The following is a 142,193-nucleotide window of genomic DNA, read 5'->3' on the forward strand; positions in this document are numbered from 1 at the left end:
ATGGGCAAAGACACAAAGCACCCACTTCAAGTTAAATATTTATCAAATAACATGGAAAACAACCACTTTTTTGTGCAGTATTAATTTACCATCCTTACAAACCACTTAATGTCAATGTACATTATTTTATTGTACATAGGCTGGTCATCTAGGGTTGTACCTGTAGACTTTTCATCACCATGAAGAAAAAAAAAGTACAATACAGTAATTGAGTATACTGAGACATCAAGTGGTTTGTGATGATGTGGCTCAGTTGGTAGAGCATGGTGCTTGCAATGCTAGGGTTGTGGGTTCGATTCCCACAGGGGACCAGTATGAAAATATATGCACTCCCTACTGTAAGTAAAGTCAGAAGTTTACATACACCTTAGCCACATTTCAACTCAGTTTTTCACAATTCCTGACATTTAATCCTAGTAAAAATTCCCTGTTTTAGGTCAGTTAGGATCACCACTTTATTTTAAGAATGTGAAATGTCAGAATAATAGTAGAGAGAGTGATTTATTTCAGCTTTTATTTATTTCATCACATTCCCAGTGGGTCAGAAGTTTACATACACTCAATTAGTATTTGGTAGCATTGCCTTTAAATTGTTTAACTTGGGTCAAACGTTTTGGGTAGCCTTCCACAAGCTTGCAACAATAAGTTGGGTGAATTTTGGCCCATTCCTCCTGACAGAGCTGGTGTAATTGAGTGAGGTTTGTAGGCCTCCTTGCTCGCATACGCTTTTTCAGTTCTGCCCAAAATGTTTCTATAGGATTGAGGTCAGGGCTTTGTGATGGCCACTCCAATACCTTGACTTTGTTGTCCTTAAACCATTTTGCCACAACTTTGGAAGTATGCTTGGGGTCATTGTCCATTTGGAAGACTCCTTTTTTGACCAAGCTTTAACTTCCTGACTGATGTCTTGAGATGTTGCTTCAATATATCCACATAATTTTCCTCCCTCATGATGCCATCTATTTTGTGAAGTGCACCAGTCCCTCCTGCATCACGGTTGGGATGGTGTTCTTCGGCTTGCAAGCCTCCCCCTTTTTCCTCCAAACATAACGACGGTCATTATGGCGAAGCAGTTCTATTTTGTTTCATCAGACCAGAGGACATTTCTCCAAAAAGTACGACCTTTGTCCCAATGTGCAGTTGCAAACCGTAGTCTGGCTTTTTTATGGCGGTTTTGGAGCAGTGGCTTCTTCCTTGCTGAGTGGCCTTTCAGGTTAAGTCGATATAGTATTCGTTTTACTGTGGATATAGATACTTTTGAACCTATATCATCCAGCATCTTCACAAGGTCCTTTGCTGCTGTTCTGGGATTGATTTGCACTTTTCGCACAAAAGTACATTCATCTCTAGGAGACAGAACGTGTCTTCTTCCTGAGCCGTATGACGGCTGCGTGGTCCCATGGTGTTTATACTTGCGTACTATTGTTTGTACAGATGAACGTGGTACCTTCAGGCATTTGGAAATTGCTCCCAAGGATGAACCAGACTTGTAGAGGTCTACAATTCATCCACAGGTACACCTCCAATTGACTCAAATGATGTCAATTAGCCTATCAGAAGCTTCTAAAGCCATGACATCAATTTCTGTAATTTTCCAAGCTGTTTAAAGGCACAGTCAACTTAGTGTATGTAAACTTCTGACCCACTGGAAGTGTGATACAGTGAAATAATCTGTCTGTAAACAATTGTTGAAAAAATGACTTGTGTCGTGCACAAAGTAGATGTCCTAACCGATTTGCCAAAACTATAGTTTGTCAACAATAAATTTGTGGAGTGGTTGAAAAACAAGTTTTAATGACTTCAACCTAAGTGTATGTAAACTTCCGACTTCAACTGCAGCTGTGGATAAGAGCGTCTACTAGTCCTGTATTAGTGGACAGATATAGACGTCTTCAGTAGGGGTATCGTTTTTTCTGCAGCACCCCCACCCCCAAACTACTTCCCTCAGCTGTGGGAAGGAGGATTGTATAAAATAAATGTTGTATAAAGGTTTGGGTTTATTGTACCCCTGAATTCTGAGTCCTTGTCCTCGCTTCTCTCCAGAACCCATGGACTTCTCAGGCATCTCCCTGATCAAAGTGAAGACTCAAGAGATTGAGTCTCAGGTATGTCATTGCAGCAGCTTTGACTGCTCTGCCTACTCTGCCTACAGCCACTTATAGCTGTTTGTGTATGTTTTGTGTGTGTATGTGTGGGGCCAGGGACATATTATTCCATGTGACCAACTGGTTGTGTGTGTAGGTGAACGTCCTCTTCTCTATTCTCTGTGCTGTAGGTGAAGTTGTTGGAGCTGGAGAATCAGCTGGAACAGGAGAGAGTTCGTCTGGGAGAGCTGAGGAAGAAACACTACCAGCTGTCTGGGACTGGTACACCCCACGGGGGGGAGGTGGAGGGGGGAGACAGGGACGACGGGGGAGACAGCTTCCCACCCCCTCCCCCTCCAACCCTCTTACCACCCTCCACCCTGCTGCCCCAGCCCTACCTAAACACACAGCCCTTCTCACAGACACAACCCGACTCACAACTATCAGCTCAGTCCTACTCACCACCCAAGTCCTACTCACACACTCAACCCTATTCACAAACAAAGCCTTACTCTGAACCTGAATCCTACTCACAGCCTGCAACGCAATCCTACTCACCACCCCAATCCTACTCACCACCCCAATCCTACTCACCACCCCAATCTTACTCATCATCCCAAACCCAGTCTTACTTACCACCTCAATCGTATTCTCAAACCCAATCCTACTCACATCCCCAAACATACTCTCAAAGCCAGCCGTATGTAAACACCAATCCCTTCTCCCAACCCCCCCCTCTGTCCGTGCCTCTGTCCCAGCCTCTGTCCCAGCCTCTGTCCCAGCCTCTGTCCCAGCCTCTGTCCCAGCCTCTGTCCCAGCCTCTGTCCCAGCCTCTGTCCCAGCCTCTGTCCCAGCCTCTGTCCCAGCCTCTCTCCCAGCCTCTGTCCCAGCCCGAGTCCCTTCCCCTTCCAAATAACTCAGTAGAATTCGCCAAGCCAACCCACACTTCAAAGAAACCTTCCATCTTCCAGAAAACAGGAACCCTGTTTAGTAAGGTAAGAATCATTATTACCTGCTGTCGTATTGATCATCCTCGCCACAGTCATTAAGGTTATAGGTATACGAACAGAACAAGGGCCTAGGGCCTAAGGATAGAAGTGATTGTATTGGAGCCAGGTTGACTTCCTATAAGGATACGGAATTGTGATGTCATTGGTGATCTGTTTTTCCTCTGTTGCAGTTCCGAAGAGGTGAGGCTGGAACAGAGGAATCCAGAATCCGGAATGTTAAAATCCTAAATCCAGAATGAGAAGATTCTACCTGTCTGCGTACCTTGTCATGTGAACTACTGTATATGCAGTTTACTCAGGTGCAGTGATTGAAGAACAACCCTTTTCAAGATAGCAACTTTATTGTAATATTTGATATTTCTAAATGTCTTGATACACTATTTGATTACAAAAAAAACATCTGGGTAAATAACGGTTAATAATATTATTATTATTACTAACATTATTACTTCTTTTAAGAATGTGTATTATCTTTCTATTTGAAAAAGCAGTAATCTCTTACTGACCACTGCAGTGCTTGTAGGAAGAATTGTGTCTAAACCAACATCCCAATGCTTTGTCCAAATGCCTTAAAAATACTTGAATATACAACATGGTAAACAACCAATCAACGTACAGCCGCCTATCGTCTTTACATAGTATCTCTTATGTGAGTATACTTACTTTACATAGATTTTAATATTTGTAACATGTATTGAGATAAACAGACGTTTTAAATGAATATATACCTTTCCATTTGTCCTGAAGTGTAGATTTAGTCGTTGTGATTGACAGGAGAGATGACCAATGGCGCTTTTTTTGCAACTGGGATTGACCCCTGGGCTGAAGTATGGATAGAGCGTGTCAGCAAAGTTGCAGCCCATGTAAAAGTAGATATGGCGTCGAGCTACCAGGTCACAAAACCACACCCGGCCTTGTTCGTAGTCTATGTATATCCCGACCTTTGAGGGTCTGTGGGTCAAGGAGAGAGGAACAGGAAAGTCACCAAGAGCTTCGTATTTGCTCCAGTCTCTCAGCCATGTTTCCCAGTATCCATTCTCAGGGTTAGTAGCACACTGCCCGTCCTGTTGATGACCTCTGTGGCCACTCCTAACGTCCAGTCAGTCTTCCCCCTCACCGTCACCTCCCTGAGGAGAATCCCTGCTTTTCCAGAAACACTGATGGACAGGTCAGATCTTCCTGAGTAGTCTGGAAGATTCTATCTTTGCTCTCCTCCTCTTCTCGTGTTTCGCCGTGTCACTTGTTTCCCCGACCGAGTTACCCTCTGAGCAGTGTGTATATACTGTACTGAATACAGTGTTTACGTAGTGTTACGTACAGTGAGGTGATGAATGTAATGTACTGGTTATTCATTACAGTATGTTAGGTATAGACGTATGCAGTATGCACGGTGGGAATGTACCTGCACTTTGAAAAATACAACAACATACAGTGGGGTCCGGAATGATTGAATTATTGCGTCTCGTGATAAAGATGAGCAAAAAATACTGAGCTACTGTACTGTATATTGTATGCTCAAAGAAATAGAACATTATGTTATACGAATACAGTTGCTCAGAGAAATAACAAATATTAAAAACAGAAATCGAATAAAGATAGGAGTCACACTTATTGGATCCCGTTTTCAATACTGTGGCACCCTTCCCTTGCGAGGATAATGACACTGAGCCTTATTTCTAAAATGTTTTATGGCCATTGGAGAACACCGTGGGAGGGATCTTAGACCATTCATCCAGACAGAATCTGTCCAGATCCTTGATGTCCTTCATCTGCTCTTATGGACTGCCCTCTTCAATTCAAACCACAGCTTTTCAATGGGATTCAAGTCCGGAGACTGAGATGGCCATTGCAAAATGTTGATTTTGTGCTCAATTAACCATGTCTTTGTGGATTTTGATGTGGGCCTGGGGTTATTGTCTTGCTGGAAGCAATATACAATATATATGTGTGTGTATGTGTGTATATATATATGTGTATGTGTGTGTATATATATGTATATATGTGTATGTGTGTTTGTGTATATATATATATTCTTTAGACTAGTTGAGTATCTGGAGCATCAGCATTTGTGGGTTTGATTACAGGCTCAAAATGTCCAGAAACAAAGACCTTTCTTCTGAAACTCATCAGTCTATTCTTGTTCTGAGAAGTTAAGGCTATTCCATGCAAAAAATCGCCAAGAAACTGAAAATCTCGTACAACGCTGTGTACTACTCCCTTCACAGAACAGCGCAAACTGGCTCTAACCAGAATAGAAAGAGGAGTGGGAGGCCCCGGTGCCCAACTGAGCAAGAGGACAAGTACATTAGAATGTCTAGTTTGAGAAACAGACGCCTCACAAGTCCTCAACTGGCAGCTTCGTTAAATAGTACCCGCAAAACACCAGTCTCAACAGTGAAGAGGTGACTCCGGGATGCTGGCCTTTTTATTTTAAAGGGAGGTGCGTGGATCATGAAACCAGTCAGTATCTGGTGTGACCACCATTTGCCTCATGCAGGGCAACACATTTTTTTATTTAACTAGGCAAGTCCGTTAAGAACAAATTCTTATTTACAATGACGGCCTACCCCAGGCCAATTGTGCGCCGCCCTATGGGACTCCCAATCACGACCAGATGTGATGAAGCCTGAATTTGAACCAAGTACTGCAGTGATGCCTCTTGCACTGAGATGCTGAGATGCAGCGTTCAGACCACTGAACCACTCGGGAGCCCCATATCCTTTGCATAGAGTTGATCAGGCTGTTGATTGTGTCCTGTGAAATGTTGTCCCACTCCTCTTCAATGGCTGCGCAAAGTTGCTGGATATTGGCGGGAACTGGAAACGCTGTCGTAAACGATCCAAAGCATCCCAAACATGCTTAGTGGGTGACATGTCTGGTGAGTATGCAAGCCATGGAAGAACTGGGACATTTTCAGCTTCCAGGAATTTTTAACAGATCCTTGCGACATGGGGCCGTGCATTATCATGCTGAATCGAGGTGATAGTGGAAGATGAATGGCACGAAAATGGGCCTCACTATCTCGTCTCGGTATCTCTGCATTCAAATTGCCATCGATAAAATGCAATTGTGTAGGTTACTTTCTAAATGTAATCCGTTACAGTTACTAGTTACCTGCCCAAATTTGTAATCAGTAACGTAACTTTTGGATTACCCAAACTCAGTAACGTAATCTGATTACATTCAGTTACTTTTAGATTACTTTCCCCTTAAGAGGCATTTGAAGAAGACAAACATGTATGTTACCAATTGAACTACATTTATTGCAGGATAAACTTCTCTAAAATGATGTTGGAGGCAGCATATGGTAGAGAAATTAACATTAAATTATCTGGCAACAACTCTGGTGGACATTCCTGCAGTCAGCATGCCAATTGCACACTCCCTCAAAACTTAAGACATCTGTGGCATTGTGTTGTGTGACAAAAATACACATTTTAGTGGCCTTTTTTTTGTCCATGACCTTCAGGACGCCCTCATTGATTTTATTAGTAATTCTCACTCGTATATCATATTAACATGGCATAGGTCATGGATTTTAGCTGTAAAACTGCAAATATTTTCTCTACGCCCCATGGCAAAATTAGTAGAAATGCATGACATTTTTTATAAAATTGCAACATTTTCTTTCCGCCCCATGGCAAAATGTGTAGAATTGCAGGAAATTAACTTTAAAACTCTGTCCAGAAGGGGGCCACTCAATTGTTTTGACCCCCCCCCAACCGAATCTCGTTTAGGGCCCCCAAAATGCTAAGGCCGGGCTCTGGCTGGAAGATCCACTTGTGGCCAAGTTCAGCTTCCTGGCTGAGGTCACCAGGTTTTTAGCTAAAATATCCACTAAATGTCATGATGCCGTTGACCTTAACAAGGGCCCCAGGACCAGTGGAAGCAAAGTAGCCCCATAACATCAAAGATCCACCACCATATTTTACAGTTGGGATTAGGTATTTTCTGCATTGTTCTTTCAAGGTCAAACACCGCGGGTGTGCGTGGCCAAATACCTTTATTTTCGTGCCATATGACCATAGCACTGGTTCCAATCCAAGTGCCAATGCCTTTAAACAAACTCCAGGCAGTGCTATGATCAGATTACATGAAAATAGAGCTCTTTGGCCACACACTAATGGTGGGTTTGGCCTTCAAAAGAACAATGCATATGCAGGAAATACCTACTTCCTACTGTAAAATATGGTAATGGATCGTTGATGTTATGGGGCTATTTTGCTTCCACTGGGCCTGGGGCCCTTGTTAAGGTCAACAGCATCATGAACTTTACCAAGTACCAGGACAAAATTGGGGACAAAATTGGCCAAAAACATGTTTGCCAGGAGGCTGAACCTTGGCCGAAAGTGAATCTTCCAGCAAGACCATAACCCCAAGCAAAGAACAAGAAGGCCCGCACACTCTTTAAACTCCCAATTCACCGTTTTATTGACTACGTTTCGATCCATATAAACATATATATTCGATTCTGTAACTACTACATGTGCCCATCTCATTGATATCAAATGATTAGAGATACGCAAGTTGTTTTTGAAAAGGTCTCTGGAATTATATCTACAGCCATATGGGCAGGTATCCCAGCAGTTTCCAACATCATATTTTTTTTTACTGTTGCCTATAGGTTTTAACTTGGACCCATTTGTATATATATAATCCTTTCTGACCATATGTATTTCTGTGATTAGTTATGATTTTATGCACAAAGGTGAATTGAATTGTTTCCACACCCACCATGCGTCATCTGCGTAATGCTCATGCTAGGTGAAATGTGTATATTTTGGGAAGTGAGCACTCCGTTTTTTTTGTTTGACCTGACGGAGATCAGTTTCGGATCAAAACGTAATTATTCAATAAAGCAGTGAATTGGGAGCTTAAAGAGTGTTCAGGCCTTGTTGTTCTTTATTAGCTCAGCACCTATGTTTTTTAAGGATGTGCGGATGACCACAACCTTTTCTAATAGCCCCAAGCACACATCAAACCCACAAAGAAATGGTTAATTGAGCACAAAATCAATATTTTCAATGGCCATCTCAGTCTCCGGACATGAACCCCATTGAAAACCTGTGGTTTGAATTGAAGAGGCCAGTCCATAAGTGCAGACTAAGGATATCTAGGATCTGGAAAGATCCTGTCTGGGGGAATGGTCTAAGATCCCTCCCGCTGTGTTCTCCAATGTCCATAAAACATTTTAGAAAAAGGCTCAGTGTCGTTATCATCACAAGGCGAGCAGGGGCGTCAATTGGGTACGACAGGGTAATATCCTTCGATTATGTAGTGCTATAGTAAATACTACAGTATTATGCGCAAATAAACACTAGTTATTAATACTACAGTAATGTAGTATTTTAACTATAGTAATGCTGAAGTATTTAATTTGCATATACTACATCCATTCTCATCCCCCATATCTTAATTTGTGCCACCCAGGAGTGAGAAACCTACATGCCAAGTATAGACCATATTGTGCTCCCCACAGGTTATAGAAAAAGCAGAAGCACTGAACTACCCATTCACACTCCAGTCCTACCTGCCTACAGGTTATGGAACATTTGCTCTTTTAGTATTTGTCCAGTAGATTGTCAAATATAATTAAACAAAAACACTATAGTAAATAATACAGTAATATCTGCAAAAATTAACTACAGTAATTGCTATAGTATATACTACACTTTATATAGTATACTATAGTATTTTTTCATATGGGCTGCAGGAAGAGAGGGGCATGCCACCAGACAGTACTTTAGGGCCTCAAACTTCTCCTCCAATGCAACAGTAACAGTGCCAATGTGCATATCTTATAGACTATGATAAATTCTAGAAATGTTATCTAATCTGATTTTTTTTACAGTAAAAACCTACAGTATGTGGACACTTGGTATTCCAATTTACAGAGCAAATAATATCTACACACTAAGTACATGAAGTACTGTACTTCAACAAATTATATTGCCTCAAGTCATACATTCTCATGCAGTATTCAAGTATGCACTAATATCAAATGTAGTGGTGAGCTATATCTTCACAAACTGATTTATGACCAAATCAACTGAACTATCCCTCAATGGTAACATTAAAACTGGAAAAGCTCATTGCATTTATTCTATTTCATTTAAGAGTTTCACCTACCCAGGTCATTCTGTCGTTCCACTTACCTGAGTATGTTGTTTTTAGGTGTAAGGAAACTCAACCAGACCAGAGACTTTGTGCAACTAAGCTGGCTGCTTTGAGCTTCATGAGGAAAGTAAACTTTGTTCCAGTGTACAGCCATGTCACCATTGCACCTTGGTGTTTGTTTCCCTCTCTCCTCTTTTTTCTCAATCCCCTCCTCTCTTCCTCCTCCTCCTCTTTCTCCTCCTTCTCCCACATAACTCACTCAATTAAAGAAAACAAGCGTTGTTAACCTAATTTTCTGTATGTTTGTCAGTCTGTATTTTAAAGTTTCATCTGTGAATGTCTTAGGCCTTATAGCCTAATTGAATTGTATGTTTACATATAAAACCAATGTATGTATTTGATTGACTCTTACAGATGTAGGATCTTAATTTGATCCAGTTTGCTACAGCAGGAAAATAATGTTGCAGCAACAGGAAATATAAATTGTTATGTGGATTGTAATTAATGGACATTTTTTTAGGGGTTGATACATTTTTCGTACGGGAAAATCAAGTCTGACATTTTTAAGTGGAAATTACAAACTTCAGAAGCCTTTTTAAACCTCAAATATACTACACGTTTTAAATGTCCTGTATTGCAGGAAATTTGTCCTGCAACAGGGTGATCAAATTAAAATCCTACATCTATATGGCTTTGGCTTAAAGATAATGTTTATATTATATTGTGCCTTTTTATTTGACAGTATACTGCAGTTCAGTGTGGCTTCACACAGTCAATGTTATCCTTTGTATAATAAACACAATCCAGGCATTACACTGATCTGATTTCTAATATTGTGGTCTTAATTAGGATGCCTATGGGATGTCTAGTCCTTTTCCCCTCATTACTTCGGATCATAGACTGTTTAACTGTAGGCTCTTCAATTACCATAGACGTGCACTAAATCTGTCAGAACAATTCATATCACAACTGAATATCTTCTTCTCACACCATTCATACTGAGATGTCATGTTTTTATTTATTTTTCAAATTCACCCTAGCGGCGACCTCAACCGATTGATATTCCTGACATGCGCATTACAAACTGCAATCTGACCACATAATCGGGAGAGAACGACAGTGTAGGCAGGACCGCAATGGGAAAGCGGGTGATTTTATCAAATTGATCAAAAATCGCTGACAAGATGTCCGACGCGAGTAGAAAACCCCAATCGATACGCATCTGTACTTATTGAAGTGGATACGATACACACAGAACCTGCAGAACAACCAAAAGTAAATACTTTTTCCAAGGGGAGGAAGTTTGTTGTGTCGAAGGAAATATAATAGCCCGGTAAAGCAGGGACAGACTGCGGAAAACTGCCAGAGCAGAGGACAGTCAGAATACAAACCCACCCACCCACCCAGTCAGCCATGGAAGAGTTTGGGTCAGCGTTGGAGAAGAATGTGGCCGATTTAACGGTTATGGACGTGTATGACATAGCCGCGGTGGTGGGCCAGGAGTTTGAGCGGATCATTGATCAGTATGGATGCGAGGCTCTGTCCAGGCTCATGCCAAAAGTGGTGCGGGTACTGGAGATCCTGGAGGTGATGGTCAGTAGGAACAGCATCAGCCCGGAGACAGAGGAGTTGAGGCTGGAACTGGACAAACTACGGCTGGACCGGATGGACCGGCTGGAGAAAGAGAAGAAACATAAGAAGGTCATAATTAGTTTATACATGATAAGATTAATAATATGCCAAGTTGTAACCAAACATAATTGATAACGGTAGGCCAAATAATGTATGGTTAAGATATGACAATACTGGTAACAAACATAGAAAAGTTTAAGAGAAGACAACTCATTTGCCATGCCATCATGAAAAGAATGCAATGAGATTATTTTAACAATAACTTTGGAAAGTGTACTAGGCATTTAGAAAGTCTAACTGATATGCCCAAATAAAATTGGACTCTGAGGTGAATGACACTTCATTGACTGGGGATAGGCTATATTGTTACAATTAGGCCTGCCTCTTTGTATCGCTGCTATACCCGTGCTATGTCGCAGGAAATCACTTAGGCTGTTTTGGGGATAGAAATATCCTCTTACAAAATATATAGGGTCACAACACAAGTGTTCACTTGACTGGTGCATTACTGTGCATAGTAGGTCTGCAACATGTTTACATGAAGGCATATCTCTCTACCCTAATCATGTCCCTCTGCGACAGTCAGAGTAGGTGCACTAAAAATACAATTGTCGTTGCTGGTCTCATGACAGTGACATGGTGGGAGTTAAACTGGCCTGTCATTGGTTGACTGAGATGTGTCTCCTGACTCAAATGAAGTGTGTCACGACATAAATGTTACTTAGGCAAGAGAGCCATCTTTATTACTTCAAATCAAACTTTATTAGTCACATGCGCCGAATACAACAGGTGTAGGCCTTACAGTGAAATGCTTACTTACAGAGCCCCTAACCAACTATGCAGTTTAAAAAAATACAGATAAGAAAAATAAAATAAAAGTAACAAATAATTAAAGAGCAGCAGTAAAATAACAATAGCGAGACTATATACAGGGGGGTACCAGTACAGAGTCAATGTGCGGGGGCACCGGTTAGTTGAGGTAATATGTACATGTAGGTAGAGTTATGGCCCCTGGAAATGCTTAGGATGATATGTTTACATTTAAACTTCAAATAAATGCTTTGGAAATGTTCAGTAGAAAGTTAAGTAGGCCAGAGAAAAATGTGGGTTCCTTAAGCATTCTTTGGGAAGGGTGATAGTTCTATGTGGAACCATACTGACCCAAATAACCCTTTGAGCCCTTCAATGGTTCTTTGCAGTTTAAAAATGGGTTATTTCCTCTTTTATTGATAATTAAAATGTAGTGGCTGTGGCTCATTAGAATATTTTAGGTCGTGCATTGTTCACAGCTCGTTTTGTGCACGAGAGTGTCATTCCAGTTGATCTAATCTGTTGTGTTACGCGATTGTAGCACATGGGGATGTGTGAAACTAACTAAGCGCTTCAGCACTCGGGGGTACCCGTCTGTGAGCTCGTGTGGCCTACCACTTTGCGGCTGAGGCGTCGTTGCTCCTAGACGTTTCCACTTCACAATAACAGCACTTACAGTTGACCAGGGCAGCTCTAGCAGGGCAGACATTTGATGAACTGACTTGTTGGAAAGGTGGCACCCTATAACTTTGAAAGTCACTGAGCTCTTCAGTAAGGCCATTCTACTGCCAATGTTTGTCTATGGAGATTGCACTGCTGCGCGTTCGATTTTATACACCTGTCAGCAACGCGTGTGATTGGAATAGCCGAATCCACTAATTTGAAGGGGTGTCCACATACTGCTGTATATATGGTGTATATGTAACCATGGCCAGTGACAGTATCTTGTGAAAGACTCACGTATGGCCTTGTGTCAATTAAGAACGGTTGACAAATACGTCAGTAGTTCTCAATTCCCTCCTCAGGGACCCCCAGCTGTTCCAGAGATAGCACACCTGATTCAACTTGTTAATTAACACAATAATAACATTGAAGGCATTTTTACAATTTAACATGGCCATTAAACAAGAATGAAAATCCCTGGATGGTTCTACAAGGATCCTTTGAGATTTAGAAAGATTCTTTATAGAACCATTCTCCATAAAGGTTCTTTAAAGAACCATTTATAAGGGTTCTATATAGCCCCAAAAAGGGTTGTAAGCATAGCGAAACCCTATATTGGTGCTATATAGAGGTTTTTTAATGGTTCTTTATAGGATCTTAGGAAAGGGTTCTTTATAGCACCATACAGATTCCATTTAGAACCTTATGAGCATAGTTATTTATAGAACCTTCAAAGGTTCCATATAGCAGCAAAAAGGGTTCTGCTATGGTTATAAGCCAATTAACCCTTATTTGGAACTATATAGAACCATTTGTTTTTAGTGTGTAGGCTATGCAAACAACAGTAAAGCTGACAGTAAAGCCAGAGTATAGTCTATGAGACCAACTGTCTTTAAACGGCACGAGGATGAAGACATTCATTGACAGACAGGAGAAAGCCACTGTAAAAGTTCAGGTTGAAAACAAAACGGATGGCTTTTGTATAGCTTATCAATGCACATGTTGTAGGAAAAAAGGTGCTATCTAGAACCTAAAAGGGTTATTCGGCTGTCCCTATATAGGAGAACCCTTTGAACCCTTTTTGGTTCTGTGGAAGGGGTTCTACATGGAACCCAAAGGGTTCTACCTGGATCCAAAAAGGGTTCTCCTATGGGGACAGCCGAAGAACCCTTTTGGAACCCTTTTTTCTAAGAGTGTGATTACTCAAACAAATTATGGCTCAGTGGTATGTCTGTGGCCACGTCCTAATATTAGCCCAAATGGCTTCTTTTTCTTGTGTGCTTTCAAACCATTGATCAGAGAGGGCTGAATTGGTTAAAGCAATATGGTGGAAACGCCACGCAGGTCAAGCAAGCTGGTGGAAACCCCACATTTTAAGGATGTGCTTGTGGCGGGGCTGTGAGCAGACATGAATGGAGAGGAGTCTGTGTTTGGAGTGTGTGCGTGCAGACAAGATGTATGGAGTGTGTGTTTGTTAACTCTGTGTGTTTGTGTGTACCTCGTGTGTGTGTGTGCGTAGGAGCTGGAGCTGGTAGAGGATGTATGGAGAGGGGAGGCCCAGGACCTGTTGTCTCAGATCGCTCAGCTTCAGGAAGAGAACAAAACACTCCTTACTAACATGTCCATCAAAGACCCCATGAGTGAAGAGGACCTGCAGAGGCACGAAGGTACTAAACCCTGAATCCTAAACCCTTTACTCTACACCCTACAGTCTCAACCCATACACGCACACAATGTCTCTCTCTCTCTCTCTCTCTCTCTCTCTCTCTCTCTCTCTCTCTCTCTCTCTCTCTCTTTTGCTCGCGCTCTCTCAACACACACACACACACACACACACACACACACACACACACACACACACACACACACACACACACACACACACACACACACACACACACACACACAAAGGAGGCCTTCTCTGTGTTTGAGGCTGAGCCAGGCTCATCACTGCATGAGTGGCTCTGTCGTGATGTCACAGAGGGGCTACAGTCCCCCTGCACACAGACACACATGAGAATGAGCACAGAGACAGACCACCCTCAGTGTTTCGTACACCTGCTAGACTAGGGAAAGACATTTGACATTTTCTGACTGTTTAGGACTCGCATGATTTATCATTGAGTACTCGAGTACTCCAATAGAAGAAAATGTCATGTTTAGAACAAAAGGCCTGCACTACAAAACAAATATTTGCGCATTTATCTATATGCCAACAGTACGAAACAATGTCTCATTTATCATAGCCATTACCGATAACCAATCCTAAATGCTAAATTGCCCCATATACTTACATTGCCTTCAGGAAGTATTCACACCCCTTGACATTTTCAACATTTTGTTGTGTAACAGCCTGAATTTAAAATGAATTCAATTTAGATTTTTTATGTCACTGGCCTACATACAATACCCCATAATGTCAAAGTGGAATTATGTTTTCAAAATGTTTTAAACAAATAGATACAATGTTTATTACAAATGAAAAGCTGAAATGTCTTGAGTCAATAAGTATTCAAACCCTTTGTTATGGCAAGCCTAAATAAATTCAGAAGTAAAAATGTGCCTAACGTGTTACGTATTAAGTTGTATGGGCTCACTCTGTGTGCAATAATAGTGTTTAACATGATTTTTGAATAACTACCTCATCTCTGTACCCCGCACATATAATTAGCTGTAAGGTCCCTCAGTCGAGCAGTGAATTTCAAACACAGATTCAACCACAAAGACCAGGGAGGTTTTCCAATGATTTGCAAAGAAGGGCCTATTGGTAGATGGGTCCCCCCAAAAAACAGACATCCCTTTGAGCATGGTATATTAATTACACTTTGGATGGTGTATCAATACACTCAGTCACTACAAAGATACAGACATCCTTCCTAAATCATTTGCCAGGGAGGAAGGAAACCGCTCGGTGACTTTAAAACAGTTACAGAGTTTAATGGCTGTGATAGGAGAAAACTGAGGATGGATCAACAACATTGTAGTTACTCCACAATACTTAGCTGATTGACAGAGGGAAAAGGAGGAAGCCTGTACAGAATAAACATATCCCAAAACATGCAGCCTGTTTGCAACAAGGCACTAAAGTAATACAGCAAAAGTTTTGTCCTGCATACAAAGTGTTATGTTTGGGGCAAACAGGGTAGTAATCTGTTATTCTGCCCCTGAACAAGGGAGTTAAACCACTGTTCCTAGGCCGTCATTGAAAATAAGAATTTGTTCTTAACTGACTTGCCTAGTTAAATAAAGGTAAAAAATATATATTTGGTGAGTAGGCCTATAGGCTTAATGATTTTGATAAAAATACGTTATTTTTCTTTATCATATTTTCAGTGTGGAGCCTGTCTATGTTTAGGGGGGTTATAGCCTAGGGCCCAGGTGAACCAATTCTAAATGGCACTAGCAGTTTGCAAAGTAGCCTAAGCGGAAAATAGACAGGACGCAATTATTCCAAAACTGCAGCTCGTTGTTGGAACACATATTTTCCTACTTCAATCAAAAACTCAATTTTGAATTTGTGGTAAAACTGTTGTCATTTGGCAAGGAATGTAGCTTGTGTATCCCATCAGTTACAGTGCTTTCGGAAAGTGTTCACACCCCTTGGCCTTTTCCAAATTTTGTTGTGTTACAACTCTGTATTGTCAAAGTGGAAGGGGGAAAAAAGAATGAAAAATAAAACACTAATATACTGTATCTTGATTAGATAAGTATTCAACCCCCTGAGTCAATACATGTTAGAATCACCTTTGGCAGCGATTACAGCTGTGAGTCTTTCTGGGTAAGTCTCTTAAGAGATTTCCACACCTGGATTGTGCAACATTTGCCCTTAATTCTTTTCAAAATTCTTCAAGCTCTGTCAAATTGGTTGTTGATCATTGCTAGACAACCATTTTTAGGTCTTGCCACAGATTTTCAAGCAGATTTAAGTCAAGACTGTAACCCGGCCACTTAGGAACATTAACTCTCTTCTTGGTAAGCAACTCCAGTGTAGATTTGGCCTTGTGTTTTACGTTGTTGTCTTGCTGAAAGGTGAATTCATCTCCCGGTGTCTAGTGGAAAGCAGACTGAACCAGGTTTTCCTCTAGGATTTTGCCTGTGTCTAGCTCCATTACGTTTATTTTATTATCCTGAAAAACTACCCAGTCCTTAACATGATGCAGCCACCACTATGCTTGAAAATATGGAGAGTGGTACTCAGTAATGTGTTGTATTGGATTTGCCCCAAACATAACGCTTTGTATTCAGGACAAAAAGTTATTTGCTTTGCCACATTTTTTGCAGTATTATTTTAGTGCCTTGTTGCAAACAGGCTGCATGTTTTTGGAATATTTTTTTCTGTACAGGATTCCTTCTTTTCACTCTGTCAATTAGGTTAATATTGTGGAGTAACTACAATGTTGTTGATCCATCCTGTTCTCCTATCACAGTCATTAAACTCTGTAACTGTTTTAAAGTCAACAGTGGCCAAATGGTGAAATCCCTGAGTGGTTTCCTTCCTCTCTGGCAACTGCGTTGGGAAGGACACCTGTATCTTTGTAGTGACTGGGTGTATTGATACACCATCCAAATTGTAATTAATAACTTCACCATGCTCAAAAGGATGTTCAATGTCTGCTTATTTTTCCCCCATTTACCAATGGGTTCCTTTCTTTGCGAGGCATTGGAAAACCTCCCTGGTCTTTGTGGTTGAATCTGTGTTTGAAATGCACTGCTCGACTGAGGGACCTTACAGTATGTGTGGGGTACAGAGATGAGGTAGTAATTAAAAAAATTATGTTAAACACTATTATTGCACACAGAGTTAGTCCAGGCCACTTATGTGATTTGTTAATTTTTACTCCTGAACTTTTTTAGGCTTGCCATAACAAAGGAATTGAATACTTATTGACTCAAGACATTTCAGCTTCTCATTTGTAATTTTTTTTTTTATAGAATAACATAGTTCCACTGACATTATTGGGTATTGTGTGTAGGCCAGTGACCAAAAATCTTGATTTAATTCATTTTAAAATCAGGCTGTAACACCACAAAATGTGGAAAAAGTCAAGGAGTTTGAATACTTTCTGAAGGCACTGTAGAGTTTTATAGGCATTTAATTGTGTAGGCCTAACGGGATTTTGTAGTAGAGATTGTAGTTGGACACAATTGAGTGAGTAAGACACGGAGGGGATAGGGAATTTAGAGAGAAGAACTGTGGGATGCGTGGCTTGGTTTCTTTTTCGTTGTACCCTACAAATGCACTAGTACAAATGGAACACTAGAGTCAAGGCAAATTAACGTTGTCATCAAGACAACATTTTTGTGAGGATACCCGTTCGGGCAGCCGCAAAGCACATTCCACCAAATACTTTTACAGTATTTGAAAAAAGTAGATCTTTGGTTAAAGATCGAGTTTTGACGTCCGTTTGAGTACTTGAGTCGATTACTCATGCCCATCCCTATGCTAGACACACACACACTACATAATCACACATCACACACACATAAGTCCCCACTAAGTCCCCTCTCCACCTGCTCAGTCCTGACTGAGGTTTTAAAGTCTGGCTTCCTCCATTGCTGATATTCAGGGCTGTGCATCAGCCACGGGTACGCCGTTTCTGTGTCAGAGATATCAAGTACGTATGTGTGCCTGTTTGCTATTTTAAACCTAGCTAGTCATGCTTACAGACAGGAACTCGGTTGCTGTGCTCATAATCACTTGATTTATTCTCTAGTGCAGTACAAAAGGTGTACAAATAATACACATATACTCACACAGAGTATTCATGTTGTTCTAAGTTGGATCCTTTCTCCTGTGTCTTGGCTGCCAGGTATTTATATTGTTCATCCATACTGAGTTAACCCTCTCTGCTCTGCCATGTTTTCTCTGTTGCGTTGCCAGGTATGTCGGAGCGGGAGCGTCAGGTGATGAAGAAGCTGAAGGAGGTGGTGGACAAGCAGAGAGACGAGATCCGAGCCAAAGACCGCGAGCTCACGCTCAGGAACGAGGACGTTGAGGCAGTAAGGACAGCAGGATGGGTGCTTGCTTGGGGTAGAACATGTCCCTTTGCACAGACCTAAGATCAGCTAACCCTTCCCCAATCCCAACCTTAACCATTAGGAGGTAGAACACAAAACTGACCGTAGATCAGTGTCAAGGGGAGACTGGGTTAGGGGTCAGGGACTGCTTGTAGGCTATGGGGGAATCTGTTTATTTATTAAAGTGTATTGATTTGATGGATCAATGACCTGACCCTCTCTTTTTCTCTGTTTTCCTCTGTCACATCCCCCTGTACTTCTTCACTCTCTGGGCCCCATGTTCCTCTATTCCGCCTGTCTCCTAACTCTCTCTCCGGCTCACTCTACCACCATCTCTTCTTGTCTCTACCCCCTCTTTACCTCCACCCCATCCATCCATCTCCCTCCCTGCGTCTCCCTTCCCCTCCATCCCTTCACCTCTCTAGCTCCAGCAGCAGCAGTCTCGTCTGATGAAGATCAACCATGACCTGCGCCACAAGATCTCCGTGGTGGAAGCTCAGGGGAAAGCCCTCATCGAGCAGAAGGTTCGGCGCCTTAGGATGTGTAATGCATATTTTATTACCCACAGTATTTGCAAAACAAAATAGTTCAGAAGTACTTCAACAATGTATACTGAACAAGAATATAAATGCAACATGCAACAATTTACACAAGTTCATTTAAGGAAATCAGTCAACTGAAATAACGTGCTCGCCCGCGTCATTGAGCGTCTGCGTAGCCAGGCGCTAAAATAGAACTTGGTTATATTTTTGACGCTTGACGAGCTGCAAGTCCCGCCTCTCCCATCTCCTCATTGGTTTTTAGGAGCATATACCTGTAGTGAGGTGCGTACTGGCGGCAGAGAAGTCAGGCGCAGGAGAGCGAAAACTGATTTACAACAGTGTCGTTTAATATCCATAAACCACCGTCCACAATACAAATAAATGGGTCAAACAAAACCCGGTAATACCAGCATACCGTGCACAAGCACTTCAAGAAAACAATTACGGACAAGGACATGGGGGGAGAACAGAGGGTTAAATACACAACATGTAATTGATTGAATAGGAACCAGGTGTGATGGAAGACAAAACCAATGGAAAATGAAAAATGGATCAGCGATGGCTAGAAGGTTGGTGACTTCGACCGCCGAACGCCGCCCGAACAAGGAGAGGGACCAACTTCGGCGGAAGTCGTGACAATACCCACATGGGTGATTGAAAGATGAACTGAGGTCCACACTCCAGTCCAGTTGGTGGTGGTAATGCACCTTAAAGTTGGTTGCCAACCGCCATATAAAGTCCGAAGATGAAGAAGACTGGAGGTGGAGAGATTACTAGAACTAACTAGGTTTACCCTTTTATCTGTGGATTAATAGTCGGAGTAGAGGACCTTGTGCATTTCAGTTAAAATAACAACCCAATGTTTATATCCCAAGACAAATAAGCTAGCAACAGCAAGCTAGCTAGCTAAATTGCCTTGAATGTTTCATGCTTTTCGACCTGTCCCCAAATTAATATAGTTGGTTCAGAGTTCGTTTGGATATTTCAATCTTTGTGTCCTGATGTGGATGGACAGAATCCACATGCGAGCGATGGAGCACCAGGACGCACGTGCGTGTCCGGTCTAGTCAGCATGTTAGGCCCTAATCTATGGATTTCACATGACTGGGAAGGGGCGCAGCCATGGGTGGGCCTGGGAGAGCATAGGAGCCATCCCCAACCACTGGGGAGCCAGGCCCAGCCAATCAAAATTTGTTTTTTTCCCACAAAAGGGCTTTATTACAGACAGAAATACTCCTCAGTTTCATCAGCTGTCCAGGTGGCTGGTCTCAGACGATCCCGCAGGTGAAGAAGGCGGAAGTGGAGGGCTGGCGTGGTTACACGTGGTCTGCGGTTGTGAGACCGGTTGGACGTACTGCCAAATTCTCTAAAATGGCGTTGGTGGCGGCTTATGGTAGAGAAATTAACATTCAGTTCTCTTGCAACAGCTCTGGTGGACATTCCTGCAGTCAGCATGCCAATTGCACGCTCTGTGCATTTTAGAGTGGCCTTTTATTGTCCCCAGCACAAAATGCACCTGTGTAATCAGCTTCTTGATATGCCACACCTGTCAGGTGGATGGATTATCTTGGCAAAGGAGAAATGCTCACTAACAGGGATGTAAACATATTTGTGCACAAAATTTGAGAGAAATAAGCTTTTTGTGCATATGGAAAATTTCTGTTGTCTTTTATTTCATGGAACCAACACTTTACATGTTGCGTTTATATTTTTGTTCAGTATATTATTATATTTGTATCTTAAGGTGGAACTGGAGGCGGGAGCTCAGGCACGAGTACAGGAAATGGGAGCACTTCGACAGGAAGTGACACGTTTAAGGGAGCGCCTGCAAGGAGACACGCCTCAGGGTCTAGAGGAGCCTCCTCCCCAGCCCCCCTCCCCCGCACAGGTAATAACAACATCTCCCCAGCCCTCCTCCCTCACACAGGTAATAACAACATCTCCCCAGCCCCCCTCCCTCACACAGGTAATAACAACATCTCCCCAGCCCCCTCCCTCACACAGGTAATAACAACATCTCCCCAGCCCCCCTCCCCCGCACAGGTAATAACAACACCTGCTCAGGTCGGCAGAACCAGCCAGGCACACTGGCAGCTACACAGTTAAGGCTCACCTGCACAGGTAACTACACAGTTATTACAGGTAGACTTGCCCCCAGCAGCCCTATGTGCTACATTATAACCCTGTCTTTTCTTTCCACATCTATGAGAGAATCTTTGCAGCCTGAGTCAGTTTATAGCAGTCTGACTGACAGCCTGTAGAGCCGGAGTCTCTGCCTCCTTGGAAAACATGACCTGGCTATCATATGAGGGGTGGGAGGTGGAGGTGGAGGGAAGTGGGGCAGGACGGAAATAGCCCCGCTCTCTACCCCTCCACAGCCAGCTAGCCAGCCAACCAGCATGCAAGCCAGAGACATGTAGAGAGAGACAGAAAGGCAGCCAGACAATTCAGGACAGCTAAAAGTGACCTGGCAATGACCTTTGTAGTCACATGCACACCAAACTGGTTTATTGGTAGCCAAATGAAAAACAGATTTTTCACAGACTTCGTACAGAAAGTGGAACACATATCACCCACAGTACTCTGCAGCAACATTTATGTTGTCACTTTTCTTTTACAATGACTAACCCTCGATAAAGGTACAATACAAAACATGTCTCCCCCTCACAGCCTGGTAGCCCCTGCTCCTCAGAGGTGGGGGCTCAGGGTGTGGGCTGGCCAGAACCAGACAGACACTACCACCCTGAGCTGATGTTGGGGGGGTACGATCCGGCCCCGCGCCTCCCGTCCCTGGATGACGATGATGAGGATGTAGAGGAAGAGGCAGTGTTGCTATGGGTAACACCGTTGTGCTAGCTAGCTAGCCGCCCCCAGAATGGTGTGTTTGCCGTGACCTCTAACCTTTGCACCACACACTGTCCCCTTAAACAGTGTTCTATTGATGCTGCTATCGCTAGAGCACAGAGTTGAGATGCTGCCTCATTCACCTGTACGCGTGTGGGGTTGGGAAGTTTGATTGCATTTCAAGGGCTGTGTTTTTGATTCAGCCAACCTTGAGTCAGTGAACCCTTTTCCCTAACTTTACCACATGGGTGTGTATTTGAGAGGAAGAGGAAGAGTGAGGTGTTGTGTACGCATACGGTATGTGTTGGAGTATGCGTACAGTCGGCGTGTGTGTCGGGGTGTGTTATAAACGTGCACAGTGTGTATGTGGGAGTGTGTGTGCGTGCTCCTGCCTGCAGTTCTACTACCCCAGTGTGAGCACCCTAACTGTTGATTTTGACGGCACAGAGCATGTGTGAGTTAAGTATCCCTGTGCCAACTATGTCAGACTGTGTGTGTGTGCGTGTGAGAACCAACTGTCCCTACACCCACTGGACCAGACCGTACCACTGCAGCTCTCACCTCTAAACATAGACTGCTCTGACACCCCTGTAACAGCACATGGACTAGTCCCTGCAACACACGTCATAGCAGAGTATGTAGTTTGTACCAACAGAACCTCGGAACACAAGCTCAGCCTGTAACGGTTATAGCATGACTGTCCTTAGAGCCTCTTTTTTCACATGTCATTTGCTACAGAGTGGCTTATGACTGTTTTCTGCATGACTGACCTCTGTTGGTTGCATGCAGTGAGTTAGTCTGAAGTATCTCAACCTGAGGTGCACTTCTGGCTGTAGGGAATGAAGGAAGGAAGGAGAGAAGGGTGCATTTCTTAAGTATTGGAACAGGGCCCAGTGTCTGACCTACAGTTCTCTTCCTGTGCCACTAGGAGGCGATGTGTGATGAGGACACACCTGCTCTGTTCCAACACTTTACCAAGGTATCCCTCCTTCCTGCCTGTCCTCTATTCCTTCCTTTCCTTTCTTCCTTCGTCCCATGGTGTAATGTGGCTGTACCTCACTAGGAGGCGCTATGTGATGAGGAGGGGGGAGGCCTGGACCAGAAGGATCCCAACAGGCCCCGGTTCACACTGCAGGAGCTGAGAGACGTTCTGCACGAGAGAAACGAGCTCAAGTCCAAAGTGTTCATGCTGCAGGAGGAGATCGCCTACTACAAAAGGCAGCCCTATTTATTTTCACCATACAAACAGAACATGTTTTTTAATTTTTTAACAATCAATCAGATGAGATTAACACAAGTTGTCAGGTTAAACTTAAGAAGTTAAAAGTTAACAATACTGGAGTCAACAATATTGACAATGATGATGGTGGAGTGATGACTGTTCTTCCTCTCTCTCCAGTGAAGAGGCGGAGGACGAGACCGGCACCCCTACTCCTTCCCCTTCCCCCGAACAACTGAGGGCACGGCCCCGACCCAACGCACAGCCCGAGTCAGGAATCAAACGCCTGTACGTACCACACACCCGCAGATACGCTGGATTCTGATCTACACCAAACTGGGTGTGGTTTAGAGTATCCACCAGCTGGCAACACACCAGTAATGTATCTCACAGCGGAAGGAAATACATCAAATGGGCTGTGTTTGATGTGGTCCCTCTCTTCCGTCTCCCTCTCTCTCTATCTTCGCTTGTCTTTCTGTGAATGTGTGTGTGTTTATGTGCGTCTGTGGGTGTATGTGTGTGTGTGTGTGTGTGTGTGTGTGTGTGTGTGTGTGTGTGTGTGTGTGTGTGTGTGTGTGTGTGTGTGCGTACCTCTGTGTGTGTACCTCTGTTTGACAGGATCTTCACAGCCATAATGCCGATGGTGGCAGCTGGGTTGATTTCAGATGACCCCACTTTACAGCCAATCAGACATCTCATATCCCTTGTACGACCCCCCGTCATTGGTTGGCCTCTGTGTCACTCACTGTCTTAGCTAACACCCTCTTCCCCCTGTATGTCGTATTGGTGGGGCCAGGAGTTTTTCCTGACTTTGTGATCTGACCAGTAAAAACTCTGGGCCCTGGTTATCGCACCTGCATGGACCCTCTCATCCGCTGTAGATGTTTGTATTCTGATTGGCTGACTGTGGGGCTATCTAAATCACAGTCCAATGGAAAGATGGTAGATCATTAAAATCAGCCAGTCAGAATAGGGTGTGTATTCACTTCCTGTCCCGTTTTCGATTCACTAACAGATTTTTTATAACTATTGATTTTCCTCTGCTTCTGTTGCTTTGTGCATATAACTCTAATGATGCACTTTGTCTTATCTCAGAACTCACTGTGTAGAAATGCATCTCAGTTCTCTGTATTTTAACAGTTATAACCACAGAACTCTAAAGTCATGAGAGACTAAAGAATATGTCTGGAGGACATAGGGCAACAATGACGCTGGGTAGTGAAGTCCACTTTTTTGTCTCTCTTTTCTCTGTACTTTTCCATCCTCGCTTCCTCTCCTCTCTCAGGTTTAGCTTCTTCTCTCGCGACAAGAGGCGGAACTCCCAACGGAATGCACAGTTTGAAGACAGCTTCAGCTCGTGGGCGGGAAAGGATGAGGTGTACACCGAACAGGCCCAGGAGGCTTTGCAGCACATATAGGGCACGTTCCTCTGACCAGGCGTTGTTGACGCCTGCCAGATCTTACAACGCATGGATAGGTATTTTAAGTATCAGCTACCACATCACATGTTATAGCAATCTGTCAGGCGATGAAATAGTCAATGACGGGGCACGCAACCATTGGTTGATGCGTGCAACGTCTTACCAGGAGAACGTGACGTAGTGATTGGACAGCGCTTTATGATGAGGTCACTCAGAACCATCTCACTGTAATGCCCCGCCCATGCCCACCATGTGAGCTGCAGCAGCACTTAAGGGACAGTTCGAAATTTACTGCGGTGGGGAGTTGGTCCAAAATAGGGGAGGGTTGTCAAACATATTTTTTTGCTTTGGGGAGGGTTGTGTAATTTTTTTATTGGGCACGGGAGGGTGGTGTATTTTTTCCCTGGTTTACATTCCCCATTTTGCAGGATTGACTATATAATGTCTTCCATATAGTCACATTTCCTCATCTGCTTGCTTGCGCCTCCCCTATCAAGGTGTTTTGGTACTTCCCTTATGCACTACGCTTTTCTGCATGATTACTATACAGTCAACTCTATCCTGCCCTCTATACATAGTGACAATAGTGGTAGGTGGATCTGCAATAAGTTAACTGGCAATCATACCACACATAAAATCATTCAAATCTGCACCGATTTTCAATATAAATCCACAAGAACAAAAACGAATAGCTGATAGGCAGTAGAGAGGCCAGGGGCATCATTGCGCAGGAAAGAACAGTCAAGACATGATATATGCAGCTCAAAAAGCTCTCCTATTCATCTTGTTTAGGCCAAACACATTTTATCTACTATATAACTGATTCCCCTCTTCACAGTTCTAAAAATAGTAAAATGTTTAATAAAATAGTGATGAATTTAATTCAAATGAATCGATTCTTTTAAATGATTATTTTTTACTAACTGAACGATGTGCTTCGCCAGGTCGCAGTTGTAAATGAGAACTTGTTCTCAACTGGCCTACCTGGTTAAATAAAGGTGAAATAAAAATTGTACAGTAGTAGTTGGGGTTAAATTGTGGTGAATCGAATCATGGGAATCCAAATAATAATTTGAGAATCGCAAATAATAAAAACAATTTAGCTGTAGGCGTCCTTTCGAATTGTGTCGATGCAAAACAATTTGTTGATACTTTAAGTTGATTTGGACATTCAATTTATGGGACGTTGCAACTCAATAGATGCTAGTAGTCAGCCAGAATTACACACTTCTAATGGGAAGACTATAACATCCACGGTGCATGCTGAAACAGTCATTTACAATGCTGAAACAGTCATTTACAATGCTGAAACAGTAATTTACTATGCTGAAACAGTAATTTACAATGCTGAAACAGTCATTTACTATGCTGAAACAGTCATTTACAATGCTGAAACAGTCATTTACAATGCTGAAACAGTCATTTACAATGCTGAAACAGTCATTTACAATGCTGAAACAGTCATTTACTATGCTGAAACAGTAATTTACAATGCTGAAACAGTCATTTACTATGCTGAAACAGTCATTTACTATGCTGAAACAGTCATTTACAATGCTGAAACAGTCATTTACAATGCTGAAACAGTCATTTACAATGCTGAAACAGTCATTTACTATGCTGAAACAGTCATTTACAATGCTGAAACAGTCATTTACAACATTTCCCCCCCAAAACCTTCCAATTAAATGTTGACTGCAAAAGTAGGCCTACCTGGCAGAATGATATCATGAAGATTGGTATCAATCGGGTGCACATTTGTTTTGCATACTCTGCCATCACATGTGCAGTACAGAAACCTGACAGAAACACTTCTAGCCTAACACAAATGTACTGTGAGTAAAACTTAGCTGGGACATGCTTTCAATGGTGTTCTCCAACACCTGAAACCAATATTGTGGATTAGGGGGGTACCCTGACTGGGACTCAAACCCTGGTCCCTGTGACTGTCATTCCAAAACCATTATACTGTCACAATCCTCGCTGTATGAGCCATGATACAATTAATACCAAGTGGGTTAACCCTATTGGCACGATGCATATGGTGTTTGCCTTTGACGCCAGTGACCGGGTTTCACTTCCTTGTCCTGTTGTTTGCTACATTGGTGTCAAAATTGGGAATACAAAGAGGCTAAAATCTCTTGGTGAGGCCGCTAGGTCTTGTACAAAGTTTTTTTTGTATTAATAAAAGGGGTACAACTTTTTATTTTATTTTTATTATGAATATATTTTTATTCGCTGTCTCGCATCAAATAAATCCATTCTTCAGTTAATTACATTTGTATGGCCTTGGGGACAATACATGATCCTACCAAGACTAGCCTACAACACCACCATGCAATGATTATAAGGTCTACAAAGGCACAGTACAGGACAGTCTGGCTCTATTTTTACTTCTGATACTGATGCGCTGTCTGTTGCCGATCATCATTCTCCCAGCAGGCCCACTTATTCGGGGAAGTTTAAAGCGCGTTCTGCCTCCTTTCCGATCTGATCGGCTATTCCTCGAACCTAACGCTTCAATATAGGCTAAATATTTGTCATTTAACTTTTAAAACGTATTACCTTTTATATGTGGCATAACCACAACCAGTCAACAATGTTTTAATCTGATTAGTTTTCTTCAAAGGTCTCCTGTAGGCTACCTGCGCATGTTCATCCACTCGAATATAATTCCAGCATCCAAACTGCAACGGACATTCGATCTGTTACAAAACACCAAAAAGTTTCATGACATTCGGAGATTGTCAAGCCAAGCGATCGACACTGAGTAGGAAGGGATGTATTTTCAGTTTGTCGAGATTTACATACTCTATTTGATTTTGGTGTTGAAAACGCAAACCATGATGAAACGCTCAAAGTCGGTAATCGGTGTGCAGTTATTTGTTGCTTATTGGTTGTGTGCGGTGCATTGGCAAAGAAACTTGTTAGTCTAACATTTGTTGCATATGTTTGATATAATTAGAAATATAGCATCAAAATGTTGAAAATCTGATCCCCCCTCTAGCTGATCATTGTCTGCAGCCGGCTCTGATCGTAGTGTAATGAGTCAGGCAAGAAGAGTGATGAGCTTGTGAACCCTCAACCTTCTGGCCCGTAGCCCTACGTGGCATCGACTGTGCCACAAAGCATGCTAAGTCGATATTCATGTTTATAAACACAGGGTTGCTACAGTTATTGTTATTTATGGTGGTAATCATTCTCTTTGAGTACATTTTCTGCGGGGGGGGGGGGCAATACATTTTGAACTGTCCCTGAAAGCATCGTAATGGTCAGCTCACTTCACAGTACAGCTGAGTACAGCACATCAGCTCCAAGTCACAGAGTAATTCAGTCATTCACCCAGCATCTAGAATAGTGTTTCCTAACCTCCTTTGTCAGTGAACTCCTTGCCTTGCCTTGGGACTGTGGTTAGTGTGCAGTAGCGCTGCATGGGTAAAATCACTGCAGAAGCCAAGACAGACCCCCCCCCCATACTACAACCTATGCGTTGTGATAATTGCGTTGTTTGCTCTATAACCTGTTCGTTCATGTGCCTTGCGACCGTGATATATAGGCCTAAAGGCCGCGACAATTAGACAGTGGCAGAATAAATTCAACCACACATTTGTTTCATCACAAAACCGGAGAGCAACTTCTGTCCAGTGAAGTCCACAAAGCATATTGCACATAACAAACCGTTACATGATCTAACACCATGGTCAAGCAAGTTAAGTTTCCGACAGTTTCGGACCACTAAACAACTATTGATTTAGAACCACGGAGAGTTACCGCAAGTCGTAAAGAAAACAGGAGCTGCCTCCACTATTCCAGCAACATTACTGTGCCTGCTGCAGTATAGTGGGATTTTATGACATTGCTGCTTCTAAGTGACAGGACAGAGAGAGTTGGGGGTGAAGAGGAACAGATTCCGTTTGACTTCTGGAGAAGAAAAAAACTCCCTAAAGCCTTTATTTATCCAAAAGTGAAATCCAGGAGAATTGACAGATGCACAGAGCGGTTCCCTTTATGTTTGAACGGACAGAGACACAGTAGGTGTAAGAGAGAGACAATAGTCAGGCTTGGTAGGCTTGTGGAAAGTACATAAAGTATGGTTGACAGGTGAGAGGAGAGCGAGATGGAGGAACCACGTCAGAAACAACAGAAAGATAATCACGAGTCACAGGTTTTAGAGATAGAGGAGGAGAGTTATGTCCAGTAAAGAAACCGAATACAGACCGAGATGTAGCAGACGCTGATTAATCATCATACCCCCTTGACCTTGAGCTCGACCAGTCATGTCCTCAGAGGCAGCTAGGGGGCGCTGTGGCTAGGCCCCTCACCAGCACTGGCTAAAAGGTGTGTGAACATGCAGTATGTGGTGGCTTTTTTTATTTAACAGATTGGCATTGTACATAAAATAATACGTGTTACTGGGTTTTGAGTTGGGATTTTGAATTTCACATCTGGAACATCCTGCCTATTCCTTGACTGCATGATCAAACTAGATGGTTGGTAACTCTATTCTCAATACAACTATTTTGTTTCCCCAACAACATGCTCTGCCAAATACATACTGTTGTTAGAAGTTTGGGAAGCCTTTTTAGAATAAAATTCCCAAGTTAGAGGTTTTATATTTTTCAAATGGTGAATTAAGCACATAAAGTTATAGTTTTACAATGTCTTATGGAAAGAGTATTTTTGTTTTGAATTAATTTAACCAGATGCTACTTGCTGCTGCTTTTTTGTTTTCCGGCATTTTATGGTGCCTTCAGGACTAGCCAAGTGGTGTACATATGAAGCAAAAGTAAACTATTTGATATATAACATTTGAATGGGCGTCATGTTGGAACCAAATGTGACAAGACAAGACAAACAACACTCAATTTAGATGCAAATTTACAATGTTGTCGTGGAATATTTGGTTCAAACATGGAGAGTAGTTTGCCAAACTCTGTGCTATGGCTGCAAGATGGTTTGTGAGAAGCAAAATGGTCAGTGTGGATGAGGGAGCTTTTGGATCCTGAGGAGTAGTTCTGACTCCGTCAATCAGACATGATGCTTCAGCCTGACTATGAGAACATTGACACTATTCTTATGACTGAAGAACTGTTAAATCATTTATTTTAGAATGCCAGAGACAAAATGAAAGTGCAAAAATAGGGCAACGCTTATTGTGACAAAAAGGATTAATAGTCAATAGAAATGATATCTTGTCTGCTGGTGGCAACATCTACAACATAATTTACACATAAAGGGAAATAAATAATACAGTATTGTTATCTGAACATGGGCAGATGTGTCATCATATACAAACTTCATGGAGCCCCTTCACACCTGGTGGTAGATTTCTATTGTAAGGATTCCAGATATGATGAATGTCTCGTTGTTTTGATACAGCTTGTTGCCTTTTATTCAAATATGCCCTGTCAATAAACATTGTGATCCCCAGAATGTTTCATGTCAACTTTCTTCAGAAACACATAGAGTCAAAAACACTCTTTCTAAAAAATAAAATAAATTAACTTTATCCATTGCATCAATGCTAACCAGTATTTTACAAAATGTACAGTACCAGTCAAAAGTTTGGACACACTCATTCAAGGGGTTTTCTTTATTTTAATATTTACTACATTGTAGAATATTAGTGAAGACATCACAACTATGAAATAACACATATGGAATCATGTAGTAACCAAAAAAGTGTTAAACAAATCTAAATATATTTTAAATTTGAGATTCTTCAAAGTAGCCACCCTTTGCCTTAATGACAGCTGTGAACACTCTTGGCAATCTCTCAACCAGCTTCATGAGGTATGGAATGCATTTAAATGAACAGGTGTGCCTTGTTAAAAGTTAATTTGTGGAATTTATTTCCTTCTTAATGCGTTTGAGCCAATCCGTTGTGTTGTGACATGGTAGGGGTGGTATACAGAAGATAGCCCTATTTGGTAAAAGACCAAGTCCATATTATGGAAAGAACAGCTCAAATAAGCAAAGAGAAACGACAGCCCATCATTACTTTAAGACATGAAGGTCAGTCAATCCAGAAAATTTCAAGAACTTTGAATGTTTCTTCAAGTGCAGTTGCAAAAATCATCAAGCGCTATGATGGCCGTCAGCGAAGTGGAGGTGTTGTTTCCTACCTTCACCACCTGGAGACGACCCGTCAGGAAGTCCAGGACCCAGTTGCACTGGGTCTCAACCCAGGGCCCCAAACTTAATGATGAGCTTGAGGGCACTATGGTGTTGAATGCTGAGCTATAGTCAATGAACAGCATTCTTACATAGTTATTCTTCTTGTCCAGATGGGATAGGGCAGTGTGCAGTGCGATGGCGATTGTATCATCTGTGGATCTATTGGGGCGGTAAGCAAGTTGAAGTGGGTCTAGGGTGGCATGTAAGGTAGAGGTGATATGATCCTTGACCAGCCTCTCAAAACACTTCATGATGACAGAAGTGAGTGCTATGGGGCGATAGTCATTTAGTTCAGTTACCTTTGCTTTCTTGGGTACAGGAACAATGGTGGAAGCAAGTGGGGACAGCAGACTGGGATAGGGAGAGATTTAATATGTCCGTAAACACTCCAGTCAGCTGGTCTGCGCATGCTCTGAGGATGTGGCTAGGAATGCTGTCTGGGCCGGCAGTCTTGCGAGGGTTAACACGCTTTAATGTCTTACGTTGGCCATGGAGGAGAGCCCACAGTCCTTGGTAGCGGGCTGCGGCGGTGGCACTGTGTTATCCTCAAAGTGGACGAAGAAGGGGTTTAGCTTGTCCGGGGTCCACGACGTAACTGGTTTTCCCTTTGTAGTCCGTGATTGTCTGTAGACCCTTCCACATACGTCTCGTGTCTGAGCCGTTGAATTGCGACTCCACTTTGTCTCTGTACTGACGTTTTGCCTGATTGCCTTATGGAGGGAATAACTACACTGTTTGTTTCCAGTCATATTCCCAGTCACCTTGCCATGGTTAAATGCAGTGGTTATTCTCAGAGGCTACCCGGAACATATCCCAGTTCGTGTGATCAATAGAATCTTGAAGCATGGATTCCGATTGGTCAGACCAGCGTTGAATAGGTCTTAGCACGGGTACTTCCTTTTTTCAGGTCTCCAGATATGCTTCATCGGGTTCAAGTCCGGGCTCTGGCTGGGCCACTCAAGGACATTCAGAAACTTGTCCTGAAGCCACTCCTGCGTTGTCTTGGCTGCGTGCTTAAGGTTGTTGTCCTGTTGGAAGGTGAACCTTCACCACAGTTTTAGGTCCTGAGCACTCTGGAGCAGGTTTTCATCAAGGATCTCTCGGGACTTTGCTCCATTCATCTTTGCCTCGATCCTGACCAGTCTCAGTCCCTGCTGCTGAAAAACATCCCCACAGCATGATGCTGACACCACCATGCTTCACCGTAGGAAGGGTGCCAGGTGTCCTCCAGATGTGACAATTGGTATTCAGACTAAAGAGGTCAATCTTGGTTTCATCAGACCAGAGAGTTCTTTAGGTTCCTTTTGGCAAACTCCAAGTGGGCTGTCATGTGCATTTTACTGAGGAGTGTCTTCCGTCTGACCACTCTACCACAAAGGCCTGATTGGTGGAGTGCTGCAGAGATGGGAGAACCTTCCAGAAGAACAACCATCTCCACAGAGGAACTCTGGAGCGCTGTCAGAGTGACAATCGGGTTCTTGGTCACCCTCCTGAGCAAGGCCCTTCTCCCCCGATAGCCCTGTTTGGCCGGGTAGCAAGCTATAGGAATAGTCTTGGTGGTTCCAAACTTCTCCCATTTAAGAATGATGGGGGCCACTGTGTTCTTGGGGACCTTCAATTATGTAGAAATGTTTTGGTACCCTTCCTCAAATCTGTGCCTCGACAAAATCCTGTCTCAGAGCTTTACGGACAATTCCTTAGACCTCATGTCTTATTATTTGCTCTGATATCCACTGTCAACTGTGGGACCTTATATAGACAGGTGTGTGCCTTTCCTAATCATGTCCAATCAATAGAATTTACCACAGGTGGACTCCAATCAAGTTGTAGAAACATCTCAAAGATGATCAATGGAAACAGGAGGCACCTGAGCTCAATTTCAAGTCTCATAGCAAAGGGTCTGAATACTTATGTAAATAAGGTATTTCTGTTTTTTATTTTTAATACATTTTCAAAAAATGTCTCACTTTGTCAGTATGGGGTATTGTGTTTAGATTGATCAGGAAAAATGTTTTTAATCCATTTTAGAAAAAGGCTGTAACGTAACAAAATGTGGGAAAAGTCAAGGGGTCTGAATACTTTCCGAATGCACTGTATGTGGAGGCAGTGAAAATAGCAGAAGGAGTGAGTAGAGAGGAGATGGTAGTGGATGCCATGCAGGAGAAGGATCCTGACCCATTAATAGTGAAGAAGGTGGACTTTGTTGCATTTATAGCGCAGATCGTAAATTGCACTAGTCAAACTAATAAAAAATCAAACAGATGATAAGGTCTATATAATTATCAAACATACATTAGTCATGGCAAGGAAACACAAAATTATCCTTAAGTAATACAATTGTAGGCAGTTGATACAAAGTACAGTTTACGATAGCTCTCCCCAGGTTCTGCAATGTGTCTAAGACATCCTGTAACTCATATAGCCTCCCCAGTCCTCCTTGCGTGACTTTCTCTGGCAACAACATTTTAATAAATCTAACCTCCCCCTGACAGCAGCAACCATCTTGTCAGCAATTAAAAGCTCAGAAGTGGGTTTAACTGAAACTTGATCTTTCATCACAAGTATAGGGTCATAACAAGGTGAACGAGTCTAAGCATCTTCTGACAGTTGGCTGTTTTCATCAGGCCTGCGGCAGCCTTGTGTTCTCAGGAAACCAGTCGTATTCTCAGAACCTCAGATAGCCACGGTGGGGCCCGGACAGGAAGTGTATGAGCGTAGGCGTTTCCACCTTCTGATAGTGTCTGAATGGCACAACATTCAAAACAGGTTTTAACACACACACACAGAGGTCTCCTGAAGAGGAGACCTTACAGTTTATCATAACACAATTTATTAACCCTTTAAAAGGTCTGAGGCCTTGGTTTAACCCCTTCAACATCATTGTAGATCTCTAGAACTTTACAGCCAATATTTTACAGGGAGTACTGAATGAAGAGGTTCCACCTCCCAGGTTCCCGAGCCTGTGGAGAGATCTGAATGAAGAGGTTCCACCTCCCAGGTTCCCGAGCCTGTGGAGAGATCTGAATGAAGAGGTTCCACCTCCCAGGTTCCCGAGCCTGTGGAGAGATCTGAATGAAGAGGTTCCACCTCCCAGGTTCCCGAGCCTGTGGAGAGATCTGAATGAAGAGGTTCCACCTCCCAGGTTCCCGAGCCTGTGGAGAGATCTGAATGAAGAGGTTCCACCTCCCAGGTTCCCGAGCCTGTGGAGAGATCTGAATAGTACAGTTTGTTACTTTTGTTTGAAATTCAAGGTAGTAGTGTGAATTTGGTTAGTGTTTTTGTTCATCCAAAACATAAATCGTTTTTCTGGGTATTTTTTTACTACACCGTACAATACATACATACTCTCCATTACTCTTTTAAAAAATAAATAAATCGGTATTAGCACAGTATACATGATCCCAAATCTAGCTCCAAGACGGCAGCAATTTGAAAAACTAAAAGGTAGATTGTGTTTATTTACTGGCACATTAAACCACGTTGCGTGCCGTAGATTAAAGAACTCTGTGGGTAGTGCTAAAAACAATGACATGATATCATAATCAAGAGGCTGAGTAATCAAGGGGCTGATTGCTCACCAGCTGGACGAGTTCCATAAAGTTGCCAGAAGGGCAGCACACAGGGAAGGAATGGGGGGAGGGGGGGGGGGGGGGGGGGGGGGGTTACTCCTGTTAAGTTGTGCTCAGTCCCAGGGATAACAAAGGGAGCTCAGCAAGACCCGGAGCCCAGAAGACGGTATCCCGGAGAGGGTCTCCCTATTCTTTTCTTTTTGTTTGTTATTTAAATAAACATCCTTGAAACCGAGCTAATCCAACTCTGTCCGTGTCTGATCTGTGTAAACGTCTTGACCAAACCCCCTGGTCTGCCACAATATGCATTTTGAATCCAACTTCTGTATAATCCAAACTATGGCTAAAGCTCACTTTGCTCGCGTCGGGGAAATTAAATGTACATTTATTTGTATATTTCTCCAGTGCCCTTAACAAAATAACTACACATTTTTGTTGATATTCCCTCCCCCCTTAACAATTTTTATTTGCTGATGTGTACCTTTTCCAGGTCCAGCCATAGTCCCCACTATTTTTTTTTAACCTTTATTTAACTAGGCAAGTTAGTTAAGAACAAAATCTTATTTTCAATGGCAGCTTAGGAACAGTGGGTTAACTGCCTTGTTCAGGGGCAGAATGACAGATTTTTACCTTGTCAGCTTGGGGATTTGATCTTGCAACCTTTCGATAACTAGTCCTCCAGTATTTATGCTGCAGTAGTTTATGTGTTGGGGGCTAGGGTCAGTCTGTTATATCTGGATTATTTCTCCTGTTTTATCCGGTGTCCTGTGTGAATTTAAGTATGCTCTCTCTAATTCTCTCTTTCTTTCTTTCTTTCTCCCTCTCGGAGGACCTGAGCCCTAGGACCATGCCTCAGGACTACCTGGCATGATGACTCCTTGTTGTCCCCAGTCCACCTGGCCATGCTGCTGCTCCAGTTTCAACTGTTCTGCCTGCGGCTATGGAACCCTGACCTGTTCACTGTGATTACTATTATTTGACCATGCTGGTCATTTATGAACATTTTAACATCTTGGCCATGTTCTATTATAATCTCCACCCGGCACAGCCAGAAGAGGACTGGCCGCCCCTCATAGCCTGGTTCCTCTCTAGGTTTCTTCCTAGGTTTTGGCCTTTCTAGGGAGTTTTTCCAAGCCAGCGTGATTCTACACCTGCATTGCTTGCTGTTTGGAGTTTTTGGCTGGGTTTCTGTACAGCACTTTGATATATCAGCTGATGTAAGAAGGGCTATATAAATACATTTGATCTGATTTGGTTGTAGAATTTAACAGCTTTTTTCTGGACTTTGATAACTAGTGGGTATAGTCTTAATTCTGCTCTGCATGCATTGTTTGGGGTTTTGCGTTGTACACAAAGTATTTTTTTGCAGAATTCTGCATGCAGTCTCAATTGGGTGTTTTTCCCGTTTTGTGAATTGTTGGTTGGTGAGTGGAACCCATACCTCACAACCATAGAGGGCAATGGGTTCTATAACCGATTGAAGTACTTTTAGCCAGATCCTAATTGGGATGTTGAGTTTTATGTTCCTTTGGATGGCATGGAAGGCCCTTCTTGCCATGTCTCTGAGATCGTTCACAGCCTTGTGGAAGTTACCTGTTGTGTTGATGTTTAGGCCGAGGTAGGTATAGTTATTTGTGTGCTCTAGGGCAACAGTGTCTAGATATCATTTTATTTGTTGTCCTGGCTACTGGACCTTTTTTGGAACACCATTATTTTTTGTCTTACTGAGATTCACAGTCAGGGCCCAAGTCTGACAGAATCTGTGTAGAAGATCTAGGTGCTGCTGTTGGTCCTCCTTGGTTGGGGACAGAAGCACCAGATCATCTGCAAACAGTAGACATTTGATTTCCGAGTCCAGTAGGGTGAGGTCAGGTGATGCAGACTATTCTAGTGCCCTCGCCAATTCATTGATATATATGTTGCATCCCTCTCTCATTGGAATTTGTGGTCTGTATGTTTTCATTTAGCATACCATCAACACCACAGGCCTTTTGGGGTTGGAGGGTTTGTATTTTGTCCTGTAGTTCATTGAACGTAATTGGAGAATCTAGTGGGTTCTGGTAATCGTCAATAGCTGATTCTAATATTTGTAGTTAATCATGTATGTTTTTTAGCTGTTTGTTCTTTGTTATAGAGCCGAACAGATTTGAGAAGTGGTTTATCCATACATCTTCATTTTGGATAGGTACAGTTGAAGTCGGAAGTTTACATACACCTTAGACAAATACATTTGAACTCAGTTTTTCACAATTCCTGACATTTAATCCTAGTAAAAATTCCCTGTCTTAGGTCAGTTAGGATCACCACTTTATTTTAAGAATGTGAAATATCAGAATAATAGTAGAGAGAATGATTTATTTCAGCTTTTATTTCTTTCATCACTTTCCCAGTGGGTCAGAAGTTTACATACGCTCAATTAGTATTTGGTAGCATTGCCTTTGAACTGTTAAACTTGGGTCAAACGTTTCGGATAGCCTTCCACAAGCTTCCCACAATAAGTTGGGTGAACTTTGGCCCATTTCTCCTGACAGAGCTGGTGTAGCTGAGTCAGGTTTGTAGGCCTCCTTGCTCGCACATGCTTTTCAGTTCTACCCAGTTCTATAGGATTGAGGTCAGGGCTTTGTGATGGCCACTCCAATACCTTGACTTTGTTGTCCTTAAGCCATTTTGCCACAACTTTGGAAGTATGCTTGAGGTCATTGTCCATTTGGAAGACCCATTTGCGACCAAGCTTTAACTTCCTGACTGATGTCTTGAGATGTTGCTTCAATATATCCACATAAGTTCCATCCTCATGATGCCATCTATTTTGTGAAGTGCACCAGTCCCTCCTGCAGCAAAGCGCTACCATCCCCGTGCTTCAGGGTTGGGATGGTGTTATTCGGCTTGCAAGCCTCTCCCTTTTTCCTCCAAACATAATCATGGTCATTATGGACAAACAGTTATATTTTTGTTTCATCAGACCAGAGGACATTTCTCCAAAAAGTACCATCTTTGTCCCCATGTGCAGTTTCAAACCGTAGTCTGGCTTTTTTATGGCGGTTTTGGAGCAGTGGCTTCTTCCTTGCTGAGAGGCCTTTCAGGTTATGTAGATATAGGACTCGTTTTACTGTAGATACTTTTGTACCTGTTTCCTCCAGCATCTTCACAAGGTCGTTTGCTGTTGTTCTGGGATTGATTTGCACTTTTCGCACCAAAGTACGTTCATCTCTAGGAGACAGAATGCGTCTCCTTCCTGAGCGGTATGACGGCTGCGTGGTCCCATGGTGTTTATACTTGCGTACTATTGTTTGTACAGATGAACATGGTACCTTCAGGCATGTGGAAATTGCTCCCAAGGATGAACCAGACTGTTTTTTTAAATTTCACCTTTATTTAACCAGGTAGGCAGTTGAGAACAAGTTCTCATTTACAACTGCGACCTGGCCAAGATAAAGCAAAGCAGTGCAACACAAACAACAACCCAGAGTTACACATGGAATAAACAAACGTACAGTCAATAATACAATAGAAAAGTCTATATACAGTGTGTGCAAATGGAGTAAGATTAGGGAGGTAAGGGAATAAATAGACCGTAGTGGCGAAATAATTACAATTTAGCAAATAAACACTGGAGTGGTAGATGTGCAGAAGATGAATGTGCAAGTAGATATACCGGGGTGCAAAGGAGACATTTTTTTAAATAACAATATGGGGATGAGGTAGTTGGATGGGCTATTTACAGATGGGCTATGTACAGGTGCAATGATCTGTAAGCTGCTCTGGTAGCTGATGCTTAAAGACTTGTGGAGGTCTACAATTTTTTTCTGACGTCTTGGCTGATTTCTTTTGAATTTCCCATGATGTCAAGCAAAGAGGCACTGAGTTTGAAGGTTGGCCTTGAAATACATCCACAGGTACACCTCCAATTGACTCAAATTATGTCAATTAGCCTATCAGAAGCTTCTAAAGCCATGACATCATTTTCTGGAATTTTCCAAGCTGTTTAAAGGCACAGTCAACTTAGTGAATGTAAACTTCTGACCCACTGGAATTGTGATACAGTGAATTATAAGTGAAATAATCTGTCTGTAAACAATTGTTGGAAAAATTACTTGTCATGCACAAAGTAGATGTCCTAACCGACTAGCCAAAACTATTGTTTGTTAACAAGAAATTTGTGGAGTGGTTGAAAAACGAGTTTTAATGACTCCAACCTAAGTGTATGTAAACTTCCGACTTCAACTGTAGCTATTTGTGTTGTTGTTTGTTTCGTGTGTTCTAATTTTCCCAGAAGTGGTTAGATTCTATGGATTCTTCAATTACATTGAGCTGATTTCTGACGTGCTGTTTGTTCTTTGTTCTTATTGTATTTCTGTATTGTTCCACCATAGCGAAGACTCAGGTTTTCTGGGTCTCTGTGTTTTGGTTGGATATGTTTCTCTATTTCTCTCTTAGAGTTTTGCATTCTTTATCAAACCATGTCATCGTTGTTAATTTGTTTAGGTTGTCTGCTTGACATTTCTAGGATTTGATAGGGAAGTTGAAAGGTCAAATAGAAAGTTTACACCTTTGCTATTGCAGTGAAATGTTTTGTCCAGGAAGTTGTCTAAAAGGGATTGGATTTGTTGTTGGTATGTTTCTAAACTACTTTCCTTCCGTCTGTAGCATTTCTTAATAGTATGCAGTTTGTTCAGCTTTGATGCCTCATGATTGAGTATTGCTCTGTTCAAGTAGGTTGTGATTTTGCTGTGATCTGATAGGGGTGTCAGTGGGCTGACTGTGAACACTCTGAGAGACTCTGGGTTGAGGTTTGTGATAATGTAATCTACAGTACTACTGCCAAGGGATGAGCTGTAGGTGTATCTACGGTAGGAGTCCCCTCGAAGCCTACCATTGACAATGTACAGACCCAGCGTGCGACAGAGTTGCAAGAGTTGTGACCCATTTTTGTTGGTTGTTTTGTCGTAGTTGTGCCTAGGGGGGCATTTGGTAGGGAATGCTTTCACCTCCAGGTAGATGTTTGTCACCATGTGAGCTGAGAATGTCGGGTTCTTATCCAGTTCTGGAGCTCTCTCACAGCTCAAGGACCTATCTCTGTCCCTCTCTCTGTATAGCGCTCCTCCCTCTCTCCTCCTTCTCTCTCCCACCCAATTTCTGGGTCATGGTGGCAGGAAGGTTGATGGGTTTGCGGAAGAGTCTGTCCTTCCCACTGAACTGCAGCTAGTCCTAGTCACTCTGTCCCTCACCAGGCGCAGCCGGTGGATATCCCCGTATTTGGAGAACACTTAATTCAGCTTGTCCTCCGTTGTTTGAGGGTTCAAGCAGGCCATGAACAGAGCAGGTCCCACACTGTTAAAGGAATTTGTTTCCTAAATGTTCGTTAACCAATTTAATTATAACAAAGCAAACACTCTGTCCATTTCTAAGAATTTGTAAGATCCTTATTTGCATAAAATAGACAAAGACCAGCCACCAAATTAATCAATAGCGTTTATTCTCGAGAGATCTCTACTCAAAAAACAATGTACATTAGGTTATATATCACACACAGCGTCATAGCTTTCTAAGCGTCATAGCTTTCTAAATGTCCCTCTTCTCCGACAAGGACAAAGCTGACCAAAAGTCCATTCCAACACACTACATGCCTTACACACAATATCTGGATTATCTCCTGAAGTCTCACCACAGTTTATTACCACTTAGCAGACAGTTCCAGTCCCCCCCCCCCCCCCCCCCAGATGTGGAAAACCTAGAGTGGCTCTTGCTGTCTTCCCTTATCTTAAACCTTGATAAAATATCTTAACACACACCAAGGCTTTGTTGGGTTTGTAGCGGGTGACCAAGACCCTCCAGACGGCCTGGTCATGCGAGTCCACGTCGGTGCCATCGATGCTGCCCGCCTTGCGAGGGTGACGGTTGTAGACTTTTGCCACTGGACTCCAGTCATTCATTACTCTTCCTGACACTAAGCAATGTGGTGACAGAAACAAAGTGTTAGTAAAAAAATATATTTAAAAAACAGCTCATAAATAAAGTTCACAGAATGTAATCACGTATCTGACAATTTATATTTGTTAGAGATACAGATTATTTTGAGGTGGGCCATGGTCATTACTCACGAGTCATTGCTGCAAGCAAAAATTATGGATGTACTAACAAGATACTTGTCTCTCCGCCCTAACATTGGGAGTCATCCACAAAGCGTCACGCTGAAAGTGGCGATTTTAGGATGTAAATCTTGGTGGGGCAAACTGAATTTTTTGGAGTTGTTATGCTAAAAAACAACACTAAACAATACATTAATTGCACTATAACGGTGACAAACGGTGCCCACAAACTGTTAGGGCCTACATAAAACTGTCCCAACAGCAGTCCCAACACCTTACCACTGCTACACCTGGCTATCAGCTGAGCCTTTTCTGGCAGCGAAACCGTTCGTTCAGCCTCATTTACTGCCTTTTAAAAATACATAGCTGATATGGCTGACTTGCTTAAACAAATGTGTTTTCTACTGACAATTGAGATGTACAAAACTATGGTATAAGGGGACGAGGAGCGGACAAGAGGCAATCCGTAATTTTGATTAAGACATTCATGAGCGAGCTAGGACGGATGTAGCTCTTACAATATTCAATGATTACGTTTCTCTAAAACAGGTTATAGGCTACATGTGCACCATCAAGTCAGAACAGTTGGCAAAATTATGAGGGGAAAAGGGACCAAATTATTAGGGTGAGGCACATGGGCTACTAACAGCTTACTTCACAACATACACGTATGTTACTGTAGCTAAGAAAGTAATACTATCTCCCTGGCATATTACATCATTTATGCCGCAGCATACAATACATTTTTGGAGTCATCTTGTTGTGCTGTGCTCACTTGAACAGGAAGGTGGCGCGGTGTTCCTTTGTGGGCAAATGTCATCAAAGTCTGGAATTCTCTAGATTTATGGTGTTTTCAAGACAACTGGGAACTCTGAAAAAAAAACAAGGTCGAATCATGACGTCAGTGATATTCAGGTCCAAGTTCCCGATTTACAATTCCGAGTTGGATGACCGTTCAAAAGTATTTTCTCAGTCGGAGCAAATTTCTTCCAGAGTTCCCAGTTGTCTTGAACTCACTAAAGTCAGATCCCCCAGTTCCGAGTTTCCAGTGTGGCAGAAGTCATGCTGGATTGACAGGATGGCCAATGTTGAATGTTTACCATTTTAAGCTTGGAAAAGAGACCCTTAAACCCAGACATGGGACCACACCACTGAATAAGTAGGCTAGTGATTGCTTTGCAATGCTTGCAGTTAGCCACTGATTCCTTCCAAACCACTCATTGTTGAATTTGCGAATTCCAATTTGTGTAATGTTTATGTCCAATGGCCGATGAGCACCGATACGTTTTATCTATAATTTCTCTTCATTATTTCTATTCATATGACAAGGATTAAAAAGGATTTGCCAGTAGATTGTTGACTTGATTCATGATGACTGCTAGCTAAGATTTTGAAAGTATGATGTCATGATCAGTCTAATTAAAGCTACTGTAGATAGAATGTGATTTGATGTCATTTTATCTGTGGCCAATGACCTTAAGCCTTCTTGGATGGGCACTTCTAATGTAACTATGGCAGCACCCAAGGGGCTTGAATTTTTGAGCTCTACCCTTAGATTTGGTGGTGACAGTGTCCCCATGAGTGACAGAACACTGAGCCACAGCGCAACTATAGAACATTACCAACCCCTATGCTCTGTATTTTCCACTGGCTGCCCTCCACCACATAAAGCACTGAGCTAGGCTGAAACACCTTAATTTTGGAGCTGCCTACTCAAGCAAAAAAATAGGCTTTAACTCAATGTTTTTCTTTTACATTGTTTGCAAACTGATATGTGAGTTATTGATATTGTCGACGTCAACCGCCTGTATTCAATGGAGAGAGACGCTTTACTACAAGCCTCATGTCATGAATATGCATAGCAATCTCGAGACAACTCCATGTTTTTTCACAAAGTTGCCGGGATGTCACGTGTCCTACATATAAGTATGCTCAAAACAACCTAAGCATTAAGAAACTTTTATTCAATCAAATTAACTAAATGTAGCAAATAAGCCATTCCATTTTGTTTGACCAAATTCGACACTCATTGACATCCATACAAACACTCCTCGCTTGCTGAACGAAGGAGACGAAACAGCGCCACCTGCTGGAGAAGACAGATTTTTGCTGAGATGGTCCTCTCACTTCGCCTCTGCCTTTCTGCTGCAAGTCGGGATCAGATTCCAAACAAACATCACTAAAAACAGTCCGCATGGGAAATGTTTAACTTAGAACGTTCCGTTTGGAAATGCGTCTCACTAAACCAACCTCATGCAATCAACATATTAAATATTAGAGGGGATCTGATGCCCTCTGAACAGTAGTTATATAAATCATCAATCCATTATCCTCAAATTCAGCTTTGTAATCAGCAAGGTGTTTAAATGCAAAAAGAAGAGCTCCGAAGTCATGACAAAAGCAAGCTGGGGTATAATTTGCATAAAACCTGTTTATTCAATGATGCCTCCACCCCAGCATACATATTTAAATACTTCCTCATGGAGCATTTGTTTGTGGACATTGACAGCTTTGTGTGTTAGAGGTACAGATTTGTTCAAGTTCATAAAACAACTATACATAACTTAGCATAAGATTGACATTTCAAATAAAGTGTGAGTTTCAATGGTTGGAATCCTATTCCAGTTTTTGGAACCTTTTAAAGACGGCTCGTAAGTTTGCATCTAATAGTTCTGCTTTCTGCATCAACCAGAAGGGTTCTGGTACCATAAATATAATTATTGCTTAGCAACTAACTACCATACAACCAATTAAGAAAAACTTTGTATAAAAATGCAGAACACTGAACTACAACCTGCATGCCGTGGAAGCACTGGTCTACCGGTAATACAAAATATACAAAAAGAAATGTGCTGGAAAAAACTAGCATGTTTCATACAGACTGATAAATATATTAAAAGTATTGATGTCGCCAGACATTTAGGTGTACCTCAATCTAAATGTGTTTACGTCACTGTAACCTAACCCACCCTCTTCAAAAACTCCCTCCCCACTAAGTACACAAACTACCCCCTCCCTTTCAGAAAACAAAAAAAATGTGATGACACATTCTGTTGCTAAGGCAATTTTTACATTTAAAAAACGATCTATTAAGAAACCAAGGTGTTGTTAGCATTTTCCCTTTTCTTTGAGCTGGATCATGTCTCCATCAATGTTTGAGCCAGGGGTGGGCTGCGATGGAAGCTTTGCTGCGGTCGCCATAGTCGTAGAGCAGCTCCTCGCCCTCATCGACATCTCGCGATGCCACTAGGATGAGGTGAGGCATCCCGTTGATGTCATGGAGTTTGGTTTGACAGTTGCCGTTCTTACTGTGGTTGATCAGACGGCCCATGCGACCCGTTTCTTTCGTGGCGTCCACACTAGAGGGAGAAGCAGTTGAGAAAAAACCCCCACTGATATTAGGTTAATCTAACAAAGTTAGTTATGGTTGAAAAGTTATTACATGATGAAACTAAAACAAATACTGCATTAGTGAGCAGCCAACAGTGAGAATGCTGAAATAGTTTTGCGGCTATACCAGAGATGCCACACACATAAAAGAGAGAATGGTTTGACATACCAGTATGTTTTGCAGAGATACTGAAAGTAGTACATGTAGCAGCCGGTGGCAGGGTTAAGAGCGTACTCGGCCTCCCTTGTTTTGGCGTCAGTGATCTGCAGCAGGTCGCCATGGTACTCCACTACATACTGGCCCTTATCAAAACACTGGGTGGCAAACACTCCTCGACCCTTCCCCTCTATATGCTGCACCTGTACCATTTGGGGAATAAATATACAGTGCATTCAGAAAGTATTCAGACCCCTTGACTTTTTCCACATTTTGTTACGTTAGACGTATTCTAAAATGGATTTAATTGTTCCCCCCCCAATCTACACACAATATCCCATAATGACAAAGCAAAAACGGGTTTTAAAATTTTGGCAAATTTATAAAAATCACCACATTTACATAGGTATTCATACCCTTTGCGCAGTACTTTGTTGAAGCACCTTCGGCAGAAATTACAGCCTAGAGTCTTCTTGGGTATGACGCTACAAGCTTGGCACACCTGTATTTGGGGAGTTTCTCCCATTCTTCTCCGCAGATCCTCTTAAGCTCTGTCAGGTTGGATGGGGAGTGTCGCTGCACAGCTATTTTCAGATCTCTCCAGAGATGTTTCGATCGGGTTCAAGTCTCAGTTCTGGCTGGACAACTCAAGGACATTCAGAGACCACTCCTGCATTGTCTTTGCTGTGCTTAGGGTCGTTGTCCTGCTGGAAGGTGAACCTTCGCCCCAGTCTGAGGTCCTGAGCGCTCTGGAGCAGGTTTTCATCAAGGATCTCTTTGTACTTTGTTCCGTTGATCATTCCCTCAATCCTGACTAGTCTCCCAGTTCCTGCCACTGAAAAACCTCCCCACAGCATGATGCTGCCACCACGCTTCACCGTAGGGATGGTGCCAGCTTTCCTCCAGACGTGACATTTGGCATTCAGACCAAACAGCTCAATCTTGGTTTCGTCAGACCAGAGAATCTTGTTTCTCATGGTCTGAGAGTTCTTTACCCAAGCAGGCTGTCATGTGACTTTTACTAAGGAGTGGCTTCCGTCTGGCCACTCTACTATAAAGGCCTGATTGGTGGAGTGCTGCAGAGATGGTTGTCCTTCTGGAAGGTTCTCCCATCTCCACAGAGGAACTCTTGAGCTCTGTCAGAGTGCCCATCAAGTTCTTGATCACCTCCCTGACCAAGGCCCTTCTCCCCCAATTGCAGACATTTTCTGGTACCCTTCCCCAGATCTGTGCCTCAACACAATCTTGTCTCGGAGCTCTATGGACAATTCCTTCGACCTCATGGCTTGGCTTTTGCTCTGACATGCACTGTCAACTGTGGGACCTTAGAGACAGGTGTGTGCCTTTTTTAATCATGTCCAATCAATTGAATTTACCACAGGTGGACTGTGGTAAATCAAGTTGTAGAAATATCAAGGATGATCAATGGAAACAGGATGCACTTGAGCTCAATTTAGAGTCTCATAGCAAAGGGTCTGAATACATCTGCAATTTAATACAAAAAAAACTTTTCGCTTTGTCATTATGTGAAGATTGAGGCAAAACAATGATTTAATCCATTTTAGAACAAGGCTGTAACGTAACAAACATTTGGAAAAGATGAAGGGGTCTGAATATTTTCCAAATGCACTGTATTTTCACTCATGGAATACAATATAGTCTATTGAAATAATAAAATGAACTTAGTATCACACGCTATTTTCCTCTGAAAACTGTGTGAGATGCATTTCATGATATGTCAGTATGAACATAGCAACAAGGTTTTCAAATACAGGGCCTCCCAGTCAGATTGGCTAAGCGCTGTGATCAATGAGTGTACCTCCATTCCTTCCTCGATCCCATTTATGATCAGATCATCGATGTGTTTCTTTTGTTCACACTGTAAGAGAATCCAAGCATAGAGGACATTTAATAAGAAATGTAAAATTTGGCTCCACATATTTGAAGGAACAAGTCCTTATCCACAGTTGCTAATGGCATTATAGCTAATCTCACATGTTATGAACCTTTGTCCTTTCTAAATAAAAAGTTACACTGCAAAGTTACTAGTGCTGAGCGATTAGTGCTTGGAGGTTGGTTCAGTTTCGGTTATAAAAAAAGATCACCGTTTTTGATTTCCGTTCGATAATATTTTTGAAAACCTTAAATGCATTATGAAATGACATTAAAATGATTTGAGCTTTTTAAATGGAAATTCTAAAGCCAAAAATGATGAACACTGTCAGGTCCACATTGGGTAAGTTACTTCCTCTTTTTCTATTGATATGAAATATTTCAGTCATGTATACGACTTAGTACTTATTTGATGACCATTATTTTTCATTCCTTAAAGTCATCATCTCATCTAAGCTCTGCTCAGGCAATAGCAGTCAGCCAGAGAACCAGTTAACAGTATCTCTGTGCTCCCCATACTATATTGGGGCAATTCCGCCAGTTTTTCACTTAAAATGTATGGCCAAACTAAAACCATTGATTTAAAAAGTTTAACAAAATCATACAACTCTATGCACAAGGACTACTTTTAACAATTTACACTGAACATTTTACAAAAACACATTTACTAGAAGAACTGTGCAGATGCAAAGTTTACCTAAATTCTGTTACCAATCTCTCCCTCAGTTTAAAACAATTAAATATCTGCTCCAAATTAAGATTCAAAGATGTCTGCCGAAATAATTGGGTGTCCGCTATGACATGACGCCTCAACTTTGAAAAACATATATTTTGGTTATTTAACTGCATTAAGTGAAGTGGATTTACACCCGGTAACAGAATTGCATCATAGGTCCCTGATCTGTACTACACAGAAATGCATAAATCACCAAACAAGACCAATTTTGGTTGGTCCAGACCAAATCTGAACCAATCATAGACGTCCATGTTTCACAAGTTTGGACAACAAAGTACAACATAGTAGAGCTCAGTACAGTTCAGTAAATTAGAGTATAGTTCAGTATAATGTACTCAACTCATGTGCACTGTACTCTACTTTTCTGAATACTGAACTACACTACTTTACTGTACTAGAGCTGGGCCATATGGACAAAAATCCATAAATTGAAGAGAAAAAAAATGTGCAATGATAAGTTGATAACTTCCGATAAATATTTTTTCCGGGGAGGTGCTAGAGCTGGGGGATATGGACAAAGGCAGTGATAAATGTAACTATTTTGCTCGATAACAACAAATACGACAATATATATATATATTTTAAATGGACAGCTACTTTACATTAGTGGCAGGGCCCTAGACAAATACTTCCAGTGCCAAGTAAGACAGATGGTAGCCTACGATAAAAAAAAATATATATACACACACAGGAAATGCATGATTGTATTTTGATGTGTAACCTATCCAAACACGATCAGATTTATTTTGGGCTCTTAAGAAAATTTGTGCATATTGGCATTTAGGCTTATTGCATTTTGGCATTTATTTACCACTTGAGGAAGTGGGAACTCAAAACACTTAGCTAGATTGCTAACTCTGAATATGATATTGTTGATAGATAGCCAGTAAATATAATCTAACATCGTACAAAAACGGTCCGGTGCTAGGCCACTAGATGTAAGCCTATTAAGTGAAAATGGCACGCTCCACTCGGCTCCGTAGGCGCTTCAAAACCATACTACATAGCCGACTCCAGTTGTAAAGTGGTGCCATGAACTCAATATTAAGTGGTGAGAAATACGTTATATACAGTGGGGCAAAAAAGTATTTAGTCAGCCACCAATTGTGCAAGTTCTCCCACTTAAAAAGATGAGAGGCCTGTAATTTTCATCATAGGTACACTTCAACTATGACAGACAAAATGAGGAAAAAAAATATCCAGAAAATCACATTGTAGGATTTTTTATTAAATTTATTTGCAAATTATGGTCGAAAATAAGTATTTGGTCAATAACAAAAGTTTCTCAATACTTTGTTATATACCCTTTGTTGGCAATGACAGAGGTCAAACGTTTTCTGTAAGTCTTCACAAATTTTTCACACACTGTTGCTGTTATTTTGGCCCATTCCTCCATGCAGATCTCCTCTAGAGCAGTGATGTTTTGGGGCTGTTACTGGGCAACACGGACTTTCAACTCCCTCCAAATATTTTCTATGGGGTTGAGATCTGGAGACTGGCTAGGCCACTCCAGGACCTTGAAATGCTTCTTACGAAGCCACTCCGTTGCCCGGGCGGTGTGTTTGGGATCATTGTCATGCTGAAAGACCCAGCCACGTTTCATCTTCAATGCCCTTGCTGATGGAAAGAGGTTTTCACTCAAAATCTCACGATACATGGCCCCATTCATTCTGTCCTTTACACGGATCAGTCGTCCTGGTCCCTTTGCAGAAAAACAGCCCCAAAGCATGATGTTTCCACCCCCATGCTTCACAGTAGGTATGGTGTTCTTTGGATGCAACTCAGCATTCTTTGTCCTCCAAACACGACGAGTTGAGTTTTTACCAAAAAGTTATATTTTGGTTTCATCTGACCATATGACATTCTCCCAATCTTCTTCTGGATCATCCAAATGCTCTCTAGCAAACTTCAGACGGGCCTGGACATGTACTGGCTTAAGCAGGAGGACACGTCTGGCACTGCAGGATTTGAGTCCCTGGCGGCGTAGTGTGTTACTGATGGTAGGCTTTGTTACTTTGGTCCCAGCTCTCTGCAGGTCATTCACTAGGTCCCCCCGTGTGGTTCTGGGATTTTTGCTCACCGTTCTTGTGATCATTTTGACCCCACGGGGTGAGATCTTGCGTGGAGCCCCAGATCGAGGGAGATTATCAGTGGTCTTGTATGTCTTCCATTTCCTAATAATTGCTCCCACAGTTGATTTCTTCAAACCAAGCTGCTTAGCTATTGCAGATTCAGTCTTCCCAGCCTGGTGCAGGTCTACAATTTTGTTTCTGGTGTCCTTTGACAGCTCTTTGGTCTTGGCCATAGTGGAGTTTGGAGTGTGACTGTTTGAGGTTGTGGACAGGTGTCTTTTATACTGATAACAAGTTCAAACAGGTGCCATTAATACAGGTAACGAGTGGAGGACAGAGGAGCCTCTTAAAGAAGAAGTTACAGGTCTGTGAGAGCCAGAAATCTTGCTTGTTTGTAGGTGACCAAATACTTGTTTTCCACCATAATTTGCAAATAAATTAATTAAAAATCCTACAATGTGATTTTCTGGATTTTTTTTCTCATTTTGTCTGTCATGGTTGAAGTGCACCTATGATGAAAATTACAGGCCTCTCTCATCTTTTTAAGTGGGAGAACTTGCACAATTGGTGACTGACTAAATACTTTTTTGCCCCACTGTACACACACACTCACAGAAAGCTGTGACTCTCCTCTGTGTAACTAGAACAGTAGTTGCTTTGAAACTGTCTTTTCGTCGCAATAGTATTTTAAGCAACGGTGCTTCTCAGAACGCATCGCTCCCTCTTCCGTGTGCAGTGGGAAGAGGGATTGAGTCAGTAGCCAACAGCAAAACAGGGACAGGCAGACACTTACATAGCAGGAATCAACGTAAGGCATAGGCCATAAATGTTGACCAAATAATGGTTTTAGGACAAATCTACAGGAACGTTGTGTAGCAAAATCACTAACGTAAGCAAAATGCTTCAGTAAGAGGAAGGCAATGTCAGTGTCTGTCATTTCTGGTTTATCGTCCCAGCTCTATATTAGAACTTGTCAGAAATGTCCAGATCAACTAGAACATGTCAGCTAATGTTTTTATTATTATATATATATATTTTTTTATTATTAAGGTTTTTTTAGCCCATAGATAGTTGTAATTTGTCACTCAAATATCACATTAATACACATTAGACATGGAAAATTTTACAGAATTGCAGGAAATAAGCTTCAAAACTTGCAAAATTCTCTCCACCAACAAAAAGGGTGTGAATAGTTTGTCATGAACAGTGCTTGAGCCCATATAAATATATATGGCGCGTGCATGGGAGCGTGGGATAATGCAGGAAGCAGGCCCCCCGAGTGAAAAGGTTTGGGAACCCCTGCTCTACTGTACTGGCCAAACTTGTGAAACAGACCTCTACGATTGGTTCAGATTTGGTCCAGCTTTATTGCAAACAAAAAATGTTCAGCAATTTTGGCAAAGTCACTCACTACCCAAACGCAACTGGTTTCAAGTGGCACCATCTAGTGCAGGGTTTCCCAAATTCGGTCGTGGTCCCCCCCCCAGGTGCACGTTTTGGCTTTTGCCCTAGCACTACACAGCTGAATCAAACAATCAAAGCTTGATGAGTTGGTTATTTAAACCAGCTGTGTAGCGCTAGGGCAAAAACCAAAACGTGCACCCAGGGGGGGCCCCAGGACCGAGTTTGGGAAACCCTGATCTACTGGATGAACTGGGAATCAGACAAAGGATATACACTGGGTAAACCAAACATTAGGAACACCTTCCTAATATGGAGTTGCACCCATTCCACACATGGCCCTCATTTCACACTAGGTCTGTTAATCTTTCAATAATCTGCACAGTACACTGCTTAATCTTTGGTATATAACAGCATGGAAGTGGTCAATGCTTTAATATTACAAGGTAATAAATGCACTTTGCTCTCACCTTCAACTCTGCTTTGCTTTTCCTGGAGCTTCTCCTTATGGGATAGTAGTCTGTTACTTTGCGGTTTTGGGAATTCCTGCTCTCTGCTCTGTTAAGGAAATGTATGAACTAGCATTAGCAAACACCACCATTTTTTTTTTACATATACGGGCACATATGAACCGTGTTCTTATCAAAGTGAACAAACAAGCACAAAGTGTCCAACAGAAACAGACATTGCAGCCCTTTGTGGTACATCAATTATATCTGTCCCCGACCTACAGTGGTCTGTTCTTTAGAAGTTATGACATTTTAAAAACCTGTATTTTATATATGTCGGCTACTGAGCTTGTTTGATGCTTTAAGCACACAGATTACATAATGAAGACAAACAAATGACTCAAGAGGGATCCAGAAACCAAGACCGCTTAACCAGGAGGAGAAACATTTAAATAAAAAATCCTGACCCTCTTCCTCCCCGCTGCTGCTGGCCTTGGCAGATTTGGCTGTTACGCTCCTGAATTTGCCGGTAGGTAATAGGCTACACCAGGGGTCGGCAACCTTTTCCATTTGGAGTGCCAATTTATCTTACTATTTCTACCAATCTGCGTGCCAGTTATGATTTTCATATGCACATTTGTGGAACAATTTCATTTATAATTAAGTCATATTTCAAAATCCTAAAAGTAACTTGTATTGCCATTTTTGTAAAAACAACCTACATAAAGCCAACAAATAAAAACCATTGCATCCTGTAGGTAGAAAATAACATTATCAAAATAAATATCCTATATATATCGCATTGGCTACACATGGCCTGTCTGCAAGGAACTTTAAAACATTGTATTAACTAAACTCAGCAAAAAAAGAAAAAAAACAGACCTTTTTCAGGACCCTGTCTTTTAAAGAGATTTGGATTTACGTCACAGATCTTCATTGTAAAGGGTTTAAACACTGTTTCCCCATGCTTGTTCAATGAACATGCACCTGTGGAGCCATCGTTAAGACACTAACAGCTTACAGACTGTAGGCATTTAAGGTCAGTGTTACGAAAACTTAGGACACTAAAGAGGCCTTTCTACAGACTCTGAAAAACACCAAAAGAAAGATGCCCAGGCTCCCTGCTCATCTGCGTGAACGTGCCTTAGGCATGCTGCAAGGAGGCATGAGGACTGCAGATGTGGCCAGGGCAATAAATTTCAATGTCCGTACTGCGAGACGCCCAAGACAGCGCTACAGGGAGACAGGACGGACAGCTGATCGTCCTCGCAGTGGCAGACCACGTGTAACAACACCTGCACAGGATCAGTAGATATGAACATCATACCTGCGGGACAGTTACAGGATGGCAACAACAACTGCACGAGTTACACCAGGAACGCACAATCCCTCCACCAGTGCTCAGACTGTCCGCAATAGGCTGAGAGAGGCTGGACTGAGAGCTTGTAGGCCTGTTGTAAGGCAGGTCCTCAGCAGATAAGCTCCACATTGGTGGTGAGTTAAGAATCATAAATACTAATCAGATCCCCAAATGGGCACATTTATAGGCCTACATTTACACGCAGGCCAGGCAGCCTAGGCCTACTGCTATGCATAATCTGGTGCGCGTCCTTACTCAACATTTACCGGAGTGCTACAAATAAAATACATTGAATGAATTGAGAACTCGTAAATGGAATGAAATAAACCAAAACTTGTTCCTCATAAGTGTAGCTAGCTAAGTTGTGCGTTCCACAAACTCCGACAATGAGAATGGTAAGACTAATCATAATATATTGAATGCATTAACATAACCAAACATTGTATTTGACAAATTATGGGAAGTAACAGAAAATGTACTACTGGTGTGCCATCCCCGCTGCATCCACGATGGATAAGTCCACTGATAAAGGTGTGAATCAGACTGGTGTCTCGTGTGCCATAAACATATATCTCAGTGCATTCGGAAAGTATTCAGACCCCTTGACTATTTCCACATTTTGTTACATTATAGCCTTATTCTAAAAAAAATAAAAAATAAAGTATTTATATTTTTTTTACAAACATCCTCAGTGATCTACACAATAATAACAAAGCAAAAACAGGTTTTTAGAAATGTTTACATAAATATTCAGACTCTTTGCTATGAGACTCGAAATTGAGCTCAAGTGCATCCTGTTTCCATTGATCATCCTTGAGATGTTTCTACAACTTGAATGCAGGCCACCTGTGGTAAATATAATTGATAGGACATGATTTGGAAAAGGCACACATCTGTCTATATAAGATCCCACAGTAGACAGTGCATGTCAGAGCAAAAAACAAGCCATGAGGTCAAAAGAATTGTCCGTATAGCTCAGAGACAGAATTGTATTGAGGCACAGATCTGGGGAAGGGTACCAAAACATTTCTGCAGCATTGAGGTCCCCAAGAACAGTTTGGCCGCCCAGCCAAACTGAGCAATGCGGAGAGAAGGGTCTTGGTTAGGGAGGTGACCAAGAACCCGATGGTCACTGACAGAGCTCCAGAGTTCCTCTGTTGAGATGGGAGAACCTTCCAGAAGGATAACAACCTACAATCTCTGCAGCACTCCACCAATCAGGCCTTTATGGTAGAGTGGCCAGACGGAAGCCACTCCTCAGTAAAAATGCACATGACAACCCACTTGGAGTTTGCCAAAAGGCACCTAAACACTCTCAGACCATGAGATACAAGATGATCTTGTCTGATGAAACCAAGGTTGAACTCTTTGGCCAGAATGCGAAGCGTCACGTATGGAGGAAACCTGACACCATCCCTAAAGTGAAGCATGGTGGTGGCAGAATCATGCTGTGGGGATGTTTCTCAAAGATGAATGGAGCAAAGATCAGAGAGATCCTTCATGGAAACCTGCTCCAGAGCGCTCAGGACCTCAGACTGGTGCAGATTCACCTTCCAACAGGACAATGACCCTAAGCACACAGCTAAGACAACGCAGGAGTGTCTTCGGGACAAGTCTCTGAATGTCCTTGAGATGGCCCAGCCAGAGCCCGGACTTGAGCCGGATCGAACATCTTTGGAGACCTGAAAATAGCTGTACAGCAACACTCCCCATCCAACCTGACAGAGGTTGAGAGGATCTGCAGAGAGGAATGAGAGAAACTCCAAATACAGGTGTGGCAAGGTTGTAGCGTCATACCCAAGAAGTCTCGAGGCTGTAATCACTGCCAAAGGTGCTTCAACAAAGTACTGAGTAAAGGGTCAGAATACTAATGTAAAAATATATATTTAAAAAAATGTATTTATAAATTAGCATAAATTGTCATTATGGGGTATTGCGAGTAGATTGAGGGGGGGGGGGGGGGGGAGAGACAATTTAAGACATTTTAGAATAAGGCTGTAACCTAACAAAATGTGACTGCTTTACAAAACAAAACAAAAATCTTAGGTTGTTGGTCGACCATCGACCAAACAGGGTCAGCTCTAATTATTAAATACACGTATGTGGACACCAATCTTGACAAACCATTTCTGTATGGAACTGGCTCTGTTCCCAGGGGCATTGTCATGCTGAAACAGGTAAGGGCCTTCCCCAAACTGTTGCCACAAAGTTGGAAGCACAGACTCGCCTAGAATGTCATTGTTTGCTGTAGTGTTTAGATTTCCCTTCGCTGGAACTAAGGGGCCTAGCCCGACCATGAAAAACAGATGATTTTTATGCGCTACGCCCTTCAGCACTTGACGGTCCTGCTCTGTGAGCTTGTGTGACCTACCACTTTGTGACTGAGCAGGTGTTGCTCCTAGACATTTCCACTTCACAATAGTAGAACAGTTGACCGGGGCAGCTCTAGCGGGGCAGACATTTTACAAACTGACTTGTTGGAAAGGTGGCATCCTATGACAGTGCCACGTTGAAAGTCACTGAGCTCTTCAGTAAAGCATTCTACTACCAATGTTTGTCTATGGAGATTGCATGGCTGTGTGCTCAATTTTATACACCTGTCAGCAACGGGTGTGGCTGAAAGAGCCGAATCCACTAATCTGAAGGAGTGTCCACATGCTTGTGTGTGTGAGAGATTCCTAAAACCAAATCAAAACTGTGTAGAACTGATAATGGACCTACATTCATACAGTGACTATCCAGCTCGCTAGTAAATCACAGAAATTAAAGCTAGACAGTCAGGGAGCATAGAATGTATTTATTTTTTTAAATGATGGATAGAGGACAATTTTTTGCACATTTTGACAGTGAGGAAATATAATACATCTTCCGAGCAGCCCTCCGGACCTCGTTGAAGACCGAATGTGGCCCCTGGGGGAAAATGCGTTTGACACCCCTGTTTTAGACAGTAAGGCCTCTAGTCCATCGGTATCTGAATGCTACCCTGTTTCTCCTTCAGTAAATCTCCAACTGTTGCCAACAGTGCCATATATTCATGGCTGCCAAGGGAAGCCAGGCTCCCCCCCAAAAAAGATTCAATAAAATATTTTGTGTTTCATATTTTCCTTCAATTCACAAGAGGCTGAATGCATCTCACCAGAGAAAGCATCCGAGCGAGCGAAACAGCACCCCTCTGTTTAGGCCATCTGATGCTTTCTGGTCAAAAAGAGTGACATTGTTGCCGCCAGTAGCGTTGAATGCAAAGAAAGCCAGCGAGCACTTGACATCCCTTGATAAAACAAAATGTAAAAGTATAAAATAATAGCCAATCAGTGCTGAACTAAACTGAGCGAGCTCAACTTTGAATAGTCCTGGCGCACCCAAAAAAATAAATTAAAAAAAATAAGTATCAAGGGAAGCCACTTTGGATTTGGCGTCACTCCTATCAAATTACATTGAGAGCATACGTCACTTACAGAAACAACTTGCGTTAATGCCTCTCGTTGTGTTGTCCTCCGGTGGCTAACTAGCAAAAATTGTCCCTTTCCTAAATTAGCCATGGATGGAGATAGGGATTTGGACTTGTGGCTCTACTTGACTCTACAATACTGGCCAATGATTATAATGGCGATTCTGATCAAACCATCAACTTATACCTTGTGCCCCTGGCTAGGGCTGTTGCGGTGACCGTATTACTGCCACACCAGAGGTCACGAGTCATGAAGGCAGTCAAATCCCACATAACTGTTTAGTCACAGTAGGCTTCTCCAAGCTCTGATGGCCATTAGTAGCCTACAAACTTGCTAACTGTCTGGTACTGAGCACTCCATTGTCTCGCTAATCACTCTGACAATGCAAATGTATTTAAAAATCTAATCAAACACTTCATGAGAGCCCATGAGCTCATGTTGCGCAACATTTCTATATACTATGCAATTGCGGGAGAAAACTGAGTGATGGCCACTAATAAAAAGACGAGGATCCCATCAGCTTTCTATAGGCTAGGTCTACTATATTTATTTTTCAACTTCACTAATATTAAGCACATTGCTTATATTTACAACAGGAGTATAGCCTACCTGGCTGGCATGAAAATAAAACACGGGGAAAAGCATCCTCCATTCGCTATTTAAGTGCATAGATTACATGTATTCTTTCCCACTGCCCTTGTTTTGATACAGGTGCATGATAATGGTCCACTTTAAATCAAAACAATGTCACACATATTATTTAGTATATGTAAAGACAAGATTAAATCAAGAATAGTCTGATGGGTGACAATATTATCCTATCACTTGTAAACTATATATTATCACTTGTGAATAATACCCAGCATAAGAAACAATGCCTTTTTTGAATCATAGACACACACCTCAGGTAGCCTAGCCCATAGGCCTATATGTTTTAGTAAGGTTTGTATCACAACTAAAGTGGACAAATAACTTCTTAAAATTAAGTACATTAATCCGCTTTACAAGGGGTGTAGAGCGCATTAGTTTCAAGTTTGGGGAAGATAATATTCACCATAAAAATGCACCTTTATAATAAAAGCATTACATGCATAATTGCATTTGCGGTCACTTTTGTTAATGGTGTATTCCGCTAATGGAACATTTGCACTTATAGCCTACTACCATGTGCGCATTGCTGGGCTTATAATGTGAAGAAATAGCCTAATAGTTTATCAACATTTTAAGGTAAACGTTCTGATCTGTTGCGACAGCCACATTGCATTAAAAAAAAAGAAGTGTTTTTTGATGCTAGTGGTTGTATTAATGTGGGATCTATAGCATCCCACAACTGTCCCAGACTATGTTTGGAATATTTATTTCTCACACAGAAAAGGTCGACTTTTGTACTATGGGGGATAGTAGATTGACATAGGCTAGTGCTTTTGCTGTTCGTTAAGCCTACTCATCTTGTTGGCTGACTAAAAGCAAATGTGGACAGTTCTTCCAATATCTTCAATATGCACCTCGGAATTGGATAAGGACGCACGTAGTTGCGTCCCCGACGTGTCTGACTTGTAGCCTGTGAGAAAGACCCGATCACGTGACGGAGAGCCCTGTGAGTAAGAGGCGCTTCAGATTGCGCTGTACACTCAGGGAGAAGGGCACAACGCAGCACTCCGGGCCGCAAAAGGCATGGATTTTTTTAGGGTGCATTATGCCGCCGTGAAATTCATTATCAAGTGCTTGTCAAATTGTGAATGAGAGACTGATGGTGTGTACAGCCTGCGCAAAAAGCAAAGCAGAGCTCAAGCCTTTCAAGAGACTTTTTTCAAATCATCATTAGAGTCTCATCATGCAGCCTTACAGTGTATTAAAAATCAAAACATACAGCCCAACTTTTGTAAAACAACTAAAGTTACATTAATAACTCAAAATTAACCATATACGAGTAACTATTTATTTGTTAACTGCTCACAGAATAGCCGCAGAACTCCCTCAAATCGTTTGGAGAAAATTTTTATATTTTATTCAGCTTTGTTTAATTCATATTAGAAAATAATGCCACGGAATTTTATGTAAATCTTGTCTGCTAAATGAACTAGTGTAGCCCACAGCCATTTGGCATAGCCAGATCAGGACAACAAGAGTATGCTATTATTTTCTTCTGAAATAGACTACATTTTCTTCATATCATGCTTCTTTGGACCCGTCTAAAATAAATAATGTTTATTGTGATGTGTAGAATATATTACATGGATTTATTAGACTTTTAAAATGGCTTGTAGACTGTGTGAAAGCCAGGAGATGCTAATGTTGTGTTTATGTTAATTACCTGTCAATTACCGTGAGAACGACAGTTATTTGCTTGACAATCACCGGCTGATGAAATTTCGTGACCGCCACAGCCCTACCCCTGGCCTGAGAGGATAGAAGTTCAATATGTAGCTAGATGTAGAAGGCTAATGTTAACTAGCTAATGTTGCCCATGAAAGGAAGCTAGGCTAGCGAGCAAGCATTTTAGCCAGGTTACCTACGACAACAAAAAATTAAATTGTGTAATTGTATGACAAAGTGATAGACCGTTTCATCAACATGAACGAGGAGGATGGCATTGGCGTGAGTCAACGTTTTTTTCTATTTGCACAAGAAATCAGAAGCATGGACAGCCACATCATATAAAATTTTATGTTGATTAGACTAAATTGTTTTTGCTATCTTTTAGGCGTCACTGTATTGAACTAAGCATAGGTGATTTGATGTTGAAATGGTGCTGGAATAGTGGAGGCAGCTCCTGTTTTCTTTGCGACTTGCGGTAACTCTCCTTGGCTCTAAGTCAATAGCTGTTTAGTGGTCCGATAATGTCAGAAACATTAACTTGCTTGACCATGTAAACTGTTTGTTACATGCAATATGCTTTGTGAACTTCAGACAGAGGTTGCTCTCTGGTTTTGTGATGAAACAAAAGGGGAAAAAATTGGTGTCATATGAAGCTTTACCGCTTACTCTATAATGAGTAGTATTTTGATTTAAATAACAATTCGCACAAAAAGCCACCACTACCTCAAGTTCAGTTCACTCCTAATATGTGCACATGGGAGATGCACAAACTCTGCAGTTCACCAATCCCAATTATAATACACCCTTTTAACATAATTATTCACATGCTCCAGTTTAGTGCATGCATTTGACAGTCCCAAGCTATTGTGACAAGTGTTTTTTAGCTATGAAAAACACCCAACAAAATGTGATTTTATGTGACATCCAGTGAGAGCTTACATTCTTAGTGCTGACTTCTTCCCTTTGGCCTTGCGTCGGATGTCCCTCTGGTTGGCGAGGTGAGCAGCGGTGTTGTTGGCGAGTAGGGTGTGGGTGATGTTGTTACTGGGGGCAGGAGGGGAGGAGACATCAGCTGGGGAACGGAGGCAGGAGACTGGGGAGAAGTGGAGAAGCTGCTGGGAGGACTGATGCTGGTTCTCATCTGTCCTGCAGGGCCACTGGCTGTGGCTCTCTTCCATGTCTGCCAGCTTCAGGACGCATGCCGCCTCAGAGTTCAGTCTCCTGGCTGCTGGGTGGGGCAAGCAAAGAGGAAGTCAGATGAGGATATAACAGCGTTCATGTCAATGGCTTCATCTCGTTCATATTGCTTTTGTACATTTCATGTAAAATGGGCTATCAAAAACTGAGGAAACAAGAAGAAGAAGTAACTTTAGACTATTGAGATGCCACAGACTAAACCCACAACTCCTCCTTAGATGTGATGAGAATATGTTATTTTTGAATGAGAGGTGAAGTGATGGACCATGATGAAGCCAACCTCATCATGCAGCCATGTTTTAGGTTTCATGTAAACACACATTTCACTCAGTATTCACTAAGCCATATAATGTCTATACACATTGATCTAGGCCAGGAATGGGCAACTGGCGGCATGCAATGCCTAATCATGGTCAAATTACCACCCACAGGGCCCCATTGATTTTGTTAGTCACTCTGACTCAGATATCATATTAAAAACTGCAAACATTACTCTCCACACGATGGCAAAATGTGTAGACTTGCAGGAAAGAGGCAAATAGAAAGAACAGGACATGCACTGCTGTAGTTCAATGAATAGGCTACTATACACTACATACCATCCCCTTGCCTCGGTGTTTCATTCTGTATAGAGCAGCATCCAGCGTACTTTCCCTCCTGAATGAGTTTGATGGTCATCTCATCATGGACAGGTGATTTGGACTTGTTGTGGCCCAGGAGAGTGATGGAGTGGCTGTTTAGTACCATGTCCTGTCAAAGGAAGAGGTGGAAACCATCAATCATTTGTTGTTGCTGTGTGTGTGGAGACATCAACAACGTAAATAACATAACATTGAAATTAATTTTCCACAAGGAAATGTCGAGGACATTCGACCATAACAACTTGAGTAATGTCTGGCAGTCACCTGACCTGGTCTTATGAAAAAGAGGAGACCTGTGTCAATACACTAGCAGTGACGCCAGCCAGCAACATAATTTGGCTAACTATGACTAAACACACCCGCACAACATACGGGCCTCCTAGTTGTTAGCTCAATCGCTTCACTCATCACATTATTTGTGATAAACATGTTGTTTTCGAGAACATGCAAACGTGGCTGTATATTTGAGTTACAAATGCCTCGCCCACTAAAATCGACTAACTTTTTATTTCGACCGTTCGCTTATTCAACCGATAGGAGTAGCTAGCTGGAGTAGGGAGAATAACGAATAGTTAGCTAGCTAACCATGCTAGCTAACATCATGCAACAATGTTGGACATTGATCAAGTAACGTTAAACAAATACCTAACTAGCATAGAAATAACAGTCCACTCCCCTCTATTGTCCTAAATTAATGTAACCTATTTTTTTGTAAAATAACAAAGTACACATTTGACGAATTGTTACAGCCAACTTACCCCGTTCATTTCTGGATTGTTTTATTTTTTGTATTTATGCGAAAAAGGCTTCGGGTCCACTCTTCTGTTGCAGTAAAACAATATCCAGAAGCCGTGTCTCCCCGTATATTCCCCAGCGTCATACAACAGTCATCCCACCTCTCCTCTGCCTTCGTACACTCTCATTCGTCTCCACAAAGGTCACTTTTGTATGTTTTCCTTTGAAATTCTTCAGCCCAGGCAGTTTCCACAGTTCCTCCCCTCCGCCATGTTTTAATGTAACTCATTCAAGGGAGGGAGCCATGTAACATTTAAAGGGACGGTAGTTCTAAAGGAGAGCCAGCAGGCGGCGCTGTCTAACATTGTTTTAGGGAGTTAATTAATCAACATGAATCATTATCATCATCCTCATTGAAGAATTACCTTGTGAAAATAAGTATTTTACAGAATCTGAGTAAACAACAAATTGAAAAACAGTCTAAACTCTCTCTCTGTACTTTGGTATTGGTGTGTCATGTTTTGTTTGTGGCTGTTTTATATTTTGTCAACAAACTTTTCACACTGCCTTTCTATTTAGACCTCTTGATTTTGCAAAAATGTATGTCTTCCTCATAGTTTCTCTGTATTATTTTTACAATATTTTTGACACTGCACGGTATAACATTGAATGATTGTGTAAAATGTTATTTTATTATACATCATATATATTTTCTGTTTATTATTGATGCTATTAAGAGCATGAAGTAATGCAGCTGGGGAGGTCACCATCTGAGTGGTCCTTCTCAAGGTTTCTACTTTCCAGGGAGATTTTCCTTGCCTCTGTACTGTTACTTGCTTTTTGGGTCTCTATGATCTAGACTGGGTTACGATTGATTGATTTATGCAATATATAAACATGCAGCACAAAGGATTAGACCTTAACGGCGTCATGATTTGAAATCATGAAATCATGACACACAGACCTCTGATAACGTAGCAAATGTTTTACCCTGACCTTACCAAAATGGGGGTTCCCAATGACCTATTTTGCATAATGAGGAAACGTCGACTGGACGTCACTTCCTTCAAAGACTCACGCGGTCACGTGACGAGGGTTTAGCACTCTGTTTCTGGAATCTGTAAGGTTTAAAATTATGCTTGAAATGCCAACATTCTTTTCTTTATCGATTGCTGATCGCCAACGGACGCCCCGCGACCACTTGGATATCATTTTTTATCGACGGAGTGCTAGGAATTCGCGCCTGAAAATTCCAGCTCTCGGGCTAAACGTCACGTGACCAATACGCGACTCTGGTCGTTTGGTAAAGATGGCGAAAGGTGGTTAGAAAACAGCGGAGCGAAGAGGGTAACAGCCCCTGTAACCGCCGCGATAAACTGAACACCCGTTGACTGCCAAGTGAGTGTTGTTGCCTGGCACAAATATTTGTAAATGGTTGGTGATTTCCCCAGGATCACGGTGAAGTGTTTATAGTGAGGCTGTGACATGTTGTTTTCGTGAAATTGTATTTTATTGTCCTCTTCCCATTGCAACTAACGCGGCAACGGCAACGTTAGCTGTTAGCTAACGGCGTGACAGAGCATAACACCAACACGGCTTAGTACGCTATTAGCTAACTAGCCAGATAACTTAAAGCTAACTACAGTAACGTTAGCTAAATACCTTTTGTACATTAACTTTTACTGTAGATATAATTACCTTACTATGGGTAATAATGTTAGTTAGGTAATGTGTTATTTGGGCTGTATTTTAGTACATTGTTTTCTTAGTGCAGTCAAATTCATAACGGGCAGTAGGGGTTAGCCAGTTGTAGTAACGTTATAATGTAGTAGCTAATGGCATAGCTACATAGTTAAGTTATCCAGCAAGCTAACTAGCTTAAATGCCAAGGTGAATGGGACTTGTTTACGCCGCTGTCCCGTGAATAGTAAGGTTGTTCTTCACACAAATAACAGTTGAATATCTATGTAAATTGATACCTTAGTTAGTAACTTGATTTATCAAATCAGTGGACAGCTCAGCCAAGTTAACGTTAGCTAGCTAATGGTCAGTTGAGTTTCAAGTAGCTAAGGTTAGCTAGCTAATATACTGCAGTGCTATTGACTTTAGAGGGTGTGTGGTTTTCTAGCTATGTATGTGTACAAGCCACATTAACCTTCTAAATGTCTTAGCCTGATCTAACTAGCAAGCATCTATAGAACATGTTAGATTTGACATTAGTTAGCTACTGTTAGCTAGTCTTGCGAACAACGACGTCACTCCAGGAAATTGAGACCACGGAGTAGGGAGCAAGTCAAATGCAAACACGTGCCAGAGTCCGGGTCACATTGTAACCAGACAAGTTCTCAATATCACACACCTTGTATTTAAGTGTGTAACTGCTGAATATTCTTGCGGTCTACCTTGACTGATTTGTTTTAAGAATTGGGACCCACTGTCGAACATTTCTTAACATCCTTGACGCTTCCTGACCGGTGCCACATGCCAGTCAACATTCTGTTGCTATCATCTGCTCTGGGTGGGAAGTTTTTTTTAAATTACTTACAGCAGCAGCAGCAACCAACATCATACTTTATTGGTGCTCAGCTGAGTGAAGATATCTGGTCTGATGGTTGGATGAACTGTTAGATTATCAAGGTAAACAGTCACTCAGTGGTCACATGTCTGCCACATGGTCTGCCATTTTTTTTATTTTATTCATTGTGTAGTTTTGAATTATCTTTGAGCTCTTATGCTTGTATTTGTTGGTGTGAAAGTGTGTGATGTATCAGGGTGTGTTAGACAGCTTACTGTTAAATAAAAGCTGTCAGACTGTACCACATAACAGACCAAGTAGTGTTGAAAAATACAGTTAACTACAGACACAAACAATTTTGGTTAGATCACTAACAGTGGATTGTGACGTGTTGCCAACAATTGTCTGTTTTCCTATTCGGCTCCTGCTGATGTCACTTGCCAATTTGTTTTGCAGATGATGGATCCTGGACAGGATTTGCTCTTGGCAGCCCTGAGCGAGAGCGGAATCTGCCCTAACGACCTGTTCGACTTTGACCCTCAGGATGCTGCTCTTCCCTCTCCCACCCCACAGGTAAGTGAAACTCAGGGAGGCATCTTCCCAATAGTCCAAAGTGGCTTCTAGCTCTTCTGCATCATTTGAGTTTAATGAATGGAAAAGCATTTAACTAATATAGTTCTCAGTAGTTTAGTGACCTCCCAGCATCTCAGTAGTGGCATTCTCTCCTCTGATAAGCATAAATACATAACTAAAGGACAGCCTGGGCAGGGCTCTACAGTGTGACCGTTTTACTTGTGTATACGCCTAAATAGTTGGCTGTGCCACCTGGAATTTTAAGTTAGGAGCACCTAGGGGAAAAAATTGCCCAGATCATTTTTGCAATGTACCGCAGCCCCTCACTGTACCGCAGCCCCTGAGTGCCATGGAGAATACACCGAGTGCCGATTCATGACTGTCACACTTGCGCCATTACTACAAAGAAAATGGCCTGTAGTCTCAAATATATTCCTTTGTGCGCCTTCATTTTTTCACCGCACACACGCTCCTTGTACAAAAAAAAAAGGGAGGTCAGCCTGTGTGCTGCTGCTTCAGATGTTTAGTGTTCTCTGGTGCTGATGTGAGTCTTGTTTCTCTCCTCCAGTCCATCTCCATCAGTGCCCTGGGTGTGGGCTCAGGGATGGAGGCAATGGCTCCACCCACACCTGCAGTCTCAATCAGGGTAGGAACTCTCTTCAACAAAATATGGGTTAAAGTGTGCTTTTACCAAGAAACCTAGTTAGTCAACCGTTTGAAAATGTTTTATCCTGTTTGTTTCCACTTAAAAATGACACAGAATATTTGTGCTGCGTCTACACATTTCATAAAAAACATATGCCTTGTGTTAAACTACTTTACCCAGTTGTATAATGAATTGGAATATCTAGCGTGTTGTACTGCAGTATAATTTCTGTGTGGTAACATCTCAACCTCTCCTCCCTGTTCCTCCTCACTGGTCCACCAGCACAAGCCTCAGCCCTCAACCACCACATTTGTCTTAAATCAACTGAATCAGTTGCCATCACTGGGAACAATTGTTGTGACCAAGCCCTCAACTGGAGGCACGGCCAGACACACCATCACAGTCACTAAGGTGGTCCATACAGCTCCCTCAGCCCTGCGGGGATCCTCTTCCACACTTACCTACTCCACTGCTCTCCCCTCCCCAGTCTCCACAGTGGTTCCTTCCAACAGAGAGCAGGTCAGTGGAGGAAACACTTTTACCCTGGGAGTGGCATTGGGAACAAAAATGCAGCTGAAAATATGAAATATTTTTATTTCCGTTCTGATTTTAGTAGGTGTCACGAGGGCAAAGATTCCTTTCAGTTCCTATGCTGCCATCTGCAAAATAGTAACAAAAAAAGAGGGAACTTGAGTTAGCGCCTTCCTTGTAATAACATGTATATTTCCTTCTGTGTCAGATCCAGCTAAAGGACCTGTTGAGGACCGGCAGCACCATGAAGAGCAGTAGTCTGGTGGAACTCATGAGGCTCAAGCCACCGCCAGACATCGCCCAGCCGGTCGCCACGGCAACAGCCACAGGCACCAGTGAGTCATTTACATTTACGTCATTTAGCAGACGCTCTTATCCAGAGCGACTTACAAGTACATACATTCATACTTTTCTTGTACTGTCATGGTACTCATAGAACCCTGTCTGGGTTACAATGACTCCAAAATAGGTTCTTTTCTTTTCCCAGTCGTCTTTTGGTGTCTGAGAGAACATGAACACTTGATGTCACTACCTTTTCTCTCACCTATTCTGTACCATTTTCTAATATCAGAGGTGACCCTGTGGAGGGAAAAACTGCTCATATTTACAGGTGCAAATCTTGGGTTAGAGGCCAGAGCCATATACACTGCTCAAAAAAATAAAGGGAACACTTAAACAACACAATGTAACTCCAAGTCAATCACACTTCTGTGAAATCAAACTGTCCACTTAGGAAGCAACACTGATTGACAATACATTTCACATGCTGTTGTGCAAATGGAATAGACAAAAGGTGGAAATTATAGGCAATTAGCAAGACACCCCCAATAAAGGAGTGATTCTGCAGGTGGTGACCACAGACCACTTCTCAGTTCCTATGCTTCCTGGCTGATGTTTTGGTCACTTTTGAATGCTGGCGGTGCTCTCACTCTAGTGGTAGCATGAGACGGAGTCTACAACCCACACAAGTGGCTCAGGTGTGCAGCTCATCCAGGATGGCACATCAATGCGAGCTGTGGCAAGAAGGTTTGCTGTGTCTGTCAGCGTAGTGTCCAGAGCATGGAGGCGCTACCAGGAGACAGGCCAGTACATCAGGAGACGTGGAGGAGGCCGTAGGAGGGCAACAACCCAGCAGCAGGACCGCTACCTCCGCCTTTGTGCAAGGAGGAGCAGGTGGAGCACTGCCAGAGCCCTGCAAAATGACCTCCAGCAGGCCACAAATGTGTCTGCATGTGTCTGTTTCTGACCGTTTGAGCAGACTCCATGAGGGTGGTATGAGGGCCCGACGTCCACAGGTGGGGGTTGTGCTTACAGCCCAACACCGTGCAGGACGTTTGGCATTTGCCAGAGAACACCAAGATTGGCAAATTCGCCACTGGCGCCCTGTGCTCTTCACAGATGAAAGCAGGTTCACACTGAGCACATGTGACAGACGTGACAGAGTCTGGGGAGACTCATGGTGTGGGGTGGCATTTCTTTGGGGGGCCGCACAGCCCTCCATGTACTCGCCAGAGGTAGCCTGACTGCCATTAGGTACCGAGATGAGATCCTCAGACCCCTTGTGAGACCATATGCTGGTGCGGTTGGCCCTGGGTTCTTCCTAATGCAAGACAATGCTAGACCTCATGTGGCTGGAGTGTGTCAGCAGTTCCTGCAAGAGGAAGGCATTGATGCTATGGACTGGCCCGCCCGTTCCCCAGACCTGAATCCAATTGAGCACATCTGGGACATCATGTCTCGCTCCATCCACCAACGCCACGTTGCACCACAGACTGTCCAGGAGTTGGCGGATGCTTTAGTCCAGATCTGGGAGGAGATCCCTCAGGAGACCATCCGCCACCTCATCAGGAGCATGCCCAGGCGTTGTAGGGAGGCACGTCATACAGGCACGTGGAGGCCACACACACTACTGAGCCTCATTTTGACTTGTTTTAAGGACATTACATCAAAGTTGGATCAGCCTGTAGTGTGGTTTTCCACTTTAATTTGGAGTGTGACTCCAAATCCAGACCTCCATGGGTTGATAAATTTGATTTCCATTGATCATTTTTGTGTGATTTTGTTGTCAGCACATTCAACTATGTAAAGAAAAAAGTATTTAATAAGAATATTTCATTCATTCAGATCTAGGATGTGTTATTTTAGTGTTCCCTTTATTTTTTTGAGCAGTGTATATGGAGAGTTAGGCCAGGTTTTAGAAGAGTCGCCATGTTAGCTCCCATATAGAACTTTATTCTTGAAATGTTGGCGACGTAACAATACGAGAGATGCTCCGACATTTCCCTGTGAAATGACCGGCTTTAAACAAAGCAAAACGGAGCAGTGAATTTCAGCCGTTTTTACTGATTAGCATTTGGGATAATGTGTGTCCAAGTCTTTACTGTATATTAGTGTCAGCTAACTGCATATCTGCTTTCACTGGACATTTTCATAGGTTTTAAAACTATATCAGATGCGAACAGCACTACTCATAAGCGTTAATTTTATTATTTTATTACTTAGCAATGGCTATGGATGGAAAAGTGGCACTCTCGGAACGTTCAACCGCATTGGCCGAAAGACATTTTCAGGCCATGTTATTTTGAGCCCCATGGTGCAATCCGTTCATGTCTTTCCTATCCGTATCGGTTTTTGTCAAGTTGTTGCTCTTTAAGTTTGGAAAGCGCTGATCAGGATATAACAGCCATTTCAAACCCCTTCCCTGTACAGATTGTTAACTTCACTCACAGGATCATTAATGTGTACCAAACATGTCCATGCTCAATCAGTGTTCAATGCTTTCATCCCTGCAGAAATTATACTGGTCTCGACAAAGATGATCAATAAACCAGGTATGGACAGGATCAAGATCAGGCATCGTTTGAGTCTAGTGTTACCGTGTAACAGCGTCAAAAAGGGTTGTTATAAACGGGTCCAGTTTCACACCTTCAAAGCACTTTCAACCACTTGATTTCAGTTGTATGTGGTTGGTTTAGACTTCTATAGTGTATGTGAAACTGAAAGCAGTCTGGTGTCTTTAGAAGTGACCTTGCGCAAGGGCTGTTCAGTTAAAGTGAATCATGCCTACGTGTCTGAAAGTTTTTGTTTCTAATGGACGTGGTTAGTAGACGTGTCTCTACTTCCACTAATGATTTCTGTATTCTTTCTGTACCTCTTCTCACAGCGGAACTGAACAACGGGATAAAGAAGGAGGTGTCAAGTAAAGATGTCGCTCGGATCTGGGTGAACGACGACATGAAAGGGCGGAGCTTCTCACCTACACTAGTGAGTGGTCTCGTCCAATCGCTGACTTAATCAAAAAGGAGAACGTCGTAGTAAAACCCATTCCCCCTGTTCAATGACAGACACTCTAGTAGTCTCAAGGAGTTTTCACACCCAGTTCTGAGCTATAGTTTGAATCAGAGTTCAATTATTTGTTACATTGTATTTTTTTCTCATTTGTTCGAGTTGGTTTCACATTGCCAAATGTCTAACGAGCTAAAATGCCTTAACAAAACCATGTGTTCATGCAAGTCATTTGTTTATTGGAGAAGAATGCTCGCTTTAAATCCGTCTATGATTGTCAATAGGTGTAACTTGCACGCGTCCCCAAACTTCATATTACTTTCGCTTTGGTCTTCCAACATGTGGGAGGAAACGGCGCTGTAACTGCGATACGCAGTAGCTTTCAGTAGCCTACATCCCCGGTATAAACCCCCGTCTCCCCGAGATGCCCTCAGAAATGCCCTGCTATTCACAGAATGTTTCAGAGATATCAAGTTATGGTACTGCGCGCGTTTCATCAAATGCTCGCAGTCAAACAACCAATAATACTCCTCTGTTTCTTTTCCTGTGTTTGGTCCGGACTGCGTTCTCACCTGCAGAGAACTGTACCATGGTACTAATGGAATCGGACCAAGACCATGCTTTTTGAGCGAACCACTGTGCTCTGTTTAGTTTGCTCACGGCCGCGGGTAGTGTTCATACCAGTCCAAACTAAGGTGGAAAAAGCACCGGAGTTTGGAAATAAAAAAGCTCCTAACCAATTTGGTGTGGAAGCCCCCTTATCGATAAACGGCAACAACACAATGATTCCCTAATAATTACTATTTTCTTTAGGATTCAACAAAGCCTTCTGAGATTTTAATTCAATATCCTGCTGAGTTTCTGTGAAATGCTTCAGACAGCTTAGTAACGAGTGATCATGTCTTTGTGTAGAAACTCCCAGGAATGGAGGAAGAGGCTGAGGAAGAGGAGGATGAAGAGTTGGGTCATGCTGAGACATACGCTGAGTACATGCCCATGAAATGTAAGCTTTACTGGCAGAGAACTCACAACTATTTAGTTTACTTTCACATTTACTGAAGCTGTTAAGCCTTGTTCACACTGGCAGTTTGAAGGGACTCAAACTTTTTGGGGGGCATATCCGTTTTTGAATCTGATATTTTTCCTGTAACCTGAACAGCCAAAAATCGCATTGAATCCGATATTTCAAGCCACCTTCGTAGGTGGTTTAAAATTGGAGACAAATCTGATTCCTGTCCATGGAACTTGTCTGAATGGTCAAATTTAATTTCCCCTCACGTGATTTTTTTGTCTGTTATTTGGCATATCTTGTTGTTTGGTAGCTACTCTGAGTGTTTGACAAGTATACGTGGTAGCTAATTAACTTAATTGTTTACCAGCAAATTAGTGAATGTGCTAGCAAACTAAACGTCTAGCTAGCTTAGGTGACTGCTGTGGCTAGCCAAAAATAATCTTGTTTATCCTTTGAGGCTGTAAGTGTTCTTACACTATGATGTCAAAGATTCAACGCAAATCAGAGACTTCCATCGTTGTCACCTTAGCTTGCTATACAACAACTTCTGATGGATTGAGGGAGCACGAGCACCACCAATCAGCCTACGCCTCTGCACACAGACCTGCCATTACCATGGAAACTAGCATAGCCAGGTCAAAAAATTACTACAGTCTGAGCAAGCACACATCCGATGTGGTCACTTGCTGTTTGGACAGTCAGTATTCCAAAATGGATTTAAAAAACAAACCTGATTTTGAGGTTTGAATCCTGAAGTGTGAACGAGGCTTAATACTTATCATAGTCAAATAATATTGACCGATGAAAGATGGGTGGAGCCCATGCAGAGGTACACACTAAGTGTTTGCTTTGAGGGAGCAGAGGGCTTAATGGAAAACAAAGATTTGATTGGTCAGTTGGCTGATTTGTTGATTGATGGTTCCAGTGCGGATCGGGTTGCGTCACCCAGACCCAGTGGTGGAGACCAGCTCCCTGTCCAGTGTGAAGCCTCCAAACGTTTGGTACAGAATGTCCATACCAGAGGAGACTGTCGACCGCGGCTGGCTGTCTGCCCTGCAGCTGGAGGCCATCACATACGCTGCCCAGGTAAAGAGCCTACACATTTACGCCGCTGCTCACTTGGCCAGATAAAGACCCTACTACAGCTTGGCACTGCTTTATGTACTAGTGTAGATGAGCATTTACATACCGAAATGTTTCTTGTCTCCATAGCAACATGAGACATTCCTCCCTAACGGCGACCGAGCGTCCTATCTGATAGGAGACGGGGCCGGAGTAGGCAAGGGCCGGACCATCGCTGGGATCATCTACGAGAACTACCTCCTCGGCAGAAAGAGGTCACTCTGGTAAAACTATAACTGGGGTTACCTGATACATCCAATCAATAAAACAAGATGAAATTACACACACGTATTCACACACACCCATTTCTTAAAAGCTATTCCATCTTCACAGGTTCAGTGTTTCTAATGACCTGAAGTATGATGCGGAGAGGGATCTGAAAGACATAGGAGCCAAGAACATTCAGGTCCATTCACTAAACAAGGTAAGAGGTTGCCCGCTGTGTGCAGATGTGCTTCTCCATGCATTTTTCTTACATGGTAATAAATTGAAGCGGATCCTTCACACTGGATATGCTTTTCATATCTGCCTTCCAAAATGACGTGTTCACATGCATGTCAAGGTGTTGTTCGCCTTCACTCAAAACCGATCCTATTTTGTCTGTCCCAGTTTAAGTATGGTAAGATCTCGTCCAAACACAACGGCAGTGTGAAGAAGGGGGTGATCTTCGCTACGTACTCCTCTCTGATCGGAGAGAGCCAGTCTGGAGGGAAGTACAAGACCCGCTTCAAACAGCTGCTCCACTGGTGTGGAGAGGACTTCGACGGAGTCGTATCCTTTCATTGACCAACAGATGACTACTGTAAAAACAAATCATAGAAAACATAATTGCCCTTAACACAACTTGTCCAAATTTATACTGAGTTTGTAATCTGTAACTGCCCTTAGAAGTAGGAGTTCTGGTAGGTGGAAGTGTCAATTGTTTAGTGACGATAACACTTTTCCTTAACCCAAGCCCCTTTTAGATTGTGTATGACGAGTGTCACAAAGCCAAAAATGTCTGTCCCATCGGGTCATCCAAACCCACCAAGACTGGACTGGCGGTCCTGGAGCTGCAGAACAAACTGCCCAAGGCACGGGTGGTGTACGCTAGCGCCACTGGTAAGATACTAACCACCTAGAGAGGAGGTTGCTGGCGTGTTCATGCTTCAAATGATGAGCAGAGTCATTATTCTATCTGACCCATCTGTTGTGTAGCTCCTATATGGTGGGAAATATAGTACAAGATATGATAACCTAAATGAACAGAAGTGTTCTCCATCTGTGTGTGTGGCCTTTTATCATTATTTGATTAATTATTTTCAGGTGCGTCTGAGCCCCGTAACATGGCGTACATGAACCGGCTGGGAATCTGGGGAGAGGGGACACCTTTCAGAGAGTTCAGCAACTTTATCCAGGCTGTGGAGCGCAGGTGAGGGAGACGGACACACTAGTAACTCGTCATAGTGGTGCAGAGTATTTGTGGTTTAAAAACGGCCACAGAATGGAGGCAGCAAGTGATCTTGAAGTTGACTCTTGGCAGATGGAATCTGTAGAGGCAGAATGTCTTCAACCCTTAAACTGATACAAAACATGAATATGCAGATAAATCTGTTTTGTAGATTAACTTCTCCTGCTGAAGTCTTGTTATACCTCCCCTCGTCTATGTCTACTGATATGGTGTCTAGCGTATCACAAATTACTTTCCACTTGAAGAAATATCTATTCCAAATAAACCTGTTCCTCCTTGCATTCACTTTTCCTCAGAGGTGTTGGTGCCATGGAGATAGTTGCCATGGATATGAAGCTGAGGGGGATGTACATTGCCAGGCAGCTGAGCTTCACAGGCGTCACGTTCAAGATTGAGGAGGTTCCCTTGACAACACACTACATCAAGATGTACAACAAGTCTGTACGCCTGGTAAGGAGGCTTGACCTAATCCTAACCTTAACCATTTTCCCTGGGATCTTTTCAGTTACAGAAACTCTGTGTTTTAACCCTGTCCTGTCTTTCAGTGGGTGGCTGCGCGGGAGAAGTTCCAGGCGGCTGCTAACCTGATGGAGGCAGAGCAGCGGATGAAGAAGTCCATGTGGGGTCAGTTCTGGTCAGCCCACCAGAGGTTCTTCAAGTACCTCTGCATCGCCTCCAAGGTCCGCAGGGTGGTGCAGCTTGCCAGGGAGGAGGTCAAAAACGGAAAGGTGGGTGGGATGTTTCAGAAGATAAAAAGACGAGATTGTGTCATTGCAGGAATCTATTTTTATTTTTTTTACATCGGAATTCAGAAGTTTAGGAATACTGCCACATGCATATTGGTTTTAGTGTATTGTGGTTGGTTTGAGAGGAGGTGACTGGTGTTCTCCCGTATGTTTTTCTGTGAACCCAGACTGTGTGACTAGAGCCTGTGTCTCTCTGTAGTGTGTCGTGATTGGTCTTCAGTCGACAGGAGAGGCCAGAACACTGGAGGCCCTGGAGGAAGGAGGAGGAGAGCTGAACGACTTTGTTTCCACCGCAAAGTAAGTTTTCACCCAGGCAGGGAGTCCGCTGGTCCTTAACGTCTTAAATGAATTCATCTGATTTAAATGCTTTTAGGAGTCTTTTTTTGCGAACGGAGAGAACTGCAGTGTTTCCGTTAAACAAAAATAAATATTAAATAATACTGGAGGTGTGCTTTCAAGATGTTAGTGAGCTATCCAAATGTGTGTCTGCCATTATACATTCCCTGAACATGTTAGATGAAATAGCTAACTTCTTTCATGTCTTACTTTGTGCTGGAAAAGGTCAGTGTAGAGCCCTCCAACTTAGCTACCTTTTTGAAGTATAGCTCTTTGATACCCGATTCACTGAATGAGGGAATTATTTTATTAGACTATTTGGTTGTAAGCTAATGTAATAATCTTATCTCATAATACCGCCAGGAGAGCTACAGGGTGTGTAGACTTTTGTTCCAAATCCACTCAAACACACCAGATTCTACAAATCAACTGCTCAACATGACCTTGTTAAGCTGACTCGGTGTGTTTGAGCAGTGCTGGATCAAAAGCCTGCACACAGTGGCCTAGTCCTCCAGATGGAGAGTTACCCCAATTTTACTGTGTATAACGGGGTTATGTTTGACTTAAAGGCATTTTTTCCCAGTGGTATCATTATAGCTGGTATTGATAACTGGTTGCATGATTTCCTAGCAGCAACATTATGTCACCATCAGTCGATACTTGCACAAATGTCTATTCTGATAACGCTTACCTGTAACTGTTTGCTTAACTGCGGTGCTGAAATTCATACTTTTGAATAAACTTTTATCGAATACAACCACAGACCTTTTCCTCATTTGTGATGCTCACTCAGCACGAATGCGCTTGTGTCAATTGAATCTCAGATTACGTAGTACGTCAAGGCCGCTACGTCTCCAGTTGAGCAACACAAATTAGGGAAAAGTCGGTTGTATTCAATAAAATGTCATCTTATTCACCCACGGAAGGAGCGCAGTTGTACAGGCCAAAGAGGTACATGAAAGCGTTTTTGGATTTGACATTTTTACAAGTATCGACTGATGGCGCCTCAATGTTGCGAGCAAATCGCACGACCAGTTATCAATACTCAACTCTGACTAATATTGTACAGCTATAATGCTAGCTAGCTGTATGCTAATACTATCTCTAACAAGGTGTTTGCCCTCTCCCCTCCCAGAGGTGTTCTGCAGTCCTTGATAGAGAAGCACTTCCCTGCTCCAGACAGACAAAAGCTGTTCAGTCTGCTGGGTATCGACCTGTCGGCCAAGAAGACGCCGTCGCCCAGCGAGGCCGCCGCAGAGCAAAAGGGCAAGAAGAGGAAAGGTACTGGAGGGCAGGCAGTAGGGTTGTAATGATTCACCGATCTCATTGGTCCTGGTTTCAAATGTTTGAGATATGAGTCCATTGGTCCGCGGGACCGAAACCTGCGATTCGTAACGTTTGAATCGATTTAACAAAATTTGTACCATGCCTTCAGAAAGTATTCATACCCCTTGACTAAATCCACATTTTGTTACAGCCTGAATTCAAAATGCCTTCTTACCCGTCTATTCACAATAGCCCATAATGACTAAGTGAAAACATGTTTTTAGATTTTTTTTTGCAGATTTATTAAATGAAATGCACAAATGTCTAATTTAGGTAAGTATACACACCCCCTTGAGTCAATACCTCACCTGGATTGTGCAGCATTTGCCCATTTTTATTATTTGTAAAAATTCTTCAAGCTCTGTCAAATTGGTTGTTGATCTTTGCTCGACAACCATTTTCAGGTCTTGTTGTAGATTTAAGTCAACTGTATCTCGGCCACTCAGTTACTTTGAATGTCTTCTTGGTAAGCAACTGCAGTGTAGATTTGTTTTAGGTTATTGTCCTGCTGAAGGTGAAATCATCGCCCAGTGTCTGGTGGAAAGCAGACTGAACCAGGTTTTCCTCTACGATTTTGCCTGTGCTTAGCTCCATTTCGTTAAAAAAAATTATCCTGGAAAAGCTCCCCAGTCCCTAACGAGTACAAGCATACCCATAACATGATTCAGCCACCACTGCTTGAGAATCTGGATATCCAATGTCTGTTTACTTTTTTATCTACCAATAGGTGCCCTTCTCTGTGAGGCATTGGAAAACCTCCCTGGTCTTTGTGGTTGAATCTGTTTGAATTCACTGCTCGGCTGAGGGACCTTAAAGATAATTGTATGTGTGGGGTACAGAGAAGGTCATTCAAAAATCCTGTTAAACACTATTAATGCAGACACTGAGTCCATGTGACTTGTGAAGCACATTTTTACTCCTGAACTTCTTTAGGCTTGCCATAATAAAGGGGTTGAATACTTACTGACTCAAGGCATTTCAGCTTTACATATTTTTATGAGTAAACATTTCCAAAAACGTGATTCCACTTTGACATTATGGGTTATTCTGTGTAGGCCAGTGATGACAAAATCTAAATGTGAACAATTTAAAAATCCATTCAACAAAACTAAATGTAGAAATAGTCAAGGGGTGTGAATATTTTCTGAAGGCACTGGAATTAGGTCGACCGTGATTGATCTACAAGTCATTTTGCATGCCGAACAACACCAGTAGCCTTGTCAAACTGTGCGCATTTGTGCGCTGTCCAACGAGAGGTGGGCCTATTCCAGATCTGGCACATCTGCGTGTCACCTTCAGCATTCAAATGTTTGTAAAATGGCTTTCAAATGTTTGTAAAATGGCTTGTGCATTATAAGGCTTTATTAGTTAAGTGACAACCAATGTAATTCACTAGGTTATTTTTATGAAATGCGCTGTAGTTTTGGAAGTTTTGCTTGAAACAATCAGTGTATATGGTCATTTTTAGATTTACAGGGTAAAGTTGATAATTTCATAACGAGGACAGCAATCACTTTTGCTACCTGCGTTGCATGGTCAACGCGGGAGAAGAGAAGCTAATTTGGAGTGTTTTCAGATCAAAAGTGTGTGTGGGGTGGTAGATGCCCAGTTTCCCTTATGGGTCAGCTCAGATGCCTCCATACACTAGAGGTCAACCGATTTAATCGGACGGGCCGATTTCAAGTTTTCCTAACAATCTGTAATTGACGCCAATTACATTGCACTCCACGAGGAGACTGCGTGGCAGGCTGACCCACCTGTTACGCGAGTGCAGCAAGGAGCCAGGGTAAGTTGCTAGCTAGCATTAAATTTATCTTATAAAAAACAATCAATCTTAACATAATCACTAGTTAACTACACATGGTGGTTTATATTACTAGTTTATCTAGCTTGTTCTGTGTTAAATTAACAGGATTATATGCATCATCGAATTACAGCCTACTTCGCCAAACGGGTGATTTTAACAAGTGCAGTCGTGAAAAAAGCACTGTCGTTGCACCAATGAACCTAACCATAAACATCAATGCCTTTCTGAAAATCAATACATAAGTAAATATTTTTTTTACCCTGCATATTTAGTTACTATTGCCTGCTAACATGAATTTCTTTTAACTAGGGAAATTGTGTCACTTCTCTGGCGTTCTATGCAAGCAGAGTCAGGGTATATGCAGCAGTTTGGGCCACCTGGCTCGTTGCGAACTGTGTGAAGACCATTTCTTCCGAACAAAGACCGTAATTAATTTGCCAGAATTTTACGTAATTATGACATAACATTGAAGGTTGTGCAATGTAACAGCAATATTTAGACTTATGGATGCCACCCGTTCGATAAAATACAGAACGGTTCCGTATTTCACTGAAAGAATAAACGTTTTGTTTTCGAAATTATAGTTTCCGGATTTGACCATATTAACGACCTAAGGCTCGTATTTCTGTGTGTTTATTATAATTAAGTCTGATTTGATAGAGCAGTCTGACTGAGCGGTGGTAGGCAGCAGCATGCTCGTAAGCATTCATTCAAACAGCACTTTCCTGTGTTTGCCAGCAGCTCTTCGCTGTGCTTCAAGCATTGCACTGTTTATGACTTCAAGCCTATCAACTCCCGAGATTAGGCTGGCAATAATAGTGTCTATAAGAACATCCAATAGTCAAAGGTATATGAAACACAAATGGTAGAGAGAGAAATAGTCCTATAATTCCTATAATAACTACAACCTAAAACTTCTTAACTGGGAATATTGAAGACTCATGTTAACAGGAACCACCAGCTTTCATGTTCTGAGCAAGGAACTTAAACGTTAGCTTTTTTACATGGCACATATTGCACTTTTACTTTCTTCTCCAACACTGTGTTTTTGCATTGAACCTGTGACTCATCCTAGGTGTTTTATGTAATGTTCTGGCTTACTGTTCCACATATGAGAAGTGAATCTTTAAAAAGGCCTTATTGTGGGAGACTAAGTGTTTTGGCTGTTTACCAATCGTAATGTTCCCTCTCTCCCAGCAGGTGCTGAGATAAAGAAACCAGAGAAGCGGAAGAGAAAGTCTGGTGGTCTGTCGGGGAGCAGCTCTGACGACAGCGAATCGGAGGAGTCTGATAAGGATGATGCGGAGAGTGACGACAGCTTCAAGTCGGTCAGCTCGGGAGAAGATGATGATGACTTCAACCCCTTCAAGGATGATTCCAGCGAGGATGAGGAGGATGGTGAGCGAGGGAGATTGATGATATTTAAGACGTTTGATTACTACCGAACATTGTCTTATACTTTCTGCCTCTTTTAGACCCCTGGCTGTCTGGAAAGAGGAAAGAGGCGAAGAAAGGCAAGGAGAAGATGAATAAAAAAAAGACAAAGAAGAAGAAGAGCATTGACCCAGACTCTATCCACAGTGCCTTGTTAGCCTCTGGTCTGGGCTCCATCAGGCCTGCTTTCACCACCCCCATAGTCAAGACCTCCAGCACACCTGCCATAGGTGAGTTAGTAGCAACAACGCACCTGCCATAGGTGAGGGTCGTGTCGAACTGCTGTGCAAATCCCCTTTTGCCATCTATGTATTTTCTAAAGCATGAGTTAGGGTTGTATAACCAGTCAGGATGAGCAGATGAAGATATTCAACACTTTTAAAAAAAGTAATTTTTACCTTTTCTCCCTCTAATCCTTCCATCAGCCAAGGTAGAGGCAGATGACAGCTGTATGACCAGTCAGGATGCTGTGGAAGATGCTCAGCAGATGAAGAGAGATCTGTTGGACCAGCTGGAGAAGCTGGCTCAGGATCTACCCCCCAACACTCTGGATGAACTCATAGACGAGCTGGGAGGACCGGACAATGTGGCTGAGGTAATGGCAAAATGTAGATTTCCGCCTAAATAGACATACCCAAAAGTAACTGCTATTCCTGTGTAATTACATGATTCTGACATGCAAAAACATGGTGTATTTGGAAGGAAGACATCTGGGAGATTGAGTAAATGATCAGAAGATAGGAGTTACATAGTTCAAATACACAAGATGAAGCACACACAAAAACTTTATTTCATCTTTGTGTGTGAATTATTGATGACTAGAGCTGGATACACATCAGATGGCTTCCACAACATGTGAACAATCGCAGGGGGGAAAAATGGGATTGATAAACCTAACTAGAAATGGGCAGATGTTTTAGTAAGTCAGGTGTGGTCACGGGACATTTCCAAGTGTCCCTAGACCTCTCCAAAGTGGCATATGTCTGTAAATTAGATATTTCCAGTGCTATTACACGTTTGCAATCCCTAAATGCTATTTGTTTAGTATAAAAACACAATCTCTACCGTATCAACCTCATTCAAACGTGGTGGTGTTATGGGGTATCCAGGTTACATTCAAGTGTCCTTTCAACCTCTCCAAAGTGTCCGACTGTGGTAATTGCACTGTTTTTGCACACTGGATGTGCCTAAACGTTATTGTTCACTATAAACAATGTAATTTCTACAACACCAACCTCAAACATTGTGGTGGTGTCGGGGGACATACAGGGGGATATCATGTGTATAAAGAAAGAAGAAAAAAGTTCCTCAAGTGCCTGAATGTTTAGCCTAGGCATATCCAATGCATTGGTCCCACATACAAATGAACTGTTTATAAAAGCAACAGATGGACAGTACCAGTCAAAAGTTAAGACACACCTACTCATTCAAGGGTTTTTCTTTATTTGTATTATTTTCTACGTTGTGGAAAAATAGTGAAGACGTCAACTATGAAATAACACGCATTTAATCATGTATTAACCAAAAAAAGTGTAAAACAAATCAAAATATATTTTAGATTCTTCAAAGTAGCCAGCCTTTGCCTTCATGACAGCTTTGTACGTTCTTGTGGTTAAAAAAAAGTCTTAGCCCACTTTCTGGTCTTAGAGGACCTGGTAGTAGCCTGCATCAGATAGGTTGACACCCCCCATGCTGGCATTGTAGTCCTTCACAGGAATAGGGACATTCGTCCTCACCCGTGCCCCATTGGCAATTTTCACCCTCCTTAAGGGTCGTTATTGAATGCCTTATGCTGTGTGGTGAGCATGGTTACTTCCCTGGTGTCCTTCCATTTCACAAAAAGCAGTTTGTTAGTCTTGATCCAACGTATGGTCCCCTCTCCGCTGTCTTTGTCATGTCGTTTACCTTGGTCTTTTGGAAATCGATTCTGTTAGAATGAATGGTGCCACAAGCCCCCATTTCCTTTTTCAAGAGGTCTATGAAAAGTGAATGTAGAACCATCAGACAGAGTGATTGACATGGCAGTGGGGGGTTGAAGATTTTGACAGGCGGGGGCGCTTGCTGTGAAGGGGTGGCTCCCAAACGTTATCATCCAAATCCTCTGCTCTGTGGTGAATAAAATAAAGGGATGTATTGTTGTAAGACACACAGAATTACAGTTGACTAAATTTATAAAACGACTACTTTAAACTAAAACACCAAACCCCAAGCGACTCACATAGGTGTGAAGCACACAGTAACACTTTGGAGACCAAGGCAGAGGTGAGAACCACAAATGGCCATGAGTTAAGTGGCCTCTCAAGTTACAAGGTTTGAAGTTAGAACAGCAGACAGTGAACTAATATGAAAAATATATAATTCCAAAGTAGTTGTCTAACATTGAAATTACTTGTTACATGGGCCTATGTAAACTAAATACAAAGCACAAAAGGCAGACGACTTCTAAAAAATAAATTGGCTATAAGTCTTAAAGTGGATCCAGTATGCTAAAGAGATAATCTGTTTACAATGTAGTGTCCTGGGTGCGTCTCGTCTCTGAGCCAGGTAGCAATAGTTTGCATTGCGCGTAAAAGGTTCTAGGCCTTGCTTTGTCCCACCCAGGTCAACGGAATATCCCTGGAAAGTTTATCATTGGCTACAAGACTGTCAAGGTGCCATAGTAGCCAGTCCCCTGTGTAATAGATGCCTACAGCGCGTAAGCAGGCGACGTCATATTTTTGATGCGTGAAGATGGTCACTCGATGTTGCCATTTAAGTCCTACATCATCAGATGACATTGGCAATAGGCTAGTAAGGATTAATTTGATACGCCCCATGTAGCATTAGCTCCAACACAGTCCAAATAGAAGCTTACCTGGTAAGATGTTTGGTGTAAACGTTGTGTAAAATAGAAATGTTGACGCTTGGGGCTGATGATGAATAACAGTAGGTCGCAGGCAAATAATACATCCTCAAGATCTGAGTCCCAGCTTTTGGTGTGTGTCAACGTGTTCCATGTTTATTTTGTTTATGCTTCACAACGCTAAATAGAATGTAGGTAGCAACATTTGGACCTCTTTCACTATCTTTACGTTTATTTTTATCCTTTTTGTTTTGTTCCCACATTGTCTCTGCTGTATTCCAGATGACAGGCCGTAAAGGTCGGGTGGTCAGTAACGACGACGGCAGCATCTCTTACGAGTCACGCTCTGAATTGGATGTTCCTGTGGAGATCCTCAACCTCACAGAGAAACAGAGGTTCATGGACGGAGAGAAAGTAAGGGAGGACTGGGAGAGAAATGGGAGAAACAAATGTTTAATTGTCACACACCGTGTAGGTGCAGTGAAATGTGTTGTTTTACAGGGTCAGCCATAGTAGTATGGTGCCCCTGTAGCAAATTAGAGTTAAGTGCCTTGCTCAAGGGCACATTGGCAGATTTTTTTTTATACCTTGTTTGGTCTGTTTTTTTTTAACCATTGACCTTTCAATTACTGGTGAATGATCTCTGTGCCCTTGGGCAAGGCACTTAACCCTAATTTGCTCCAGGGACGCCGTACTACTATGAGAGGTAAAGCCCCGAGCCAACTTCTCTATATGCTAGGCTACCTGAGAGAAGGACATGGGAGGAGGGAAAAGTAATACACCATGATTCTGTCTTAGGCGAGGGGTACAAGCACAATGACTTGAGAAATGTAGGTTGTGGCGCAGTCTCCTTGTTTGAGTCACAAATATATAGCATCAGTTGAATATATTGTTCACAAACCATAGCACAGAACCATTCCTAACCTTGTTCTCCTCCCTCTCCAGAACATAGCCATCATCTCGGAGGCGGCTAGCTCCGGTATCTCCCTGCAGGCTGACCGGCGGGTGAAGAACCAGAGGAGGAGGGTCCACATGACCCTGGAGCTGCCCTGGAGTGCAGACAGAGCCATACAGCAGTTTGGTGAGAAATATTTCTCTGGCTGTGGTTTCATTACTCCCATACAATCTGAAGCACTGAGACTTTTGTGAAAAATGCTATAGAAATAAAAATCTGTCTTCACTCTAGTCTCGTGGGATTTACTTGTCTCTCAATAATGTGGCTTATTTTACTTAATTTACCTGGCATGTCTCTGGGGGTTTCCACTCTGTTACTATGGAAATAGTAGGTATGTACGTATTTAGAATAATGCAATGTGTGTTCTGCTCAATGCTACCATTGTCTGACATCTCGTTCCCTCTCTCTCAGGGAGGACCCACAGGTCTAACCAGGTGACGGCTCCAGAGTACGTGTTCCTCATCTCTGAGCTGGCTGGGGAACAGAGGTTTGCCTCCATTGTGGCCAAGAGACTGGAGAGCCTGGTAAGAACCTGTCCTGTCAGTGGTTCAATTGAGCTGACTAGTTGAAAATATGGATATTATCCCCCATGTTTGGCTGCTGACGCTACATGTGATCGGTGTATTCCACAGGGTGCCCTCACGCATGGAGACAGAAGAGCAACAGAGACGAGAGATCTCAGCAGGTTCAACTTCGACAACAAAGTAAGTAGATATACCACATAGGAACACGCTGTGTGTGTGTAGGGTTCAGTTTATAACTTTCTGCTCCACTCCACAGTATGGCAGAAATGCACTGGAGATCGTGATGAAGTCTATTGTCAACCTGGACTCTCCGTTAGTGAATCCTCCTTCGGACTTCGAAGGGGATTTCTACAAAGGTGTGTCTGTATTTCAAGATCTGTCCAGTCATAGGATTTATGTCCGGGCAATTCCTTGGTAACAGAATGATGCTAAGACTCAGATGTTAACTTTAAAATGTATACCAAACAAACCCCAATAATTGGCAAGTTAAACAAGGCAACAGTAAAAATGCTGTCCCCCACTAATGATGCAGCCTTGGGGCAATCACAAAAAAATTGTAATTGAAGGATCTCTATGGCAAGACGTGTCATTCACCCAAGTTTTAGTCAAATTCAGGCCAATGTTGTCTGAGATTGCGTGGGTTAGCTAGACTCATATCCCTGAGCATGTGTGCCAAATTTCATCATTCTGAGTCAAACAGATCACGAGACATAAACATATGCCCGTTATAGCGCCACTCTGGTCGATATGAATGTTCTTGCATATGTAGTCTTGACAGTGTGTGCAACATGTTTCCAAGTTTTGTTACAATACGAATATTCTTGACTGTTTTATATGCATTTATTTGCCAGAACACGCCCACGTGAATGTTTATTGGACAATAGCTACCTAGTCTGGAAAATATTGCATTGAGACCTTTGTCTATAGATGCCACATATCACGGTACCAAAACGTTATGATAACATCATTTTAGAATACCGTAGTACCGTTTCATATGATACTACCGCATTTTTCAGCCCTACTGATCTAAAGAACCGGCTAGCGCCGGTTATATAAGGTTTATGTAGTCCAGTTTTTTTGTTTATACATTTTAAGCAACAACATCCAGTCTCTTGTATGCATGCGCAAGTCCAATAATGTATTTCAAGTTCATGCACATCTCCCGTGTAATGAGCCAGTCATATCCCCTACCAGCCACATCCCCTACCAGCCATCGCTCACCTGTTTCTCTTCGCCCGCACAAAACTATGAAAATACATGAAATCATGTAGTAACCAAAGAAGTGTTCAACGAACTTTATATTTTATACTTCAGGTTCTTCAAAGTAGCCACCCTTTGCCTTGATGACAGCTTTGCACACTCTTGGCATTCTCTCAACCAGCTTCATGAGGTAGTTACCTGGAATGCATTTCAATTAACAGGTGTGCCTTGTTAAAAGTTAAATTTGTGGAATTTATTTCTTAATGCATTTGAGCCAATCAGTTGTTGTGACAAGGTAGGGGTGGTAAACAGAAGATAGCCCTATTTGGTAAAAGACCAAGTCCATATTATGGCAAGAACAGCTCAAATAAGCAAAGAGAAATGACAGTCCATCATTACTTTAAGACATGTAGGTCAGTCAATCCGGAAATGTCAACAACTTTTCAAGTTTTTCAAGTGACGTCACAAAAAGCATCAAGCTCTATGATGAAACTGGCTCTCATGAGGACCGCCACAAGAAAGGAAGACCCAGAGTTACCTCTGCTGCAGAGGATGAGTTCATTGGAGTAAACTGCACCTCAGATTGCAACCCAAATAAATGCTTCAGAGTTCAAGTAACAAGACACATCTCAACATCAACTGTTCAGAGGAGAGTGTGAATCAGGCCTTCATGGTCGAATTGCTGCAAAGAAACCACTACTAAAGGATGCTAAGAAACACGAACACTGGACATTAGACCAGTGTAAATCTGGCCTTTGGTCTGAGTCCAAATTTGAGATTTTTGGTTCTAACCGCCATGTCTTTGTGAGAACCAGAGAAGGTGAACGGATGATCTCCGCATGTGTGTTTCCCACCGTGAAGCATGGAGGAGGTATGATGCTGTGGAGGTGCTATGCTGGTGACACAGTCTGATTTATTTAGAATTCAAGGCACACTTAACCAGTATGGCTACCACAGCATTCTGCAGCGATATGCCATCCCTTCTGGTTTGCGCTTCCGTATTCCATGTGTTATTTCAAAGTTTTGATGTCTTCTCTATTATTCTACAATGTAGAAAATAGTAAAATATAGAAAAACCCTTGAATGAGTAGGTGTGTCCGAACTTTTGACTGGTACTGTAATTTGGCCGTGATGGCGGGTGGGGGATACGTGCATTTGATAGATTGCAGAGTGATCAAAGTTGATACATTTGTATAATTTCATCACCTGGTATAACCAATCGCATAGGCCAGTCTGAGTATGCTTTGCAAGTTTGCTGTCACGCAGCCTGAGTGACCGAGAGGAAAAATAGAGCACAGGTTCGCGACAGACATGCTTACCCTGTGTCGTTTTAGAGAATTTGGCAGTGCGTCCAACCGGCCTCAACTGTAGATCACGTGTAACCACGCCAGCCCAGGAGCTCCACATCTGGCTTCTTCACCTGCTGGATTTTCTAAGACCAGCCACCCGGACAGATGATGAAACTGTCAGTTTGCACAATCGAAATAATTTATGCAAAAACTGTCAAACCGAATCAGGGAAGCTCATCTGCGTGCTCGTCGTCTGACTGCAGTTCAGCGTTGTAACCGACTTCAGAGGGAAAATGCTCACCTTCTCCAGTTTGTGCTCTTTAAGGATGAGTCCCAGTTTCAACTATACCGGGCAGATGGCAGACGGCATGTACTGCGTCGTCTGGGTGAGTGATTTGCTGACGTCAACGTTGTGAACAGAGAGCCCCACTGCCACCATGGGGCAAGGCATAAGTTACAGACAATGAACACAATTGCATTTTATTGATGGCAATTTGAATGCACGGAGATACCATGACGAGATCCTGAGGCCCATTGTCGTGCTGTTGCAATCACCATATTGCCACATAATGCACAGCCCCATGTCGCAAAGGATCTGTACACAATTCCTGGAAGCTGGAAATGTCCCAGTTCTTCCATGGCCTGCATGCTCACCAAATATGTCACCCGTTGAGCATGTTTTGGATGCTCTGGATCAATGTCTATGACTGCGTGTTCCAGTTTCCACCAATATCCAGCAACTTCGCACAGCTATTGAAGAGTGGGACAACATTCCATAGGCCACAATCAACACCCTAATCAACTATGTGAAGGAAATGTTGTGCTGCATGAGGCAAATGGTGGTCACACCAGATACTGACTGATTGTTCTGATCCACGCCACTACTTTTATGTATCTGTGAGCAACAGATGCATATCTGTATTCCCAGTCATGTGAAATCCATAGATTAGGGCCTAATGAATTTATTTCAATTGACTGATTCTCCGAATATGCGCTGTAACTCACTAAAATCTTTGAAATTGTTGCATGTTGCGGTTTTATTTTTGTTCTGTGTATTTCTGGTACGCCTTAAATTCTGTTTTGGTGACTTTTGACATTTGGGCGAGAGCAGTGTGTTTGTGGGAGTGGGAGAGAGGGAGAGGGAGACTGAGTGTGTCTGTTAACTGAAGAGTAAAGAACGGTTCATGCAGTGTTTTCCCCTTATTGCCACAATGACATGCAGATCGCTATGTATAATCTTCCAGCCAAATCACAGGTAGGCCTTTGCAAATATGAGCAAATCAGCGATTCTTTGCAGTATTCTATTATACAGTGTGAAATTAATTCAATATGTGTTGTATTGTGTGACTATCAGTGACAAGATTTTTGTGTGGCAAATGCACATAACGTTGAAAAAAAATGGGAACAAGTGTCCGGGGGATCGCGATACTATTCGGTATCGTGATACTTGGCCTGGTATCATATCAATAGTAAAATGTTGGTATCGTGACGACACTACTTAAAGTGCATTTCTTTTTGTACGTTTTTCCAGTGGAAATTGTTAAAGGTAGTCCTTGATGCTGAGTCTCGGCATCATTCTGTTATTGTGGAATTGCCCATCCCTATTTTGAGCCAGGGGAAATTGCATTCTCCTGCTTGATACTGGGGATTCTTTCATAGTGTCTATTATCCACACTTGAATGACTCAGCCCAAAAACTGAGTTAACCTATCTGGTGTGTGGCTATGGTCTTACTTTCATCTGACGTGATCTGGTCTTCATCCTGTTCTCTGGCAGAGATCCGTCATGGGTTGATCGGAGTGGGTCTGATCAATGTGGAGGACCGATCAGGGATTCTGTCTCTGGACAAAGGTGAGACTGGCTCGAACTTTAAGCCTTGTCAGATTACAATAGGAAGTCTAAGATTGTACGGTTCTTGCTGTACAAAACACTTTTCCTCTCCTTCCCAGACTACAACAACATAGGGAAGTTCCTGAACCGTATCCTAGGGATGGCAGTGCAGGAGCAGAACGCTCTGTTCCAGTACTTCTCTGACACTCTGGCAGCTGTCATACAGAACGCTAAGAAGAACGGACGCTACGACATGGGCATACTGGGTAAGACTGGAGAGGAACTTTTTTTTCTTCTTCTGTTAAATCAGATGAATGAGGGACTATACTGGGAATGAGGGACTATAAATCAGATGAATGAGGGACTATACTGGGAATGACACCTGCAGTATTATACAACTGATTAGAACGGTGTTTATCTTGTCTTGTAGACCTGGGTTCTGGGGATGAGAAGGTGAAGAAGATTGAAGCCAAGAAGTTCCTGACCCCAGGTTACTCCACCTCAGGACATGTGGAGCTCTACACGGTACGACTGACCGTTGTTTTTCCCACTAAGCGACAACAGAAACTGGTTTAACCTGGAATTCTTATCTTACATCTCCAATGGACTGGTAGCCATTTTCCATGTTGTAAATACTGTCTCTGTTGTCTGTCAGGTGAGTGTGGAGAGAGGCATGTCCTGGGAGGATGCCACCCACGCCTGGGCCGAGCAGAGTGGACCAGATGATGGCTTCTATGTACAGGTACCAAAAGACCAACAAGAATTTTTCATGTCTTCTCAACTGAGTTCGGCAAACTCTTACATCGGGGATCATCAACTAGATTCAGCCACGGGAAGATTTCTTTTTTTCTTGAACTGCTGGTCAGGTGGCCGGAACGTATTTCGAAACGTGTAGGGCTTCCTGAGTGCCTCAGCAGTCTAAGGCACTGCATCGCAGTGTTGCGGCGTCACTACAGCCTAGGATCCAATCCCACACAACCGGCTGTGACCGCGAGTCCCATAGGGCGGCGCACCAATTGGCCCAGCGGCGTCCGGGTTAGGCGAGGGTTTGGCCGGGGGGGGGGGGGCTTTACTTGGCTCATTGTGCTCTAGCGACTCCTTGTGGCGTGCCGAGCGCCTGCAGGCTGACATCGGTTGTCAGGTGAACGGTGTTTCCTCCGACACATTGGTGCTTCTGGGTTAAGCGAGCGGGTGTTAAGAAGCGCAGCTTGGCAGGTCATGTTTCGGAGGACGCATGACTCGACCTTCGCCTTTCCCGAGCATGTTGGGGAGTTGCAGCGATGAGACAAGATCGTAATCACGAAATTGGAGAGAAAAAAGGGGTTAAGTATTACAAAAAATAAATACAAATTGTAGACTGTGAATTGGACGCAAGAAGCCCAAACGTATATAATATTTGACTAAAGCATAATCATTTCAAACCTTGCTTACGTTTGTATATTTTTTTTGTGCCATAAAATGTATCTAAGAACATTGTAAAACAAAAAAACTCTAGTTGTAACACTGCTGTATTTGGCTGATTCCTAGATAAGGAACAACAAGAAGACGGCCATCTTGGTGCAGGAGGTGAACAGTAAGAAGAGGCTGTTCCTGGTCTATAGACCTAACACGGGAAAACAGCTTAAACTGGAAGCCTACGCTGACATCAAGAAGAAGTGTAAAAAGGTTCTCTCAGATGATGCCAAACAGCACTGGATTGACCAGTACAAGTCTTCAGCTGAGATCTGCGCTCATGCATACTGGTAGGTGCTGTTTCTCCAATGACTGAAGTTGTAGTGGTGGTTTTGGCGGAGTCATCAAGTTCATTATCCGGTCATGAGCTTTACTAGTATAGTTGTATGAACTAGTCAGGAAAGAGGTGAATCGTGTGTTTTATAAACCCTGTCTCCTCCCTCCAGGCGTGGTAACTGTAAGAAGGCGTCAGTGGGTCTGCAGTGTGAGGTGGGTCTGCGCTGCAGGACGTACTACGTGCTGTGTGGCTCTGTGCTCAGCGTGTGGACCAAGGTGGAGGGGGTCCTGGCCTCCGTCAGCGGAACCAATGTCAAGATGCAAATCGTCCGCCTCAGGACAGAGGACGGGCAGAGGATCGTGGGTAAGTTGATGCTGGAAGTCTTTGAAGAGTTTTGGGCAGAATATTTTCTTTTGCGCTTTTGAAATTGTTCCCTTTTAATGTATTTTACCGGAGGAGTATTCTACCAAAGTAGAAGCTGCTCCCTCTCCTCCCCAACAAGTGAAATTTTAAATGAACAGTTGTTAAAATGAGGTTGGACTACGTGGACGCTAGCAAATGTGGTTATTTCCGATCTCTTTCCGTCTCTTGTGTCCAGGTCTGATCATTCCAGCGAACTGCGTCTCTCCTCTGACCAACATCCTGTCGTCATCTGACCAGTCTCAGCAACTGGCTGTTCAGCAGCAGCAGAAGTGGCAGCAGCTGCACCCTCAGAGCCTCAGCCACGTACACAACACATAGCATGGGTTCATCACCCAGTCCGACCTGATGGGCTCCGACCCCATCTCTGCCTCTAAGCCCTGGGTTCTTAACCCGACCTGATGGGATACAACTATATTTCTATCTGGATCTCCACCTCCGCACTGTGGCACGACAGCAGCAGCACCCCCCCCATTCTCCCTAGCTCCTTCTCCGTTCCTCCTGAGGTGCTGCGAGCGCTGAGTTGTGGTTCTCCCTGTAGCTTAACCGCGGTGGCAGTGTTAAGATTTCAGGGTTTATGTCCAAAGAAGAGACTGTCTCGCTCGGAGTTGGCTTGACTACTATTATTCCTCTGAGATTCAGAGCTGAAGATTTAGAAGAGGCTGTGGTGATAAAGGGGGGAGAGGACGCATGTCAGTGGAGAAGAGAGGCATAATTATAACGCCTGACTGTTTTTCTGTTTTCTTTCCTCCCCCTCTAAGCTCTGTAAACGTGCCCTGTGCTTTCTGTTGGTGACTTGTTCCTACCACTGCCTTCTGTACTGAAAGCTGGGGTGGGCGTCACCTAGGTTTTTGTTTTCTACTGGTGACAGGTCAGTGCTCAGGGGTTCGTTAAGCTTTACAGTGACCCTTTTTTTTTTTTTTTTTTCAAGCAAACTGACATTTTCTAATCTGTCTACCTGAGATGCATGACTACACACACATACGCACACCAACTGCTTTCTTGCCTCATTTTAGTAATTACTCATGACTCAAGTCTCAGGCATGACAACTACTCTCACTGTCGCTGAATCGAAAATGGCGCACTACCTGTACGTTGTGCACCATATAGCTATTGGGGTGTAATTTCATTGACTAACAAAAGTGTATCAAACATGGGTGTATCCCATAAACCTGCAGTTTTTACAGCTTGACTATTAAGTACTGTGACCGTGCATGGTTTAAAATACCTGTTTATTTTCCTAAATTAATTCCTCTGCATTCAAAAGATTTTCAGGAACGGGTTGTTTTAATGTGGCATCAGATTCAACATCTTGTACTATCAAACTCTACGGCAAACTACAGCAGATAACAATCCTGGAGTCGTATTATACAACTGTACTTGGAAGGTCATAGATCTTGTTTGTCGATACAAGCTGTTTAATACTGCTACAGTAAAAGTTAGTATTCAAGAAAGAGTTTGTTGCTGAATTCCAAACCGACCGCTTCTACCTTCTGTATGTGCTGGTGTAGATTGGATAGGTGTATCCAATGTGGTAACGATAGCACCTTGGAGGATGAGGTGGATCTCATTAGCATATTCACTCATATCTATCTGATCCTTTAGATATCCATGAAGTACCTAGGGGTCAGCGGCATTGGGTTTTTGGGGGTTTAAGCACTTGTTCCCTCACTGATTCTGAACTGGAATCTAACCTCCGTTCTCCCCCAGTCAGCAACATTACTGCTTGACCTCTGTTAATTTTACATCTGATTTCAGTTTTCCATCACTTGAGACATGATGCACAGGGGGGGCTGAAGACTTTCTAAAAGCTTTTCTTGGTTTAGAGTGCTGTAAGAAGTTATGACGGTCAGCCTGTTGAGTTTAGGATACTCCTTTTGGTATACCAATGTGTATATTGTCATATCTGGAAAGAAGATGTTTTTTGCTTAAATAGTCGTTTGTTAAACACTTGACAGTGTTTCATCCTTGCACGAGTTGCACTTCGGACTGATTTGTACAAATAATCTGTATTAAATGATTTAACTGAGTGCAAGATTTCTACCTCTTGCATATGACCAATAAATCCAAGGAGAAAGTTTGAATCCAGTTTCACTTTTTTATTTTTTATTCCTGATATATATTTGTATATACTTTTTATTATGCACTGTATGTAGTACTCTGTAGTCATAACAAGATTTAGAGGTATTAATGAAAGAAGCATATTATAAATGCCTAAGACATGTTTGTTAAAGCATCATCACTCTGTGCCAATGATGTCCCCACTACTTTTTTGTGTTTAGAGCTCAGGCCATCACTTGGGGGTCTGTACTTTTCCACAACTTCCTATGGATAATGACACTGAAAATTATGATTGGGGCATAGAACGTGGCCGCTGCCGGCCCACCAATGGTCAAGAGACTGACCGCGTCATCTCGAATTGGAGAGGCGTTGCATCGTATCAGCACGGGCCAAATAACCGCTTGGACGGGAGAAAGTTCAGAAGGGCTTCCAGTGCACATGCCTTGTAGTGGAGATTTCTGCTGTTAATAATTAGAGCAGAGTGATATTCTGGGAGGGGAAAGTATGAACAATGGATGCATTCCCCAGACAAAGACGGGTTATCTTAAATGTAGTTTGTTTTCTGTTTCATATCCTCTTCCGTTCTGCTGTGGTGGTCTACTACCAATAAGTTCATTTATTTATTTAACCAGGAAGGGCTCATTGACATTTAAAATCTATTTTTCAAGAGCGTCCTGGCCAAGATAGGCAGCACCAAGTCATTACAAAAATTAGACAGACAACATGAAAAACTGCAAGTAATCTAGTAAAAACCATTGAATTCACAAGAGTATAACAAAATCAAAAACAGCAAATTAAAAACCATTGAGAGGTCAGGGAATCAGCCTCAAAATCCTTCATCAGTGATTTAAAAACACCAATCGGGACAAGTTCTTCCAGTTTAAAAGTATTTTGTAAGGTGTTCTAAGACGATGGCGCAGAGTACATAAAAGCCCTTTTACCAAATTCAGTTCGGACATTTGGAACAGTTAGCAGGATAAAGTCCAGCGAACGAAGAGAGTACCCACCACATTTCTGAACAATAAAAATGCCCAAATAAAAAGGTAGTAAACCCAAAATGGCTTTGTAAATAAAAGTATACCAGTGACTGAGCCTACGAGTGACTAGAGAAGGCCAGCCAACCCTGGTATACAAAGTGCAGTGGTGCGTAAGGGTTTTGCAGTTTAAAATAAATCTCAAAGTGCCATGATAAAGAGTGTCAATTGATCTCAAACACTGAGCGGAAGCATTCATATAAAAATATCCCCATAGTCTAGTAAAGGCATAAATAAGTGTTGCCGAGCAAAAGCAATACTGTTGCGTGAGTCACCATCTGAGGATCAGTTTAACTGGTTGGGTCTTTATAGGCGAGACTTTACACACACTAGTATCACATGTTGTAGGAGCTTTTATAGGCAAATTATATTGTTTAAAACTTTTGACTGTTTCGTTTTCCGGATTAATGGAATTGAGAAAAATTAATAAATGTTCAAGTTCATGAAATAGTTGCATGGTCCATTACGCTTGAAATTCGACTAAAATGTAAGTTCCACGTGGTCCAGAGATATGGCAACAAAGTTGCTCATGTGTTCTGTGTAGCTGGAGGATTCACTGCATTTCAATAAAAAGAGGAAAGGGGGGGGGAAACCAACGTGAATTATTAACGTAATTTTAAATATAAAATGTAGGAATATTTTAAAATGTACTTAAATCTGTTTGAAGCATTTTAGGTCAGATTATCCCAAATTGACTATTGTGGTGATAGAATATGTGCATTGTGGGTGTCAATATAAAGTGACGGCCATATTTGCCGGGTGCCGTTGCTGTAAACAAAAAGTGAGAGACAGACGCTTCACCGAATTTCGGGTCAAATTGATTTCTTTAATTTACTATGTCTCTGGGAATGTCTTACAAACCCAATGTCCACCAGCACATTCCAGGAACTTCCGGGAACCAGGGTAAGACAAAAATATCGGTTAAAATCCAACCATCCAACCGCTAAATCGAGTGTTAAAACCGAGGTTTCGGAGAATACCTGCAGAAAGACTGTAGTTTTTGTCCAGTTATATATATAGGGTCAGATCCTGAGAGCTAGGCTAATTCATATCCGCCATTATTACTAATGTAAAAAAAAAGCCCCATCCTCATATGTATCGTCTAAACAAGGACAGAGGTGTGAAATTCCTTATGTTTCGAAAAATAATCCCCGTTCTGTGTCCTATTCTGTCCTGGAGGGTATCGTTACATTGTGACAAAAATGTATCACTTTGGCTTCTTAAGTCAGCCCTTTTCCGCTTCCTCCATGATATTCTCTCGCGGAGCTGTTGATTGATCTGCTAGGGTATTATTTTATGACCCTTCGAGGACATCTAGTGTTTAACAACGCTTATTGCATTGGGAAGAACATGCCCACTACAACTGTGGGCATTGTTGGCGATGTGAACATGCAATATGTAGAATTTGTATTAACTTATTTTCCTCCTGTTTTATACTATCTGCTTAACTGTAATATATTTGACCCTAGATGTGTTTGTATTTGTCTCCCAACAGTTGGAAACATCCAGTCTCCGTCTGCAGCCAACTTGGCCACTTTGCAGTCCTACAGGCCGCTGGTGAATGACATTTACGCACCGCCCTCCTTGGGCTTCTCACAGGTACAGGAATTCACAGACCGAAAGAACGACAGACACCCACATTGCGTCTGCTACTTCTACAATGCAGGAAATAAAATTGCCATGTTATTAGAAATGAATTGTTACAAATTAATTGTATCTCCTTTGGTAATCTGTCTCTCTCCTGTCCCTGTGTGCAGGGATCCAGCGGCAGCCAGTTGCCCCAGAGTAAGTATTCAGAGCTGCTGGCCATCATCGAGGAGCTGGGGAAGGAGATCCGGCCCACCTACGCCGGCAGCAAGAGCGCCATGGAGAGACTAAAACGAGGTAATGTGGAAACCTCTGTACTAATACAATACTTATATTGTGTGTTGAAACAAACTGCATATTCTAGACTATACAATAGTCCTCTTCCTAACTTGGTTAGAGAGTTATCAGTCAGTGATTGACTGTTCATTTTGGTGTGTCCTCTTCCCCAAAGGTATCATCCATGCCAGGGGACTGGTGCGGGAGTGCTTGGCAGAGACTGAGAGAAATGCCAGGTCCTAGCTACAGAAATATTACCCTCTCCTGCAGAAGAACCAACACCCAACACTCTCACTCACCATGTAAAAGACTGCTGCATGGCACATCCTCTAAAAATAGGAATACAAATTCAAATCAAGGGATGGTTAAAAAGGTCAAGAAAATGTTTCTGAAAGGTTAAGATTTGAGAAAGGGAGGGAGAGGGGACACCAGAATAGAATTCAGAATTAGAAGGATTTGTTTTTTCTTCATGCCCCATTTTGGGGTCACAGTTTCCTGTCTTCATATTTATAACAAATAGTGATTTTTGCATGCAAATTTACAGGTCAACCATGACCTTTTGTTTAATTGTCGACATTGCATGGTTTGTACAGGATTAGATTTAGGAGATTAACTCTTTTTGATAGACTTTGGTCTGAATTCCAGACCCTTTTAACACACGGGTGAACAAGTGAAGGACAGAAAAGTGCCAAATACGTTGGTTCATTCATGTTGAGGTTCTTTTTTGATATTAATGATATATGCTCTTATGTAGGAGTTAAGAACATACCGTAAACTCACTCCACAGCTAGTTGGAATTGTCGCCGATGGAGCCATCCAAGGTGTACATTTTTGTATGGCTCAATAATCGGTTTGCACGTTTACAAGGAGGGCAGTCACGTGCGTTGAGAAGCAGAGGATGACTGGTTCTAGCCCAGTATGGGGCAGTCGAACAGTGGAGGAAGCTAAGCTGTTAGCAGCACACTGACCTCTGTCACACTTGCATCTTTGTATGTATTTATTACTCAGTGTAATAAAATGTATTTTCAATACAAATGTCATTGTTTTGAAATTAATGTGAAAATGTGTTAAAATAATCCAAGTGGTCTCATAATCCATATTTTTCTCCTGAGAGGTAAGGTTCTATGTCTCCAGTTGAATAGATTAGAAGGTCAATATTGAGATAGTAGACAGTCCGTGTAAGGTTAAAGCTAGTCTTGGTTGAAAAGAGGGAATATGATGGAGATATCTGGGCAATAGTAGTACAGCAGACCCACTGATTTAGTCTTATCTACAGTGGTTCATTCCTTGAACATTGCGTAACCCGTACAGCAAGACTAAAACAAGCACTATTTGAACTGGTGACGAACAAATACATGATGTAGTCTAGGATAATGGGTCCGAGAGACATTTTACTATTTACCATAAATACGGGATTTAACTAGGTAAGACACATTCAGTAGCTATCAATGTTACAATCGCAGACTGTGTTGGGGAGTAACTGATTACATGTATCAGTTACATGTAATCTCATATTTTATTTTTTACTAACCAATCAGTTACATTACCAGCAAAAATATTGTAATCACATTAGATACTTTTGAAAAACTAGATGATTACTTATTGGAATACTTTAATTTCAGAAAGGATGTTTGTAGAAAAAAAATACATTGACACCTTTCCGTTTTCTCAATGACATTCAATTTATCATTGAAAAAAGGCGAAGTTTAAGTTTGTTCCATCTAAGCAATTCTATGACCACAAGTCAGACCACTATGATGACACACTAAATGCGTTAGATGGATCCTTTTTGTCTTCTAATGCCTCTTTAAAAATATGTGTTCTTGTGTTATATATGATATTGTACAACAGCTGATGAAACTAACACTGTAAAAGTGTGAAAATTGATCAGTGTTATTTCCTGATAATACAGGGAAATACAATCTACACAGGACCTTGTAATCAGCAGGTTTGCATGGGCGGGAGTTTCGGCTTTCCACGGTGCAGTAAATTGGTTTATCGACAAATAACAAAGAGAGTTCCAAACCTAAACCAATAACAACTTTTCTGTTTTTCCCTCCCCACTCAGACCACTCCCAGACAGTGTCAACAAAATTCTTGCTTGAGAAATAGTTTTTTGCTAAAAAGTTATTTTTGTCAATTTTAATACATCTATTACAGTTATGTACTTAATTGTTACCCAGAAATGATAGAAAAACAGCTGCATTGGGCCTTTTGGCATGTGCAGACCAGCTGTCTGGGGTGTTTACGAACATATTCAACCTCTCCCTATCCCAGTCTGTTGTCCCTACTTGCTTCAAAATGTCCACCATTTTTCCTGTACCCAAGCAAGCTAAGGTATTGGAACTAAATGACTATCGCCCCGTAGCACTCACCTCTGTCATCATAAAGTGCTTTGAGAGGGTAGTCAAGGACCATATTACCTCCACATTGCCCAACACCAAAGACCCACTACAATTTGCATACCTTACCAACAGATCCACGGACGACGCAATCGCTGTTGCACTGCACACCACCCTATCACACCTTGACAAGAGGAATACCTATGTGAGAATGCTTGCTCCCTGTGCAACTGGGTCCTAGATTTCCTGAAGGCCAAACCCAGGTGGTGAGAGTAGGAAACAACACATCCATCACACTGACCCTCAACAAGAAGGTGACCCAGGGCTGTATGATGGGTCCATCACCCCTCATAGCCTGGTTCCTCTCTAGGTTTCTTCCTAGGTTTTGGCCTTTCTAGGGAGTTTTTCCTAGCCACCGTGCTTCTACACCTGCATTGCTTGCTGTTTGGGGTTTTAGGCTGGGTTTCTGTACAGCACTTTGAGATATCAGCTGATGTACGAAGGGCTATATAAATACATTTGATTTGATTTGATGATCAGCCCTCTCCTGTACTCCCTGTTCACCCATGAATGCGTGGCTACGCACAACACCATCTACATTTTCAAGTTTGCTGATGACAGCCTGTTTACCAACAACAACGATAAGACAGCCTACAGGGAGGTTATAACGCTGGCGGACTGGTGCCAGGAAAATAACCTCTCACTCAACCTAAAAAACGCAAAGGAGTTGATCGTGGACAACAGGGGACAGAAGAGGGAGCACGCCCCCACCCACATCAACAGGCATAGTGGAGAAGGTCAAAAGCTTAAAGTTCCTTGGCATGCACATCACTGATGACCTGAAATGGTCCCACCACACCGACACTGTGGTGAAGAAGGCGCAACAGCACCACTTCAACCTCGGGTGGCTGAAGAAATTTGGCAAGGCCCTGAGCCACTGTCTGTTCACTCTGCTACCATCTAGCAGACAGAGACGGTACAGGTGCATCAGAGCTGGGACAGAGAGACGACATAAACAGTTTCTATCTCCAGGCATTCAGACTGTTGAACAGCCATCACTAGCTGGCTACTTGCCAGTTCCTCTGCCCTGTAACATCTTGGAACAATGTCAAAGTGGAGATGTGAAACAGTTGTTTATACTTTGGCTAAAACCTAGCTTTTATATTCGTTTATTTATCTATACAAGCAAGTTAAAACTGTACACCTCTGAGAGCAAGCTATCTAGACCAACTGACAGCTAATTATGCTAGCTAGCTAAATCAAGGGGAGGGGAAACAGCAGTACATAAAATAGCCTATGCGGTGACGTTCAATGACTTACATATGGGGCATTAGTCTGAACGTGCAGGGTACATGTCATGTAAAAATCTTCAAAGCGTGAAATAGTTCCCAATCGTTATGATTGTGTTGTGATTGTGACGCCATGTTGTAGATTTTCCTCACGACAAGAAAATGTTAAATAATTGCACGTGCGTCTCTTTATGTGGATGTTTCTCTCTCTCACACCCTCCCTGCTGTGTATGTATATATTGTATTCTCGAAATAGCTAATACAGCTACTACTGTACATACCATTTTCTTTCCAAATTATATACTGTCTGTACACACCACGTATTTATATTTGGATTGTTAATTGGACTCGTTCTCTCATTTGCAGATTATTTGTATTGTGTTTATGTGATATTCTACTGCACTGTTGGATCTAGTAACATACCGATTTCACAAATTTGGATAATCTCAAAATCACGTTACTGATTAACATTTGGACAGGTAACTAACTAGTAACTGTAACGAATTACATTTAGAAAGTAACCTACCCAAACCTGATTGCAGATAACAATTTAGCAATCACATATTGTTAGGTTGTAACAACAATTTTGTCTCCCGCGTGTTAAATTGAATTGCTCTACCCCTGCAGCGAATGAATCATTTCCTACAAGTTCTACCAATCATGTACACTGCACTGTGCATCACAGCAAATTATAATGGCTGAATGAGAGAGACAGCCAATCAGATAACTCGTTTTCGATTTCATTCGGCCAATTAGACATTGCGTAATGTTTTGCCGTTGAACGTTATGCTGCAGCACTGCTAGCTAGCTAGCGTTAGCTGCAGTAGACTAGCTAGCTGGCTAGTATTGTTGAAGGTAAAATATGGGTGAAGTTACGTTACAAGTTAACTGGTAAGTTAAAGCGAGCTTTATTAAAAATCTTATTCATCTACTTTACATATTAACTATGAATCGAGTGTGTGCTTATTGAGCATAACGAAGGCGCTAGTTTCAATCATTTTCAAGATGTAACATTACTCTTAGCTAGCTAACCGTAAACGTTGATGCTTGCAAACCTGTCAGTTAGCATGGTTAACCAACGTTCGCTAGCTAGCCAGCAGGATACAGCCAGCGAACAACTGGCCAGTCAATCAATAGCTAGATTAATACTGTACTAACAAGCAGAAGGAGACTAGCTACGATATCCAGGTAGTCATATTTAGCTTACAATGTAGCTAGATACGTCTGCTTGACGATCTCATATGTTTACTGCTGGTTAATGCCCCTGTCAGGTATATCTTGCAAGGCTTCTGCTCTAATCTTATCCAGCAAGTGTATGCAAGTTACTATTTGAATGAAACTGCCCCAGTTAAAGTGAAAGTTTGATTACGGTCACCATGACCAAAGGGCCTAGCCACCTGCTTTTATTTCATCTCACACCACGTCCTGGTCAATGTCTGTACACTGGAGTTTAAAGGGACTGTTCACCCTGAAAAATGTGTTTGTCATATGTAACTTCAGACCTTTCCCCTCGATCTCCTGCAAGTATTAACCCCCCCAACCCACCCCACCCCAATCAGCCTGTAGGTTAAGGGAGAGCTGTTTCCCTCGTTCAACTCATTGATTGTCCCCCTCTATCTCTCTTGTAGGTATCAGACTCTCCCCCAGGTTGCGGGCCCATAAGCATGTCCACAGATGACAGTATCTCTGAGGATGTGTCCAGCCTGGGGGCCCTGAGCCACTGCCATGCCGGGGAAGGGGGCAAGGAAAGCGAGTCCTCAGAGGGCACCTCAGCAGCCTCTGGCCTTGGACTTGGGTTGGGGCTGTCCGGGACGGAGGAACCCAATGCCAACTCCAAGACTGCAGGGGGAACCGTAGATGGGAGAGCTGAAGACATCACACCAGCATGCAGCCTCCCCCACAAGATCAGGTGTGTGGAGACTGTGGACTCTGACTGGAGGTGGCAGTGTAGTAGGAGGTTTTGAATTAAGTGTGCTACATTGAGTAATCCAACATAGTCCCTTTTCCTGACTCCTGTGTACTGTGTTCCCCAGGAGCCTGTGTCTGAGTACGGAGGAGGCCTTTGGGCCTGGCAAGAGTCTCCCCTTCATCAACCCCTCCTCCCTGGAGACCCTCAGAGCCCTGGTCCAAGAGATCCAGAGTAGTGGGGAGACTGACCCGGAGATGTGGAAGGACTGTGAGGTAGGAAAGTGTCTGTGCTCTTGTGTAACTGCAAGGGTAGGATGGACAACAGATAAACCAATATATAGGATACCATATATTTAGTGTGGAAGGACTGCCAAGTAGTAATACAGCCACTGATAGTTAAATGTTTGTGGCAGTTAGTATGTCAGAGAAGTGTGATTGTGTGTGTTCTCTAAACTTCTCCCTGCAAAGGGTGATACTGGGGTTAGCTGGTGTGGTCATTATTCTCCTGCAGCACGTTGGGCAGTCTCATCCCTCCTCTGTCGCTTCTGCTGTCCCTGTGGATCTCAGCTGACAGCACACACACACTTGGTCCCTAGACTGCACACATCACACAACTCCAGCTGATCTCTTCAGACAGGACATGATTTGTGGGGAATAGACAACTGTGATGCTGGCAGCAGTGCCACCTCATCTCACACAGAAGAAAACACACTGAAGAGAGAGTACTGTATTCCCCAGCTTTAAATACAGGGATCTAGAGCTGGGCGATATGGACAAAAATCCATATTGTGATAAATTGCCTGAACTGATCTGATAACAATAAATCGAATGATAAGTTTATAACGTTGTGCACCACTTTGTTTAGTTTTATTACCCTATAAACTACTACGTCTAGTTTGATTGTTGTAGCTATTTTTCCATGAACAATCACCAATATTAACAAACTTATTTAATTTCAAACTTCACATTTCACTTGTATAGGCTACTTGTCGTAATGAACGATGTCAGCAAAATGCCTGCGTCCCAGCTCAGGGATCTTTCCAATTGTCTTAATGACCTCCTGCCCTCTCCTCTCATACAGTTTTCCTGATCTGAAAACACAGGCTCGATTACTTTTGAGATGCAACCCATACCCAAGTCTGTTATTGTGCCCAGAAAAGATTAACATTTAACCTGTCTTTGAAAATGTGCAAATAACTGAGTCTCTAAAAGGTAATCAGTGAGTTTCTTATGGACTGTAATATCAGGTGCATACCCCCCCCCCACCTCACCTCCCTGGGTGCATGGCATAGTACAACTAATTCACCTTTCTCACATCATAACTGGAGCACAGCTGCTTCCGGATGCACCCCCCCCCCCCCCCCCCCCCACACACACACACACACACACACACAGACCCCTTCTGCGAGCCTAACTCACAGCTGTCACATTTCTTCCACCCAATCAGAACATTTGACTATTTGCCATATTCATATTCACACTGGAAATGTGCCCATAACTTTAAGAGGAAATCTTTTCCAATGCTTTCTGGATGGTACTGTACAGACCTAATGTTGAAGATGTGTACGTGTCTTTGTTCAACAGGGTCGATGGCTGCATCTGTTCCAGCTAGTAGAGAAACAGTACCAAGAGCAGATCCTGGCTCAGCAAGAACAGTACCAGTGCCAAATACAGGTTTGTAGTACTATTTGAGTGTCTGTGATTTTCACAGTAGATGGCACCGACAGGTATGGCAGCTCTACTTCTAGCTGCTAAGAAACTTTACAGTATTTTGTTTTTTTGTGTGTTATTTCTTACATTATTAGCACAGATTTTTGTTGTTGTTATTACATACAGCCCGGAAATAACTTTTGTATATCAGAGAGGTGGTAACTCGCCAACATTACGACCTGGAATACGACTTTCTCGAATTGGGTCCTTTGTTCGTACCCCCCAGAGCAATTGAACTTATTCTAGAGGCTGCTCCAAAACACCGCCGGCGGAGAAGAGGTATTCGGAGTGGACTTCTAGTCCGACTCAGGAGGTGTGCACACCATCCACCGCTTCTGAGTATATTACTTGCTAATGTTCAGTCTCTGGACAATAAAGTAGATGAGCTCAGGCCAAGGATCTCCTTCCAGAGAGACATCAGGCATTGTAACATACTCTGGCTGTCTCGGAATATACTGTCCCCGTCCATACAGCCAGCTGGGTTCTCAGTACATCGCGCAGACGGGAATAAAGAACTCTCTGGGAAGAAGAAAGGCGGGGGTGTATGTTTCACGATTAACTGCTCATGGTGTGATTGTGATAACATACAGAAACTCAAGTCCTTTTGTTCAGCTGACCTAGAGTACCTCACAATCAAATGCCGACTGTATTATCTCCAAAGAGAGTTCTCTTCGGTTATAGTCACAGCCGAGTATATTCCCCCTCAAGCTGATACTATGACGACCCTCAGAATTACACTGGACTTTATGCAAACTGGAAACCACATATCCTGAGACTGCATTTATTGTAGCTGGGGATTTTAACAAAGAAAAGTTGAGGAAAATGCAACCATAGTTCTACCAACACATTGACTGTAGTACTCGCTCTGGAGAAACATTGGACCACTGCTACTCAACTTTTCGAAATGCCTATAAGACCCTCCCCCGTCCTTGTTTCGACAAATCTGATCACGACTCCATTTTGCTCCTCCCTTCATATAGGCAGCAACTCAAACAGGAAGTACCCGTGCTAAGGTCTATTCAACGACGGTCTGACCAATCGGAATCCATGCTTCAAGATTGTTTTGATCACGTGGACTGGGATCTGTTCCGGTAGCCTCTGAGAATAACATCGACGAATACATGGATGCGGTGACTGAGTTCATCAGGAAGTGTATAGGAGATGTTTTACCCACTGTGACTATTAAAACCTACCCAAACCAGAAACCGTGGATAGATGGCAGCATTCGCGCAAAACTGAAAGTGCGAACCACCACATTTAACCATGGCAAGGTGACTGGTAATATGGCTGAATACAAACAGTGTAGTTATTCCCTCCGTAAGGCAAACAGGCAAAATGTCAGTACAGAGACAAAGGAGTCGCAATTCAACGGCTCAGACACGAGAAGTATGTGCCAGGGTCTACAGACAATCACGGACTACAAACGGAAAACCAGCCATGTTGTGGACACTGACGTCTTGCTTCCAGACAAGCTAAACACCTTCTTCACCCGCTTTGAGGATAACACAGTGCCACCAACACGGCCCGCTACCAAGGACTGTGGGCTTTCCTTCTCCGTGGCCGACGTGAGTAAGACATTTAAGCGTGTTAACCCTCGCAGGGCTGCTGGCCCAGACGGCATCCCTAGGCGCGTCCTTCGAGCATGCGCAGACCAGCTGGCTGGAGTGTTTACGGACATACTCAATCTCTCGCTATCCCAGTCTGCTGTCCCCACTTGCTTCAAGATGTCCACCATTGGTCCTGTACCCAAGAAGGCAAAGGTGACTGAACTAAATGACTATCGCCCCGTAGCACTCACTACTGTCATCATGAAGTGCTTTGAGAGGCTAGTTAAGGATCATTTAACTTCTACCTTACCTGACACCCTAGACCAACTTCAATTTGCTTACCGCCCCAATAGATCCACAGACGATGCAATCGCCATCGCACTGCACACTGCCCTATCCCATCTGGACAAGAGGAATACCAGTGTAAGAATGCTGTTCATTGACTATAGCTCAGCATTCAACACCATAGTAACCTCCAAGATCATCATTAAGCTTGCAGCACTGGGTCTGAACCCCGCCCTGTGCAACTGGGTCCTGGACTTCCTGACGTGCCTCTTCAACCTCACGAGGCTGAAGAAATTTTCCCCCTCCAGCACACCTACAGCACCCGATGACACAGGAAGGCCAAAAGATCATCAAGGACATCAACCACCCGAGCCACGACCTGTTTACCCGGCTATCATCAAGAAGGCGAGGTCAATACAGATGCATCAAATCTGGGACCGAGAAACTGAAAAACAGCTTCTATCTCATGGCCATCAGACTGTTAAATAGCGATCACTGGCCGGCTTCGTAACCCTGCACCTTAGAGGCTGCTGCCCTATATACATAGACTTGGAATCACTGGCCACTTTAATAATGGAACACTTGTCACTTCAATGTTTACCAACTGCTTTACTCATCTCCTATTTATATACTGTATTCTATTTTACTGTATTTTAGTCAATGCCACTTCGACATTGCTCAATCTAATATTTATGTATTTCTTAATTCCATTCGTTTACTTTTAGATTGGTGTGTATTGTTGTAAATTGTTAGATACTACTGGACTGTTGGAGCTAGGAACACAAGCATTTTGCTACACCCGCAATAACATCCGCTAAATATGTGTATGTGACCAATAAAATTTGATTTAACTATTGCCAAATACAGCTCTGAACTTTACGTGGCCTGTTCTAGAATCCATGAAGATGCATGTTCTGATGCCTGTTTACACTGTGGTTATTTTCCTCCTCCAGCTGATTCAGGATGAGATCAAAGCCTTGGTTCAGCTCCAGAACCGCCAGACCAGCACACAGACCCACAACAATTACCCATATACCCCTACTGCTACCACCAACACACAGACACATCACGATTACCAATCTACGCTGTCTACTGTCACACAGACACACCCAGACTACTCCTCTTCCCCTGCTGTTGCCACCATACACCCCTCACCCTCCACGGACCTTCCCAATGGGAACTCGCCTCTCTCTGCTCCCCCCACCTCCCTCTCTGTCCCCCAACCCCTTCTGAGCTCCACCTTCCCTCTACCCACATCCACTCGGCCAGGGCCGGTCACCCCAAGAGAGAGGTGGGCTGAGGGGGCAGGGACGGTGCTGAGCAGTGGGTATGGGACCCTGTCGGCCTGGGGGTCAGGGCTCGATGGGACAAAGACTCCGGGGGGAGTAGAGGAGAGAGGCCGGGGGAAAGAGGAGTCTGGTTGGTCCCTTCACCTCCAGGACTACACAGAGACCATTCTGATTGGCCAGGAGGGTCAGCAGAGGAGTGCCTCGGCCAATGAGGTGGCTTCTAGAGACAATCCTAGTCCACCTGAGCAGCAGAGAACCTCCAGCCAACCGCTGACCTCCTGGGCTCAAAGACAGAGACGCAGCAAACCCAAGAAGAGCACGGCGGGGCAGGCCCAACCTCCCCTGGCTTCCCCCCCACCCCTCCATGCCCCATTCCCAGGCCAGAGCGTCCCTCAGACCTCTTCCTCCCAGGAGCAGCAACCCAGCCCCAGGCAGAGCCCTAGAGACAGCCCCCTGGAGAACACTGACCTCCAGGACAAGGTACACCTAACTCCAGCCGACGCACCCGGTTTTGTTTGAATTTATAGTAGCTGGATAAAATCATGTAAAACTATTTGGATTACTAGTCAGTATAATGCGCTGGCATTTTGTTATATCACCTTGTATTTTGTCTGTGTGTCACTGTGTCTGCCCTGCTTTATATGCGTCACAGTCAGTTGAAACAGGATTCCTTGTGGGGAAGCATTTTGAAAAGTAAACAGTAAAAGACGAGTTAGCTTTGGGTCTCGATCTCTCTCCTATGTTCATCTCTCTTCTCTCTGTTTTCAGCATGGGTCGGCTGCTACCTTCACCAACTCCTTCCCTCTGAGGAGAAGTGACAGCCTCATGTCTGAGGCCTCAGGTAACCACACACACACACACACACAGGCCTCTTTGTATCCGCTCTAAACTTTGGCCTACATGCTGCGCGGTCTTGTCACCTTGTTGAATAACACTGTTGCCTTTGCTTGAGCAGCAGTTCTGAAATGCGGTCAAAGCAACAATGCTAAGTGCTTTTAGTAACGTAGTTATAAAGCAGTATTAAGGTTGTTATAATGTAGTGATACGTGTCTGCTTCTTGTCCTTCAGGTCTGACGTACTGGCGCATGGATGTGAGTGAGCTCTACCGCCCCCTACCTGACAGCTTCGACAGTGGAGCCTACCTCCTGCTGCAGGAGGCCTCTATCAGTCTGGTAGGTGAAGGACAAAAGGACAACCCAAACTTGTTCCACCTAAAATACAGTGTTTGTTTTCATTGTGCTGAAAAAGTTAGTCTCTTCTGCATTAGGGAAATCCCACAGATTTTCAGTCCTCAATCCCAAGTAAATAAAAACAAATGACACCACCTCCCACCATTGTATTAGTTTGTTGTGCGTCTCCCTCTGTGTCTCGCAGACCTCTCCAGAGGACCAGAAGCTGTCTCTCAGAGAGATCTACCACAGCAAGCAGAGAACTACTGAGTCTAAACACACCGACTGGGACCGCTCTCTCACCTGCAGCCCCACATCACCACAGGTATACACACACACACACACACACACACACACACACACACACACTAAGGTTGGGCGGTATCCAGATGTTCATACCGTTTCTGTACCATACCGGGGTATACTGTATTACCGGAAGTGCACAAAAGGGGTGCTATAAAAAAAAAAATTGAGCTATCTTGGTTACAGCAGAGACATTCAAGCTCCTCCTGGATCAAGATCCCTGTTGCCTAAATGGTTTTGTGCTTCCAATTAAAAAATAATAATAAGTATGTATCTTGAGTGTACATGTGATGGAAGAATGCACTGTGCATGCAGAGGTTTGCAATTCCATTGAATTGGGGATAGTTTAACCAAAATATGCCACAAGACCTAGAATTGCCTTATGTGTATCCCACAAAAAGGTTCACTGTTATAAGATAACTTTTTTTAAATTAATTTAAGTAAAATTCAAGGACTTAACTTCCCATGGACAATTTCTGGAAGAAAAGAAAATCACAGTGGGTGCCAGACACTGGCTTGTAGGCCTCTCCAGGTCTCACACCCACTGTGAAATTTGGTGGAGGATTGGTGATGATCTGGGGGTGCTTCAGCAAGGCTGGAATCGGGCAGATTGGTCTTTGTGAAGGATGTATGAATCAAGCCACATACAAGGTTGTCCTGGAAGAAAACTTGCTTCCTTCTGCTCTGACAATGTTCCCCAACCCTGAGGATTGTTTTTTCCAGCAGGACAAAGCTCCATGCCACACAGCCAGGTCAATCAAGGTGTGGATGGAGGACCACCAGCTCAAGACCCTGTCATGGGAAATTGTCCATGGGAAATTAAGTCCTGGAATTTAGCTTAAATTCATTTAAAAAAAGTTGGCTTGGTGACCATCCATCTTTCACAAAGCCGAGCTGCTTGCATTTTTGCACCAGGAGTGGCATAAAGTCACCCAACATCAATGTGAAATACTGGTGGAGAGCATGCCAAGACGCATGAAAGCTGTGATTGAAAAGCAGGGTTATTCCACCAAATATTGATTTCTGAACTCTTCCTAAGTTAAAACATTAGTATTGTGTCGTCTAAAAATAAATCTGAACTTATTTTCTTTGCATTATTCGAGGTGAGGATCTTTTTAGTTATTTTGACCAGTTGTCATTTTCTGCAAATAAATGCTCTAAATGACAATATTTTTATTTGGGAGGAATGTTGTCAGTAGTTTATAGAAAAAAACAAAAATGTTAATTTTACCCAAACACATACCTATAAATAGTAAAACCAGAGAAACTGATCATTTTGCAGTGGTCTCTTTTACATTTTTTTTCAAGAGTTGTATAATTATTTTTGTTTTTTTGTTTCACAAAACAATTTAGTTAACAGGGATCTTGATCCAGGAGTAGATTTGAATGTCTCTTCTGTACCCAAGAAGCTTGATCTTGACATCTAGCAAGTTAGCAAACCAAATTCATAGCTGGAGCCCTGAGCTGGATATCATTTATTTTACATATCTTACATTTCTTATAGTTATACTTAACTTACAGTTATAAGCAGTGGCGTAGCACGCGCCCTGGCAGCCCCCACAAGGCGGGGGTGTCCCCAACCCACAGTATTGAAAATCAGACTGTCGGTATCTCAAAATACCCCGGTATACAATATAAACAATATATCGCCTAACACACACAGACACCCGCTCTAACCCTTCACTTTGTTCTAGGTGTTAACTCTAGATCCCACTATTCAGCTCCGTCAATCAGATCGAACCTCCGGCTTCACCTCGCCCTCCCACTTCAGCAGCCCCTCCTACCCCACCCAGCCGCAGCTCTACCCCCGTGTTGACACCCCCGTCAGCCCAGACAGCATGGCTGAGGGCAGTACCAACCCCGGGGACACAGACTGCGCCTCCAACGCCTCCAGCCTTTCCGCCGTCGCACCTACCCTAGCCAGAGTGGCCTCTGCTCGGATAAAACCGTCCCCGTCGCCCCCCTCTACCTCCAAGCCCTTGATGCTCCCCAGCAGCCAGCAACGCAAGGCCTTAGTCACTCAGGCCAGCGAGGAGGAGGGGAGTCACACACACACCAGCACCCTGAAGCAACTGGCTGTGTCTGGGAGGCAGACGCACTCACACACACTCTCCCAGAGCGGCCCTCGTATGGAGAAAGCGGCGTCACTGGAAGACCCTGTGATTGTCTCTCTGTGAGTGGCAGAGGGCTGGTTATGTTTTTATATATTGGGTCACACAGGGGCGTCATGCAGTCCACATCTGAGGGGCACAAAGTCCCTGAGGATAGCTGGGAGGTCGACAAGTTGCATTTTTCATACACTTGAAACAATTTTTGTTCTGCAATCTAGAGCCATAATTATACTTAATTCTACCTAAAAAAATGTTTATTTTTCCGCATATCTAAGCATACTTCTTGAGCTGTGTGTATCCTGACTGGTGGTTATTTTTTATGACTAAAATCTGGGTAAAAGATTGAAAGGAATGTGAGTCTTATTCAGTACATTTAGTAATTGCTCGCTTTTCTAAAGTCTACCAACCTTGCCAGCAGGCATGCTAGCTAAGATAGTTAGATAAGCTAGCTACTCTAACTTGATTGCCTGAAATGGCTTCTTGGCAGCTAGTGATGATATTGGGGACCTATCTGGGCTAGCTAAAGCCAACTTCATAAAATTGCTATATAATACAGTATTACTGTAGACCACTGTAGTATTACAGAGAATCAACAAATTAAACCCTTTATTTTGTTTTGCTTTTTTTTCCTGGGCAAATCAGAGGGGCCCCTGTGCCCCCTATGGGCATGACGCCTCTGGGGCCACACTAATATTATTTAGGGCATAAATCAGAGGAACTAGTAGTAGAATAACTTAAGGTAATTGATACATACTGAGTACTACTAATCTCCTTTCTCCTCCCATTCCTCCTCTTTTCCCTTCTTTCTATTCTCCCCTCTTTCTCCAGGCTGAGAGAGAAGCTGAGGGAGAAACACACTCGTCATGTAGCTGATCTGAAGGCTTACTACGAGGCAGAGATAAAAGTCCTCCGGGACAAACTGGACCTGAGAGACTTGCCTCATGACCTGGAGCAGAGCAACCACACACTCAGACAGAGGTAGTGGTGGAGAGTGTGGGTGGGTGTGTTTGGGGGAAGGTTGGTGTGTGTCTGTGAGATCTAAGTCGTGGTTGTTGTATTACCAGGTGTGCTCAGCTAGAGCGAGCTCTGTCTGAAGCAAGCAGCCGTATCCAGGAGCTGGAGAACAAGAACACCATCCTAGAGAAACAACTGGTAGGATACTGTTATACCCTTAGAGGTGTGTGTGTGTGGGGGTGTGTGTGTGTGTGTGTGTGTGTGTGTGTGTGTGTGTGTGTGTGTGTGTGTGTGTGTGTGTGACAAGCTCTGCTGTCTCTTTCAGGCTGACTGGCCAGAGCGCTACGACACAGCCTGCTCCACGGGAACGTCCCTGCAGCAGCGATTGGACGAAAGCAGGCAGTCAGGCAGGGAGAAGGACTCCTCGGCCAGCCGCCTCAGGACCCGGGTCCGGCAGCTAGAGGAGGCCTTGGAGAACGCCTGCAGAGAAACACAAGAGAAGGAGGCCAGGAGGGAGAGGGAGTACAAGATGCTGCAGGACGTGAGTTCTGACGTTATACCCGACTAGCTAAGTAAACCAACTGAAATCTCTGGACTACTTTATAGGTGTTGTAGTTTGGGAGATGTCCTACAGAACATCTGGAGAACAGTACCTCTACGTCTCTTACACAAGTCTCTTATTTGAGCAGCTCTTTCAGTACCCGCTGATGTGTGCAAAGGACCTTGTAATAGGCTATTTGGCTGTAGCTCAAAGGTTTAATAGACACACTCCGGTGTGTGTGTTTGTGTGGTCATGATAACTCAGGGGTTGTGTGTTTTTGTCTCCCTAGCTTCTGGGAGAGTATGACTCTCTGAAGAAAGACCACGAGGGGGTTAAGGTAATGGAACTATTCTATTAGTGTAATCTATTCTCCTTTTCGGTGTTATTCCACCTCAAGATTAACAGGTGACACGTTGTACTGGTACTGGTTCTAACCTTTTGTTCTCTATCAACAGGACAACCTGGTGTCTACAGAGAACAAGCTGTTTGATGCCAACGAGCAGGTTTCTGAACTAAAAAGGTAACATCAAGCATCCAACACCAAGACCTGAAAACCAACATCTACAAGATAGATGTGCTAGTTAAATCATAACTAGACCTGGGTTAAAAAAATAGCCCTATTTGAGTATTTTCAAATAACGTGGTCGAAAATCTAGTTCTATTTGAAGGTATTTTCAAATACAAGCGTCTGTGTATTTGAGTATTTTCAAATAGATGCCAATACTTTCCAAGTGTATTTCCAAATACATTCCAATATTCAACTACTTGTATTTTCAAAGAGAAAATATCAAAATATTTACTTTGAAATGTCTTTGTCATGATCAGACCTGGGGTTCAAATACTATTTGGGGTATTTCAATTACTTTCAGAGTTACGTAATTTGTCCATATCGGATATCAGTTGTTAAGTGTTTTTGACACCTCCAGTGTTACCAGAGTGACCACATTTTTGGGGGGTGATTTATATTTAGAATTGTCACACAAGACAAAAAAAGAACATCCACAAACAAGACAGACACAACAAACACAATCAACACCACACAAGGAGCTCCAACCCATGATAAATAAAAGAAAGGAAAATACAATTGAATGTACAGATTTGGTCAAGCCTCCTACCCATCTCCCACCAGCAGCCCGTAGCCATCCTCTCAAAGCAAAGATGGTCAAAAGGAGAAGAAATGCCGTATCCACAATGCGCATCAGAGTAGAAAATGTGTCGTAAGTGCTGAGAATAGACTTCACTCCTACTCTTATGGGTCAAAATAAAAGCTATGCATGAAGCCTCTTTAGTCTTAAGTTCCAGTTCCACCTAGTCGACGGACATTTAGGAGAGCTCATGAGCTGTCTCAACCTGTTAAGCTACCAGAAAGGGTTTTAACAATAGAGAAATGCAGTGAGTCAGTGGTTCCTGTGCCACAAGCAATTGCTTTGGAGTTGTTCAAATGTTTTGATATTTTTATATGATCACTCCATAAATAGTGTAGACCTACATGCAACAGTATCTCTTACGCTTTTCAAAATGATTTCACATGTACCCTATTTTATATGACATGCCTAAATTCTTAGAACCACGAGGCTAATAAATAAACATGTTTTTCTTTTGATTATTGAATTACCTACAGTGCCTTCAGAAAGTATTCGTACCCCTTGACTTAATTCCACATTTTGTTGTTACAGCCTGAGCTCTAAAAGGATTTAATAGATTTGTTGTCGTCTTAAAACAGGTTTTAACATGATTCCTAGGACGTTTTCTCTGATGTTTTGTAGATACGGGCCAAGAGTGACAGATTGAAGAATCCCTTTTGACTGAGAGAAGAGTTATTCTCTTTTGGTGTGACTATCTATTTTGGCAAACAAAGAATAGATATATCGTGTGCCAGCTTTTCTTTCTTTATCAGTGTGTCTTGTCCCAGCACCGGTGGAGATCCTGTATTTGACATGTCTCTATCACCCACACACTCTTTCCTGTATCTGTCTGTGGCCCTCCTCCTCAGGGTGATCTGTAAGCTGGAGAGCCAGGTGAATCAGCTGGAGCATGAGAACCAGGCCAGGAGTCGCCAGGCTGTCCACAACCACACACAGCCTTCTGGAGCTGGGTACGGTCTCCTCTCCTCCACGTATGCATACATGTTGTGCTTCCGTTAGGTCCCAAAGCAGATCTGACCTGTAGCTGTTATTATTTTTTAACCCTCTCCTGTCTCTCTGTCTGACTCTAGCTGTTGTTACTGTTGTTAACCCTCTCCTGTCTGTCTGTTTGTCTGACTGTAGCTGTTGTTACTGTTATCCCTCTCCAGTCTGTACCACCATCCGGACCTGTTGCTTTCGCCCAGCAAACACCCTTGGCAACCAGAATCCACCTATAGAATTTCTCCTTGCTCTCAAACCGACCAATCACACAGCACCAGGAAGTCTCCCTGTCCTCAAACTGACCAATCGCAGAGTTACAGGATGTCCCCTTGCCCTCAAACTGACCAATCAGGCAGCTCGGGCCACTTTACAGACCACACTGGCAGCAGGAGGTATGGTTGCAGTGTTAACTTTGGAATACCTCCTTTTAATCCCCTTTCCCCCTTGATTTAACCCTGATTAAAAATCGGACCAGTTTAACTCACCCGTTTCCTGTTTTGTCCTGTAGGTGTTTGTCCCCTCCAGAGCGTGAGCAGGACCGGGGTGAGGTTGTGAGGGAGGCTCGGGGGCCTCTGACCCCACTGATGAGGGCCCTGATAGAGCTGGATGAGACCAGAACCACTGAGGACCAGGCCCCCTGTAAGACCAGCCACAGTACCACTGACTCACTCTCACTGGCCTCCAGTAAGACACACTCCTCATCCCACAGTAGGCCCTCCGCACACTCACTAACTCATTCTCTTCACTCCGTCCTCAGCACGGTGCTAGAACAGTGTAGCATAACTCAGTCATTGGCTCCAGTCACAAAGTTGGAGGTTGTATTTTCCCCTAGCCTCAGCCTTTTGGATAGTTCTCTAAAATCTGGAAGACATTCTCTAGTCTACTCTGAAGTCTTTTGACCGTTCCTGTCTTTCAATGAGGTTCACTCTGAATGCATGTGTATCTGTCAATACGTTTACTCATGTTAGTCAGTTTTTGAGCTATATACTTTAACTTATGTGATGATGCTGTGCTGTGGTGGTGTTTGTTGAGATGCAAGACAGATTTCCCCGAAAGGGACACGATTATTATTAACTAGCTGTCTCTATGTATCTGTCTGTTGCAGGGCTGGGCAGCCGGAGGCCAACTGTTGGCTTCGTAGAGAGAAACCACAGAGAGCCACCAACACAGGACAGGGGCAAAGCTATGGAGGACAGGGGCGGGACTGGACATGAGAGTGGTGCGGCCAGATCTGAAAGAGGCATGGTTTGTCTGAATGGAGGCAGGGATGGACCTCCCCAGGGTGTGGCTTCTCCTGGAAGGGCTGCGTCTGGGACATTCAGGGGAGTGTGTCTGCTGAGAGCCCAGAGAAGTCTGTCTCCAGAAGGCCACAGGTCCTCCTCTCTGCCCCCCCGCGCCCAGAGGGCCACCTTCCCCCCTACCACACCCAGTGCGTCATATCATTTTCACTGCTATTTCCTTGTGTAGTTCATTGTGTAGGGTTATTGAACTCATCTAGTGTTCTGTTGTTCTAGCTAAGAGAGAGACCCTGATGACGCCTCAGTCGGCTAAATCCAGCCCCAAACGCTGTCCTACAGAGAACTACTCCACTGCCTTTGGCAACCCACCACCACGACAACAGCAGCTACACAACAGGTACGGGTTAAGTACCCCTGGACGACAGGACCTTAGCTGGATCTGTGCACCCTTGATTTGTTTTCATCCTGTTCATTACAGGTGTGTCTTCTCCAGCTATTGTGTCTCATTATTCCTGATGCATTTTCCCTACCGTATTTTATGTTTTAGCCGCGGAGTTCAGGTTTGTGATTGTCCGTTTCAGGTTTGACATGGCGTCAGACCAGAGACTCCACTCCTTCCACAACTCCAGCCCCAGGAAGAGACTGTTTTCAGAAGGTAACAGAAACAATGTTGTTTTACACCCCTGACACCTGGTTAGTGTGTTCAGTGGAATACAGTGGCTTGCGAAAGTATTCACCCCCCTTGGCATTTTTCCTATTTTGTTGCTTTACAACCTGGAATTAGAATATATTTTTGGGGGGAGTTGTATCATTTGATTTACACAACATGCCTACCACTTTGAAGATGCAAAATATATTTTTTTGTGAAACAAACAAGAAATAACTTGAGCGTGCATAACTATTCACCCCTCCAAAGTCAATACTTTGTAGAGCCACCTTTTGCAGCAATTACAGCTGTAAGTCTCTTGGGGTACGTCTCTATAAGCTTGGCACATCTAGCCACTGGGATTTTTGCCCATTCTTCAAGGCAAAACTGCTCCAGCTCCATCAAATTGGATGGGTTCCGCTAGTGTACAGCAATCTTTAAGTCATACTACAGATTCCCAATTGGATTGAGGTCTGGGCATTGACTAGGCCATTCCAAGACATTTAAATTAGAGGTAGACTGATTATGATTTTTCAACACCGATACCGATTATTGGAGGACCCAAAAAAGCCGATACCGATTAATCAGCCGATTGTTTTTTTTTTTTTTTTTTTTTTTTTTTTTTTTTTTTTTTTTTTTTTTTTTTTAAATATATATATATAATTTGTAATAATGGCAATTACAACAAAACCGAATGAACACTTATTTTAACTTAATATAATACATAAATAAAAAATCTATTTATTCTCAAATAAATAATGAAGCATGTTCAATTTGGTTTAAATAATGCAAAAACAGTGTTGGAGAAGAAAGTAAAAGTGCAATATGTGCCATGTAAAAAAGCTAACGTTTAAGTTCCTTGCTCAGAACATGAGAAAGCTGGTGGTTCCTGTTAACATGAGTCTTCAATATTCCCAGTTAAGAAGTTTTCGGTTGTAGTTATTATAGGAATTATAGGACTATTTCTCTCTCTACCATTTGTGTTTCATATACCTTTGTCTATTGGATGTTCTTATAGGCACTTTAGTATTGCCAGCCTAATCTCGGGAGTTGATAGGCTTGAAGTCATGAACAGCGCTGTGCATCCCAGCATTGCTAAGAGCTGCTGTTTGAATGAATGCTTACGAGCCTGTTGCTGCCTACCACCACTCAGTCAGACTGCTCTATCAAATATCAAATCATAGACTTAATTATAATATAATAAACACACAGAAATACGAGCCTTAGGTCATTAATATGGTAAAATCTGGAAACTATCATTTCGAAAACAAAACGTTTATTCTTTCAGTGAAATACGGAACCGTTCTGTATTTTATCGAACGGGTGGCATCCATAAGTCTAAATATTGCTGTTACATTGCACAACCTTCAATGTTATGTCATAATTATGTAAAATTCTGGCAAATTAATTACGGTCTTTGTTCGGAAGAAATGGTCTTCACACAGTTCGCAACGAGCCAGGTGGCCCAAACTGCTGCATATACCCTGACTCTGCTTGCATAGAACGCCAGAGAAGTGACACAATTTCCCTAGTTAATATTGCCTGCTAACATGAATTTCTTTTAAATAAATATGCAGGTTTAAAAAAAAATATGCTTGTGTATTGATTTTAAGAAAGGCATTGATGTTTATGGTTAGGTACATTGGTGCAACTACAGTGCTTTTTTCGCGAATGCAGTTGTTAAATAATCACCCGTTTGGCGAAGTAGACTGTGATTTGATGATAAATTAACAGGCACCACATTTGATTATTTGCAATGCAGGACAAGTTAGTTAAACTAGTAATATCATCAACCATGTGTAGTTAACTAGTGATTATGTTAAGATTGATTGTTTTTTATAAGATACGTTTAATGCTAGCTAGCAACTTACCCTGGCTCCTTGCTGCACTGGCGTAACAGGTGGTCAGCCTCCTCGTGGAGTGCAATGTAATCGGCCATAATCGGCATCCAAAAATGCCGGTTACCGATTTGTTATGAAAACTTGAAATCGGCCCTAATTAATCGGCCGACCTCTAATTTAAAGGTTTCCCCTTAAACCACTCAATGTTGTTTTAGCAGTATGCTTATGCTCATTGTCCTGCTGGAAGGTGAACCTCCAGTCTCTTGAAGACTGAAACAGGTTTACCTCAAGAATTTCCCTGTATTTAGCGCCATCCATCATTCCTTCAATTCTGACCAGTTTCCCAGTCCCTGCCGATGAAAAACACACAGCATGATGCTGCCACCACCATTCTTCACTGTGGGGATGGTGTTCTCAGGGTGATGAGGTGTTGGGTTTGCGCCAGACATAGCGTTTTCCTTGATGGCCAAAAAGCTCAATTTTAGTCTCATCTGACCAGAGTACCTTCTTCCATATGTTTGGGGAGTCTCCCTCATGCCTATTGGCGAACACCAAAAGTGTTTGCTTATTTTTTTCTTTAAGCAATGGCTTTTTCCTGTCTACTCTTTTCCGTAAAGCCCAACTCTGTGGAGTGTACGGCTTAAAGTGGTTCTATGGACAGATACTCCAATCTCCGCTGTGGAGCTTTGCAGCTCCTTCAGGGTTATCTTTGGTCTCTTTCTTGCCTCTCTGATTAATACCCTCCTTGCCTGGTCTGTAAGTTTTGGTGGGTGGCCCTATTGGCAGGTTTGTTGTGGTGCCATATTCTTTACATTTTTGAATAATGAATTTAATGTTGCTCCGTGGGATGTTCAATGTTTCTGATCTTTTTTATAATCCAACCCTGATCTGTACTTCTCCACAACTTTGTCCCTGACCTGTTTGGAGAGCTCCTTGGTCTTCATGGTGCTGCTTACTTGGTGGTGCCCCTTGCTTAGTGGTGTTGCAGACTCTGGGGCCTTTCAGAACAGGCATATATCTACTGAGATCATGTGACACTTAGATTGCACACAGGTGGACTTTATTTAACCAATTATGTGACTTCTGAAGGTAATTGGTTGCACCAGATCTTATTTAAGGGCTTCATAGCAAAGGGGGTGAATACATATGCACACACCACTTTTCTTTTTTTCAATTTCAAGTAATTTTTCAATTTCACTTCACTAATCCAAATAAAAATCAATTTAAATTACAGGTTGTAAAGCAACAAAATAGGAAAAATGCCAAGGCGGGTGAATACTTTTGCAAGGCACTGTAGACACTACTACCCTCTTTCTCTCTCTCTCTCTCCCTCCTCCAGCCACCCAGCGGTCATCTGGTGGTTCAGTTGAGTCATCGGACAGTGTTGAGCCCCAGAAGGGGGTGTGTGGGCTGGGCTGGGAGGAGCAGGGGGCTGGGGGGTCAGGCTCAGACCTCCAGGACCCCGGGACAGACCTACAGAACAGTCTCCACTCCCTGGCCGACGCTGAGAGGCTGTTTGACGAGCTCACTATGGAGAAACAACAGGTGAGACAGACTGTTACAAGGCTCTTGTTATTAATCTAGACCCTCACAATAGACTATGACGGGGACATGCCGCTCACAAGCAGCATGACCAAGCACAAAATGCCTTTTACCCCTACCTAAACCCCCATCCCTACCCAGAGACATCTGTAGATCTGTAAAGATTGCATGACCATAAGCAATGTAATGGAATTGGTCTACCAGAGCATTATTAGCATATAGCTCATATCCATCCAAACCCTTTCAAATCTACTGGGAGTTCCAAGGGACTGGGGCTAAGAGTTGAGTTGGGGTTTTTATTGCACTGCTTTAAATCACATCATATTTTATTGGTTGCATACACACATTTAGCATGACGTTATTGGGGGAAAGGGTCAGTTGTACAACTGAATGCATTCAACTGAAATGTGTCTTCCCCATTTAACCCAACCCCTCTGAATCAGAGAGGTGCGGGGTGCTGCCGTAATCAACATCCACGTCTTCGGCGCCCGGGGAACCGTGGGTTAACTGCCTTGCACAGGGGCAGAACGACAGACTTTTTCCTTGTCAGCTCGGGGATTCGATCCAGCAACCTTTCAGTTACTGGCCCAAAGCTCTAACCATTAGGCTACCTGCCACCCTGCGGGTGTAGCGAAATGATTGTGTTCCTAGCTCCAACGGTGCAGTTATATCGAACAATTCACAACAATATACATAAATCTAAAAGTACAACTATGGAATTAAGAAATATATAATATTAGGACAATCAATGTCGGAGTCCAGAGTATAAATACAGTGCATTCGGAAAGTATTCAGACCCCTTGACTTCTTCCACATGTTATGTTACAGCCTTATTCTAAAATGTATTAAATTGTATTTTTCACTCATCAATATACACACAATACCTCAATGACAAAGCAAATACAGGTTTTTAGAAATGGTTGAGAGTTTATATAGAAAAAAACCCTGAAACTTAAAAAGCATATAAGTATTCAGACCCTTTACTCAGTACTTTGTTGGAACACCTTTGGCAGCGATTACAGCCTTCTTGGGTATGACGCTAATTGCAAAGCTGTCATCAAGGCAAAGGGTGGCTACTTTGAAGAATCTCAAATATAAAATATTGATTTTGATTTGTTTAACACTTTTTTGGTTACTACATGATTCCACATGTGTTATTTCATAGTTTTGATGTCTTCACTATTATTCTACAATGTAGAAAATAGTACAAATAAAGAAAAACCCTGGAATGAGTAGGTGTGTCCAAACTTTTGACTGGTACTGTATATATATATATATATATATGTGTGTGTTGGATTGTATGGAGAGTATGTGGATAGAATATTTAGTATGTCTTTTGGATAGTATAGTGTATATTTACAGCAATAGTTGAATAGGATTGATTTGTCTAGAATACGGTATGTACAAATGAAATGAGTAGGAGGCCGGCTAGTGATGGCTATTTAACAGTCTGATGGCCTTGAGATTGCAAAACAGCTTCTATCTCTTGGTCTCAGCTTTGATGCACCTGTACTGACCTCTCCTTTTGGATGATCGCAGGGTGAACAGGCGATGTCCTGGATTATATTTTTGGCTTTCCTGTGACATCGGGTGCTGTAGATATCCTGGAGGGCAGGCAGTGTACCCTTTGATGTGTTGGGCAGACCGCACATCCTCTGAAGAGCCCTGCGGATGCGTGCGTTGTAGTTGCCGTACCAGGCGGTGATACAGCCTGACAGGATGCTCTCAATGGTGCATCTCTAAAAGTTTGAGGGTCTTAGGGGCCAAGCCAAATTTATTCAGCCTCCTGTTGTGGGTGGACCATTTCAGATTGTCAGTGACGTGTACACCGAGGAACTTGAAGCTTTTCATCTTCTCCACTTCTCCACAAGCTCCCCGTTGATGTGGATGGGGGCGTGCTCCCTCTGCTGTCCCCTGAAGTCCACGATCAGCTCCTGGGTTTTGTTGAGCTTGAGTGAGAGGTTATTTTCCTGGCACCACTCCGCCTGGGCCCTCACCTCCTTCCTGTTGGTTGTCTCGTCATTGTTGGTGATCAGGCCTACCACTGTTTTGACGTCTGCAAACTTGATGGTTGAGTTGGAGGCGTGCGTGGCGCCGTGGTCATGGGTGAACAGGGAGTACAGGAGGGGACTGAGCACGCACCCTTGTGGGGCCCCTGTGTTGAGGATCAGCGTAGTGGAGGTGTTGTTTCCTACCTTCACCACCTGGGGGCGGCCCGTCAGGAAGTCCAGGACCCTGTTGCAAAGGGCGGGGTTCAGACCCAGGGCCGCAAGCTTAATGATGAGCTTGGAGGGTACTATGGTGTTGAAGGCTGAGCTGTAGTCTGATGTAGTCCTATTTTATTGATGGCGTATATCTATCAATGACAGAGGCAGTCCTTTGACATCGCACCTCACTAATCTCTATTGGATCTGTTCTACAGTATTACCTGGCTTTATGATTTTACAACCACACCTCTCTCAATGATGTCTATTTATAGCTGGGTTCATATATCCCCCCCTTCTTTCCTGTCCTACTGTCCTTTCCAGCCCTGTCCTGCCTCTCCTGCTCTGTTATGACTGAGGGGTGCTAACTCCTTTCTCCGGCCCTTTACCCTTCAGCAGCCTTAAGTATAAGGTGTGTGTGGGCAACACACACACTAGGGCAACACACACACCGCAGCGTGGCCGGCCTGCTTGGTTCATCTGATTATTAATCTGAGTGCTGTGAAATTGTTGGTTAGTTTATATATTTATTTATTTATGTAATTAATTCATTTTGGTGTGTTTTGTGCAGATTGAGTCAGCGTTGAGCCGGATGCCTGGATCTGGTGGGAGGGTGAGCCTGCAGACCAGGTTAGATGAGGTAAGGTCACAGTCACACGCACCAAACCATGCAAGGCCTCATTGCATATTAATGAGGCGTGATTGGGTCTAAATTAGTGCACTGATATGAAACTTTTGGCCGATTCCGATAAGCCCAAAAAAAACGATACAGATATTTCAAATTTTAGCGGCCTTTTAAGTACAGTTAGTTTAAGTACAGTTTTAGTACAGTTAAATAGTTGAAACACTGACAAAAAAGTTATGTTGTTGGCATTTACGTATGTCCCCATTACCAGAAAAACATAATCAAAACCTATTTATTTTACTTACTTGCTGTGCTGTTTCATTGTTCATTTGTTCTGTCTCAACCAGGATTTTATCATACATGTCAAGCAGTGAAGTTTCAGCTCTGTCTGTCCGTGGCCTCTTCTGTCGTGGGTCCTCTTCCTCGGTGCGCACTGTCACTGTGTCCGTTTCCATCTTGTTCAGCTGTGTCTAACATTTCACGTAAACTCTTTCTTGTCTGCATCGAAGTAGCGGTCCTTGTACCTAGCATCGAGCATGGTGGCGACACCGTAAAGAGGCTCAGAGAGGGTGCCTGTTAACGAAGTAGCGGTCCTTGTACCTAGCATCGAGCATGGTGGCGACACAGTAAAGAGGCTCAGAGAGAATGCCACCGAAATCGCTTGTTCACAGCCTCTAGTAGAGTACTTTTCCAAGTTAACCCCACTGTCTGTGTCGGCAGTTTTGATGAGCAAGCGTTTCAATGCCATGACAGAGGGTATCACGTCTGCTGCAGACGCAGTTGATGAGCTTATTTCTCAAGTCAGTTGTTAGAATGGAGCTAGGAGTGTGTTCATGTTTCCTAGATGTTTTCAAATGCCATTGAAATGGCAGCAGCGGTATGAGAACCAGCATGCAATGAGCATGCAATACGGCTTTCCTCAGTATGAAATCCTTGTCGGCCCACCGTGCTGTCAGACTCAGCATGTTCATGGGGCTGACATCGCTGGTCCAAATGTCAGTCGTGAAGCTAATAGAAGTAGCTCATAGATGTGCGTTTCAACAATACTGTGTAACTCCGGTAGGGCAACATCTGAAAAATAGCGCCTACTTGGTAGTGTGTACCGGGGCTCGAGGTGCTCGATCAGTCGGCGAAAGCCAACATCATCCATGACAGAGAACGGTTGATTGTCAAGGGCAATGAATTTCATTATCTTGGTGTTAATGGATTTTGCCTTTTGAGTTGTCTCGCTGAAATTTTACTTACTCTTTCAAATGACTGCTCGACTTGAACTTGTTTAGTTGTTAGAAGTGCGCGCTTAGTATTTTTCTGCTTTTGTTCTGTGTAGCGCTGTATTTTTCGTGTCGTCAATATGTCATCTACCTACAATTTGAAGTCGGAAGTTTAGATACACTTAGGTTGGAGTCATTAAAACTCGTTTTTCAACCACTCCACAAATTCCTTGTTAACAAACAATAGTTTTGGCAAGTTGGTTAGGACATCTACTTTCTGTATGACACAAGTAATTTTTCCAACAATTGTTTACATACACTAAGTTGACTGTGCCTTTTAAACAGCTTGGAAAATTCCAGAAAATTATGTCATGGCTTCTGATAGGCTAATTGACATCATTTGAGTCAATTGGAGGTGTACCTGTGGATGTATTTCAAGGCCTACCTTCAAACTCAGTGCCTCTTTGCTTTACATCATGGGAAAATCTAAAGAAATCAGCCAAAACAATGTGTAGACCTCCACAAGTCTGGTTCATCCTTGGGAGCAATTTCCAAATGCCTGAAGGTACCACGTTCATCTGTACAAACAATAGTACGCAAGTATAAACACCATGGGACCACGTAGACGTCATACCGCTCAGGAAGGAGACGCGTTCTGTCTTCTAGAGATGAACATACTTTGGTGCGAAAAGTGCAAATCAATCCCAGAACAACAGCAAAGGACCTTGTGAAGATGCTGGAGGAAACAGGTACAAAAGTATCTCTATCCACAGTAAAACGAGTCCTATATCGACATAACCTGAAAGGCTGCTCAGCAAGGAAGAAGCCACTGCTCCAAAACCGCCATAAAAAGCCAGACTACGGTTTGCAACTGCACATGGGGACAAAGATTGTACTTTTTGGAGAAATGTCCTCTGGTCTGATAAAACAAAAATAGAACTGAGTTTAAATGTATTTGGCTAAGGTGTATGTAAACTTCCGACTTCAACTGTATGTTATGTAGGTATGCGCTTTTACTTCGGGTTTTGCACATCGGCGTTAAACTAGACATGATGCCGATGTTGGCATTTTTAGCTAATATCGGCTGATTCCGATATGCTTACCGATTTAGATTGTGCATCCCTAGACTAAATGTCATCTTTTTGTTGTCATGAACATGTTTGTTTGATGAAATGGACTCGTGTGAGGTAATTGAATAGTATAGATGGGATATAACTTTAAAACCAAGATCTTTGTGTACAGTATGTGTGAATGTTTATGCTATTCCAGCTAAATTACTGTTCCCCTACTCCCCAGGTGGCCTTAGAGAACCGTCTAGAGAGCGTAAACCGTGACCTGGGTTCCATCCGCATGACCCTGAAGAGGTTCCACGTTCTACGCTCCTCTGCCAACATATAGCAATGTTTTTATTAGATGACGTCATAGGTAGGGTCTAGGGCTTTTCCTGGTCAGATTGCATGGTCAGGAAAAACTCCTGTTCCTAGTTATAGATGAATAAATATCACCGTTTTCTGTGATGTAGTTGGATAAAGAACCCTGATTGTTCTCTCTTAACTCGCAGGTTGGCATTTATTGAGATGACTCATGTACTCGAGCAGCTCTGCAGTGGTCACACTAGCTGGCACAGCCACAATGTCATAAAATCTGATTTAAAACCTTAACCATACTGCTCACCCTAATGCCTAACGTTAAAGGGACATTTCAACATTTTTCAAATTCGTATTCATCATCTGCACTACCCCAACATCAACGTATGTGAAATGTATGCGTTTCTATGTTTTGTAGTAAAAAATATAGAGGAAGATAAGTGTTTCCGATGATGACATCGGTGTGCATCGTGGGATTTTAACCAATTGTGAGTAGGCGTTGCCTACCAATTGTCTACTAATTGGTTGATGTCATTGGAAACACGTATCTTCCTCTTTTTAATACAAAACATAGAAATGCAGCATTTTCACATATGTTGATGTTGGGGTGGTGCTGGAGATGTTGATTATGAAGTTGAACTTTTTAAAAATGTTTTCATACTTTTTTATTATTTGGCCAAATTTGACTTTGCAGCTGGCCTATCTAGCGGAAACCGTTCAGTTCTGCCTCCGAGGCAAAACTCATGACAATAAAGGTCAACCTGCTCTTAACTCTGTATCACAGATCACTTGTACATGACCCACAGTCTTTTTTACACATATAACTCTGGGATATTTTTCTACATGTTTGGAAGAGCTCACAATTTTGCGGAGTATATTTTTAGAAATGCACAGATTTGTAAAGTCGTTTACTTTTTTAGACGTTATTGAAAGCGAAATAATATATGCTTTACTTGCCATATTCAGGTAAATTGTCGATTTTTTTTTAAAAATATTTTTTAATTTTTATCAGCCATCTATGGATCAATATAAATATGAATGGCAGAACATCCTAATATCCAGCAGAGACATTTACCCATCTGGAATGTACCACTGCCATCTCCGTCTAGGTCTACATTTTTATGCATCGTTTTGATATGTTTTTATTCCTCGTACACTGCATAAAATTGTATTTATTACATTTAATTGTTGTGTTCATTACAATGTTTATTCCTGGTGCATTAAAAATATAATAATCTTGATAGCCTACAACGTTCAATTAAAAAAAAAAATGTTTGCCCAAGCCATTGTTTTTCCCAGTTCCATCATTACTTGAAAATCTTTTACAAAAACCTTGTATTTTAGGAAATTTGAAGTTGCTTGCCTTTTTCCATTTTTATATATTTTATCTCCTTTGAACATTATTTTGTGTTAATTCTGTTGTGAAGGGAAGGATTCCATCAGTACCTAACCCCCCTCTCTTCCTAGTATACTATGGACCTCCTGCAAAAATTGAAACCAGCACACATTTGAAATATTACACACAAGTACACTGCTCCACAAATGGACATTGCTTGAAGCAACGTCTTATTGTAATGCATGGAATTTATACAGTATTTGCACTTTCAGTTTTTTTGGCCATGTAGTTTTTTTGCAGTTGGCAATGAATGACTTGACATGAACTTCACTGGAACTAAAATGTACTGTTGTTCTTTCAATAAATAACGCTTACATTATTACAACACCTGGGTCTCTGTGGGTTATCAAGACTATATACAGTGCATTCAGAAAGTATTCAGATCCCTTGAATTTTACCACATTTTGTTACATTGCAGCCTTATTCTAAAATGGATTAAATACTTTTTTTTCTCCCCTAAATCAATCTACACACATTAACCCATAATGACAAAATAAAAACTCTGGAACAGGTTTTCATCAAGGATCTCTGTACTTTGCTCCGATCATCTTTCCCTCGATCCTGACTAGTCTCCCAGTCCCTGCCGCTGAAAAACATCCCCATTGCATGATGTTGCCACCATGCTTCACCGTAGGGATGGTGCCAGGTTTGCTCCAGACGTGTGTGAGGGAAAGATTATGTATTTACCTAATTTATTTGATATTAATGGTTAACAATTCATATTTAATTAACAGTAAGACATTTCTGTACTACTAATGTCTGTTTTTATGGTCGCTCTAGATCCCTGCAGCTAATCTTGGCGTATTGGCACCAGAGATGGCTTGAGCTGACAAATGAGTTAAAGACTGCATTACATAGACAATAATGTGTTTTACTAGGGATAGCTTAGGAGTAGAACAATCCCTCATTGTCTCAAAATCATCCTTGCATCTGGAAACTTAACCAGGATGGGGTTATGACAACAACCCTATGCAGATAACGACCGGATTAACCTAGAATGTTTTATGATGCCCCAATCTGCATGGGATGGTTGGAACCAATCATGACTAAGCATTTTTAGTGTCAGCTATATTTTGTACTTTGCATTTGTGTAAAGGTTGGGTTACTCGGTCCAACACCCATGGGTGTGAGGTCGACCAGCCTCATTATTGCAATAATTAAATCGATATTGAATAAAGATGATTGTTTGAAGAAATGACAGTCTCTCACTTGATTAGAATATTCCACGACACGAGACGCTTGGCATTCAGGCCAAAGAGTTCAATCTTGGTTTCACCAGACCAGAGAATCTTATTTCTAATGTTCTGAGAGACCATCCAAGCAAGCTGTCTTGTGCCTTTTACTGAGGAGTGGCTTCCATCTGCCCAGCTAGCACAGTGGATCTGGGCCGATTCCGGTGTGAGTTATCTGGCCCAAATGTATTACTTGGGGCTCTGGCCGATTGTGGCTACTCTGGCAGATGACTGAACGGGCTGCTTTATATAATTAACATTATTTTTCCATATTTCCTCATTGTTTCTGTGATCAAAAAATACAATTAACATTTAAATTACATTCTTTAAGAGTCCTGTTTAAGTAGTATTTTAATTTTAGTATTTTAATACTTTGTGCAAGGCAATTGATAAACATTAAAAACTGGATGGAGCCTCCCGAGTGGCGCAGCGGTCTAAGACACTGCATAGCAGTGCAAACTGCGTTGCTTCAGATGCTGGTTCGAGACCCAGGCCGGCCGCGACCTGGAGACCCATGAGGCGACGCACATGGGTTAGTGGAGGGAGAGACCCATGAGCGTCGTCCGAGTTAGTGGAGGGTTTGGCCCAGCCGGGATGTCCTTGTCCCATCGCGACTCCTGTGGCAGGCCAGGTGCATGCACGCTGACATGGTCACCAGTGTACGGTGTTTCCTCCGACACAATTTTTTTTTTTGTGGATGGGTATAATTTGTATGTGTAATAGTAATATTTAAAATGACTAAATCTGGTAATTTTGTATACATTTATAAAAATTTGCACCGGGCCGCTTCTGGGGGGATTCTGGTAAAATTCCGGCAAAGTCGGTTGAATTCCGGTAGACGGAAACGGCCCGATGTACTTGGGCTAATTCTGGGCAGTCATTCATTTTGATTTCCGGGTCGAGTCTGACACCCGATTCCAGGCCGATTCAATCAGTTCCAGCTCCCCGGAAGGGGGCCGCTTTTGGGCCGATTCCTCATTGCTAGCTGGGTGGCCACTACCATAAAGGCCTGATTGGTGGAGTGCTGCAGAGATGGTTGTCCTTCTGAAAGGTTCTCCCATCTCCACAGAGGAACTCTGGAGCTCTGTCAGAGTGACCATCGGGTTCTTGGTCACCTCCCTGACCAAGGCCCTTCTCCCCCAATTGCTCAGTTTGGCCGGGCGGCCAGCTCTAGGAAGAGTCTTGGTGGTTCCAAACTTCTTCCATTGAAGAATGATGAAGGCCACTGTGTTCTTGGGGACCTTCAATGCTGAAGATATTTTTTGTACCCTTCCCTAGATCTGTGCCTCGACACAATCCTGTCTCGGAGCTCTACGGGCAATTCCTGCGACCTCATGGCTTGGTATTTTCTCTGACATGCACTGTCAACTGTGGGACCTTATATAGACAGGTGTGTGCCTTTCCAAATTATGTCCAATCAATTGAATTTACCACAGATGGACTCCAATCAAGTTGTAGAAACATCTCAAGGATGATCAATGGAGGCTGTTATAGCAGCAAAAGGGGGACCAACTCCATATTAATGCCCATAATTTTGTAATGAGATGTTCGATGAGCAAGTGTCCACATACTTTTGGTCATGTAGTGTATAATGTTATACATTTTAGAATAAGGCTGTAATGTAACAAAATGTGAAAAAAGGGAAGGGGTCTGAATACTTTCCAAATGCACTGTATATGCATATCTACCTCAATTACCTCGTACCCCTGTGTAACCGATGTGAAATGGCTAGCTAGTTAGGTGGTGCGCGCTTATAGCATTTCAATCGGTAACGTCACTCGCTCTGAGACCTGAAGTAGTTGTTCCCCTTGCTCTGCAAGGGCCGCGGCTTTTGTGGCGCGATGGGTAACGATGCATCGTGGGTGTCAGATGATGATGTGTGCAGAGGGTCCCTGGTTCGAGCCCAGGTAGGGGCGAGGAGAGGGAAGGAAGCTATACTGTTACACCTGCACATCGACTAGGTACTGGTACCCCGTGTATATAGCGAAATTATTGTTACTCATTTTGTATGTATTCCTAGTCTTATTCTTTAATTTTTATATTATTTATACTTTGTTTTCTCTCTACATTGTTGGGAAGGGCCTTAAGTAGGCATTTCACTCTTAGTCTAGATGACTGATAGGTGGTGCTGTGTTGTAGCCACCAAGCCTCCCTCACCGGTGGAAGCTATATAAATGTTTTTTATTAGTGTCTACATTCCTTTCTGCTACGTTTACTCTATTACAGACACATTGATGCATACTTTTCAATTATATTATATGAGCTAAACATACAAATATAAAAATATTAAAAACATTTCCCCGAAAGTAGTTAGTATAGTTTTTAGAAGTTATTAATGTTGCTGTCCCCACTACAACAACAACAACAATTGTTATAAATTTGTCCTTGAAACATTTCATTGAAATAATGTAGAAATCAAATCAAATGTATTTATAAAGTCCTTCTTACCTCAGCTGATACCTCAAAGTGCTGTACAGAATCCCAGCCTAAAACCCCAAACAGCAAGCAATGCAGGTGTAGAAGCACGAATTCCATTCATTCCTATGGCGGACTGATCCTACTGTGGAGTGCCAATATGTCCTACCGCTGGCCTTAAAGCCTCTCAATGGTCAATCCAGGGTTTCTTTCAGAGAGGAAGATGGAGGCCCAAGTCGGCGGAAAATCTGTCTACCTCCAGCAGGTGTTTATTTTTTGGGGCCCACCAAGCAAGGAGTTTTTGTATGGAGGTCAATGAGAGTCTAATTTGGTTAACAACAAAAAATTATTGGCTTATTTAGAAGTTTCGTAATGCTTCAGTTGTTAAGAGTGTACTGATATAAGTAGGAAAAGTGACATCCCGGCAACTTTGATAAAAACACTTTATACCGGAGTTTTCTCGAAATGGCTATGCAAAGCCTATTCATGGCATGAGGCTAGTAGCATAGCATCGCACTCCATTGAATACAGGCGCTTGACGTCAACAACCTTCCATCTCATTTTTAAATAATGAGATGTATCCACCAGAGAACGGATAGGCGGGAGCTAGACATCCCACTGTGTCGCTTTGTGGACAACGACTCCCATTGTTAGGGCGGAGAGACATGTATTTTGTCAGTATATCCATAATCTTTGATTATACATTATACATAATTGCACACTGTACGTAGTAGAGGCACAGTCCAGGTCTGCGATTACAGTATATAGCCACTATGGGGCGCTTTCTGTCTAGCCTACAGGACAGATATGAAGTCAGTGGCATATGATGTGGATGGACAAGGAACATAACCTGTAGCCTACGACCACAACTGGTAATTTGTTACGTAATTTTCCAGAAGGAGAATGTTTCGAGTCCGATGTTTTAGCTGTCACTGAAAAGCACAGAGAGACAGAATGAACATTCGCTGTCAGCTTTATTCTCAAAGGGGAAACAGCAGGTGCACATCCAAATAAGTGGAATGTCATGAAAGCATCGCGATGTCCGTTGAAGAATGTAGCTAGGTAACCTGGCTTTATTCGCGGCATTCAGACTAGAATTGCCCGGACAAATAGGCTATGTCAACCGAACATGATGCAGATAGGTCTTGGGGATATGTAATTGTGTTCCTCTTTTCGGTGCGAGTCGTGATCAGGCAAGACAGTGAACCGACAGGACACTCGATGAATTGACAGCACTGCCGCTATTGGAGGAAAAGACGTGGATAGATGCAGAATTATTTGCAAATTTTCTGGGGTAGCCTGTCATTTGATGTAGGTGTCATTGGTTATAGTAAAGCAATTTCATAGCCAATAGACCGTGTTGCGTGTATTTTGACAAATTCCAGGAAATCCAACAGCGCGTTGGGAGAATTGCAGTAACGAATTTTTATCATATTGCAGGTGAGTGTTCTTATAATCTTGATTTGGTGTTTGGTTGAGTACAGCCGCTCGAACAGTAAGGCATGGAATGGTGAGGATGAAAAATGGCCAGGTAGCGACAGATGTTGCTAGGAAACCGGTTTACATTGTTACCTTCACTGTCTGGGTGGGTGGGTGCTGACATTTGACTTGAAACAATAGCAAAAAGTGTAGGCGCGTCCATTAGGCTACTTAAAAGTACATTGAATTGAATACTCAAATTATATAATTGCTCCTGTCTACAGAAAACATTTAATTACTACACCAGATAGCATGACTTAAACTTTGAAATAATAATTCGATATTAAACTGATTATGGCAGTAGGCCGGTTATGACATTAGTCATGTAAACACGTTACTCTGTTTATCATAATTAGCGTACGGTCATAATCGAAGTAAGCCTACGCCGATTTTCTGAGCAATTTTTACCCTTAATCAGAGTTATAGGGGTCATGGCTAGCAGAGATCCAGCTTTTGTCAGAATTGACTTTTTGTAGCAGGTTTAGGATAATTTACACAGCAGGTTAGGTTAAAGTTAAGTTTTAATGTCACATGCACAAGTAGGCCTACAGTGAAATGTGTTTCTTGCAAGCTCTAAACCTAACAATGCAGTAATCAATATCAATGTAGTACTACAAATAACAAGGTAGAACAATAACACAATAAATAAAAAATAAGAAATAAGAACATGAGAAGTAAGTAAGCATACTATATACAGGGTCAGTTTCAATACCATATTTACAATGTGCAAGGGATACACAGCCATGCAATCTCCATAGACAATCATTGGCAGTATAATGGCCTTACTGAAGAGCTCAGTGACTTTCAACGTGGCATCATCATAGGATGCCACCTTTTCAACAAGTCAGTTCGTCAAATTTCTGCCCTGCTAGAGCTGCGCAGGTCAACTGTTATTGTGAAGTGGAAACGTCTAGTAGCAACAGCGGCTCAACTGCGAAGTGGAGGCCACACAAGCTCACAGAACGGGACCGCTGAGTGCTGAAGCGCGTAGCGTTCGTCTGTCCTCGGTTGCAACACTCACTAACCGAGTTCCAAACTGCCTCTGGAAGCAACGTCAGCATAATAAGATCACCATGCGCAATGCCAAGCGTCGGCTGGACTGGTGTAAAGCTTGCCGCCATTGGACTCTGGAGCAAGGGAAACGTGTTCTCTGGAGTGATGAATCACGCTTCACCATCTGGCAGTCCGACGGACAAATCTGGGTTTGGCGGATGCCAGGAGAACGCTACCTCCCCCAATGCATAGTGCCAACTGTAAAGTTTGGTGGAGGATGAATATAGTCTGGGGCTGTTTTTCATGGTTCAGACCCCTTAGTTCCAGTGAAGGGAAATCTTAACGCTATGGCATACAATGACATTCTAGACGATTCTGTGCTTCCAACTTTGTTTGGGGAAGGCCCTTTCCTGTTTCAACATGACAATACCCTCGTACACAAAGCGAAGTCCATACAGAAATGGTTTGTTGAGTTCGGTGTGGAAGAACTTGACTGGTCTGCACAGAGCCCTGACCTCAACCCCATCGAACACCTTTGGGATGAATTGGAACACTGACTGCGAGCCAGGCCTAATCGCCCAACATCAGTGGCCGACCTCACTAATGCTCTTGTGGCTGAATGGAAGCAAGTCCCCGCAGCAATGTTCCAACATCTAGTGGAAAGCCTTCCCAGAAGAGTGAAGGCTGTTATAGCAGCAAAGGTGGGGGACCAACCCCATATTAATGCCCATCATTTTGGAATGAGATGTTTGACGCGCAAGTGTCCACATACTTTTGGTAATGTAGTGTATGTGAGTGTGTGTGTGCGCATGTGTGTAGCGTCAGTATAAATGTGTGTACATGTTATGTGTGTGTGAGTAAATCAAGTGTATTGGAGTGTCGGTGTGCGTGAGTGTGTAGAGTCCTGTGGTTGTGCATAGAGACTGCAAAAATAAAATACAAGGGTCACCTCAGATAGTCCGTGTAGCCATTTTGTTAGCTATTTAGCAGTATTATGTCTTGGGAATAGAAGCTGTTCAGGAGCCTGTTGGTGTCAGACTTGATGCACCGGTACCACTTGCCGTGGGGAAACAGAGAACATTCTATGGCTGGAGTCTTTAACGGTTTTCGGTGCCTTCCTTTCACACCGCCTGATAGGAAAAGGGTTAGGGTTAGCTAAAATTAAGAAGGAAAAAGAAAACTGAGTGTACAAAACATTAGGAACACCTGCTCTTTCTGTGACAAAGACCAACCGGGTAAATCCAGGTGAAAGCTATGATCCCTTATTAATGTCACCTGTTAAATCCACTTCAATCAGTGTAGATGAAGGGGGGGAGACAGGTTAACGAAGGATTTTTAAGCCTTGAGACAGTTGAGACATGGATTGTGTATGTGTACCATTCAGAGGGTGAATGAGCAAGACAAAAGATTTAAGTGCCTTTTTACGGGGTATGGTAGTAGGTGCCAGGCGCCCCGGTTTGAGTGTGTCAAGAACTGCCACGCTGCTGGGTTTTTCACGCTCAACAGTTTCCCGTGTCTGTCAAGAATGGTCGACCATCCAAAGGACATCCAGCCAACTTGACACAACTTTGGGAAGCATTTCAAAGGGCCAGCATCCCTGTGGAACGCTTTCGACACCTAGAGTCCATGCCCTGACGAATTGAGGCTGTTCTGAGGGCAAAAGGGGATGTAACTCAATATTAGGAAGATGTTCCTAATGTTTTGTACACTCAGTGTATATCAACAGAGATGGGCAGTATTTCTCTCACATGTATTTGAAATACAGTGAACTCCAAAAGTGTTGGGACAGTGACACAGTTTTTGTTGTTTTGGCTCTGTACTCCAACACTTTGGATGTAAAATGATACAATAACTATGAGGTTAAAGTGCAGACTGTCAGCTTTAATTTGATGGCGTTTTCACCCATGTCGGGTTTACATGCTTTGCAAGAAGAACAATTTCCCTAATCATCTTTTTTACATGGACACTTATCAAATCAATTTACGTGATCGCCAATCAAAATACACGTTCTACCATGTTAGTTTTGTGCAGCATATTTTATTCTGAGTTCGGACATATACAGTTTGTATGTGAAAACTAAAAACGGGAGCCACTGCGGCCCCTGATGATGAGTTCAGATTTTTGCCTGTCCCTGGCCTAGCTGATTGTTGAGGTGCGGAATGTCAGTGATACACATCTGAAATAGTCCTAGGCCTATAGCAATATACCAAAATACAGTCGTGGGAAAAACACAAATGAGAAAAGACAAAGAAAAAACTCTAATCTGTCTTTAGTTATCAGAACTCTCAACTCAACAGTAGTCTAGGCCTATAGCCTATCTTATTGGCACTAGCGGAGAGTATCGCCCATATCCCTGTCTTTATCATTGGGTGAGTCAGTGACTGTCCTGAGAGAGTCCGCTTCCCGCAACTATCCAGACTGACTTGCTGCAGCCTGGTAGAATCGACGACCCTGTGAGGGCCCTAGGAGACAGCATCCCAAAAATGGTGACCACGCCATTTGGGGTGGAAGAGCTGACACATCCAGGAAAAATGTGGTGATGATGTATTCTTTCTCTCCTATGTTGCCTACCCGTCCCTCTTCTGTCTACACGGAGCAAGGGAATAGGGCCTTCCCCTCATCTTCGAGCCACCTCGATGAGAGGAAAGAGACAGGCCTGCGACTCCTGGAAAGGACTGCCAGCCACTTATGCACTCTCTCTGTTTAACAGTTGTTGCGTTTTTCTTGGAGAAGTGGAATGACTTACGCCTTGATCACACCGACAGCGTCAATGCGCAAAATGTCACGCAGCATCATCTGGATATGTGCGCAACAAAGTTCAACATTCACCTTCTGCTACCATTTCTGTCCAGTCATCTACGCATTCAGTTTGACGCATACTTTCGATAAATCCAACATATGCGCCACACAGAACGCACTGCAACTACCTCTGCAACGTAGTGCTGGAAGGCAAACACAGCGCTCCATTTGAAATGAATGGACTTCTGGTGTACCAAAATGCAATGACGCTGTCGGTGTGATCGCGGCGTAAACAGATTGTTCCTTCCTACTCTGTTTTCAATGGTCCAATGCTCCTTGCATGATTTTTTTGGGACAGAGAGAAGGTTAATCGTTGTTAAGGTCCTTTAGACGTTTTTCTCGAGCTGCCAAGGCCCAGATAGTGATAGTTTATCCTTCACTGTTGTGTCATCTCTAAGGGGGGGGGGGGCACGTCCCTTACGCCCCTTACGCCCAGTCTCCTCCTCAGTGCGTACTCCCTTAGTTTCGGGAACTCCGAAGGTTGTTGATGTTGGGACCACCCTGGCTTTGGAGAGCATGTTTTGCATTATGGGAGTTGGCCGTATCCCCACATCTGAGATATTTGCATAACCTTGGTTCTCTGATATTATGAGTGATATATCTCACCTCATTCCTCTGCTCGCAAGAGCGTGAGGAAGTGAACCATGCTTGAGAATAACCAGAGGGCGGGAGAGTGGCTCTTTTAAAGGAAGGTGAGGGTCTCCCCTAATTTGCCACTCTACCTGTCTGTCTCCGACAGACGCTTTTGATGGCTAATTCCGAGAGTAGGCGATCCTTAGCGAATCCCCCGCATATGATATATCTCACTCATAATATCAGAGAACTGATGTTAGGCAATTAACCTTAAGATTTCCATTGGCGAAGCAGTTTCTACATATCTTCATACTAAAGCAACTTTGATAACACTCATGGTCAGCTATAACAAGGTATTCTGTTAGGCTTATTGTATGTGCATGCCTGTGCAGTAATAGTTTTTTTTTATATCAGGGCAGCTTAACTGCTTTATCCTTAGTCTCTGTTGCATAAACAGTGCATTTCTCCAAAAAAGCCATGACAATGTGTTATTTATCTTTTGGTGTGGTCACTGCTTTCAATGAGGAACTGAATGTACACCATAGAGATAGTTAGAGGACGCAACATTGTATCTGTCCCATTATGGCGTCTGCTTGGGCAGCGCCATTGAGGCCATCTCCAATTTGAAGTAGTACATTTTCTTCTTCCACTACTTCTATGAGTTGGTAAACAAACTGAAAGGGTGCATACTGCCACCTGGAGTGTGTTGTTTGAACAGGTATAAAGCCATGGTTGATGATTTACTGCCACCTGCAGTTATGGAAGGTTTGCTCAAAAGTATAATTCATTAACTGAACCCTCCTGATGACCTAGTTGGAATTATATGGTCCTTCCTTAACCCGTAGGAAGTCCCATCCAGTTGACTACTTCAAAATGTTGAAAATCATCAACGGCGCTGCCCATTCTGAAGCAGGCTTTTGGGCACTAAAGTCCTCTACCTATCTCTATGATGTACACACATCACAGCAGGACCAGATCTCTCACCATATGACCAAATACATCACTAGATCACACAGGGACACACTGAGCTTTTTCTGCATAGACAGTGGGGACCCACCTTTCTACCCCACCTACTTCTTATAGGTCACACAATATTGGGTTGTTAGATTTGTGCGCCTGCGTGCGTGCATCAGCGTATGTCTGTTACCGTTCTTAGGAGGGACTGTGTGTGTATTAGCCTATTTGTATCCTGTTAGTGTTGTGTGTGTGTGTGCAGGGTACACAGTAGCTGTGTGTCAGGGGCAATGTTCCCTCTAAGCTGGGCGCTGTAGCCCGGAGACTGCCGCACAGCTTCACTCAACTTTCTAGAGTTTTCCCTGTTAGTTAACGTTTCCCTCGAATCAACGCAATATTAGCCACTTTCAATAAAACATACCGAAACAAAACGAACTATGCAAGAGAGTTTGTTGTAGGCAGAACGCATCGGAGTAGGATTCTATTGCATTGACACGTACTACTCAGCCCATACTCTTCACAGACCAATCAGAACTGCAGTAGGCCTATATGCAAGTGGAACATTGCCATATATGGATCTGTGCTGTTTACTTTCAACTGGACTGTGTTTACAGCAGTGGTCATGAGTAGATGTGATTGTTTTGAGATCAAAGAAAGAGCTGCATAAAGCCACTTGTGCACGTTTTGTTCATATCCTTTGCTAGTTAGTGAGTTATTGGCCCAGTTATAGATCATTTGTAGTCAGCAATAGGGGAGTGATTGTTCCCTACAAGAGCACAAAACGTGTACATTTCCAGGCATCTTTGAGAAGCTAGTCAGGTAAAGAGTATTTCTTTGTCTTAAAGGGGCAGTATTTTGAAACAGGCTTGAATAAGTTAAGTAGCCAATAGGCAGAGAGGGTAGTATAATTTGTCTGTTTCTCTGTAATAATGGTATGGGAATAATAATGCATTTTATTTTGTAAAGTGGTTTCTTGCATCAAACACAAAAACATTTTTAGTCACCTCGTCTGAAGGAAAGGTGGATGTAGGTCTATATTGAACACCACACATTGGCTGCTACTGTAGGCTGAATGATAGAACAGCTATTTCCATGTTAAAATGTTATGGGATGCATTTTCTCCATTGTTTTTTATGATAGGTCACTCAAGTAGGCCTACATTATGATCAAATAGCCTACTTGGCCACTGTTAAAACTGTAACTTAAAGCGGGTACAGCCTCAGTGTTCACAGTGAACATGCGCTGGAAGTTGCACAGAATTTGCGCTCAGCAGACCTGAAATTTACTCAGTGCTCCCAAACATTTGAGGGAACATTGATCAGGGGCCTGGTTCCTCTGGGAGTTTAATGGGGCTATCCGCAGTTGAGTCAATTATAGTCAATGCGTTCTCCCCACCAATGTTTCTGTAAAGATGGGGCAGGACAAATCTAACCACTCTCAAATTCACAGACAGAGCTATGTGTGCAAAGGCTGACCATCCATGATATCAAAATGATAGGCATTTGTAAGTTATATTCTTCAAGAACCAATGGGTACATATCATGAATCTATCAATCGAAAAATGAATGTAGCAACTGCAGATTTCCCCTTTTGAAGGTAATCACTCTATAGACAGTGGGGAGCAGCCGTTCCCATAGGAGAACACTGCCTGTTTCAGCCCTGAGGGGTGTGTGTTCATTTGTATCTTGGGCTCAAGGGAACCTGGCGCCTCTCCGCTCCAGTTCCCTCTACACCCCGCTTCACCTAACACACCCAAGTACAGTTAACCCAGGCCTATTTCAATACATAGAAATGCCTTCCTGCTCTATGAAATGGCCCTTTTCCTTCCTCTCAGACAGAATGACTGGCATTATGTATGAGGAGTCTGGATGAACAGAGAGCTCTGCTGTGTGTGATTATCAAGGCCGAATAATTAGGTTTGTATTATGAATACTGTTAGGAAGCAGCCAGCGCAGAAACAATGAGTCATACTATTGATTGCCGCCTTTCTTCTCCCCCTCCCTCTTGCCATCCCTCCCCTCTTTCGATAAGGCTGTGGACTCCATCAGCAGCAGCAGCAGGAGCTCCACTGCTGCAGCCAGGCCAGAGGGGGAGGAGAGGGAGAGAGAGAAGCTGTCACAGGATGCCATGTCATCCCCACCAAGAGGCTATTTATAGCAGGGTAAACACAGGGATTCCAGACCATTGAACATGGCTTCCCAGCCAATGAATGACTATTCCATTCAGCTTGTCTGGTTCTAAGTCTCACTCATTAGGTTGTTTTATTACAGAGCCGCTCTCTAGTGGAGCCATCACTATATAGATTTTTTTATGGGCAAGATTTTTTTTTATTGCATAGTCAACCAAAAGTAAGTAATTTTGATTGTATAGTCGAGTCATCAATGACAGCGCTAGTTATGGAGACACGAGTGGGGTGTGCGTGTGTTTGTGGGAGTTTGGATCGGTGTGTGTGAATGTCTTATGATATGATGCAGGGCTGGCCTTTCGTAACTAGGTTTCATATAACGGTGTACTTACTCAATAGTCATTGGTTCCCTATTTACACTACCCCATGAATGTTTTGTATGTGAGTAACATACATTTGTGGCTTAACACTGCGAAAATACACCCTCTCCTCTTAGTCAAAGCACGTCATTGTCCTACCAAGTGCCACATATATACCTATTTGTTAATCAGACCCTCTGTATTTCTCTCTCCATATATCCCCCCCCACAAATGTCTTTCTTTTAGGCTCTCATTTCCTGAAGCAAAATGGGTTAGAATGGGAAAAAAGTATATGACAGAAGCTTTAATAGTTTTGTCATCAGGAGAGACTATGTAAAAAAAAAAAAAAAAAAAAAACATTCTACTCTGACAACTGCTATTCCTGGGAACTATTTTGGAGAAGATAAAATAAATGGTATTATTACTGAAGTACGCCTGTCTTTTACGTCACAACCAGCTTACTGGCTTACCACATGTCTCATCTCCAAAATGCCTCGTTTTCAGTAAGATGGCATTGGCAACATCCTGAAACTGTTTTCCCACCGCATGCACCACCCAAATTGACGTCCTTTTTTATGTCTAGGGGAAACTTCACGCCAGAGCGTTTTTAAAAATGTATTATTTATTTATTATGAATCCCCATTTAGCTGCTACCACATATCTACAACACAAAATCCATGTGTACGTGTGTGTATAGTGTGAATGTTATCATGTGTGTGTATGCATGTGTCTGTGCCTATGTTTGTGTTGCTTCACAGTCCCCGCTGCTCCATAATGTGTATTTTTATGTCTTGTAAATCTGATTCTACTGCTTGCATCAGCTACTTGATGTGGAATAGAGTTTCATGTAGTCATGGCTCTATGTAGTACTGTGCACCTCCCATTGTCTGTTCTGGACTTGGGGACTGTGAAGAGACTTCTGGTGGCATGTCTTGTGGGGTATGCATGGGTGTCTGAGCTGTGTGCTAGTCTTGTGGGGTATGCATGGGTGTCTGAGCTGTGTGCTAGTCGTTTAAACAGACAGCTCAGTGCTTTCAATATGTCAATACCACTCACAAATATGGATGAAGTCAATCTCGCCTCTACTTTGAGCCAGCAGAGATCGACATGCATATTATTAATGTCTGCTCTGTGTATATCCAAGGGCCAGCCGTGCTGCCCTGTTCTGAGCCAATTTTCCTCAGTCCCACTTTGTGGCACCTGACCACACGACTAAACAGTAGTCCAGGTGTGACAAAACTAGAGCCTGTAGGACCTGCCTTGTTGATAGTGCTGGTAAGAAGGTAGAGCAGCGCTTTATTATGGACAGACTTCACCCCATCTTAGCTACTGTTGTATCAATATGTTTTGACCATGACAGTTTACAATCCAGGGTTACTCCAAGCAGTTTAGTCAGCTCAACTTGATCAATTTCCACATTATTTATTACAAGATTTAGTTGATGTCCCAAATACAATGCTTTTAGTTTTTGAAATATTTAGGACTAATTTATTCCTTGCCACCCATTCTGAAACTAACTGCAGCTCTTTGTTAAGTGTTGCAGTCATTTCAGTTGCTGTAGTAGCTGACGTGTATAGTGTTGAGTCATCCACATACATAAACACACTGGCTTTACTGAAAGCCAAGTGGCATGTCGTTAGTAAAGATTGAAAATTGTAAGGGGCCTAGAGCTGCTCTGGGGAATTCCTGATTCTACCTGATTCTACCTATTATGTGAGAGGCTTCCATTGAAGAACACCCTCTGTGTTCTGTTAGACAGGTAACTCTTTATCCACATTGTAGCAGGGGGTCTAAAGCCATAAAGCATACGTTTTTCCAACAGCAGACTATGATTGATAATGTCAAAAGCCGCACTGAAGTCGTAACAAAACAGCTTCCTTTTTATCATAAATTTCTCTCAGCCAATCATCAGTTATTTGTGTAAGTGCTGTGCTTGTTGAATGTCCTTCCCTATAAACATGCTGAAAGTCTGTTGTTAATTTGTTTACTGTAAAATAGCATTGTATCTGGCCAAACACAATTTTTCCCAAAAGTTTACTAAGGGTTGGTAACAGGCTGATTGGTCGGCTATCGGCTATTTGAGCCAGTAAAGGGGACTTTACTATTCTTAGGTAGTGGAATGACTTTTGCTTCCCTCCAGGCTTGAGGGCACACACGTTCTAGTAGGCTTAAATTTAAGATTTGGAAAATAGGAGTTGCAATATCGTCCACTATTATCCTCAGTAACTTTCCATCCAAGTTGTCAGACCCGGTGGCTTGTCATTGTTGATAGACGACAAAACATTTTTCACCTCTTCCACACTCACTTTACAGAATTCAAAAATTACAATTCTTGTCTTTCAGAATTTGGTCAGATATACTTGGATGTGTAGTGTCAGTGTTTGTTGATGGCATGTCATGCCTAAATCTTCGAATCTTGCCAATTAAAAAATCGTTAAAGTATTTGGCAATATCCTCCGGTTTTGTAATGAATGAGCCACCTGATTTAATGAATGATGGAGCTGAGTTTGCCTTTTTTCCCAAAATTTTATTGAAGGTGCTCCAAAGCATTTTACTATCATTCTTTGTTATTTATCTTTCTTTCATAGTGTAGTTTCTTCTTCTTTTTGTTCAGTTTAGTCACATTATTTCTCAATGTACAGTGTGTTTGCCAGTCGGTTGTGCAGCCAGATTTATTTGCCATTCCTTTTGCCTCATCCCTCTCAACCCTACAATTTTTCAATTTCTCATCAATCCACAGGGATTTAATAGTTTTTACAGTCATTTTCTTAATGGGTGCATGCTTATTAGTAACTGAGATAAGCAATTTCGTAAATGTGTCAAGTGCAACATCTATTTGCTCCTCATTACACACCACGGACCAACAAATATTATTTACATCAACAACATAGGAATCATTACAAAACTTATTGTATGACCACTATATATATATATATATATATATATATATATATATATATATATATATTAGGCCCAGCCTTTGAAACTTTGGTTTTCCTAGATATGACTACTATATTCACTACATCCAATGGATCTGGATACTGCTTTCAAGCACATTTCTGCAGCATTAGTAAAGATGTGATGAATACATGTTGATGATTTCATTCCTGTGCTGTTTGTCACTACCCTGGTAGGTTGACTCATAAGCTTTTTCTTGAGTTGGCAGCTTATGAAAGCCAGTCAATATTTAAATCACCCAGAAAATATACCTCTGTTGATGTCACATATATATTATCAAGCATTTCACACGTTATTGAGATATTGACTATTAGCACTTGGTGGTCTATAGCAGCTTCCCACAAGAATTGTTTTTTTATGTGAGGCAGATGAACCTGTAGCCATATGACTTCAACAGTATTTAACATGAGATCATCTCTAATCTTTACAGGAATGTGGTTCTGAATATAAACAGCAACACCTCCACCACTGGCATTTCTGTATTTTCTGTAAATATTATAACCATGTATTGCTACCACTGTATCATCAAAGGTATTATCTACATTATTTTCAGAGATCGTCAGATAATGGATGTCATCTGTTACTAGCAAGTTATTAATTTCATGAACCTTGTTTCTTAAGCTACATATGTTAACATAGGCTATTCTTAGCACTTTTCTGGGATTCTTGATTGTTTTCATTGCTTTACTGGGAAGCTTAGCAGAAGTAGATATTCTCATGTTATTTATGTTAGTGCAAGGTGAGCTGCACACAGTGGACTTCCTACTAGGGCACACCACCTACGTGCTAACAGCATATATCTGGTTCATAGACACATGATTGCTGCATACATAGCTGTAGCATCAGCAGAGGCATTCAGGGCAGTCAGAGGGACATAAATTAGGTTACTTACATTGTGTCTACCAATTTCCCTGGTATAATGTAAATTTGCTAAGCATTATGATGACTCAGCAACACAATGGTAGGGATTAACTGAGCTGGGCTTGGGTCATTGATAAGTCATTGTCTTAACGTAGCCTTATAATGCTGTGAAATGATCCAGGAACCCAAATGATTTGGGTAGATCCCATCCTCCTTATAAAAAGTGTTTTGTTTCCAAAAAGTATCGAAATTGTCAACAAAAGTTACACCCATTGAGCGTTTCTCTAGTCAGGAGCATGATGTTTCTGTGTGTCAATTTTTTTCTTTATTCTTTTACCCCTTTTTCTCCCCAATTTCGTGGTATCCAATTGGTAGTTAGTCTTGTCTCATCGCTGCAACTCCCGTACAGACACGGGAGAGGCGAAGGTTGAGAGGCGTGTGTCCTACAAAACACAACCCAACCAAGCCGCACTGCTTCTTGACACAATGCCTACTTAACCCGGAAGCCAGCCGCACCAATGTGTCGGAGGAAACACCGTACACCTGGCGACCTGGTCAGCGTGCACTGCGCCCGGCCCGCCACAGGAGTCGCTAGTGCGTGATGGGACAAGGACATCCCTGCCGGCCAAACCCTTCCCTAACCCGGCGACGCTGGGCCAATTGTGTGCCGCCCCATAGGTCTCCTGTCGCGGCCGGCTGCGACAGAGCCTGGACTCGAACCCAGAATCTCTAGTGGCATAGCTAGCACTGCGATGCAGTGCCTTAGACCACTGCGCCACCCGGGAGGCCCTGTGTGTCAATCATGCAGCCATTTTGGAGTACTGAATAATGTGTCTGCAATAATACAATGCTGTTGCTGGCTTACATATCATTGTGAGGGTATGACTAAGGAACCCTTTGTGTTTTTCTGATGCTTGCCTGGCCTCCATTTTGCAGGTTATGGGAGTGTAACATTAACTGTAGGTCGCATCTAAAGCCCTTGTTCTCATTACCTACCTACCTGTGTGTGTGTGTGTGTGTGTGTGTGTGTGTGTGTGTGTGTGTGTGTGTGTGTGTGTGTGTGTGTGTGTGTGTGTGTGTGTGTGTGTGTGTGTGTGTGTGTGTGTTGCCTACCTTCTGTTGAGCACTCACTCTAATTACCAATCTCTTCACTTTGTTCAAACCCAGCCAGGCGTGTCACACCCTCATCAAACATTCACGCACGCACACACACACTGCATGCACACACACACACACACACGTTATGTACTTCTATCCTTATGGGCACCTAAAATTAATTTCCATTAAAAATCCTATTTTCCCTAACCCCTAAACCTAACCCCTAACCCTTACCATAACATTAACCACTGATCCTAAACCTAACCACTAAGTTTAAAATAGCCTTTGTCCTTTTACTACCCTTGTGGGGACTTTGGGGGATTTTAGGTCCCCACAAGAACCCACCCCCCCCCCCCCCCCCCTGCACACACGTCCACACACACACACACACACATATGTTTTACTATCCTTGTGGGGACCAACACATTTATTCCCAATCAAAATCCTATTTCCCCTAGGCCTACCCTTAACCTAACCCTTAACCTTAATTCTAACCCTAACCCTTAACCTTAATTCTAACCCTAACCCTTAACCTAACCCTTAACCTTAATTCTAACCCTAACCCTTAACCTAACCCTTAACCTTAATTCTAACCCTAACCCTTAACCTAACCCTTAACCTTAATTCTAACCCTAACCCTTAACCTAACCCTTAACCTTAATTCTAACCCTTAACCTTAATTCTAACCCTAACCCTTAACCTTAATTCTAACCCTAACCCTTAACCTAACCCTTAACCTTAATTCTAACCCTAACCCTTAACCTAACCCTTAACCTTAATTCTAACCCTAACCCTTAACCTAACCCTTAACCTTAATTCTAACCCTAACCCTTAACCTAACCCTTAACCTTAATTCTAACCCTAACCCTTAACCTAACCCTTAACCTTAATTCTAACCCTAACCCTTAACCTAACCCTTAACCTTAATTCTAACCCTAACCCTTAACCTAACCCTTAACCTTAATTCTAACCCTAACCCTTAACCTAACCCTTAACCTTAATTCTAACCCTAACCCTTAACCTAACCCTTAACCTTAATTCTAACCCTAACCCTTAACCTAACCCTTAACCTTAATTCTAACCCTAACCCTTAACCTAACCCTTAACCTTAATTCTAACCCTAACCCTTAACCTAACCCTTAACCTTAATTCTAACCCTAACCCTTAACCTAACCCTTAACCTTAATTCTAACCCTAACCCTTAACCTAACCCTTAACCTTAATTCTAACCCTAACCCTTAACCTAAATTCTAACACTAACCCTTAACCTAACCCTTAACCTTAATTCTAACCCTAATCCCTAAGCCTAAAATAGCCTCCTGGTCCTAACAAGGTTAGTAAAACCACACGCACACCTGCACACATATGTACAGCCTCCTATCGAACACTCTTATACCGGATACCCAGTTGAAGCGTCCGTCCGTTAGTTAAAAGTTAGTCCAGGTATCATCTTCCCCTGTCCTCTCCCTTTGTGTGTGTCTGTTTGTGTGTGTGTGTGAGAAGATGTGTAGGCCTATGTGTGGTGGTATCTGTAGCAGTGTGTGTGTGTGTGTGTGTGTGTGTGACCGCGCACGGCCTACACTCTCTCCCTGTCTGTTGTTATTAATGCTCGCTTTAATAGGATACGGGCCGTTGGTCTTAGTAGAAGCTTCATCAGCCACACACACACACACACATACGCTACGGCCAGGCCAGGTTGTATATTACCCAGGCTCAGAGCATTGGACCCTGGCCAGACAGTAATGCTAATAGAGTGCGTGCGTGCGTGCGTGCGTGCGTTGCTCCCACTCTCTGTGGTTGATTCATCTCTCTCTGCCTTCATTTCGCTCTCTTTTTCTATCGCTCTTTCTCTCTCCATTTCTTTTTCTCACATATACACACAAACTCTCTCCTCCCTCTCTCTCTCCTCCACCCCTGTCCCCCCACTGCTCTCTCTCTCTCTCTCTGTCTCTTTCTCTCATGACAACTTGGTTAACAGAGAACCAGTATGGCATCTAGGACGGTGTGAGGGGGTTGCTCAGTACAGTTCAGCTAGCATGAATACACCACGCACTTTCTTTCTCCACTTTCTACCATACAAACACAACAGTAATTTAACTCCGATGTTTCTAGTGTTTGTGCTTATTAAAGTTCCTTAAATGGCCGCGGTTTAAAAACTGTCAGAAACACACAGCAGTTCC

General features: G+C 42.8%; 6 protein-coding genes across 10 annotated transcripts in view; 5 read left to right on the top strand and 1 right to left on the bottom strand.

Annotated features, from left to right (window-relative positions):
- Positions 1-4,281, top strand: part of LOC120025611 (huntingtin-interacting protein 1-related protein-like) — a 15,804-nt gene extending 11,523 nt beyond the window's left edge. The window contains exons 28-32 of the mRNA XM_038970160.1: positions 2,044-2,105; positions 2,276-2,623; positions 2,843-3,079; positions 3,265-3,274; positions 4,124-4,281. Coding sequence (XP_038826088.1) covers positions 2,044-2,105; positions 2,276-2,623; positions 2,843-3,079; positions 3,265-3,274; positions 4,124-4,281 — 815 coding nt within the window. The remainder of the gene's footprint in view (positions 1-2,043; positions 2,106-2,275; positions 2,624-2,842; positions 3,080-3,264; positions 3,275-4,123) is intronic.
- A 6,041-nt stretch (positions 4,282-10,322) lies between these two features.
- LOC120026048 (RILP-like protein 1) lies at positions 10,323-29,790 on the top strand. The gene is made up of 8 exons (XM_038970834.1): positions 10,323-10,912; positions 13,836-13,983; positions 18,198-18,316; positions 18,760-18,858; positions 20,621-20,764; positions 22,784-22,938; positions 23,120-23,227; positions 24,225-29,790. Exons 1-8 carry the CDS (start codon positions 10,625-10,627, stop codon positions 24,355-24,357), a joined length of 1,194 nt encoding a protein of 397 aa, XP_038826762.1. The 5' UTR covers positions 10,323-10,624; the 3' UTR covers positions 24,358-29,790.
- A 12,818-nt stretch (positions 29,791-42,608) lies between these two features.
- LOC120026139 (N-lysine methyltransferase KMT5A-A-like) lies at positions 42,609-60,291 on the bottom strand. 2 transcript variants are annotated; one of them, XM_038970959.1, is made up of 7 exons: positions 60,018-60,291; positions 59,218-59,368; positions 58,361-58,646; positions 50,315-50,402; positions 45,562-45,621; positions 43,755-43,945; positions 42,609-43,554 (listed from the first exon to the last, which is right to left on the bottom strand). In XM_038970959.1, exons 1-7 carry the CDS (start codon positions 60,024-60,026, stop codon positions 43,344-43,346), a joined length of 996 nt encoding a protein of 331 aa, XP_038826887.1. In that variant the 5' UTR covers positions 60,027-60,291; the 3' UTR covers positions 42,609-43,343. The 2 variants fall into 2 exon arrangements, with proteins under 2 accessions (XP_038826887.1, XP_038826886.1); XM_038970958.1 differs by having other exon boundaries at positions 58,361-58,649.
- Positions 60,292-61,086: 795 nt separating this feature from the next.
- Positions 61,087-89,649, top strand: LOC120025710 (protein strawberry notch homolog 1-like). 4 transcript variants are annotated; one of them, XM_038970285.1, is made up of 33 exons: positions 61,087-61,392; positions 62,483-62,631; positions 62,966-63,082; positions 63,651-63,728; positions 64,011-64,247; positions 64,468-64,594; positions 67,423-67,523; positions 68,457-68,547; positions 69,482-69,642; positions 69,769-69,902; positions 70,012-70,102; positions 70,288-70,449; positions 70,644-70,779; positions 70,984-71,089; positions 71,425-71,578; positions 71,674-71,856; positions 72,074-72,171; positions 73,346-73,491; positions 76,541-76,741; positions 76,819-77,007; positions 77,203-77,372; positions 79,902-80,033; positions 80,565-80,700; positions 80,986-81,098; positions 81,207-81,278; positions 81,355-81,454; positions 85,363-85,437; positions 85,536-85,682; positions 85,847-85,941; positions 86,072-86,158; positions 86,944-87,158; positions 87,315-87,508; positions 87,744-89,649. In XM_038970285.1, the coding sequence occupies exons 3-33, from the start codon at positions 62,966-62,968 to the stop codon at positions 87,884-87,886; spliced, it is 4,191 nt and encodes a 1,396-aa protein (XP_038826213.1). In that variant the 5' UTR covers positions 61,087-61,392; positions 62,483-62,631; the 3' UTR covers positions 87,887-89,649. The 4 variants fall into 4 exon arrangements, with proteins under 4 accessions (XP_038826213.1, XP_038826212.1, XP_038826214.1 ...); XM_038970284.1 differs by lacking the exon at positions 62,483-62,631; XM_038970286.1 differs by lacking the exon at positions 62,483-62,631 and having other exon boundaries at positions 76,544-76,741.
- A 1,676-nt stretch (positions 89,650-91,325) lies between these two features.
- Positions 91,326-93,502, top strand: LOC120026088 (cyclin-dependent kinase 2-associated protein 1-like). Its single transcript, XM_038970889.1, has 4 exons — positions 91,326-91,563; positions 92,156-92,259; positions 92,418-92,544; positions 92,699-93,502. Exons 1-4 carry the CDS (start codon positions 91,497-91,499, stop codon positions 92,764-92,766), a joined length of 366 nt encoding a protein of 121 aa, XP_038826817.1. The 5' UTR covers positions 91,326-91,496; the 3' UTR covers positions 92,767-93,502.
- Positions 93,503-96,961: 3,459 nt separating this feature from the next.
- On the top strand, positions 96,962-121,384 carry LOC120026254 (M-phase phosphoprotein 9-like). The gene is made up of 23 exons (XM_038971076.1): positions 96,962-97,045; positions 97,783-98,063; positions 98,188-98,335; positions 99,647-99,736; positions 102,558-103,373; positions 103,662-103,734; positions 103,962-104,065; positions 104,268-104,387; positions 106,060-106,538; positions 107,305-107,454; positions 107,541-107,628; positions 107,756-107,971; positions 108,261-108,308; positions 108,427-108,491; positions 109,965-110,066; positions 110,265-110,489; positions 110,606-110,781; positions 111,203-111,526; positions 111,612-111,732; positions 111,917-111,990; positions 115,162-115,367; positions 118,140-118,208; positions 120,701-121,384. Exons 2-23 carry the CDS (start codon positions 97,819-97,821, stop codon positions 120,800-120,802), a joined length of 4,041 nt encoding a protein of 1,346 aa, XP_038827004.1. The 5' UTR covers positions 96,962-97,045; positions 97,783-97,818; the 3' UTR covers positions 120,803-121,384.
- The last annotated feature ends 20,809 nt before the right edge of the window (positions 121,385-142,193 follow it).

This window comes from Salvelinus namaycush, chromosome 31 (genome assembly GCF_016432855.1).
Source record: "Salvelinus namaycush isolate Seneca chromosome 31, SaNama_1.0, whole genome shotgun sequence".
In the NCBI taxonomy this organism is placed as follows: domain Eukaryota; kingdom Metazoa; phylum Chordata; class Actinopteri; order Salmoniformes; family Salmonidae; genus Salvelinus; species Salvelinus namaycush.

Bases quoted from the DNA above. Each gene is read 5' to 3' on its own strand.
- LOC120026048 (XM_038970834.1), top strand. From the start codon at position 10,625: ATGGAAGAGTTTGGGTCAGCGTTGGAGAAGAATGTGGCCGATTTAACG. The intron at 18,317-18,759 runs GTAAGGACAGCA...TCACCTCTCTAG, and splicing joins GGAACGAGGACGTTGAGGCA to CTCCAGCAGCAGCAGTCTCG. The intron at 23,228-24,224 runs GTACGTACCACA...CTCCTCTCTCAG, and splicing joins GAGTCAGGAATCAAACGCCT to GTTTAGCTTCTTCTCTCGCG.
- LOC120026139 (XM_038970958.1), bottom strand. The intron at 50,403-58,360 runs GTAAGCTCTCAC...TTTCCTTAACAG, and splicing joins AAGAAGTCAGCACTAAGAAT to AGCAGAGAGCAGGAATTCCC. The intron at 43,555-43,754 runs GTATGTCAAACC...TTCTCCCTCTAG, and splicing joins TATCTCTGCAAAACATACTG to TGTGGACGCCACGAAAGAAA.
- LOC120025710 (XM_038970285.1), top strand. From the start codon at position 62,966: ATGATGGATCCTGGACAGGATTTGCTCTTGGCAGCCCTGAGCGAGAGC. The intron at 63,729-64,010 runs GTAGGAACTCTC...CTGGTCCACCAG, and splicing joins CACCTGCAGTCTCAATCAGG to CACAAGCCTCAGCCCTCAAC. The intron at 68,548-69,481 runs GTAAGCTTTACT...TGATGGTTCCAG, and splicing joins TGAGTACATGCCCATGAAAT to TGCGGATCGGGTTGCGTCAC.
- LOC120026088 (XM_038970889.1), top strand. From the start codon at position 91,497: ATGTCTCTGGGAATGTCTTACAAACCCAATGTCCACCAGCACATTCCA. The intron at 92,260-92,417 runs GTACAGGAATTC...CCCTGTGTGCAG, and splicing joins CCTCCTTGGGCTTCTCACAG to GGATCCAGCGGCAGCCAGTT. The intron at 92,545-92,698 runs GTAATGTGGAAA...TCTTCCCCAAAG, and splicing joins CATGGAGAGACTAAAACGAG to GTATCATCCATGCCAGGGGA.
- LOC120026254 (XM_038971076.1), top strand. From the start codon at position 97,819: ATGTCCACAGATGACAGTATCTCTGAGGATGTGTCCAGCCTGGGGGCC. The intron at 98,064-98,187 runs GTGTGTGGAGAC...TGTGTTCCCCAG, and splicing joins AGCCTCCCCCACAAGATCAG to GAGCCTGTGTCTGAGTACGG. The intron at 110,490-110,605 runs GTATGGTTGCAG...TTTGTCCTGTAG, and splicing joins GACCACACTGGCAGCAGGAG to GTGTTTGTCCCCTCCAGAGC.